The following is a 144,179-nucleotide window of genomic DNA, read 5'->3' as shown; positions in this document are numbered from 1 at the left end:
TTCTGATACACTTGGGCATATCAGAGTAATCATTGTTTAAAAATGCTGCTGGGACCCGGATAATAATCATGGGAGGCTGTTCCCAGGGGCTGCTTCCCACCTGCCTGGCCTTAGTGACACGTCTCTCTCTACAAGTGGCAGGCCAAGGAGTGGCAGCCAGGACCCGCCCCCATTACTAGTTACCTAGTAACTAAACGGATTACTCTGAAATGCCTCAGTGTATTGGGGTAATTTATAGTGTACCGGTATTGTGCTACCTAAACCAGTTTCATGCTGCCCGCAGCTTGGGCAGCATAAAACTGGTGAGAAGTTCCATTTTAAGTTTTACCATGTCCTAGAGATGGAGAATCCATTTTTCTTTTTATGCTTGACATGTCCTCCTCTAGGTTAACGGCCGTATCAACTTTCTGTGCGTCAGTGGTTATCGAGCAAGCCTAAATCTTACAAGTGGTAAACTGTTTGTAGCCCATATATTGGTTGTTTTATATGTTTCTAATTAAAATCAAGTGTATGTAAATGACTGCATTGTAGTCTATAGAGAGTTCCAGGAAATCATTCATGACATCTGTTGGGTTACATCTCGGAGATAGCCTCTTTTTGACATCTATTACCCCTAGAAATGGTCATTCTAAAGAGAAAAATCAAATGTAATATATCCATATATATATTTTGTATTGTTTATTATATATTTATGAACAGTGGATGAAGTGGGAACTGTCACGATTCAGCTGGCTGGAGGTGGATCCTCTGTGCCAGAGAGGGATTGGCGTGGACCGTGTCGGTGGACCGGTTCTAAGTTGCTACTGGTATTCACCAGAGCGGGATGGTCTTGCAGCGGCGGTAGCAACCAGGTCGTATCCACCGGCAACGGCTCAACCTCTCTGACTGCTGAGATAAGCGCGGTACAAGGGAGTAGATAAGAGCAAGGTCGGACGTAGCAGAAGGTCAGGGCAGGCAGCAAGTATCGTAGTCAGGGGCAACGGCAGGAAGTCTGGAACACAGACTAGGAACACACAAGGACACGCTTTCACTGGCACAATGGCAACAAGATCCGGCAAGGGAGTGCAGGGGAAGTGAGGTATAAGTCGGGAAGTGCACAGGTGAAGGTACTGAATAAAACCTCATGCGCCAATCAGTGGCGCACTGGCCCTTTAAATCGCAAAGACCCGGCGCGCGCGCGCCCTAAGGAGCGGGGCCGCGCGCGCGCGCCGGGACAGCACAGACGGGGAACGGGTCTGGTAAGCGAGTCGGGATGCGCATCGCGAGCGGGCGCGTCCCGCATCGCGAATCGCATCCCGGCTGGGAACATTATCGCAGCGCACCCAGTCGGCAGGTCTGACCGGGGCGCTGCGGATAGGAGAACGCTGTGAGCGCTCCGGGGAGGAGCGGGGACCAGGAGCGCTCGGCGTAACAGTACCCCCCCCTTGGGTCTCCCCCTCTTTTTGGAACCTGAGAATTTGAGGATAAGATTCTTGTCCAGGATGTTGTCCTCAGGTTCCCATGATCTCTCCTCTGGGCCCCAATTCTCCCAATCAACCAAAAAAATATTTTTTACCTCTGACCGTCTTGGATGCCAGAATTTCTTTCACCGAAAAAACGTCAGAGGACCCGGAAACTGGAGTGGGAGAAACAACTTTGGGAGAGAAGCGGTTAAGGATGAGTGATTTAAGGAGAGAGACATGGAAAGCATTGGGAATACGGAGAGAAGGAGGAAGAAGGAGTTTGTAAGAGACAGGGTTGATTTGGCACTTGATTTTGAAAGGACCAAGATAACGTGGTCCCAGTTTATAACTGGGGACACGAAATCGGACATACTTGGCGGAGAGCCATACTTTGTCTCCGGGAGAAAAAATGGGGGGAATTCTTCTTTTCCTATCGGCATGTTTTTTCATCCGAGATGAAGCCTGTAAGAGAGAATTTTGAGTCTCTTTCCATATGGTGGAGAAGTCCCGAGTCACCTCATCAACAGCGGGCAAACCAGAGGGCATGGGAGTGGGGGAAGAGGGTGACGGCCGTACGCCACGAAGAATGGGGATTTAGCGGAAGATTCAGAGACTCTGAAATTGTACGAGAATTCGGCCCATGGTAGAAGATCTGCCCAGTCATCCTGGTGGGAGGAAACAAAATGTCGCAAATAGTCACCCAGAACCTGATTAATTCTTTCTACTTGCCCATTGGATTGGGGATGATAAGAAGACGAGAAGTTTAATTTGATTTTGAGCTGATTACAGAGGGCCCTCTAGAATTTAGACACAAATTGAATGCCTCTATCCGAGACGATATGCGTGGGCAGCCCGTGAAGGCGAAAAATGTGTATAAAAAATTGTTTCGCCAACTGAGGCACAGAAGGAAGACCTGGAAGAGGGATAAAATGTGCCATCTTGGAGAATCGATCAACGACCACCCAAATAACTGTGTTGCCATGGGATAAAGGTAAGTCAGTAATAAAGTCCATACCAATCTGAGACCATGGTCGTTCAGGAACAGGCAGAGGATGGAGGACACCAGCAGGCTTCTGGCGAGGGGTCTTGTCCCGGGCACAGACTGTACAAGCCCGCATGAAATCAACAACATCAGCTTCCAGGGTAGGCCACCAATAAATTTTTTGATGCCAGCATGGCCTGCGAGGTGTGAGGAGTGTCCCCACTTGAGAATCCTGAGGCGCTGGCGTGGAGAGACGAAGGTCTTCCCTGGAGGAGTTTGTCTGATGGAAGCTGGAGAAGTGGAGATCAGACAGTCCGGAGGAATAATGTGTTGCGGGGAAGCTTCCACTTCAGAGGCATCCGATGAACGAAAGAGGGAATCAGCCCTAATGTTCTTGTCAGCAGGGCGAAAATGAATTTCAAAGAACAACGACCACCTAGCCTGGCGAGGGTTCAGCCATTGGGCAGACTGAAGATAAGAGAGATTCTTGTGATCAGTGTATATAATAACTGGATATTTGGATCCCTCCAGCAGGTGCCTCCATTCCTCAAGCGACAATTTTATGGCCAGTAGTTCTCGATCACCAATGGAGTAGTTTTTCTCCGCCGGAGAGAAGGTCCTAGAAAAGAAACCACAAGTAACAGCATGCCCGGAAGAATTTTTTGTAGAAGTACTGCTCCAGCTCCCACCGAGGAGGCGTCTACCTCCAGCGAGAAGGGCTTAGATGGATCAGGTCTGGAGAGTACGGGAGCAGAAGAAAAGGCAGTCTTGAGATGATTGAATGCGTCTTCCGCTTGAGGAGGCCAGGACTTAGGGTTGGCGTTTTTCTTGGTTAGGGCCACGATAGGAGCCACAATAGTGGAAAAGTGCGGAATAAATTGTCTGTAATAATTGGCAAACCCCAAAAAACGTTGGATAGCACGGAGTCCGGAGGGGCGTGGCCAATCCAATACGGCTGATAGTTTATCTGGGTCCATTTGTAGTCCCTGGCCAGAGACTAAGTATCCTAGGAAGGGAAGAGATTGACATTCAAAGAGACATTTTTCCATTTTGGCATATAATTGATTGTCCCGAAGTCTCTGAAGAACCATGCGGACATGCTGGCGGTGTTCTTCTAGGTTAGCAGAAAAAATCTGAATATCTTCTAGGTAAACCGCAACACAGGTATATAGAAGATCACGAAAAATTAAATTTACAAAGTCTTGGAAGACGGCAGGGGCGTTGCAAAGCCCAAAGGGCATAACCAGATATTCAAAGTGTCCATCTCTGGTGTTAAATGCGGTCTTCCACTCGTCCCCCTCCCTGATGCGGATGAGATTATATGCACCTCTTAAGTCCAGCTTGGTAAAGATGTGGGCGCCTCATAGGCGATCAAAGAGTTCCGAGATAAGAGGTAGGGGATAGCGGTTTTTTACAGTGATTTTATTAAGACCGCGGTAATCAATGCAAGGGCGTAAGGAGCCGTCTTTTTTGGAAACAAAAAAAAATCCAGCTCCGGCAGGGGAGGAAAACTTGCGGATAAACCCCTTTTTAAAATTCTCTTGGATGTACTCCGACATGGCTTGTGTTTCCGGAGCAGACAGAGGATAGATTCTGCCCCGGGGTGGAGTAGTACCAGGGAGGAGGTCAATAGGACAGTCATAAGGCCTGTGAGGAGGCAAAGTCTCTGCTTGTTTTTTGCAAAAAACATCAGCATAATCCAGATAGGCCTTGGGGAGACCAGATATCGGAGGAACCACAGGGTCTTGACTGACAGTACAGGGAGCAGGCTTAAGACAGTCCTTGTGGCAAGAAGTACCCTAGTTCTTGATTTCCCCGGTGGTCCAATCGAGGGTTGGGGAATGGCGTTGAAGCCACGGTAATCCAAGAAGAATTTCCGAAGTGCAGTTAGAGAGGACCAGAAATTCAATTTTTTCGTGATGGGGTCCGATGCACATTAAGAGGGGTTCCGTGCGGTAACGCACATTACAGTCCAATCTTTCATTATTAACAGAGGCGATGTAGAGGGGTCTGGCGAGTCTGGTCACCGGGATGTTGAACTTGTTGATGAAAGAGGCCAAAATAAAATTTCCTGCAGATCCGGAATCCAAGAAGGCCATAGCTGAGAAGGAGAAGGTAGAAGAAGAAATCCGCACAGGCACAGTAAGACGTGGAGAAGCAGAGTTCACATCAATGAGCTGTCTCACCTTTGTGCGGAGTCAGCGTGCATCTTTTCTGACGTGGAGGTCGGATAGGACAATCCTTCAAGAAATGTTCGGTACTGGCACAGTACAGGCAAAGGTTCTCCATGCGGCGTCGTGTCCTCTCTTGAGATGTCAAGCGAGACCGGTCAACTTGCATAGCCTCCACGGCGGAAGGCACAGGAACGGATTGCAGTGGACCAGAGGAGAGAGGAGCCGGGGAGAGAAACCGCCTCGTGCGAACAAAGTCCATATCCTGGCGGAGCTCCTGACGCCTTTCGGAAAAACGCATGTCAATGCGAGTGGCAAGATGAATAAGTTCATGCAGGTTAGCAGGGATTTCTCGTGCGGCCAGCACATCTTTGATGTTACTGGATAGACCTTTTTTAAAGGTCGCGCAGAGGGCCTTGTTATTCCAGGACAATTCGGACGTGAGAGTACGGAATTGGATGGCGTACTCGCCAACAGAAGAATTACCCTGGACCAGGTTCAGCAGGGCAGTCTCGGCAGAAGAGGCTCGGGCAGGTTCCTTGAAGACACTTCGAATCTCCGTGAATAAAGAGTGTACAGAGGCAGTGACAGGATCATTGCGGTCCCAGAGCGGTGTGGCCCATGACAGGACTTTCCCAGACAGAAGGCTGACTACGAAAGCCACCTTTGACCTTTCAGTTGGAAACTTGTCCGACATCATCTCCAAATGCAGGGAACATTGTGAAAGAAAACCACGGCAAAATTTTGAGTCCCCATCAAATTTGTCCGGCAAAGATAAACGGAGGCTGGATGCAGCCATTCGCTGCGGAGGAGGTGCAGGAGCTGGCGGAGGAGATGATTGTTGAAGCTGTGGTAGTAGCTGCTGTAGCATCACAGTCAGTTGAGACAGCTGGTGGCCTTGTTGCGCTATCTGTTGCGACTGCTGGGCGACCACCGTGGTGAGGTCAGCGACAACTGGCAGCGGGACCTCAGCGGGATCCATGGCCGGATCTACTGTCACGATTCGGCTGGCTGGAGGTGGATCCTCTGTGCCAGAGAGGGATTGGCGTGGACTGTGTCGGTGGACCGGTTCTAAGTTGCTACTGGTATTCACCAGAGCCCGCCGCAAAGCGGGATGGTCTTGCAGCGGCGGTAGCAACCAGGTCGTATCCACCGGCAACGGCTCAACCTCTCTGACTGATGAGATAAGCGCGGTACTAGGGAGTAGACAAGAGCAAGGTCGGACGTAGCAGAAGGTCAGGGCAGGCAGCAAGGATCGTAGTCAGGGGCAACGGCAGGAGGTCTGGAACACAGGCTAGGAACACACAAGGAAACGCTTTCACTGGCACAATGGCAACAAGATCCGGCAAGGGAGTGCAGGGGAAGTGAGGTATAAGTAGGGAAGTGCACAGGTGAAGGTACTGATTAAAACCTCATGCGCCAATCAGTGGCGCACCGGCCCTTTAAATCGCAAAGACCCGGCGCACGTGCGCCCTAAGGAGCGGGGCCGCGCGCGCCGGGACAGCACAGACGGGGAACGGGTCTGGTAAGCGAGTCGGGATGCGAATCGCGAGCGGGCGCGTCCCGCATCGCGAATCGCATCCCGGCTGGGAACATTATCGCAGCGCACCCGGTCGGCAGGTCTGACCGGGGCGCTGCGAATAGGAGAACGCTGTGAGCGCTCCGGGGAGGAGCGGGGACCCGGAGCGCTCGGCGTAACAGGAACAACATTGTTTACAACACCAGTATTGATATCTGGCTTGGAGACGCAGTCGGTAAGCTCTTAAATGGGATAACATACTTCTTACTATTTTGATGCACTGTACAGGACTGGACTGGAGATGTTAGAGTTGTTTCTATACAGAGTTTGAATATATGGATTTACTAGTCATGCCTACACCTAGGACAAAGTGTTATTTCTGGGTTGAATCCTGTTCAGATTGGACTCAAAAATCCTGTAGGAATCCTGTTTGCATATACATCTGCATTATTCAATATATTACACATGCTTAGCAGACAATAGAGACTTTCCAATTAGTAAATTTACCACAAACACAACCTTTGAAAGGACAGTGACCAAATATTATTTTATCTGTGCTAACAGTGGTACCATTCCATACTGTGCTAAAGCAACTGTGTTGTAAAAGACTTGCACAAGAAGTTTCAGTATTGTTCAATAAAGTTGTTTCATGAAATTCAAGTTCTCAGTAGTCTCATCCCTGCACTTTCCATTACGGGAACCACTCAATTGACAAAAGGTGGTTAAGGTCACCTTCAACATTAGGTTAGCTACACCACCCTGCCAGGTGACATAACATTGAAATAGAAAGAAGACAGGAGCGCTTCTATGGGCAGGACCACCAAAATAAGGAATTATATTAATAACGGTGAGTAATGCACTCACCTTCTGTGGTTGTGCAACAACCGAGGCACAACGCTCACTAGGCTTAGAGAGGGGTCACACAAATTCCGAAACTGGAAGGCTGCTGCAGATTTCCCATGCCGGACTGGCGTGTATAGGATACTAGATCGGGCACAATAGGTAATGCGGAAAGTCGTCCTGCGCTGCCGTGCAGCGCAGGACGACTTTCCGCATTACCTATTGTGCCCGATCCAGTAATGTGACATAGCGTTGGAAGGACTACTACTCCCAGCTGATCTGTATTGCAATTGTCTCCATGCGCTACTTTCATTAGTTAACATCTCATGTGTCTAAGTAGATATGATCGATGACATCAATAAAAAACTGCAGTTTTTTAATGTCACATTTTTATATTGCCAAACCAAAATAATTATGTAAGACAAGTAATTTGTTTTATTTGTTTAATTTGCAAATCCAGATTGATAATCACCTGCAACTGTGTCGCCATCTCATTAAAATAATATTTTACGCTTGGAATCAGAACTGTGAAATACTTGTTTACCCTGCTGGCTATTGTTCTATACCTAATTCCAAGGTTTGGTTGTTTCGAGCTTTCTTATAGCAGGGAAAACTGCACCATTATTTGAAATGCTGATCAGCATCTTGATCTTAAAGGGGTGGTGCAACACTTCTCTTTTCCTCCAGATCCTGGTCAAGCTGAGCATGCAGTAGTGTCCTTCCATTTCTGATGTCACAGAGAAATGCTGCATAACCCCTTTCACTTGACCTGCCATGAGGTTTCAAGAAATTAAATGCTTGGTTGTAGAGGGTTTGTCACCATGATTCCATGCATACCTTGCTTTTACAGATTGAGCCCTCCTGTACCAAGATATTAATTAATATGCAAATTTTCACTAAAAGCCCTGGGGTATTCCTTCTGGCTACAAAAGTCTATATCCATCCCACTATATGTTAGCAATACTCCTGTTCCCACTTGTTGCTACCTTCAGCTGCTTGATTGATGGTGTTCAGAACATTTTGTTCTGAACACTTGGAGCGGCTTTGTGATATCATGACCACGCCCCTCGTAACATCCCGCCCCCACAATACAAGTCTATCGAAGGGACTTGCATTGAGGAGGCGTGGTGTGATGTCACGAGGGGCGTGGCCATGACATCACGACCCCCACCGCCCGCACCAAGCGTTCTAAACTAATGCCGGGTGCTGCGCAGAGATTGCAGGGGTCCCAGCGGCCAGGCCCCCATGATCAGACATCTTATCCCCTATCCTTTGGAAGGAGATAAGATGTCTAGGGGCGGAGTACCCCTTTAATTTCAGCTACACCTCTGAGCCAAAATTCTGCACAATCACTCTAAAAATCATACCTGTTGTGCATAGTGTTGTGGGATTCTCCCAGTGGTCAGCTCCAACAAGCCATAGTGGCCAGTGGAAGAAGCTCACAGTATGGTGCAAGCATCTTCTGCAATACATTCTAGCATGCTGCATCAACATTTGGGCCTAATCCTGACTGCAGGCAACCCATTCTTCCCTAATCATTGCTTGAAGTTTATCACAATTTCTGTGTTTTGGTATGTCTGCTTTATTTTTAAAGGTTCTCAAAGGGACTAAGATTTGGAGAATTTTTTGGCCATGGACAGAAAATTTCAATGTTTTGTACACCGAGCCATTTACTTATCACTTTTGTCTTGCTGGATGCTGGAAAAAGCAGCAAGATTCTTTGTTCATGTCAGTGTTTATAAGCAATATTGTGTATAAACCTACTCCCTTGGATTAAAACCCCACATATGAATGGTCTCAAAAGACTTTACTGTTGGCATGACACAGGACTTATGGTAAAGCCCACTTTTTCTCCTCTGAATATGCATTTTTCCAGATGCCCCAAATAGTCTGAAGACGACTTTATCAGAGAAAATTACTTTACAAAATTACTTTACCCCAGTCCTCTATAGTCTGTCTACCCCTGTACTTCCTACAGAATGTCAGTCTGTCCTTGATCTTTATTATGGAGAGAAGTGGCTTTGCTGCTGCCTTTCTTGAAACCAGGCCAGCATCCAAAAGCCTTCACCTCACTTTGTGTATAAATGCAAAGACACCTGCCTGCTGCCATTCTGAGCAAGCTCTGCACTGAACCAATCCCATAGCTGAATTCTATTTAGAAGACAGTCCTGGCACTTGCTATGGACTCTCTTGGATACCCTGGAGCCTTATTTACAGCAATTAACCCCTTCTCCTTTAAATAATTTAAATATCACATAAATGGTTGATTTAGAGCCAACCTTACAATCAGCAACGTCCTCGCCTGTAAAGCCATTTTAATGCAAAGCACATGGATAGATAAACTAAACTGTATGAGTGGCACATTGTTTGAAAATGCATAGATTTTGTGTTTAATTTTTTAAAAAAAAAGTGTTTTTGTGCCAAAATGTGTGTGATTTTTTTTTAAACTATACTGGTTACACAAAGGGGCCCGGAAGATAGGTGTAGCTTTGCATGGAGACTATGCCCAATTTGCAACAGCAATGGGGAAATTTATCAAAACCTGTGCAAAGGGAAAAATACCCAGTTGCCCATAGCAACCAATCAGATTTCTTCTTTCATTTTTTAAAAATACCTTTGCAAAATGAAAGAAGCGATCTGATTGGTTGCTATGGGCAACTGGGCAACTTTTCCTCTGCACAGGTTTTGATAAATCTCCTCCCAAGTGTCTCAGAGCTAGCTTTGATTTCTGCACAGGCAGCTTCAGATCCACTTGATTTACTAAGAACAGAGGTGTAACTTGAAGCTTTAGTGCTCCAATGCAAAATCTTTAACAGGGCCCCATGTCTACTGTACTCCATTTATAAGACTGGTGTTTTTATATGGGGCAGAGGTGTCTTTTGCCCCCCCTAGGTTCCAGGGCCCAGGTGTGACTCTTAGTAAATCTCTACAATGTGAGCGTGCTCAGCAACATCAATTAGAAAAGGGGTGCTGCTACACGTATCAAATATAATACAGTATCCAGAAAGAAAAAGAAACACGCAAAACAGCGCACACCCATAAATATCAAAAAGTACTCTTTATTAATACATGAATAAAAAAAAACAGACAAGGTTATTAAAAACATTTAAAACAGGCCTAAAGCAGCCAAAGCACAAAACAGGGTGAGCCCCCCTCAACAAAGGAACCTCACCCAGGGCACCTGCCTATTACAGTACATCAATATCGTCACTATGTCATACAAATAAGCTACCGCATAGCACTATATTCATAACAACAGCCCACATACAACCTGTATTCTCATGTAGCAAGTAATGATGAAGTGACACAGGACGGTTAGTGGAGGTGTTACCAGGCAAGTGCCCCCTTAAAGACCCCACGCGTTCCGTTGCCCGTCGGCAACTTCCTCAGGGAGGAAGTTGCCGACGGGCAACGGAACGCGTGGGGTCTTTAGGGGGGCACTTGCCTGGTAACACCTCCACTAACCGTCCTGTGTCACTTCATCATTACTTGCTACATGAGAATACAGGTTGTATGTGGGCTGTTGTTATGAATATAGTGCTATGCGGTAGCTTATTTGTATGACATAGTGACAATATTGATGTACTGTAATAGGCAGGTGCCCTGGGTGAGGTTCCTTTGTTGAGGGGGGCTCACCCTGTTTTGTGCTTTGGCTGCTTTAGGCCTGTTTTAAATGTTTTTAATAACCTTGTCTGTTTTTTTTGATTCATGTATTAATAAAGAGTACTTTTTGATATTTATGGGTGTGCGCTGTTTTGCGTGTTTCTTTTTCTTTCTGGATACTGTCTTAGTAAATCTCCTCCCTAAACTTTTGGCTACAATTATAAGAGTTTAAGGACTGCTCTCATGAATCACAGTGTAACAGAGTTTGAAAACTTGACTTTTTTACCCATGCAATGAATGCTCCCAAAAGTTGTTCTTCGCAACCTCTGTTGAAATCAGCATTGATCCAACAACTTAAAAAGATGGCATCTCTTAACCCAGAAAACACCTTCATTTTTAGTAAGAAAATAAAAGTAGCCTCCAAAGATGTCTGTGAAATGAGCGCAGATAAAATCAGGGTGAACACAAAATTTTTTCTAGGATTAGAGGATTATAAACTCTAGTCAACAGTAAAAAAAAAAATTCTTCCAAATTAAGAAACTCCACCAGTTCCAGTATAAAATGCAAAGCTTTGAAGAATTTAGAATTTTACAATGTAGCAAACAATTATGTTGGCTCATAACACTGAAGTCGACTATATTGAAACCTAGTTATCCAGTGAGTCTTTATTGGCTCAGATATGCTCCACAAATATCCCAAAATGATCCCCTGAGGTTGTCGTTCCACTTGGCATTTTTTCCTTTGGCATTTTTTCACACTTCATTGACATTTAAAAAAAATTGCAGCATGCTATGAAGTTTTTCTGATAATCTCTGCATATTTTTCTCCCAAAGGCTTCTATGGGAGGAAAAAAATGCCAAGAAAAAATCCAGTGGGGGTTTAATACTGGCATTTTCCACCAATTAATTAAAAAAAATAAATGTTCCCATTTCTTTTATAGAAATCCTTAAGTCCCATAATAAATATAGGGTGAAAATAAAAAAATAAATCTAATTAGAAAAGCTCTAGTCAACAGTAAAAAAAATACAATTCTTCCAAAGTAAAAAATACCATCACATGATGTGTAATGAGAAAAGCGCAGGTGAAAAATTCCAGAGCCAATACCCACTATTTTTGAAAAAAAAAAAAAAAAAAAAAAACACAAGATGTAAGTAGTGTAAAATCAGAGGGAAAATTTTTTAAGGCGTTTTTTTTTTTAATGTCATAAAAACAGCAAAAAATGTTGTCGTTCGGAGACTTAGCCTAAAAGGGTTTTTGTTCTACAAACATTTATAGAACATCAGGTAGATTGTAGAGGTTGACCATCGACATGGCTGTTTCCATCATCTATTTGCTTGCACACAAGGTGACCACGCATTCCATTTTATTGGCTAGGACTTAGAAATGTTGACAGTGGAAAGTTTCATTGCACAGACTACCAGGATGAACATCAGGCACAAATGACAGAAGTGTAATGAAAAAGACTATAGGGAATGCTGTTCCTCTAGTGTATTCTGTCTAAAACTTTTCTAATACGCTCCTACTGATACGCTGAGGACTCCATATTGTGTCGCAGTCAGTATCTTGTCACTCCAGGCATGTGGTACACAAGACAGGTTGGCAGAAGGTTCTAGGCTCCTTCATGTAATATTACATGCAGGACATTGCGGCAGTGATAATGACCTACAGTTATTAACATGGCATTATGTCTTGATGGGTGCAACATTCATTTGCATTTTAATGAACATATGAATTTTTTTTTTTATAAAGTAGATGGATGTTTGTTGGCAGTAAGTTTTTTTTATGATTTGCTGAATGGCTTGGCGGTTATTAGTATATACAGTTTATAAGACACAGCCTTTTAATACCTCTTAGTATGCTGGAGAGTTCATCATTACTGGCATAAGTTATTTTCTACTGTATATTATCACACCCATGCATTTTAGAAAGATCTCTAAGGTTGGTGTATTAAAAGGGTTAAAGAAGATCTCCTACATCACTCCTTAACATACAATATTGTGTTTTTCTTTTAAGAAGAAAATACACTTTAAGAAAGGTTTAACTAACCTTATATTTTAATAGTTAGGACATTTACGCCCACAGTGGTACCACATATGATGATTATTTATATTTTTTATTACATTATTTTATTTTAAAAAAAATGGGAGAAGGGGTTATTTCAGCTTCTGTTATGTAAAGTGCTCTCAGGAGCTGAGCACGCTTAATACCCGGCAGGTCTATCAGCAGCTAGGACCCACGGCTAATACTGGACATTGCCCATTGGGCTGATGTCCGCTATTAACCCTTTAGACACCACGATCAAAGTTGATCGCAATGTCTAAAACGGGAAAAAACTGTTGCCGGTTAGCTCAGCGGGCTCTTCAGGACTGCTGTGGTGAAATCGCAGCATCCAGAGCAGCTGAGAAGACAGCGGGAGGCTTTTTACCTTGCTTCCTGCCATCCGATCATCGCTCTGCTGCTCAATGCCTGAGATCCAGGCTGGAGGAGCAGAGCGCCGATAATACACATCAATGCTATGCTATGGCCAATATCCAAGGATTGCATGTAATAGGTCACGGTTAAATAAAATGTAATACCTCTTGGGAAAAATTTATGCTGTGGACAGTGGAGATTTATAGCAAAGTTGTTTGATGGACACTAAAAATGCTGGAAGCTAAAGCCTGCTCAAATAAGTTAAATTATCTCCACCTGTTGGTCTTTATATTTGACTTGAAGCTGTATACAAGAAAGTAAAACACCTTGTGTATCCCATATTTGAACTGGGTGGTATGTGAGATTTATAATCCTCTGGAGAGATTGTAAATAACTACTGTCTGGGAAGCTTATAGTAGTAATATTTATTGGAGATTGAAAAGTGTTGGAATCAACATCTCTAAAGTATATAACTGAATAAAAATGTTCAACTCCTCTATCAGCTGACCAGTTAAAGCAATATACAGCCGTATATTAACTAGCGAAACTCCCAGTCCAGGCCCACTATATTAGATTCCATTGAAGTGCTGATGGGCTGTAGAGGGAAAACGCACTTTCTTAAATGAGAATTAATATCTTCTGGTAAAGACTTTCTAGCAGTGGAGTGTGGAATTTATAGTAGTAACAACTATCAATATAAATAAGCTATCTATCTTTATCTGCTACCCCGCTACCTTGACTAAAAAGCTCACCCCCAGTACCTCAGCCCACTGATTACCCTATAAAAGGATGTAAAAGCACTGAAAGACAGAGCTAGGTAACATATAAGGACTGAAAGTATTTTCTACAAAGACTCTAATAGTGGAGCTTTCTGTGAAACTATACATTTTAAATCTATATTACAGATAAAGAGTAGGGATGCCCCGATACCGATACTAGTACCGGTATCGGGGCCAATACCAGGTATCTGCATTGTATCGGGGACTTGTCTAATGTCCCCGATACCAAATCTGATACCTGGTGGAGTGCTCCGCTTCGCTGCCCCGTCCTCCGGTTCGCATCATTACCGCTGCCCCCATTCTGCTGTCCGCATTATGGCGTCTTAAGGATGAGCATGTGACACACACGTCACTCCACTGCACCCAGCGTAACTTTACGGAGGAAGCAGAGTCATGTGTATGTCACATGCTCCTCCATAATACGCTATTATGCAAATGGCAGAACGGGGCAGCGGCAGTGATGAGAACGGGGCTACGGAGCGGCGACACCAGACAGTGAGTGTCAGGGTCCGGAGTGGTATGCAGGGATGACACAGGTAGTCGATCCTCTATGTCAGTGAGGTGATGGCTTGGGCCGTACCAGGGGAACAGAATCTAAGGGGTTACTGGTTTTCACCAGAGCCCGCCGCAAAGCGGGATGGACTTACTGCGGCAGGTAACCCCCAGGTCGTTCCACCCAATAGCGACTCAACCTTACTGACTGCTGAGTCAGGCGCGGTACAGAAGGACTAGGCAAAAGGCAAGGTCAGACGTAGCAGAAGGTCAGGGCAGGCAGCAACGGTTCGTAGTCAAGGGCAATGGCAAGGGTCTGGATGCACAGGCAAACGCTTTCACTGGCACAAGGCAACAAGATCCGGCAAGGACAGGAAGGGGAAGTCGGTTTTTATATGTGGAAGTGTTTGGTACGGATTGGGCCAGGCACCAATTAATGGTGCATTGGCCCTTTAAATTTCAGAGAGCCGGCGCGCGCGCGCCCTAGAGAGCGGGCCCACACGCTCCGGGACAGGACAGCAGGAGGACGGGGCAGGTGAGAAGATTGGGATGCGACCCGTGAGTGGGCGTGTCCCGCTACGCGGATCGCATCCCCACCGGTGATGACAGAGCAGCGCTCCCGGTCAGCGGGTCTGACCGGGGCGCTGCACGCAGAAGAACGCCGCGAGTGCTCCGGGGAGGAGCAGGGACCCAGAGCGCTCGGTGTAACGGTACCCCCCCCCCTTTGCTCTCCCCTCTTTTTGGAGCCCAGGAATCTGCGGACAAGCTCTTTGTCCAAAATGTTGGCCTCAGGTTCCCAGGACCTCTCTTCTGGACCACAATTCTCCCAATCAAATATTTTTCCTCGGACGATCTTGGAGGCGAGGATCTCTTTGACAGAGAAGACATCAGAGGAGCCAGAAACAGGAGCAGGAACAGTGACCTTGGGAGAATAACGGTTAAGTATAAGAGGTTTAAGAAGAGATACATGGAAGAGTTAGGAATACGAAGAGAAGAAGGAAGGTGGAGTTTGTAGGAGACAGAATTGATTTTATTTTAAATGGCCAGAGATAACGAGTACCCAACTTGTAGCTAGGGACAAAAAACCGTATGTATTTGTCAGAGAGCCACACTTTGTCACCAGGGACAAAGACAGGAGGAGTTCTTCTCTTTTTATCCGCATGTCTCTTCATACGAGAAGAGGCCAGTAAGAGCGACTTTTGAGTCTCCTTCCAGATAGCGGAGAAGTCCCGGGTTACTTCATCCACGGCAGGAACTCCAGAAGAAGTGGGAATGGGGAGGGGGGGGGGCAGCGGGTGACGGCCGTGCACCACAAAAAATGGAAATTTAGCGGAAGATTCAGAATTTTTGAAATTGTACGAGAATTCAGCCCAGGGCAGAAGGTCAACCCAATCATCTTGGCGGGAGGAGCCAAAATGTCGCAAGTAGTCACCAAGAATCTGGTTCACTCTTTCCACTTGTCCATTGGATTGGGGGTGATAGGAGGAAGAGAAATTTAACCCCTTAAGGACCCAGCCATTTTACACCTTAGGACCTGGCCATTTTTTGCACATCTGACCACTGTCACTTTAAACATTAATAACTCTGTGATGCTTTTAGTTATCATTCTGATTGCGAGATTGTTTTTTCGTGACATATTCTACTTTAACATAGTGGTAACATTTTGTGAGTATCTTGCATCCTTTCTTGGTGAAAAATCCCAACATTTGATGAAAAATTTGAAAATTTTGCAAACTGGTGAGCCTGCATGGATATCTGGGATGTTATTTCTATGGTTATATGTCGACTGAATATGTGAAGTTGAAACATCATATGAACTGTTGATCACCGTCTTATGTCCTCTTCATATACTCCTTTCCCTTTTTTATTTTTATTTTTTTTACTTTGATTTACCTAAAGATGTGCCTGTTCTTTATTTTTATTTATTTACTTATTTTATTTTTATTTTCTGTATATGTATTTGTTGTTCTTTGTTTTGGAATTTTTTTTTGAAAAATAAACAGTTATTTAAAAAAAAAGAAAATTTTGCATTTTTCTAACTTTGAAGCTCTCTGCTTGTAAGGAAAATGGATATTCCAAATAAGTATTTTTTATTCACATATACAATATGTCCACTTTATGTTTGCATTATAAAATTTACGTGTGTTTACTTTTGGAAGACACCAGAGGGCTTCAAAGTTCAGCAGCAATTTTCCAATTTTTTACAAAATTTCCAAACTCACAATTTTTCAGGGACCAGTTCAGGTTTTAAGTGGATTTGAAGGGTCTTCATATTAGAAATACCCCACAAATGACCCCATTATAAAAACTGCACCCCCCAAAGTATTCAAAATGACATTCAGTCAGCGTTTTAACCCTTTAGGTGTTTCACAGGAATAGCAGCAAAGTGAAGGAGAAAATTCACAATCTCCATTTTTTACACTCGCATGTTCTTGAAGACCCAATTTTTGAATTTTTACAAGGGGTAAAAGGAGAAAATGTATTGTTATTTTTGTAGCCCAATTTCTCTCGAGTAAGCACATACCTCATATGTCTATGTAAAGTGTTCGACGGGCGCAGTAGAGGGTTCAGAAGCGAAGGAGCGACAAGGGGATTTTGGAGAGTATGTTTTTTTTTAATGGTTTTTGGGGGGCATGTTGCATTTAGGAAGCCCCTATGGTGCCAGAACAGCAAAAAAAAAAAAACACATGGCATACCATTTTGGAAACTAGACCCCCTGAGGTACGTAACAAGGAATAAAGTGAGCCTTAATACCCCACAGGGGTTTCACGACTTTTGCACATGTAAAAAAATTTAAATAAAATGTCACTAAAATGTGTGTTTCCCCCCAAATTTCACATTTTTGCAAGAGTTAATAGCAGAAAATACCCCTCCAAAATTGTAAACCCATCTCTTCTGAGTATGGAGGTACCCCATAAGTTGACCTGAAGTTTACTACTGGTGAACTACAATGCTCAGAAGAGGAGGAGTCATATTTGGCTTTTTGAGAGCAAATTTTGCTCGGGGGCATGTCGCATTTAGGAAGCCCATATGGTGCCAGGACAGCAAAATAACCCCCACATGGCATACCATTTTGGAAACTAGACCCCTTGGGGAACTTAACAAGGCGTAAAGTGAGCATTTACCCCCCACTGGTGTCTGTCAGATCTTTGGAACAGTGGGCTGTACAAAATTTTTTATTTGCACAGCCCACTGTTCCAAAGATCTGTCAGACACCTGTGGGGTCTAAATTCTCACTGCACCCCTCATTACATTCCGTGAGGGGTGTAGTTTCCGAAATGGCATTCAAATAGACATTTCTCAATTTTGGCGTAAAGTTGATTTTGGCGTAGTCGCTGAAGCACTTGACGGACATGAAGGCAATGTTTCTCTAGGTTGGAGGAAAAAATGAGGATGTCATCAAGATAGACTACCACACAGGAATACAGCATGTCCCAAAAAATCTCATTAATAAAGTTCTGAAAGACTGCTGGGCCGTTGCAAAGTCCAAAGGGCATGACTAGGTATTCAAAGTGACCATCTCTAGTATTGAAGGCTGTTTTCCATTCATCACCTGCTCGAATACGGAGGAGGTTATATGCGCCCCTTAGATCAAGTTTGGTGAAAATCTTAGCTCCATGCAGTCGGTCAAAAAGCTTGGAGATGAGAGGCAGAGGATAGCGATTTTTTACTGTCATTTTATTAAGACTGCGGTAGTCAATACAGGGGCGTAGAGATCCATCTTTTTTAGCAACGAAGAAAAATCCAGCTCCGGCTGGAGAAGATTTCCAGATAAAACCTCTTTTGAGGTTTTCCTGTATATACTCTGTCATAGCTTGTGTTTCCGGGGCAGAAAGTGGGTAAATACTATCACGGGGCGGTGTGGTACCGGGGAGCAAGTCGATAGGGCAGTCATAGGGTCTATGTGGAGGTAAGACCTCTGCTTGCTTTTTACAAAAGACGTCCGAAAAGTCCTGATAGGCCTTATTAAGACCTGGCAATGGAGTAGCCATGGAGACTTGGCAGGAAGGAACTGGGTGGAGACATCGCTTGTGGCAAGAAGTTCTACAACTCTTAATGTCCTCGGTAACCCAGTCGAGGCTAGGCGAGTGACTTTGGAGCCAGGGCAAGCCCAGAAGAATTACAGAAGTGCAGTTGGGTAGCACAAAAAATTCAATATGTTCATGATGGTGAACTCCAACACTCATGAGTAGCGGTTGAGTGCGGTAACGTATGGTGCAGACCAGTCTCTCTCCATTGACGGATGAAATGAAGAGAGGTTTGACAAGACGGGTAACTGGAATATTGAATCTGTTGATTAGGGAGGCTTCAATGAAACTTCCTGCTGAACCAGAGTCCAAGAAGGCCACAGCGAGGAAGGAAGTATTAGTATTAGCGGGTATGGCAATCCGCACAGGTATAGTCAGTCGTGGAGATGAAGAATTCACACCTAGCAACGCCTCTCTTACGTTAACTAGGTGCGAGCGTTTCCCTGACGCGGAGGACGAATGGGACAGTCCTTTAGGAAATGTTTAGTACTAGCACAGTACAGGCACAGGTTTTCGTTCCTACGGCGAGTCCTCTCTTGTTGGGTCAGGCGAGACAGATCCACTTGCATAGCCTCCTCGGCGGAAGGCACAGGAACAGATTGCAAAGGACACTGGAAGTGAGGTGCCAGGGGAGGAAATCGCCTGGTGCGAACAAGATCCTTTTCCTGACGAAGATCCTGGCGTCTTTCAGTGAAACGCATGTCGATGCGGGTTGCCAAATGGATGAGTTCAGACAGGGTAGCAGGAATTTCTCGTGCGGCCAGAACATCTTTGATGTGACTGGATAAGCCTTTTTTGAAGGTCGCGCAGAGGGCCTCATTATTCCAGGATAGCTCAAAGGCAAGGGTGTGGAACTGAATGGCGTATTCGCCCACTGAAGAACTCCCTTGGACAAGATTCAATAGGGCTGTCTCGGCTGAGGAAGCCCGGGCTGGCTCCTCAAAGACACTGCGTACTTCTGAGAAGAAGGACTGGATAGTAGCAGTGACAGGCCTTTCCAGACAGCAGGCTGACCACGAACGCCACCTTAGACCGTTCTGTAGGAAATTGGTCTGACATCATCTCCAGGTGTAGGGAACACTGGGACAGGAACTCACGGCACAGTTTAGAGTGGGAGTTTCTGGGAGCGGCTACTCGCTGCGGAGAAGATGCAGGAGCTGGCCAGCACGATCTGCTGTGATTGCTGGGCGACCACGGAGGTTAGGTCAGCGACACTGGGCAGCGGGACCTCAGCGTGATCCATGGCCGGATCTACTGTCAGGGTCCGGAGTGGTATGCAGGGATGACACAGGTAGTGGATCCTTGTCAGGCCCAAGGCCTGATTATGGAAACATACATGTGTTTTATAAGACATGGGTGAGGGGTCATTCAGACGGTGTATCCTTTGTTTTCCGTGTATTGCATTTTATTGGGGGGTCTGGCTGTTTGTTTGTATCTCCTTTGAAGTCAGCACTCTGGTCTCATCATATAATCAAAGAGATAAGGGGCCAGGAAGAGAGAAGACCCCCTGGTGGGATCAGAGGGGAGGGGGGAATGGAGTCTCCCTCCAAAAAGGCAGATATATAATATTTTAACAATGCTAGACTTAGGGTGTTCAATGCTGTGCGACAAGCTGACAAGACCATCCTAAGAACAGCACTCTCCCTCACTGAAGGACTGCTCTACCATCATGCTGTAAGAACTTCATCTTTTGTTTTCTGAACTTGTCTTGCCAAACTCTTTTATATATTTTTGTAACTGTATGTCATTTGTTTCTGTATTTTTATATATTTAGCACTGTGATACCTTTTATCATATTAAATGTTTAATTAATCAGCTCTGGTCTTTGATCTCTAAATATATGAGCTCACCTTTCTGAAGGCAGCTCTGGTGGAAACACGTTTATCTAAGAGTTAATTTGGTGACTTGCTGGAGCTAGTAGTGGATACCCAGAGGTCTGGTGGCCTTAACCCTTGCACCACCACACTCTCTCTAATGTATTGGCTGGACCGATAGGGTGTGATCGTGACAACTGGTGGCAGCGTCGGGATATATTTATAGATTTTTAGTGCTTGCTGGATTTTACATGTAGGGAAATCTTAGCACTAAAAAGAAATTGCATACATATTCTTGTATGTAAATTCCAAAGACAGAGCTCAGTGCTGGTTTAAGAGACATACAAAAAGAGTGCAAGACAGTTCTGTCCTTCCCATCGCCTGTTTTACCTCCTCTGTCTCATCTTGGAAATATGTAGGCATATCCCAAGCAGTCCAAGTCTGCACTGGAGCTAATGGGCCAAGTAAAGGACATCCCTACTGCAGGAAAGAACAAGGAACAACTTATTGCTGATCTTGTGGAATATGATGCCCGTGCAGAAGAGCTGAGTGACATGAGACAAAGTCCTATAGCTGGAACTGCCATCCAAGGACTGATATCTCCTGGGGAGTACAACATTACTCCCCATCAGGACAGTACTCCACATGAGCCCTTGGACTCTTATATGAGGACTGCCTTACAACACCTTGGGAATGTGGATGCCAATGTGAAACTCCAACTGCTTCTCCAGTACCAAACTGCTGAGAGAGAGGCACAGATACGAGCTGCAGAGAGAGAGGCGGCAGAAAGAGAGGCCCAGCGGAGGCATGAACTGGAGGTTCTGAGGCTGAGAGGGGATGCTTCATCCGCACGGAGTGATGTGCAGGATCAAGGAGACCACAAACCCTGCTTGGAACATTTCCCCATGTTGGAGAAAGATGGTGATCTGGATGTGTTCCTGAGGGGATTCCTGAGGGGATTTATCTAACCCCACGGTTGCGAGGGAAAGCTCTGGATGTGTTTGCTTCTCTTTGCTTCTCTTTCCTCTGAGAGTGACCAGGACTATGGATCTGCACAAGCTGGAGAAAGTACCTGGAGGGGAGTCACACAACCACAAAGCACCACCAGGTCAGCCGGGAAATTCTTGCCATCATTACCAAAAGCAAAAGGAGCCACATTGGGTCAGGGGTACACCCGCCGATGTTACAGATGCAACAATATTGGGCACCTGAGTGCCACTTGCCCCAACAAAAAGACAAAAAGAATTCTCCACCAGTAGCTGGTGGACACACAGCCATTCTTCTGGTGTCCGGAGCGGTGGAGAAAAGAGCGGATAACCTGCAGAGTGTAACTGTGGGTGACCGGGTGACAGTGGGTTTGCGAGATTCTGGAGCCTCCTTTACCTTGGTGCGGCCTGAAGTGGTGGATACAGAAGACATCATCCCTGGAAGAACCATGTCTTTAAAAGGAATTGGAGGTGTGCGGCCTGCTGTGCCCATGGCCCTTGTGTACCTGGATTGGGGTACAGGCAAGGGTTTGCGGGAGGTGGGGGTCTCTGAGGACATCCCTGTTAATGTTCTGCTGGGGAATGATTTGGGTCGGATGCTCTGTCATTATGCTCCAGAGGACACTACCTGCACACCGGAAGGGCTAGAAGAGAGCCCTGTTCATTCTGAGGTACTGTGCGAGACTTTGGGAGACACTGCGAAATGTGGAAACTGGGAGGGAGTTCAGGGGATTGATAAATGTTTACCTGTGACTGAACCAGTAATGTTTTCCAAAAGTGAAATGGGGTGTATTGTAAAATGTGGTGATAATGCATTGCCAATGCCAAACCCTAGTGGAGATGGGCTAAGGGGAGGGTTTGGTGTGCCCCTGGTGACATGTAAGGATGAGGGACCAGCAGTGAGTGCTATGTCCCAATCCTGTGAGCCTAAGGAGGAGGAGGGAAGGAGTGATAGCCCTGTGTATGATGCCTTTATTGTTATGTCTGGAACTGAGGGGGAGGAAGGTAAACCCCAGGGAGGCATACCAATGGTGGCAGTGGCAACGTGTCAGCAGCATGCCAGGGCTGCAGCTTTAAAAGGAAGGGAGGATGGTGATGCAAGGGGCAAGCCGTGTGACTTGCAAGCCCCAGCAGAGGAAGGTAGAGATGCTAGTTCACCTGGGGGAAATGTGTTCCCTGATACCACGAGGTGGGGGGAGGGAAATGAGCATTTCCGGGAAGCTCTGCGCAGTGACCCTTCCCTTGAAGGGCTGAGACAACGTGCTGAGCATACAGGTGTTGGCATCAGGTATATTGGGAAAATGATATCTTGTACTGGGAGTCCCTTTCCAAAGGCATGCTAGGGGCCCAGGAGAGAGAAAGGCAGTTAGTGGTTCCTAGGCAGTACAGGAAAGAGCTGCTGAGGTTGGCCCATGAGACCCCCCTGGCAGGACACTTGGGAGTGGCCTATGCGGTCATAGAGAAGGAATGTCTAGCTGTGGTCTGGGCTTTGCAAAAATTACAGCCATACCTGTATGGCAGGGATTTTACTGTCATAACTGGTCACAACCCTCTACATTGGTTGGACAGAGTGTCCGATAACAATGGCACCTTGAAACAAATGCTAAAAACATTTGTAGAATCGGAGGGCAGAGACTGGGAAAAGTATTTACCCCATCTGTTATTTGCTTACTGGGAGGTACCCAAAGAGTCTACAGGTTTCTTGCCCTTTGAGTTATTGTATGGTCGCAAAGTGCGGGGACCCCTAGATTTAGTTAGGGGAGAATGGGAAGGGGGGCTACCTGCCCCTGAGACTTCTGTGGTGGAGTATGCTCTAAGATTCAGGGACAGGATGCAGACATTGACTGGGCTGGTACATGACAACCTCACAGCAGCCCAGTCCAGGCAGAAGTACTGGTACGATCGCGTCAGGGAGAAATAGATCTCTCTGTCTCCATCTTAAGGGGGAGGTGTCTGGCCCAAGGCCTGATTATGGAAACATACATGGTTGTTTCTGTATTTTTATATATTTAGCACTGTGATACCTTTTATCAGATTAAATGTTTAATTAATCAGCTCTGGTCTTTGATCTCTAAATATATGAGCTCCCCTTTCTGAAGGCAGCTCTGGTGGAAACACGTTTATCTAAGGGTTAATTTGGTGACTTGCTGGGACTAGTAGTTGACACCCAGAGGTCTGGTGGCCTTAACGCTTGCACCATCACACTCTCTCTAATGTCTTGGCTGGACTGATAGGGTGTGATCGTGACAATCCTCTATGTCAGTGAGGAGATGGCGTGGGCCGTACCAGGGGAACGGAATCTAAGGGGTTACCGGTTTTCACCAGAGCCCGCCGCAAAGCGGGATGGACTTGCTGCGGCAAGTAACCCCCAGGTCGTTCCACCCAATAGCGACTCAACCTCACTGACTGCTGAGTCAGGCGCGGTACAGAAGGACTAGGCAAAAGGCAAGGTCAGACGTAGCAGTAGGTCAGGGCAGGCAGCAACGGTTCGTAGTCAAGGGCAACGGCAAGGGTCTGGATACACAGGCAAAGGACACACGGGAACGCTTTCACTGGCACAAGGCAAGAAGATCCGGCAAGGACAGGAAGGGGAAGTGGGTTTTTATAATGTGGAAGTGTTTGGTACTGATTGGGCCAGGCACCAATTAATGGAGAGCCGGCGCGCGCGCCACCTAGAGAGCGGGGCCGCGCGCGCCGGGACAGGACAGCAGGAGGACGGGGCAGTTGAGAAGATTGGGATGCGACCCGCGAGCGGGCGCGTCCCGCTACGCGGATCGCATCCCTGCCGGTGATAACAGAGCAGCGCTCCCGGTCAGCGGGTCTGACCGGGGCGCTGCACGCAGAAGAACGCCGCGAGCGCTCCGGGGAGGAGCAGGGACCCGGAGCGCTCGGTGTAACAGTGAGCAGTTACAAAGGGGGGCACTGCTGTCTACAGGGGGGTCCTGCTGGCTACAAAGGGGGGCACTGCTGTCTACATGGGGGCACTGCTATCTACAGGGGGGCACTGCTGTCTACAGGGGGGCACTGCTGGCTACAAAGGAGGGCACTGCTGTCTACAGGGGGGCACTGCTGGCTACAAAGGGGGGCACTGCTGTCTACAGGGGGGCACTGCTGTCTACAGGGGGGCACTGCTGTCTACAGGAGGGTACTGCTGGCTACAAAGGGGAGCACTGCTGGCTACAGGGGGGCACTGCTGGCTACAAATGAGGGCACTGCTGTCTACAGGGGGGCACTGCTGTCTACAAAGGGGGGCACTGCTGGCTACAGGGGGGCACTGCTGGCTACAAAGGGGGGCACTGCTGTCTACAAAGGGGAGCACTGCTGTCTACAGGGGGGCACTGCTGGCTACAAAGGAGGGCACTGCTGTCTACAGGGGGGCACTGCTGGCTACAAAGGGGGGCACTGCTGTCTACAGGGGGGCACTGCTGTCTACAGGAGGGCACTGCTGTCTACAGGAGGGCACTGCTGGCTACAAAGGGGAGCACTGCTGTCTACAGGGGGGCACTGCTGGCTACAAAGAAGGGCACTCCTGTCTACAGGGGGCACTGCTGGCTACTGGCTACAAAGGGGGGCTGCTGGCTACAAAGGGGGGCACTGCTGTCTACAGGGGGTCCTACTGGCTACAAAGGGGGGCTTTTATAATGTGGAAGTGTTTGGTACTGATTGGGCCAGGCACCAATTAATGAGAGCTGGCGCGCGCGCGCCCTAGAGAGCGGGGGCGCGCGCGCCGGGACAGAACAGCAGGAGGACGTGGCAGGTGAGAAGATTGGGATGCGACCCGCGAGCGGGCGCGTCCCGCTATGCGGATCGCATCCCCGCCGGTGATAGCAGAGCAGCGCTCCCGTTCAACGGGTCTGGCCGGGGCGCTGCACGCAGAAGAACGCCGCGAGCGCTCCGGGGAGGAGCAGGGACCCGGAGCGCTCGGCGTAACAGTGAGCAGTTACAAAGGGGGGCACTGCTGTCTACAGGGGGGTCCTGCTGGCTACAAAGGGCGGCACTGCTGGCTACAAAGGGGGGGGGCACTGCTGGCTACAAAGGGGGGCACTGCTGTCTACAAAGGGGGGCACTGCTGGCTACAAAGGAGGGCACTGCTGGCTACAGGGGGGCACTGCTGTCTACAAAGGGGGGCACTGCTGTCTACAGGGGGGCACTGCTGGCTACAAAGGGGGGCACTGCTGGCTACAAAGGGGGGCACTACTGTCTACAGGAGGGCACTGCTGTCTACAGGGGGGCACTGCTGGCTACAAAGGGGAGCACTGCTGTCTACAGGGGGCACTGCTGTCTACAGGGGGCACTGCTGTCTACAAAGGGGAGCACTGCTGTCTACAAAGGGGAGCACTGCTGTCTACAAAGGAGGGCACTGCTGTCTACAAAGGGGGGCACTGCTGTTTACAGGGGGGCACTGCTAGCTACAGGGGGCACTGCTGGCTACAAAAGGGGGCATTGCTGGCTACAAAGGGGAGCACTGCTTTCTACAGGGGGGCACTGCTGGCTACAAAGAAGGGCACTGATGTCTACAGGGGGCACTGCTGGCTACAAAGGGGGGCTGCTGGCTACAAAGGGAGGCACTGCTGTCTACAGGGGGGTCCTACTGGCTACAAAGGGGGGCTGCTGGCTACAGGTGGGGGTCCTGTTGTCTGTCTGCAACTATCTATACTACCTTCAAGGGGATACTACCTACTATTAAAGGCAATCTTACAGCAGAGTCACCTGCACTAACTTGAATTTAACTTGAGAAACAGGCGGATGAGACTCCCCCTTGGCTTGCAGGAGTTATGTTAGCCGTTGAGAAATGTTACACCTCAGTGTGGGAACTTTCTAAACAAGTTGGGACTAGTGTTGCTCGCGAATATTCGCAATACAAATTTTATTCGCGAATATCGCATATTCGCGAATTCGCGAATATTCGCAAATATAGCACTATATATTCGTAATTACGAATATTTTTTTTTTTTTTTTTCACAGTACACATAACAGTGATCATCCCTCTCTGCTGCCAGCTTGTGTGGTGTAAAGAAGGCTCTAATACTACTGTGTGAGACTGGTGTGCGAATTTTCGCATATGCGAAAATTTGCATATGTTAATTTTCGCATATGCGAATGTTTGCTTGTACAGGTTTTTGCATATGCAAATTTTCGCATATGTTAATTTTCGCATACGCGAATATTTGCATATGCGAAAATAAAACGCGAATATTAGCGAATATATGACGAATATACGTCCATATATTCGCGAATATTCGCGAATTCGAATATGGCCTATGCCGCTCAACACTAGTTGGGACTATCAGTTCTGAAATCTCTCTTATTAGAAATTACCTATCTAATATTCAGTCCAGATGTGGAGAAGTAGAGGAGAGAATAAGTGCGGTGGAGGATGAGGTAGCAAATCTTAAGAAAGAAATGAAAATACTGCAAACAGAAAATCAGTGGCTGAGAAATAAAGTAACAGACTTAGAAGACAGGTCAAGACGGTGTAATTTGAGGATCCTCGTATCCCTGAGGGGTCAGAAAAAAATTATATGACAGGTTTTATTCAAACTTGGATAACAGACAATGGGGAAAGAACTTCTGTCCCCTTTCTTTAATGTGGAAAGAGCCCACGAAATACCAACAAGACAGGCAGTAACTGGATCTGGTCCAAGGCCCATCATTATTGAAACACTGAGCTACAAAGACAGAGACATTATACTTAGGAAAACAAGGACTATGGGCAGTCTGCAATTTAATAATGCAAAAGTCTCTATTTATCCGGATTATGCAGTGGAGACTCAAAAAAAAAAAAGAGTCTCATACCTTGAGGTTAAAAAAAGACTTCAAGACAATGGAATTAAGTATGGATTCATTTTCCCTGCTAAACTTTGGGTGATGCACAAAGAGAAGGCCTGGTTTTTTGATACCCCAAAAGATGCTTCGGATTGGATGGACAATGAAGGACTTAAATAACTAAGTGGTGGACGTGTTGGGGGGGGGGGGGGGGTAGACGTAGGTTAGAGGTTTGGTTCCTAATAAAAAAAGTCTCGAACCACTGGGAGGGGGGGGGGGGGATAGGAGGGGGGGTGCAGTAGGGAGGGCATTATGGGGAAAATATATATATTTGTGCTGGTTTTTTTTGTTTTTGTTTTTCTTCCCCTCTTTTTTCTTTTTCTTTCTCTCCCTTCCTTCCTTTTTGATGTTTATCTATTTCTTTTTCTCTTTTTTACACATTAGTTACTTTTGGGGCACTTAACATAGTATTTAGAAAAACTGAGAATCATGCGACATATTTGTCTTTCTCAAGGGTATCATTGCTTGTACACTGGGGGGTTAAATGGGAAGAGAGGAAAGTTAGAATTGATAAGGAGCTTAGATTTATTTTTATTCAGGTAAAATGGGACGGAGTTGAATACTTGATGGCATTTCTGTATAATCCTCCTCCGTTCTCCACTAAAATTATTGTAGAATTTGTCAATTTCTGTAAAGGAACAGGTGATCTCCCTATCTTGGTAATAGGATACTTTAATGCGGTGATGGATGAAAATGTTGATAGATTTAGGGTAGGGAGACCTAACCTAAAAATGGGTCCAACCCCATTGGTGATTATTAGTCAGGAATTGGGATTAATAGATCTATGGAGGGTACGTAACCCTGACGATCAAGTATTCTCCTGTTGGAATAAAAGCCATCAGATATACTCAAGAATAGACTTGGCTTTAGGAATGTCCACATTTAATCAAAAAATAGTGTTGAGTAGGGTAAAACAAGCAGAAGAACTTTTTCTTAACTCTTCGACAATAAAAAATAAAGAGCAATGGGAAAGGTGTTGGGGGAAATAGATAGGTTTAATGAGGAAAAAATTAGGAATAAAATGTTTTTTGCAGGGAAGCAAAGGTTTTGGGAGGGGGGAAATTAACAAATGTCTCATATCTTTGATCAAAAATGAGAAAGATAGGAAAGGTAGAACTGCGTTAAAAACTAAACAAAGAAATATTACTAATGATCCACTGATTATCCTCTCTAGTATTGCTGAGCATTTTGAGAGAATATATTCCTCGGAAGTATCCTGCTCTGAGATCGAGGTTCGGTCATATTTAGAGCAGATATACCCGGCAATATCGGAGGAGGATAGAATAGAACTCGATGCTCCACTAACTTTAAAGGGGTATTCCAGGCCAAAACTTTTTTCTTATATATCAACTGGCTCCGGAAAGTTAAACAGATTTGTAAATTACTTCTATTAAAAAATCTTATTCCTTCCAATAGTTAATAGCTTCTGAAGTTGAGTTGATGTTTTCTGTCTAACTGCTCTCTGATGACTCACATCCCCGGAGCTGTGCAGTTCCTATGGGGATATTCTCCCATCATGCACAGCTCCCGGGACATGACATCATCATTGAGCAGTTAGACAGAAAACTTCAGAAGCTAATAACTATTGGAAGGATTAAGATTTTTTAATAGAAGTAATTTACAAATCTGTTTAACTTTCCGGAGCCAGTTGATATATATATATATAAAAAAGGTTTTGCCTGGAATACCCTTTTAAGTGAGCTAAATGGTGCTCTAGAATTAATTAGATGGAACAATTTAAATTGAAAATTGAAATTGACAATTTAACACATACTAATTTTGGTGCATGTAGTTATAATTTTTTTAAGTAGTAAAACTAAATCAAACCTGTATAAATTAGGTATCTTTGTAACTATATGGACCTACAGAATAAAGATATGGTGTCATTTTTACCGAAAAGTGTACTGCGTTGAATCAGAAGCCCCCAAAAGTTACAAAATGGCATTCTTTTTCCAATTTTTCCCCACAAATATTTTTTTCTGGTTTTGTGCTCATTTTTGGGGTGAAATTATTGATGTCATTACAAAGTACAAATGGTGGCTCAAAAATTAAGCCCTCATATGAGTCTGTAGGTGCAATATTGAAAGCGTTATGATTTTTAGAAGGTGATGAGGAAAAAATGAAAGCGCAAAAACAGAAAAACCCTGCATCCTTAGGGGTTAAGCACCAAAGACCAAGGGCATACCGGTATGCCCTTGGTCCTTAAGATGTAAAAAAAAATTTTTAATAGTTTAGTACTGTGTGAATAAAAGAAAGTGGGATCAGTATAACCCTTTACACTGGGAGAGACAGGGAGGCAACACTATGTGTACTTTTGTACAGATCTGTACATCCAGAGAGGAAAGCTGTACTACCTGTCTATAAATCATTTATAAGAAGAGAAGGAGGAAGTAATATCAATGACAGGGAGAAAACTGTACTATTTGTGTGTCAACATTTACAGGATGAGACACAGACCAGTAAAACATCTCTCTAATTACTAGGAGAGACAAGGAAATAGTAATATCTGTGCCTACATCATTTACTGGGAGAGAAATAGAGGCAGTACTATCTGTGTCATCATTTACAGACACAGACAATGTAAAAATAAAAATACAGTATATTAAATTACAGGGGCAGAGACAGGGAGATGGTAATATCTGTACATACTTCAGTTACAGGATGAGACATAGGGAGACAGTACTACCTGTGTCTATATAATTCTAAGATCTGCACTACTCTGTGTCTATGTGGTAAGAAGATGGTAGTTGTTCTAGTGCAGGCTAGCTGATATAGTATTCCCTTAGAGATGTAGATCGTAATGTCATGTGGCAGGGTTTTGTAGATAATCTCATGGTTCCCTATAACCCTATAACAATCCTTTTGTTAAGTGTGTGGTTCCTTTTGGGTGAAGTGCATAAATGAGAACCGTGGACACTTGTGGAAATGACTTAGAACATTACTAAAAATTCAAATAAAACATAATACTTTAACACAGAGTAGTATGTTATATATTTTCAGCAGATAAATAAAGAGTAGGTCATTGTCCTTTTAGGAGCTACTTTAATAGCAAATATACTGATTGAAAAGTATCTGGTGTATTCTTGATACAGGTAAGTGAGGTAAGTGAAAATCTAGTTGCAGGTAAAATACAGTAGATAATCCATACTGTGACGGGGTTGTCAGGTTGACTTACTGTGCCTATACTTTTACTTTTACTCAATGGTTTTGTGGCATCATATCTTGCTATCCTGCTGAAGAACTGTGGTATGTTGAGCCACACAGCATTTACTCTGACCATAGGTCACTACAAAGATTCTATTCCTCTGGCTCTGTAGCACTTCTTGTAGTTGGAAATTTAAGCAATGTGGACTGGAGATTACTTTTTGGGTAAAGAAGAAACAACTCTTAGCTTATCCTTATGATCATGCAGCTTAAAGGAGTACTCCGGTGCACACTTTTTTCATGTTATCTTACCTGCCAACGAGCCCACGGAGCTCCGGTACAGGTGTTCGGTCCCCGGGCTGTATTCTTCTTACTTCCGGTTAGCCTGGCATGTCACACGGAGCTTCAGCCTATCACTGGCCGAGGCGGGACATCGCTGCGGCCAGTGATAGGCTGAAGCTCCGTGTGACGTGCCGGGCTAACCGGAAGTAAGAAGAATACAGCCCGGGGACCGAACACCTGTACTGGAGCTCCGAGGGCTCGTTGGCAGGTGAGATAAAGTGTGTTTTATTTTGCAGCCCGGACGGAATTAACATGAAAAAAGTGTGCACCGGAGTACTGCTTTAAAGCATTAGTGTCATTAAAATAAACTTTTGACATATTGTCCAGGCATATTCATTCCCTGGCTGTCAATAAAATCTGACTATTTCACTGCATTAGTCACTGGAGTAAAAGAGTTTGATCTGGCAGCCAGTTGGAGAGTGAAGCACGCTGTCATGCACTTCAGCTGTCTAGTACAGTACTATTGCAGTGAGTCTCACGACTGAGACCGGTACAATCAAAATTTCTGAATAACATGTCGAAAGTTTAGTTTAAATTCTGTCTTAGGGAAAGCTCACATGGGTAGAAGAGCTGATTTTCCACAGTAGAAAAATGGACCACTTTTGATGCAGATTTGTTGCAGGTTTTGTTAATGTTTAAAAACAAGAAACACCGATTTGCTGTGGATTTTGACTTGACCATTGAAATCAATAAAGAAACATTGCAATGAATCCTCAGTGTATTCACAACATAAATTGACACTTTTAAAATCAACATCGCAGGTCAATTTTCATGCAGAATTTTTACATAGCACGTTACATAAACAATTACATAAACTATTTAAGTGATGCAAACAATCAGCATTTATTATCGAAACTATCAAAAATGAATGGAGCCGAACTCATGAAAAGTAGTGTTGAGCGGCATAGGCCATATTCGAATTCGCGAATATTCGCGAATATATGGACGAATATTCATCATATATTCGTGAATATTCGCGTTTTATTTTCGCATATGCAAATATTCGCGTGTGCGAAAATTAACATATGTGAAAATTTGCATATACAAAAACCCCCACAAGCAAAAATTTGCATATGCGAAAATTCGCACACCAGTCTCACACAGTAGTATTAGAGCCTTCTTTACACTACACAAGCTGGAAGCAGAGAGGGATGATCACTGTTATGTGTACTGTGAAAAAAAAAAAAAAAAAATTACAAAAAAAAAAAAAAGAATATTCGGAATTACGAATATATAGTGCTATATTCGCGAATATGCGATATTCGTGAATAAAATTCGTATTGCAAATATTCGCGAGCAACACTAATGAAAAGGTGACGGATGCTGTGAGTAGTTATAGATTAGCGGAGAAACACTACATAAAGTACAAAGTTCTTGTGCATATTATTCATGTGCGACACCAAACAAAAAGTGCTTCAGATTAGTTACATTCTTTATACGACCATTCAGTCCATGTGCAGTAACCGCGTAGATGAAGGCCCTCATTTACAAAGACTGGAGTGTCGGTTAGGTTTTTTTTTCAGTGTACTCGTCTTTTTTTTTTCCTTGTGATTTACTAATCTGTCGCATGTGTCGGGTTTTTTTTTTGTCGCACGATATTAAATTCTGTCGCACGGGAATAAAAAGTGTTGCACTGGAAAAATAAAAATTAAACCAAATAAATAAAGTTACTCTGCACAAGGATGTAACTTTACATTCATGATTGTTAATGGGTTAACAACCCAAAAGTTTTTTTTACATATATATATATATATATATATATAAAAAAAAAATATATATATATATATATATATATATATATATATATATATATATACAGCAACAGAAGAATGCAGCAGCACACTGCCAGCACAAGGATATAGGTGCAACATGAATATGCAGTTAAAACATGGAGAGCTATACAGCTATGGTGTAATAGATGCAAATGTGAAACTATGAAATAGTGAGGCACTTAGCTCGCAAATTTGTCTCCGCCGGCGGTCAAATAGCTTGGACCGTCCCACCGCGATAAGGTAGCCTCCTGGGACGGACCCTACTCTGTGAATATGCCTCTGTGTGAACAGTTCAGTAAGCATGGCAGGATCTGGAACATCCAAGCCACCTTATATACACACCTGATAGAGGTGGGTGGGGTGCAAGGCCAACATGGAGGTAGCCACTCCCCCGTATGTGCAATACAGACAAAGAATAAGTCAGCCAGCACTTTAGTTGATACCAAACTATTATATGGACCTGGCCTACAGGTGCACGCTACTAGGCTAGATATACAGCAACAGAAGAATGCAGCAGCACACTGCCAGCACAAGGATATAGGTGCAACATGAATATGCAGTTAAAACATGGAGAGCTATACAGCTATGGTGTAATAGATGCAAATGTGAAACTATGAAATAGTGAGGCACTTAGCTCGCAAATTTGTCTCCGCCGGCGGTCAAATAGCTTGGACCGTCCCACCGCGATAAGGTAGCCTCCTGGGACGGACCCTACTCTGTGAATATGCCTCTGTGTGAACAGTTCAGTAAGCATGGCAGGATCTGGAACATCCAAGCCACCTTATATACACACCTGATAGAGGTGGGTGGGGTGCAAGGCCAACATGGAGGTAGCCACTCCCCCGTATGTGCAATACAGACAAAGAATAAGTCAGCCAGCACTTTAGTTGATACCAAACTATTATATGGACCTGGCCTACAGGTGCACGCTACTAGGCTAGATATACAGCAACAGAAGAATGCAGCAGCACACTGCCAGCACAAGGATATAGGTGCAACATGAATATGCAGTTAAAACATGGAGAGCTATACAGCTATGGTGTAATAGATGCAAATGTGAAACTATGAAATAGTGAGGCACTTAGCTCGCAAATTTGTCTCCGCCGGTGGTCAAATAGCTTGGACCGTCCCACCGCGATAAGGTAGCCTCCTGGGACGGACCCTACTCTGTGAATATGCCTCTGTGTGAACAGTTCAGTAAGCATGGCAGGATCTGGAACATCCAAGCCACCTTATATACACACCTGATAGAGGTGGGTGGGGTGCAAGGCCAACATGGAGGTAGCCACTCCTCCGTATGCGCAATACAGACAAAGAATAAGTCAGCCAGCACTTTAGTTGATACCAAACTATTATATGGACCTGGCCTACAGGTGCACGCTACTAGGCTAGATATACAGCAACAGAAGAATGCAGCAGCACACTGCCAGCACAAGGATATAGGTGCAACATGAATATGCAGTTAAAACATGGAGAGCTATACAGCTATGGTGTAATAGATGCAAATGTGAAACTATGAAATAGTGAGGCACTTAGCTCGCAAATTTGTCTCCGCCGGCGGTCAAATAGCTTGGACCGTCCCACCGCGAAAAGGTAGCCTCCTGGGACGGACCCTACTCTGTGAATATGCCTCTGTGTGAACAGTTCAGTAAGCATGGCAGGATCTGGAACATCCAAGCCACCTTATATACACACCTGATAGAGGTGGGTGGGGTGCAAGGCCAACATGGAGGTAGCCACTCCCCCGTATGTGCAATACAGACAAAGAATAAGTCAGCCAGCACTTTAGTTGATACCAAACTATTATATGGACCTGGCCTACAGGTGCACGCTACTAGGCTAGATATACAGCAACAGAAGAATGCAGCAGCACACTGCCAGCACAAGGATATAGGTGCAACATGAATATGCAGTTAAAACATGGAGAGCTATACAGCTATGGTGTAATAGATGCAAATGTGAAACTATGAAATAGTGAGGCACTTAGCTCGCAAATTTGTCTCCGCCGGCGGTCAAATAGCTTGGACCGTCCCACCGCGATAAGGTAGCCTCCTGGGACGGACCCTACTCTGTGAATATGCCTCTGTGTGAACAGTTCAGTAAGCATGGCAGGATCTGGAACATCCAAGCCACCTTATCTACACACCTGATAGAGGTGGGTGGGGTGCAAGGCCAACATGGAGGTAGCCACTCCCCCGTATGTGCAATACAGACAAAGAATAAGTCAGCCAGCACTTTAGTTGATACCAAACTATTATATGAACCTGGCCTACAGGTGCACGCTACTAGGCTAGATATACAGCAACAGAAGATTGCAGCAGCACACTGCCAGCACAAGGATATAGGTGCAACATGAATATGCAGTTAAAACATGGAGAGCTATACAGCTATGGTGTAATAGATGCAAATGTGAAACTATGAAATAGTGAGGCACTTAGCTCGCAAATTTGTCTCCGCCGGCGGTCAAATAGCTTGGACCGTCCCACCGCGATAAGGTAGCCTCCTGGGACGGACCCTACTCTGTGAATAAGGTGGCTTGGATGTTCCAGATCCTGCCATGCTTACTGAACTGTTCACACAGAGGCATATTCACAGAGTAGGGTCCGTCCCAGGAGGCTACCTTATCACGGTGGGACGGTCCAAGCTATTTGACCGCCGGCGGAGACAAATTTGCGAGCTAAGTGCCTCACTATTTCATAGTTTCACATTTGCATCTATTACACCATAGCTGTATAGCTCTCCATGTTTTAACTGCATATTCATGTTGCACCTATATCCTTGTGCTGGCAGTGTGCTGCTGCATTCTTCTGTTGCTGTATATCTAGCCTAGTAGCGTGCACCTATAGGCCAGGTTCATATAATAGTTTGGTATCAACTAAAGTGCTGGCTGACTTATTCTTTGTCTGTATATATATATATATAAATTTAAAAAATCTATTACATAATTTAATCATAAAAGCACTGAGGGGTTAAAAATGCTTTTAAAGTATAAAACAAGTAATTTAATCATGAAACACAATGGTCAGCTGTCCCTTCCTCAAAAACACTCCATTTTTCCATTTTCACTCGACCCCTGGGCTGTCGGTGTTTCAGAGTTGAGAAATCACACTTTTTTCCGAGTGATTTCACAATTACTCCGAGTGATTTTTCCATTTTGTCGGGTTAACGCCCATTTTTGAGTAAACCACACCCATTTTGTAGGTTAAACTCTCCGATTGTTTTTGAAAAGGTAGGTTGGGCGCCAAAATTTTATGCGCAGATTTGGTCACACGCGGGATGCGACCAAATTGTAGGCGCAATAACCGAGAAAAAACGTCGGTTCTCCTTTAGTGAATGAGGGCCATAGTGTTTGCTTACATACATATGTATAGATTAGTATGTTTACAAAGCGAGAGACTGTGGCGGCTCAGAATGCCAATATGCAAAATATTACTGAAATAAGAGACGTGTAATAGTCAATAAAAGTTATAGAAACCTACTTAAAATGAACTAAAAACAATTGCACTAATGTCTGATGTTTTTGGATAACTGTGTTGCCATATACAGAATATTTCGTAAACCCAACAGTCGTGGCTTTTTACATTATTCCCAGCGTAACGTGACTATAAGTATTGTCCTTGTCTAACCATTCTTGACGGAATGGGAGTGTTCATAGCTGGAGACGTAGAAGGGCACTGGAAGCTCTGTGATGCTGAATTCCTTTCCACAGCTCTCTCAGTGCTGGACAGCTCAAAGTTACTCCTCTCTGCCAACAACAAACATGGAGGAAAATGCTTTTCACAATCAATGAACCAGAACCAATGCATTCAGCTAAGGCTTAAAGCTGTATCCCCTGTGCCTACCCATCCCCCTTTCCTCCCACCATAGCATTGCCTATACACTTTCCAGGATTTAAAGAAAAGCCCCCCTCTCTCTCTCTATAGTAGATTCCACTTGGAGAGAAATTCCACACATTTTCAAGGCTGATCTCTCAAGTTAATGCATTGATGTAGAGCTAAAAAGAGCACCCCCCACTCACACACCCAACACCACCTTTTTATACTGATCACATCTTTGCACAGTACAGCACAATAGGGGCAGTCCTGTGATGGGGGGCACAGGATTCTATTCAGGGCTCGTAGGAACACTTTAAAAATAAGTCTTTAACCCCTTACACTCAAAGCCTTTATGTTTTGGCACAGAAAAAAAAAAGAGACTATTTCCGCATTTGTTATTAAAAACAACCCAAAAACATTTTGTCAGTTTGAATTTATTACACTTTTTATTGGTGTAAATAAATAGGATATGAATCATGCGTGTTGGTAAATACATTATTAAATTAATCAAAACATCTCAAATAAAATAAATAAATAAAGATGTTGTTTTATAAACATAGTTTTATTTTCTTATTCTGTTGCCACGGTTGTCATGTAAAAAATCATTAACATTGTTTGATTGTCTCATGTAAACTATTAATAACTTTTTGTTTGGCTACATGACAACTTTGTCTTTTGCTGAAAGAATTTAGAATGATACAAAGTCTTCATGATACGTAGCAGAGCCAAGTGCAAGGAGATACACAGAGTCACTGCTGATCTATATTACCAAGCTGGATCCATCTGCAGCCATAGAGTGCCTCTGTATGGTGTAGGCATAAGAAGAAACTGTACCTTAGAAATGCTTCTATGGGAAAATTGGAACCAATTTATGCAAAATCTAAAAGAAAAAAAAAGAAAATTGAAATGTTAAATTAAAAATATTGGGGTAGAGTAACATTTATAGGGGCCATATGTTATGGCTTTCTACAGTTTGGTTGTTCAGATCTGTAATGTAGCCATGCGCATAAATCTTAAAGCGCAAACTTATTGCAAATTACAATATATCATTTATTTTTATTTTTCTGCATCTGTAAAAAAAATGAAGCATTCTTTTTCTATGGGTCTATAATACAACAAGATTTTTTTTTTAAAGTGACAGAAAACTAATATTATTACTAGAGATGAGCAAATTTTTAAAAAATTAGATTCGGCTGATTCGCCGAATTTTCCAAAAAATTCAGTTCAATCCGAATTTATTTGCGGCAAATTGCTATTAAAAACGGCTATTTCTGGGCTACAGGTAGCCTCAATAGGGGCGTAGAACACTTTGCCTTGCTGTAACACGCACAGGGAGTGTGCTGTTTTAGTGATATAATACTGTTATTCAGTATGACATGCAGCAGTGTACCCCAGTACACCCAAAAGCATACTTTCTCTCTCTCTCTCCCTTCCCTGTCAGTGCTTTTCTGCAGTGATTTGTGCTAGTGGTGAATCTCTGCTGTAAAGCTGTTTTTCTGTGCAACACGCACACTGCTCTATCTCTCTCTGCAATAAAACGCTCTCTCTGTAATAAACCGCTAAAATGGCTGGCTGCAGTGATGGCTGCCGATTATATAGGGCTGTGAAATCACAGGTGTGGCTGGCTGCTGATAGGCTGCTACTTTCAGGGTCATCCCACCTACCCACCTTCCTGTCTTCCCAGAGTTCCTTGCCCCATGTCCGCACATGTGGATACACCTGGATTTTAGATGCCCTGGAGCCTGGACCGCACTAAACGGAGTTTAATTAAGCGATTTGCTTTATTGAATCCCAGCGATATTCGGAATCGTTACAGATCAAATTTTTCATGAAATTCGGAATGAATTCAGATTCGGCAGATTTGATTCGCTCATGCTGGGAGTTGTAGTTTTGCAACAGCTGGTGGCACTCTGTTTTGAAAAACTAGTCTAGACAAAACAAGCTTATTTAATTTTTTTTATTCCATTCTCAGTTGTGTTGTCTTTGTCTACTAAGATCAATACTTGCTCTTTTTGAGTGTTGCTGTGTAAGAGGGGGCGTGAAAGAGGAGTTTCAAAAACTGGAGTTTGAAAGCAGGAGGTTGAGATCGCTGTGAGTTTTCATTTTTGAACCCACAAGGTCTACAAAAAATTTTAAGTGTAATTTTGACTGTCTGTTTTTTTTTGTGAAATCCCCATAATTAGATGGCCTCCATGTTGGAAAATGCAGTCCAATGTACATCCTGTTCAATGTATGCAATCCTTGAACAACAGTTTGAGGGTGCATATTGTTGTGCGAGATGTGTGCTAGTTGTCCGTTTGGAAGCCCAGATCCTGCATCTAGAGGGGCGACTGGCAACAATGAGAAGCATTAACAACATGGAGAGGAGTCTCCTGCTCACTGAGCAGGCACTCTCGGGAATAGAGGTGGGGGAGGACAGTGGGACGGAGTTGCAGGACAGTCAGGCAGTTAGCTGGGTTACAGTTAGAAAGAGGGGTAGGGGAAAAAGTGTCAGGGAGGCTAGTCCTGAACTGGCACACCCCAACAAGTTTGCCCGCTTGGCAGATGAGGGGGATGCCATTACAGAGCTAGCAGAACTGCAGCAGGATACCGCCTCTGACCGCCAGGGGGGTGTCTGCTCCAGTAAGGAGGGAGGGAGGAGTACAGGGCAGGCCAGACAGGTACTAGTGGTGGGGGACTCAATTATTAGGGGGACAGACAGGGCAATCTGTCACAAAGACCGGGATCGCCGAACAGTGTGCTGTCTGCCTGGCGCACGAGTTCGGCACATCGCGGATCGGGTTGACAGGTTGTTGGGCGGGGCTGGAGAGGACCCAGCAGTCATGGTACATATTGGCACCAATGACAAAGTAAGAGGTAGGTGGAGTGTCCTTAAAAATGATTTCAGGGACTTAGGCCGCAAGCTTAAGGCAAGGACCTCCAAGGTAGTCTTTTCTGAAATACTACCAGTACCACGAGCCGCACCAGAGAGGCAGCGGGAGATCAGGGAGGTAAACAAGTGGCTCAGAAGCTGGTGTAGGAAGGAAGGGTTTGGGTTCATGGAGAACTGGGCTGACTTCGCTGTCGGTTACCGGCTCTACCGTAGGGACGGGCTGCACCTCAATGGGGAGGGTGCAGCTTTGCTTGGGGAGAAGATGGCTAGAAGGGTGGAGGAGTGTTTAAACTAGGGACTTGGGGGGAGGGAACCTACAGCAAAGAGGGGGAAGATAGTGTAGATAGAGAGGTGGGAATTATAAATGTACCTGGGGGTGGAGCGGAGGGAGGGGTTAGAATAGTTAATAGGAATAGGCTTCATAGGAAAATAAAACTTACACCCTTGAATCCCATTAACCCCAATAACATAAAGGATGGAAATGTAAAGTGTATGTTCACAAATGCCAGAAGCCTAGCAAATAAAATGGGGGAGCTTGAGGCCTTGATACTGGAGGAACATATTGATATAGTTGGGGTCACTGAGACATGGCTGGACTCCTCGCATGACTGGGCTGTCAATCTGCAGGGGTTTACATTGTTTCGCAAGGATAGAATGAACAGAAAAGGTGGTGGAGTCTGTCTGTATGTAAGAAGTGGTATGAAAGTCAGTGTGAACGATGCCATAGTGTGTGATGATTCTGAGGATGTGGAATCATTGTGGGTAGAATTACAAAAGGAGGGAAATACTGAAAAAATAATATTTGGGGTAATCTACAGACCCCCTAATATCACTGAAGAGATAGAAGTTCGGCTTCATAAACAAATAGAGAGGGCCGCCCGGGCAGGTACAGTGGTAATAATGGGAGATTTTAACTATCCAGATATAGATTGGGGTCCGGGGTTGGCTAAAACTACAAAGGGGCGACAATTCCTAAATTTATTGCAGGATAATTTTATGGGCCAGTTTGTGGAGGTCCCAACAAGAAGTGATGCCTTGTTGGATCTGATCATTTCCAACAACGCAGAGCTGGTTGGTAATGTAACTGTGCGGGAAAACCTTGGTAATAGCGACCACAATATAGTTACTTTTGACTTAAAATGTAGAAAACAAAGACAGGCGGGGAAGGCAAAAACATATAACTTTAAAAAGGCAAATTTCCCTGGGCTGAGGGCTGCACTACAGGACATAGACTGGGGGGCGGTGTTCTCAAATACTGATACAGAAGGTAAATGGGACATCTTTAAATTAACTCTAAATAACTATACAGCTAAATATATACCAAAGGGGAACAAATATAAACGATTGAAACTAAATCCTACATGGCTGACACATGATGTTAAAAGAGCAATAAACAGCAAAAAAATAGCCTTCAAAAAATACAAATCTGATGGGTCAGCGATAACATTTAAACAGTACAAGGAGCTTAATAAAATCTGTAAAAATGTAATAAAAACAGCAAAAATTCAAAATGAGAGACAGGTGGCCAAAGAAAGCAAAACTAATCCTAAATATTTTTTTAGATATATAAATGCAAAAAAACCAAGGACAGAGCATGTAGGACCCCTTAATAATGATAATGGGGAGGTTGTCACAGGCGATCAAGAGAAGGCGGAGCTACTGAATGGGTTCTTTAGTTCTGTATACACTATGGAAGAAGGAGCTGACATTGGCCAGGTCAGTGCTGGTAACACATCATGTAATGTACTGAACTGGCTTAATGTAGAGATGGTACAAGGTAAGTTAAGTGATATAAATGTAAGCAAATCCCCAGGACCGGATGGACTACACCCAAGAGTTCTTAGAGAGGTAAGTTCAGTAATATCTGTACCCCTGTTCATGATATTTAGAGATTCTCTGGTGTCTGGTATTGTGCCAAGGGACTGGCGCAAGGCGAATGTGGTGCCAATCTTCAAAAAGGGCTCTAGGTCTTCCCCAGGAAACTATAGACCGGTAAGTTTAACGTGCATTGTGGGTAAATTGTTTGAAGGACTTATAAGGGATTACATACAGGAATACATAGGGGATAATTGTATTATAAGTGATAGCCAGCATGGATTTACTAAGGATAGAAGTTGTCAAACCAATCTAATTTGCTTTTATGAAGAGGTGAGTAGAAGCCTTGACAGAGGAATGGCTGTGGATATAGTGTTTCTGGATTTTGCTAAAGCATTTGATACTGTCCCTCATAGACGTCTGACAGGTAAGTTAAGGTCTTTGGGTTTGGAAATTTTAGTTTGTAACTGGATTGAACACTGGCTCATGGATCGTACCCAGAGAGTGGTGGTCAATGATTCGTACTCTGATTGGTCCCCGGTTATTAGTGGTGTACCCCAAGGTTCAGTACTGGGACCGCTGTTGTTTAATTTATTTATCAATGATATAGAGGATGGTATTAACAGCTCTGTTTCTATCTTTGCAGATGACACCAAGCTTTGTAGCACAGTACAGTCTATAGAGGATGTGTATAAGTTACAAGATGACTTGGATAGACTAAGTGTCTGGGCATCCACTTGGCAAATGAGGTTCAATGTGGATAAATGTAAAGTTATGCATCTGGGTACTAATAACCTGCATGCATCGTATGTCTTAGGGGGGATTAAACTGGCAGAGTCACTGGTAGAGAAGGATCTGGGTGTACTTGTAGATCACAGACTACAGAATAGCATGCAATGTCAGGCTGCTGCTTCCAAAGCCGGCAGGATATTGTCATGTATCAAAAGAGGCATGGACTCAAGGGACAGGGACATAATACTCCCCCTTTATAAAGCATTGGTACGGCCTCACCTGGAATATGCTGTTCAGTTTTGGTCACCTGTCCATAAAAGGGACACTGCGGAGTTGGAAAGGGTGCAGAGACGCGCGACTAAACTAATATGGGGCATGGAACATCTTAGCTATGAGGAGCGATTAAAGGAGTTACAATTGTTTAGTCTTGAGAAGAGACGTTTAAGGGGGGATATGATAAACGTATATAAGTATATTAATGGCCCATACAAAAAATATGGAGAAAAACTGTTCCAGGTTAAACCCCCCCAAAGGACGAGGGGGCACTCCCTCCGTCTGGAGAAAAAAAAGTTTAGTCTCAAGGGGCGACACGCCTTCTTTACCGTGAGGACTGTGAATTTATGGAACGGTCTACCTCAGGAACTGGTCACAGCAGGAACAATTAACAGCTTTAAAACAGGATTAGATACATTCCTGGAACAAAATAAGATTAATGCTTATGAAGAAATATAAAATCTCATCCCTTCCCCAATATCGCGCCACACCCCTACCCCTTAATTCCCTGGTTGAACTTGATGGACATATGTCTTTTTTCGACCGTACTAACTATGTAACTATGTAACTATGTAACTATGTAATAATAAATGCTAATATATAGTATTATTGAGAAGCTAACCCATAGGATTTGTCAATTGCAGCAAGTGATCTTTAACTGAGTCAGGAACTGGACACATTGCAGGGTCAACAAACTGATATTGTCTTTTTTTTAGGGGTGGGGGGTTGGGGGAATCACATACAGCAAATTTTTTAGTTTTTAGCTTTTTTTTTTTTTGCATAGACAAATTGGAAAATCATAATAACATACAATGAAACTCCTCCAAAAGACCACTTATTTGAGAGGACCACCCCATATGTACAATGGACTTTCGGTCCATCACACAATATGTATAGTGGCAATTTTCTCTTAGAAGACCATTGGTCTTCTCAAAGAAGTTTTTTTTTCCCATACATTTCCATAACAGTGATATGAACACATTATCAGCAGTCACTGTGACCTTCAAAAATATTTATTGCAATTACAATATCCATTGCAACTCCAGCAGCATAAAGGGGTTATCCTGGGTTAGAAAACCATTGCTGTTTTTTTTTCCCACAGAAACAGCGCCACTGGTCCCCAGGTTGTGTGTGGTACTGCAGCTCAGGTTTTTTTTTTTTTTTTTTTTAAGTGAATGGAGCCAAAATATAATATCACTTAACACAACCTGAGGGCAGGTGGGGTGCTGTTTTAGACGAAGCAGGAGATGTGTATAAAAAAAGAGAAAGAGAATGGCGCTATCTGAGTGCTGTCATCCTTTGTACATATCGTTCAAGAGGAGGAGGAGATGTACACTTATATGACAGGGTTGTGCTGCAGACACATTAGAGTATCAGCTGTTCAGGTAAGTATGTTTACTCTTGCAGGTCCTTGTGGCTGGCGGGCATTTGTGACCGAACTTTGATAAGAACAGTAGAGTCAGCAAGCAGATTGGGGGCCAGGATTTGTAGAATGACTAAAACAGTGTGGATGGTGGAGGAGTAGTAAAGTAGTAGTCGATATCCAGACTTACAGTATAAATAAAAAAAGAAAACAATTTACTCAGTAAACAGACAACGCATTTTGCCAGGATTCCCTCGTTGAAGGTGAAGCAAGAAAATTCTTGTGAAATGCGTTGTCTATTCACTATATGGATTGATTTTATTTATTTATACTTTAAGTCTGGCCTTTGGCTACTTCTTTACTCCTCCGGCGCTGCATTCACACTATTTGAGTGATTCATTGAATCATCATCCCCAGTCTGCTTGCTTTTAGAAGAAAGCAGTTATGTTTTTATTATTTTATTTATTTATTTATTTTATCTTGGATAACCTTTTTTTTTAAGAGAACTAAGTTTTGGAACACTAAACCACCAGTATGTCTGCAAATGAGGTTCAGTGTCAAACTGCCTCTAGAAGCCATCCTGGTTAAACAATCGTATATTAGTTAACAATTCTTTCATCGGAGCGGAGTCTTGGACTTGCATCTTATGGTTTCTGTTGTGTGCTGATCACATAGATAGAGACAAGGAGAGTTAACCTAGCTTCATTAAATATGAATAACAAAGCAAAGTGTGCTGCCCTCTGCTTCATTGTCGCAGTGTGTACATGTAGGAAGCCATGGGATGTGAGTCTGGGACACCCTAGTGAGATTATGGTTACTTAATGCAATTTTAAGACCATGCACTAAATCACAGCTGCATAAAGACCCTCTGGTGGTTAAGTGTCCCAAAAAGCATAATGGTAGATATCACAGACATATATTTTTATTTCTTGGATACTGGAAAAATCTCCTATTTTTATCGATGGCTGAATAGTTGGAAATCCTGTCCAACTGCAGTACTCTGGTGGGCCAGTCAACCCCCGGATGTTTTTGTTTTTTTGTAACTAAATACATGTCACATAATGTAAACAAGACTTAACATATTTCACAACTCCGTAGGAGAAGTGATCACTCGGTTTGTTACAAAGTGCAATGCCTGCACTGGATCTTAGACATATGCCTTATTGTGCTGTTACATCTATATGGGTTTCTAAATGGAGAACGTCCCCGGGGAGAGACACTTTCCCTACAAATGCAAATATTTGTTTCCTATACAACCACACAAAGACAAATGATAGCTGTGAACAGTAACGCAAAATGCTGACTTGTTTACACATAATACACATGGTTCAGATTTAATGTCAGTAAGTTCAGTAAAAATAGGGACCAGATGAAGTGCCTTTTTAATGGGGTTGCCCACTGCAGCTGAATGAGACCCAGGCTGACATCTGTAATTACAGAGTAGTGCAAGAATATGGCATATGTAAACAAGGCTGAACCTTTTATTGTATATAAGCACAAAAATAGAATTTTGCTCTGCAATTTTCTTTCATTTCCGCAATTAAAGGAAGGGATAATGGCAAAACCAGAGGTGTTCCCGTATCCCAGATATATGGATCCATGGATGCTTATGTTTCTTTTTATTATTATTATTTAATTTCAGCCATTTTTTGTATTCGTTATAATATGATTTTTTTTTATTTGGTAATTTTATTGATAATGATGTATTAAGCGCTCACATTTTATGGAGCATTTTATAGAATTAGAATAAAATGCACGTACAAGGCATTTTACATTGACCAATGATCAGCTGAAAGAACTTTAAATTGCCCCCTGCAGTCAGCCTAGGAATGCGCAAATGCTTATTTGTCAATTGAACGCATATTTTATGTGGCCCCAAACATCATCTTTTTTAAAAAGCACATCCACTAGTGTAAATAGGCAATGCAGTGCCAAAAATAATAAAGATGACCTGCTGCACAAATTCTTGACTGGTATCCTTTCAAAGTCGTTCCTTCCAACAAATGGGCTCTGGAAAGTCTACTTTTATAGGGAATCTGTCAGCACTAGATCATGCTCAGAACCTCAGTGTCAAGAGGTTGTGCCGACCCTCCTCCATCCCCACCCATCTCTTCTTTGATTAATATTCCAAGCTCAGTCAAGGCAGGGAGGGGTGTGAGGTGTGTGTGTGTGGGGGGAGGGGGAGGGGGCATGCATCCTATGGCTTACACTACCTCTTTGGCACTTAAAGGGGTTATCCAGGAAAAAAAAAAAAACTGGCTCCAGAAAGTTAACCCCTTGGGGACTGAGCCCATTACGTCCCCAAGCACAGGAGCATTTTTTTTTAAATCTGACCTCTCTCACCTATGCATTAATAACTGTGGGATGCTTTTACTTATAAATTTCATTTCTTGGTGAAAAATTCTAAAATTTTATGAAAAAATTGAAAAGTTAGCATTTTTCTAACTTTTAAGCTCTCTGCTTGTAAGGAAAATAGACATTCCAAATAAATTATATATTGGATTCACATATGCAATATGTCTACTTTATGTTGGCATCATAAAGTTGACATGCTTTTACTTTTGGAAGACATCAGAGGGCTTCAAAGTTCAGCAGCAATTTTCTAATTTTTCACAAAATTTTCAAAATTTGAATTTTTCAGGGACCAGTTCAGTTTTGAAGTAGATTTGAAGGGCCTTCATATTAGAAATACCCCATAAATGACCCCATTATAAAAACTGCACCCCTCAAAGTCTTCAAAATGACATTCAGAAAGTTTGTTAACCCTTTAGGTGTTTCACAGGAATAGCAGCAAAGTGAAGGAGAAAATTCATAATTTTCATTTTTTACACTTGCATGTTCTTGTAAGCCTAGTTTTTGAATTTTTACAAGGGGTAATAGGAAAAAAGCCCCTAAAAATTTGCAACCCTATTTCTCTCGAGTAAGAAAATACCTCATGTGTATGTGAAGTGCTCGGCGAGCACAGTAGGGAGCTCAGAAGGGAAGGGGCGACAATGGGATTTGGAGAGAGAGTTTTTCTGAAATGGTTTTGAGGGGCATGTCACATTTAGGAAGCCCCTATGGTGCCAGAATAGCAAAAAAACAACAAAAAAAAAAACAACCCAAAAGGCATACCATTTTTGAAACAACACCCCTCAAGGCACGTGACAAGGGGTCCAGTGAACCTTAACACCCCACAGGTGTTTGACAAATTTGCGTTAAGGTCTGATGTGTAAATGAAAAAAAAAAAGTTTTTACTAAAGTGCAGTTTTTTCTCAAATTTACAATTTTAAGGGTAAATGGAAAAAAAATGTCCCCCAAAATTTGTAACCCCATCTCTTCTGAGTGTGGAAATACCCCATGTTAGGACATAAAATGCTCTGTGGGCAAACTACAATGCTCAGAAGAGAAGGAGTCACATTTGGCTTTTGGAAAGCAAATTTAGCTGAAATGTTTTTTTGGGGGGCATGTCACATTTAGGAAGCCCCTATGGTGCCAGAACAGCAAAATAAAAAAACACATGGCCTACTATTTTGGAAACTACACCCCTGAAGGAACGTAAAAAGGGGTACAGGGAGCCGTAACATCCCACAGGTGTTTGCCGACTTTTTGTTAAAGTCGGATGTGTAAATGAAAAAATGTTTTTTCACTAAAATGCTGTTTTTTCCCCAAAATTTTACATTTTTACAAGGGGTAACAGGAGAAAATGCCCACCAAAATTTGTAACCCCATTTCTTATGAGTATGGAAATGCCCCATGTGTTGACATCAAGTGCTCTTCTGGCGCACTACAATGCACAGAAGAGAAGGAGCGCCATTGAGCTTTTGGAGAGATAATTTGTTTGGAATGGAAGTCAGGGGCCATGTGCATTTACAAAGCTCCCCGTGGTGCCGGAACAGTGGACCCCCCCACATGTGACCCCAATTTGAAAACTACACCCCTCACAGAATTTAATAAGGGGTGCAGTGAGCATTTACACCCCACTGGTGTTTAACACATCTTTGGAACAGTGGGCTGTGCAAATGAAAAATTACATTTTTCATTTTCACGGACCACTGTTCCAAAAATCTGTCAGACACCTGTGGGGCCTAAATACTCACTGTACCCCTTATTACACCCCTGCCATCTAACTCCTATCCCTTCAGGGGGACCGGGGGTATCTTGTACAACCCCGATCCCCCTTATTTTCCGGGTCACTGGGTTAGCGGAGACCTGTATGACCCAGAATCGGCGCAAATCGCCAATGTGAATTCCCCGACATGGGGGGTTCTCAGGACCCCTGGGCATTGGCACGGGATGCCTGCTGAATGATTTCAGCAGGCATCCCATTCCGATCACCGCCCGGTGAGCTGCGGTGATCGGAAATGTGGAAGCGTACAGGTATGTCCTCTATCCTTAAGTGATATGACGCGAGGGCGTATCAATACGCCCTCCATCCCCAACAAGTTAAACAGATTTGAAAATTACTTCTATTTAAAAATCTTAATCCTTTCAGTACTTATAAGCTGCTGAAGTTGAGTTGTTCTTTTCTATCTAAGTGCTCTCTGATGACACCTGTCTCAGGAGCTGTACAGAGTAGAAGCAAATCCCCATAGCAAACCTCTCCTACTCTGTGCAGTTTCCGAGACAGACAGAGGTGTCAGCAGAGAGCAGTGTTGTCAGACAGAAAAGAAAAACTCAACTTCAGCAGTTGACAATTATTGGAAAGATTAAGATTTTTTAATAGAAGTAATTTACTAATATGGTGCCAGTTGATATATATATATATATATATATATATATATATATATATATATATATAGGGGAATATGCTATATATATAAAAGTTTTTTCCTGGAATACCCCTTTAAGCTCTGAGCATAATATATAGCTCACAGATTCCTTCCAGCAAGCTCTGATGGACTTGATATATAGTCAGTTGCCACCTGTAAAATGCAATATTCCGCCCATGTAAAAGACCTATATAAGTGTTCTCAAAGGTTGAGCAGGCAAACACATTTCATTAATACAATAATGGTTCAATAATGAAAAGAAATCAAGGTAACAAATACAGAAATGAAATGTAAGTAGAAGAGACCATGGCACTTGAAATATCCGATGCACTTGAAAGATATTTATTGTGGCACACATGTTACACAGGAGAGATGTGGCGCGTCATGTGGCGCATCATCAGGGAATGGTAGGAGGAGACATATCTGTGTCTTTTAACCCCCTAAATTGCCCAACTTGCAATCATACAGCAATACAAAACAGATTAAAAACTACACAATTCAGGTCACAAAGTAAACTAAGCAGGAGCATTGTTATTAAACTACAGATTTTTTATAAGAAAGAGGATAGATCATTTCGATTGTTAAGACCCAGCATTCCTATAGCATCCGTACGGATGATCCATACTGCCTCTGCACAGAAATGAAATTACCCCTGTCCAAAAGTCTGCATACCCTTAGTTCTTAATCCTGTGTATTGCCCACTTTAGTGTCAATGGCAACGATTAGAATAGTTGTCTATGAGGCTCTGAATTCTACCGGGTGGTATAGTTGCCCATTCATCTTGGCAAAATGTTTATAGATCATGCAAAGTCTTCGGTTGTATTGCATAAAACGTAGGTCTGAGATCTCCCCAGAATTCCCCCCAGAGTGATGATAAGGTTGGTAGACTGTGATGACAACTCCAGAATCTTCACCTTTTTCTGCTGTAACCACTGGCGATTCAACTTCGGGTCTTTGTCCTGCTGAAAAGTCCAGGAATGCCCATTATTTAACTTTCATTCTGAAAAATGCAAGTTATCTGCTATCATTTTCTGATAACATGCTGCATTCATTTTGCCATCATTTTCCTATGCCTTTAGATTTCCCCCGCCACCCCCCCCCCCAAAAAAAAAAACAAAAAAAAAAAACACCAGTGAGCCACCACCATGCTTCACAGTGGGGATGATATTATTTTCATTATAGGCCTTGTTGATCCCTCTTAATATATAGCACTTGGGACCATAAAGCGCTTTTTTGGTCTTGTCACTCCAAATTACAGTGTTTCAAAAGCTGTGAGGAATGTCAATGAGTTGTCGGGCATCTTGCAACCAAGCTTTTTTGAGACATTGGCGCAATAAAGGCTTCTTTCTGAAAACTCAACCATGCAGCTTATTTTTATTGATGTATTATCATATTGTGCTCCTTGAAACAACCACACTATGTATTTCCAGAATTTCTCTTTGTATCATGAAAATTCTTTTGGCGGTTGTGGCTTAACCTATTCTACCTGACCTTGACTTGGTATCAAGTAATCTTTCTTAATAAGTGATTGAACATTACTGACTGACATTTTCAAGGCTTTGGATATCTTTTTATATCCTTTTCAATTACCTTGTTATGCAGGTCTTTTGACAGTTTTTTTCTGCTCCCCATGGCTCAGTATCTCGGCTGCTCAGTGCATCCACATAAGAGAACAAACTCATTGACTATTTATTCACAGACTCTAATGACACAGCTCCATAAATTCCAAAATGGATGAAAATAGTTTAAAGAGCTCTATTATACAGGATATTTTTAGCCGGAAACACATCATCCTGTGTAATATGACCAAAGATCAGACAACGAACAAGCAAATGCTCGTTCATTGGCTGAGTTGTTTTCACACATCAAAGGAGATGTGTGGCTGATGACTGAAAAGGAGAGCGAGCAGTTGCACCACCCTACCGGCATGACTACCAAGCAGTGCTATAGCCTGTGTAAACAAGCTCCAATCTCTGAGAGCGGCATTAGCTTACAATGTGGCTTTGGCCATCTAATGTGACCCTGACCTTCTGATCCAGCTAGTGTTGTGACTATATACAATATTTTGGAACGCTAATTGGTTCCTATGAAGGTGTGTGTGCCCCACTGTCGACAAGGACTGATATGAGTAAGTACAATCTGTGCAAAACTCTGTGACGTATGGTAGGTGTATATTCATTCAATGGTTAGCACTGCAGTATATTGGTTACCTGGGTTCAAACCTGAAGAAAGAAAACATCTGCATGGAGTTCTTTTATTCTCAGGGGGATTCATTCTCTTTGTTGCCCATAGCAAAAGCATAATGAATAAAAGAGTTAGGCTGCAATACCAGACACAGCCCATGAACAAAAGTGGCACTGTTTGTGGGAAAAAAAATATCAGACCTCTCAGGCAAACTGTTTTATATCCTTTCCATCATATTGTTTCAAATGTGTATCAATGTATAATTGTAATGAGACTTAGAACCCCACAAGCACACAGTAGTACAGTGCTGCACAATATCTTGGCATTTTATAGCATCAGATTATATATGAATCCCATGTGCCATACTTGGCCCCGGAGTGCTGATATGTTTTGTTGTTCCACAGATTTAAAATAATTTTCTGAAAAATGTTTTTTTGTTTAAAAAATGAAACAGCTCAATGAAACAAAAAAAAGTTTCCAGTGCATCCGTTTTATTAAAGTTGGAGGAAAATCTTGTAACAAACCTAAATACACATGTTTTATTCCTGTAATTTGTAATTCAATAATATACTGCTGAGCTCACCCAGGGAAATTAACTGGCACATCCCAAATTTGCCACTCGGCATATTGTGTCTTTCACTTTCAGCCTGACAGGCCTCTTTCACATTCAAATGAACTTCTTTTTTTTTCCTTTCAGCATTTTCTAAGGAGAAATAAACATTTATCCACGCAAGCTGTAAAAGTAACACTTTAGGCCACAGATACAGAGAACAGATAGAGACAGATGGGGAGGTGGATGGACAAAGATATGGATGATCACACATAATACATTAACATAATTCTTTTATATCATTTTATGTATACATTTGTGCAATATTACTACATGTGACAATGTTAAGCTGGCTATAGACATCAGATGTTTGTTGGTAGATCTGCCAGTTTAATGGAATCCCAACATGACAGTTGTCCCAAATTTTTCTTTTTTAATCCCAATTTTTATTAAGTTGTTCATTTTTTTTTTTTTTTTACAAACAAACAATGAAAAAGACAATAAAAAAAGACTCAGATAGGTGCCTCCCAGGATAGCCAAAATATGTGAGAAGGCACCCAGACCTCTCCACAAGCAAGAAATAAAGTACCATGAATAATATTGTGGTTTGACCAATTGTTCACCTAAGAGCAATGCCAAGCTAAAAAGAAGCACTTCAGTATTTTATTGTTATTTTTTTCCTCATCTTTATTACCGTATTATATATTTTATATACAATTTCTATGATTAATAGGATTCAGATACTATTACCATACTTTGATTGTTCTCTTCTATCTGAATATTCCTAGAATCCTTTCCTTCAGTTGGGTCATGTAATTTCATGCTGACCCCCCTGGTAAATATATGTGTTTCTCTGCTTTCAATAGTCAGCAGAACTTCCTGTATGAACTGTTCCACACAAGCTCTTCCCAGGGGGAAGACAGAAACCCCATCACAGTTATATACATTATATGCGTAACGATAGCAGTCATTAAAAGGGAAACGAACATTACTGGGCACACAGTGGAAGGGGAGCCTGCCAGAGGATCTGGGAAAAAGCTCCATACCCATTGGTGAGTGCATCTCGGAACAACATCCTTAGGATGCACACACAGTAGAAAATGCATGCCACGATGGGACACAGAGCCAGCGGCTCCACGTTCCATTGCTTAAGAGGTGGGACTTCTACTACAGAAGACATCTGCACTTGGTGCACCAGAAAGGAGCAAAACAGAGCGCCAGGAGTTGCGGGGGAGCAATACAGGTGTTATTATTTTTATTGTTTTTTAAATAAGGCCTGTGTTTAGAGTCACATGGAAGAGCCTAATATGTCTAAGGTGGCACATGGAGGAGTCTAACTACTATATGGTAGCACAGAGGGGGCTTAAATAATAAATAACTACTGTGTAGGGGTACAGAGGGGCCTAACAACTAAATGGGGGCACAGAAGGCCTTAAAGGAGTTGTCCAGTGAAAAACAACTTATCCTGCAGTCAGACCCCGCTTGATCTCCAGAATTGGATCCAGCTCTTAGAGAGAGTGCATGCCATTAATTTCTATGTTTGCCCAGGAGATGCTCACAGCTATACTGGGGTATTTAAGAACTTAAATTTTATTATGGGGGTATTATTTTCTCATTCTGATATTCCCTCTCTTCTATTTGGATTATGGCACATGGTAATACCTCTCAAAAAATAAATAAAGAGAACACTATGATAACACATCCTAGATCTGAATGAATGAACTAATCGTATGAAATATATAGGAAAGAAAGACAGAGCACATATCATGAGCTTCAATGCTGTGATATCTTTATTATCTTAAAACAGGGTAAGCAGTGAGGGGGAAGGAGCGTGGAAGGGTACTTCGGAGGAAGCACCCTTACACCCTCCCTTCCCCCTCACCGCTTACCCCGTTTAAAGACAATAAATATATCATGGCATTGAAGCTCATGGTATGTGCTCCGTCTTTCTTTCCTATGTGCTTGCAATTGTGGAACTGGTTTTTATGTGAGCACTACCATATACCATGCAGGGGTATTTTTCCAGGTGTATTTGAACTGGAAGTCTGATTGCAGCAGGTAGTAGAGTACTTGGCGGTGCCGGTAATCACTTTCTGGTATACTTAATCGTATGAAATACTTTCGTCTTTACATAGTTGAATGTGCTGACAACAAAAACACACAAAAATGATCAATGGTAATCAAATTTATCAACCCCAGGAGGTCTGGATATGGAATCATACTCAAAATCAAAGTGTAAAAACACACTACAGGCTGATCCAACTTTGATGTAACGTCCTTAAAACAAGTCAAAATGAGGCTCAGTAGCGTGTGTGGCCTCCACGTGCCCGTATGACCTCCCTACAATGCCTGGGCATGTTTCTGATGAGGTGGCGGATGGTCTCCTGAGGGATGTCCTCCCAGGCATGGACTACAGAAATGTGGCGTTGGTGGATGGAGCGAGACATGATGTCCCAGATATCCTAAATTGGATTCAGGTCTGGGGAAAGGGTGGGCCAGTCCATAGCATCAATGCCTTCCTCTTGCAGGAATTGCTGACACACTCCAGCCACATGAGGTCTAGCATTGTCTTGCATTAGGAGGAACCGAACTGCACCAGCATTTGGTCTCACAAGGGGTCTGAGGATCTCATCTTGGTACCTAATGGCAGTCAGGCTACCTCGGGCAAGCACATGGAGGGCTGTGCGGCCCCCTAAAGAAATGCCACCCCACACCATTACTGGCCTCCGCCAAACCAGTCATGCTGGAGGGTGTTGCAGGCAGCAGAACGTTCTTCATGGCGTCTCCAGACTCTGTCACATGTGCTCAGTGTGAAACTGCTTTCATCTGTGAAGAGCACAGGGCGCAAGTGGCGAATTTGCCAATCTTGGTGTTCTCTAACAAATGCCAAATGTCCTGCACGGTTGGGCTGTAAGTAACCCCCCACCTGTGGACATCAGGCCCTCGTACCACCCTCATGGAGTTTGTTTCTGACCGTTTCAGTGGACACATGCACATTTGTGGCCTGCTGGAGATCATTTTGTAGGGCTCTGGCAGTGCTCCTCCTGCTCCTCCTTGCACAAAGGCGGAGGTAGCAGTCCTGTTGCTGGGTTGTTGCCCTCTTACGGCCTCCTCCGCGTCTCCTGATGTATTGGCCTGTCTCCTGGTAGCTCCTCCATGCTCTGGATACTACGCTGACAGACACAGCAAACCTTCTTGCCACAGCTCACATTGATGTGCCATCCTGAATGAGCTGCACTATCTGAGCCACTTGTGGTGGTTGTAGATTCTGCCTCATGCTACCACTAGAGTGAAAGCACCGCCAGCATTCAAAAGTGACCAAAACCTTAGCCAGGAAGCATAGGAACTGAGAAGTGGTCTGTGGTTACCACCTGCAGAACCACTTCTTTAATGGGGTGTCTTGCTAATTGCCTATAATTTCCACCTGTTGTCTGTTCCATTTGCATAACAGCATGTGAAATTCATTGTCAATCTGCGCTGCTTCCTGAGTGGACAGCGTGATTTCACAGAAGTGTGATTGATTTGGAGTTGCATTGTGTTGTTTAAAGGGGTTCTCCGGTGCTTAGACATCTTATCCCCTACACAAAGGATAGGGGATAAGATGCCTGATTGCGGGAGTCCCGCCGCTGGGGACCCCCGGGATCATGCACGCGGCACCCCATTTATAATCAGTCCCCGGAGCGATAGCTGTCATGCCCCTCCCGTAGGCTTGCATTGAGGGGCGGAGCGTGACGTCACATGGGGGCAGAGGCGTGACATCACATGCCGCCGGCCCTGGGGTCGCCTGTAATCAGACCCGGAAATGTGTAAGCAGCGGAGAACCCCTTTAAGTGTTCCCTTTATTTTTTTGAGCAGTGTAGTTGCACACTATTAATGGCAATGTTTATTGTACATGTGAAAGAGTGTAAAGAGAGGAACTCACTAATCGATGTGCTTCATAAGAATTATTGATTTCTTTGTGCATATAAAAATGCAGCAAGGTCAGTGTTTGCAATTTTGATTCATCCCACTATATTGCCTGAGGGCTATAAACAACGAATGACCATGTGAAGTTGGAATTTTATGGTTGTGCCAACTCCTGTATCTGTTTGAATTGCAATGTCTTTTGTGATAAATTCATAAAAACACAATAAAATACAGGTTTTAAAAAGAAAAATAGAAAAGCTTGTACTCGCCTCCTTCTGATCCTCCAATGGTGCCGTTCTGATATCTGTGATGCCGTTTGTTTCCTCTTCTGCTCTCCACACAGAGGAAATGCCCCCTTCCAATTAATGAGCCTTTACATGGCTCATTTATCGTGCCAGAGGGCCTGCACAAACACCCTTAATTTCATCATTGTCAGATGCAAATCCCTCATTTACAGAGGGCGATGTGCAACCAATAATGATTTTTATGCCACTATAAAAGATCAGATTATTCAACACATCAGATTACAGATTCTTGTTTTCTCATTTGGAGGCTGAACGATGGCCTTTTTTTACAGATACCAGTTAATGGAAAAAAAATGTTAAAAAATATCGCAACTCAACTCATCCAGCAATTTGAACAATTGCCAATATTGCCAATGGACATCAATGGTACATCCAACTCTGGAGCTCGGACCGAGCGGGCCGCTTTTCGTATCCAGTATAAAAAGAAACGAATGGTTGTCCAGCTCTCAGGCATATAGGTCACTGTTAAAGCTTGATTTTTAATATATCCCTATTAAATCATGGAACAGCAAAACAATGTAAAGTGCTTTAAAAACACACACCAATGCATTTCAAGCTTAAACAAAGCTCTTAATAATGGTCATGATTAAGAGCTTTGTTTAAGCTCGAAATGCGTCGGTGTGTGTTTATAATGCACTCTACATTGTTTGGCTGTTCCATGTTTTAATTGGGATATAGTAAAAGTCAAGTTTTAATCGTGACCTATATGCCTGAGAGCTGGACAACCATTCCTTTCTTAAACCAGTTATTGGAAACAAGTTCCTAAGAACACTTATTTGTCTCATAATCTGTCCGTGTAAGGTGTAGCCATGAAAGGTGTTAATGAATCCAAAGAACAATTTTCAAATTCCAGCTCCCAAAAGGTTGTGGAAATTAAAAGTCCAAAATTGATTTCACATAATTAAAATATAGAAAAATGAAAACTATTAAGGTGAGTTATAAAAGCATAGCAGAAACGCTGACGCGTTTCGAACCATTTGGTTCTTAGTCATGGCACTGCACTGTGTGCCACTAGCATCCTTATATACTACTGATCCACAATGAAATGTTCTCACAGGTATGGATCTGGGAATGCCCTCTGACAACGGAAGCACCAGAGATATTAGATGATGTAAATGTCAGGTGAGTAAATCGCTTGTAACTTAGATCTGAAAGGTGTTGCCCAACTGCAAATTAGGACAAATGGCCATCACATGAGGTCGTTCTGTTCTCAGGACACCCCCCTATCAAGCCCAAAAGGTCTCTCCTTATATTACTTCTAAATATAGCAGCACAGAACCAAAACCACAACTGGAATACAATATAAATACAACCCAACCAAAAGAAAAAAAGTTACTAAGAATGTTGACAAAAATAGTACTAATCTTTATTAATGCATATTAAAAACATGAATAAAAACAAACATCATGAGAAAGTAAGGCACATGAGCAACAAGCAAATCAGGAGAAGTTGTGGAGACTACTGACACATCATGGAAAATACAGGTGCTGGAAAACCAGGAATTAATCTAAACAGTTAATTAAGTCACAGCAGGGGTAAGTATAAGGAAACGGTATGAAAGAATGGAAGATGGACCAGAAGAAACAGCAATCAATACATAAATGTAAAAACAGCTCTATTAATTAGTAACAAACTCAAAAGAACACAAATACAGACTGTATACCTGCTATGTGTGTTGCTGGGGACCGCACACCGCTATACCCCAACATACGTTTCGCTATTATGCTTTGTCAGGGGGCGTGAGAATCATCCGGGATTGCAGGCATGTGAGTACACATATTATTATTGCTTTCATCCACTTTGATCACATCTAAGTGAAAAGTCTCTCCTTACAGTATTGTCTATTCATTTCGATTGATATAATACAGTACATTTCAGCCGAGATTTCTTTAGTCAGACCCATTGCTGCAATACCGTAAAGAGGCACTATGCCTACTTTTAATGGGGAACCAATCAAGATGCTTATTTTCTTATGCCTTAACTGGACAATTCCCTTACCAACCTGGTAATTAAAGGAGTACACCGGCCCTGAGACATCCAAAGGATAGGGGATAAATGTCTCACCGCGGGGGTCCCGCCACTGGGGACTCCCGCAATCTTGTATTTGCCACCCACCTATTTGAGCTGCACGCCGCGGTGCCAGCTCTCAAACAGCCGGGTGGCGACCATAGGGCCGGAGTATCGTGACTTCACGACTCCGCCCCCATGTGACGTCACCCCCCGCCCCCGCTATGCAAGTCTATGGGAAGGGGCGTGTGAGCTGGCACCGCAGCGTGCAGCTCAAACAGGTGGGTGGCGAATACAAGATTGTGGGGGTCCCCAGAGGCAGAACCCCCACAGTGAGACATCTTATCCCCTATCCTTTAGATAGGGGATAAGATGTCTCAGGACCGGAGTACCCCTTTAATCACCAGGATTGGTAAGGGAATTGTCCAGTTAGGGCAAAAGAAAATAAGAATCTTGAGTGGTTCCCCATTAAAATAGACAATGTCATTTAAACAGATTAGATTGAAAGCGTACCTATTAAAGGGCTATTGACTAACATTATGCGACTGCCTTGGTCACCTTTGACACAGAGCCGGGAAAGAACACGCTAAGTGCACACTTCTCCTAGCTTTTTCTACTGATCAGTCAGGGCCTGAACATTCAGACCTTAAATGATCACACTTTTCATATGTCTCTCTAACATATGAAAAGTATTTAATAAGATAAAAGCATTTTAGTAATCTTAAACAGTATATAATCTGTATCAGGTCCCTGTTAGGGTCTATTCAAACAGCGGAATTGCCGCTGGTGGAATTCCACCTCAAATGAAAGCCCAATACACTTTTATGGGATTCCACACTCCCGTTGAAATTCCGAAGTGTCAACGGGAGTGTGGAATCTCATAGAAGTGTATTGGGCTTTCATTTGTGGTGGAATTCCACCAGCGGGAATTCCGCAGTGTGAATAGACCCTTACTCTTCACAGGAGCCCCTCCCAGGCCTGTATTACCTCACAGAGGTCCTCACCTGTTTCAAGCTTGTCTATCTAGCTACTATCTTAGGGTCCTTTTACTAAAAAAGTTACCCAACATGCTTGGGTGGCACCTGTTAAAAGATCCTTTAATTTTTTGGGGAGTAAATGGCAGCATGAAAGATCGCTGGATCGTTCATGTAGCACGTCACTAACATACCTGTCAGTAGCACATTCCCTGTTTACACAGTGAAATATGTTGACAATTTTTATTGACGCTGAAAATATGTCATCAGCCACGTTGATCATTTTTTGGGAGATCACTGCACCTTTTACGTAGGGCAATAATCAGCGCATATTGCCAATAATTGCCCTATGTAAAACATTCTTTACTCTTTCTTCCGCACTCTGTCCCTCAGACAAGCTCTTCTAAATGTCTGCTAGTGAGACACCATTTAGTAGGCTGTCTCTCACATCTAGGACAACTAGACCACTTTTCAGTTTAATTGGTATCTCCTTTCTACTATGGTGGTAGTCTCAGTTCCTGCTCTGAAACCCCCTACTGTCCATCAGACTAACCCCCCTTTTGACAGATTCAGTAAAAGTTTCCTTAGGCCCCACTTGGCAAAGCAGCTGCACTGCACCTCCTTTAAAGACACTCATTCTCACTAACCCTCTTGTACAGCTCTTCATAGGGTCATGTCATGTCTCTTGGCCTCCAGCCCACTACTGCTTCCAGACCACTACAGTCTAACTGGTCTCCTGCCCCCCTTGTTCTTGAACAGGCCCTACGCCTATTGTTTCCCACATTGGCTAATAGCACTCCATCTGACATATTTTGTGGATCACCTGCATACTCCTCAGTTGATATTAAGCTCACTCTCTTCTTTCACATCTTCTTTCAGCTGTACCTCCCTTCAGTGTGGTTGCATAGTGCATCAGTATTACCACACGCATTACCTTTCCAGCGCTAGGCTCTGTGGCCGCTTTAAACTGATTGGCAGAGGTTTGGTGGGGGGACCCCTTGTGATGTTACCGCCTATCCTGAGGATTTGCCTTGCATAACTACTACTAAGCACTGCTGATTCTGTTTGATATGTATCAAATCCCAATAAAAATAAAACTGAAAAGAGAGTTCAGATGGAGTTTTATTGCTGTACACTATAATTAAGCTGCAGGCGGATATGAAATCCTGTGTAATAAACCAGGGGCAGATTTACCACATGTATAGCCTACCTTCCTACTGTCTACTAGATTGTATATGAAGAGATTGAGTTAATAAATATTTTTGCTAACAATAACTGGTAGATTGTTAGCTACACAAGGGGGGGGGGGGTGCTATGATAAGCTATTAAGAAGCAAAGGACCAATATACTGTTCTTGCTCACAAGGACACAACTTTAAAAAAAAAAATGAAATTATTTGAGCTCTGTGGTCAGTGTGGCATCTAATGGGTTTGAAAGCTGGGGTTGTAATTATCTCTAATCTTGGCTATTACATTGGGGTGGTGGCTGTATATTACAGCTGGCACTGGCACAGCTCTTGTGCCAGCCATTGAACATAACACCTATTTGTATGAATAATTGCTAAAATGGAAGGGTAATGTGCCTTAAAGGAAATCCATCACTGCAATTATGGTTTAAAGCTTCTTTTTTTCTCCAATATTGTACATAGTGAAATGGGCAGAATGAGATCGTGTCTAAGATCTGTATGCAGATAATGGTCCCAATCTACAAAGGACAATGATTCTGTTTTAGTGGGACCACATGTACCAAGACCATGGCTTTTATGGTTGAAGGAAGGCCCAATCTACCATGATCCAAGGATTCTGCTGGGAAGGGGGTCTTATGAATCAGTACCATGGTTTCTGTAGTCCCATCTATCACAGACTATTTAGGGAGAAGGGACCTAATCTATAAGGGGCCAGGCTCTTTGTGGAGGGGAGGACAACCTAACAAGGACCATGGGCTCTGGGTACATGGAATTTAGCTTTTGTAGTTTTTCTGTTATCTGTACAACCTTAATTGTGTTCTAGTAATACTGACCTGTATGGTGTCTGACCATCAGTTAACACGTTCACCCCCTGCATATCCTGGTCCTGTCTAGCCATTTTCTATTTATCTAGTTATCCATATATTATCATATCTACAGCTTTTCTTGTCTCTGGTTCCTGAACTGATTGTCAGTAATCTATATCTTGCCTTGATATTTCTGTTTGTTGCTATTTAGCACTCCTGCTGTGTATTAGGTCCATAGTCCTGTTTGTTAGTTATTGTGTTAACCCCTCATGTTCTTGACGTGTATCCAGGTGAGTGCATCCTTTTCCATTCTCACTCCACGTATTCTGTACATCCATTGTTCGACGTGGTGCAGCCGTTGCTTGTGAGTTTAGTGGTTATCTGCATTAGCAGCAGTGCCAAACTCTCTTGCTCCCTTGTGTGAATTGGATTATTAAAATTAAGTCCACACTCATCTGACGATTCCCTGAATTTTCAGATAATCTATAAACTAACCGATCTCAGGAACTAAAGGACGCATTGATGCACCCTAAGCAATTAAATTATAGGAAAATGTATTTTTTCTCAAGTTGGCTACTAATTCTTTTTAAATGGATGTCATGTGTTCCATTTTAAATTATATTAAAAAGTTTTGTCTTTGTTTATCTGTTGTCAATTGCTGTTACTACAACAAAAGTGACCAATGTGAGCTACATTATCCATTTTATTGGATTTTTGGTTAACATTTTCCCACTTGGCTCATCTTTTCTCAACTTTGTCTGCACATCTTTTTATTTCCCTACTAACACTGAATGCTGAGTCTCTGGTTATTTTTGGGATCTGAACAGATGTCTAGCAGCTGCCGGGTCAATGCTGCATGATTGCCTGCTCTTGTTTGCGAAATATTGTGGCAGAACTATGTGTCTTAATAGTGCAGTGCAATTTTATTTTTATTGATGCAGCAGTTACTTTTCCCCTTTTAATGATAGACCAGGCAAAGATGTGGAAGTGACTTCCATAACATCGGTAGAATATATTGGGAGTATTCAGACTTTAGGCCTTAGTTGTTTCTCTTTCCTCCGGAACACTTGCCAGGTGGGAAGTACATATCCCTGGATGCTAGGTAATATTCCTCTGCCACAGCCAGCATAAGTGGTTCTGCTTGAAAAATAGCAAATACCAACCTGTGTGCCTAAACAGTCCATCATTCAGTCACAGTTTTCTTGATACATCTTCAAAGTTTATGAACGGTGGTGCTGAACAGGGACATTAAAAGGTGGTGGTGGTTGGGTTGCTGAGGGAAAAAACATAAAGAGGACTAATTATAATTATTTATTTTACTGCCCAGCACTGCCTAGCAGCCCTCAGGTGAATGGTGATGCATACAGTGCCAGGGAAGCACACTGGATTGTATTATAGCTTGGGGGTTAGAAACATCAAATAATACATCCACACCAGAACAACATATTACTATTGCAGTGACTAAATAATATCATGATACTGTTAGGAAATAAATAAACACTATATGAAGACCAATAGTAATAATAACACCACAATACACAGCCCAATAATAATAATAATAATAATAATCACACCACTTTACAACGGATTAATAACTGCACCAAACCATGACCACTAACTTTATCAGTCATAGTGATTATATAACTGTAATATACCACCATACTGGCAAGGAATAAAAAACTGATCAACATCACAAATACCACCACTCTACAAGAAACAAATAATTCCACCACACCATGATCATTCCCATTACAAACCACATAGTGACTAGATAATACCACTATATTGATACTGAAGAAAAAAAATAAAAATAAACCTTGCATACAGACCAATATTCCACCATACAGTGTCCATATAGTAGTGACTTAGGCTCTACGCAGGCTCTGCAGACCGTATAAGAGGTTAAAGAAAACGGTGCCAAATAACAAAAAAGTAGTAAACGCAGAGCAGCTCACCACCAGTCTGAATGTTCATCAAGTCCATTGCAAATTATGATGGAGGCTGAAGCACAGAGAACTATGGGCCGTATCCCACGTAGGTATGCAGAAAGGAAAGCGTGAAAATCCAGCTCCCAGCAAAATGTGAGTTAAAAACTTCAAACTTTAAAATAGGTCCATATTAAAAACGGAAAAGTAGCAACATGTCACTATAAAAAGTGATAGAACGCCGATGTGTTCCGGGCTGAGACATTAGCCCTTAATAATGGTTAAGGGCTAATGTCTCAGCCCAAAACATGTTGGCATTCTATCACTTTTTATAGTGACATGTTGCTACTTTTTCATTTTTAATATGGACCTATATTAAAGTTTGAAATTTTTAACTCACATTTTGCTGGGAGCTGAATTTTCACCCTTTTCCTTTCTAATGACAAATAACACCTTCACAAAAGAAAATCTTAATCTCTCTTACACTTCCTCCAATCCCATGCATTCACCACCAACCTAGATACTTATGTAAACACACATATGCATGTTTATGTTACAGGAACACAGGTATGCATTTAATAATGACACAGTCACACATACAACACACAGTCACCTCATAGTAACACATACAACACACAATAATTTCATAGTCACACACAAATACCATATAGTAACACATACAACACACAAACTAGATAGCTATAATATGCATACATATATAGAGTCACATATATACACATTTCTACAGAAATGAATGGCTACTTACCATGATGCTAGTGAGGCCTGGAAAACAGGTGAAGTCACATGGCAGGGGGCAGCTGTGGAAATCATTTCATGTATATGTCAGGGACCTGTCCCTGTGTAGATCATGGCACTGCAAGGGGATGCAGGACAGTAATATGCTTACTCTCCCCCTCCCCTCCATGCTCCTCTCCTGTAGTTTCTGCTGTAGTCAGAAGTGACAGGAGGGGTTGTACAGAGCTGCAATTTTGTCACTGTGTAAGGCTGCTAGTTCTGTACCTGCACTTTCTCTGTACTCCCCTCCTCGGCTGTGCAGATAACATACAGCAGTAGAAAGTAAAAGGACAGTGAGGAGCAGTTAACTCCTAACTGCCTGCAGACCTCTATGGTGCCATACAAGACAGGTGAGGACACTGCAGAGGGCACCAGGAGCTGCAGGATACACCTAGTGCTCCCCATGCAGCTAGGTTGTCACAGCTCCCCGACCTCTTGTATCAGTGAGTGGTTCCTCCTAATTCAGAATTATGTAAACTTCCCCCAATCTGAGGAGGGGGTGCTCACTCCAATCCAAATGGAAGCCACAGTGTAGGTCAGGCAGGGGGAGAGATGTACAGTGCTTTGCCTCCTGCTGACATTGTGCCCTGAGCACAGGCCCCACACAGCTTGGAGATTTTGGCAGCATGAGGAGACCATATAGTGGCTGAATAACACAGCGTGGAGGTGTTGGCAGCATGAGGAGACCATATAGTGGCTGAATGTCACAGCGTGAAGGTGTTGGCAGCATGAGGAGACCATATAGTGGCTGAATGACACAGCTTGGATGAGGCTGAAGCATGAGAAGACCATATAGTGGCTGAATGACACAGCATGGAGGTTTTGGCAGCATGAGGAGAACATATAGTGGCTGAATGACCCAGCGGGGAGGTGTTGGCAGCATGAGGAGACCATATGGTGGCTGAATGACACATCATGGAGGTGTTAGCAAAATGAGGAGACCATATAGTGGCTGAATGACACAGCTTGGATGAGGCTGAAGCATGAGGAGACCATATAATGGCTGAATAACACAGCGTGGAGGTGTTGGAAGCATGAGGAGACCATATAGTGGCTGAATGACACAGCGTGGAGGTGTTGGCAGCAAGAAGAGACCATATAGTGGCTGAATGACACAGTGTGGAGGTGTTGGCAGCATGAGGAGACCATATAGTGGCTGGATGACACAGCTTGGATGAGGCTGAAGTCTGAGGAGACCATATAGTGGCTGAATGACACAGCGTGGAGGTGTTCACAGCATGAAAAGACCATATAGTGGCTGAATGACACAGTGTGGAGGTGTTGGCAGCATGAGGAAACCATATAGTGGCTGAATAACACAGCGTGGAGGTGGCGGCAGCAAGAGGAGACCATATAGTGGCTGGATGGCACAGCTTGGATGAGGCTGAAGCATGAGGAGACCATATAGTGGCTGATTGACACAGCGTGGAGGTGTTGGCAGCATGAGGAGATCATATAGTGGCTGAATTAAACAGTGTGGAGGTGTTGGCAGCATGAGGAGACCATATAGTGTCTGAGTGGCACAGCCTGGAGTTGGCGGCAGATGAGGAGACAATGGGGCCTCACAATCTCTAATAATAAAAGATGAATTTTGAAATTTTAATTGAATATGTATGGTACCTAGTGCTACCATAAATGTATATAGGTAATGTCCTAGGCTCAGCAGCATCACTAAACCATGTAGTTGCTATACAGGAGCAGGCAGCAGCATGAGTACACAAGAGGGGTTCACAACCTCAAACATTAAAAGGTGAAATCTCTATTGAAGATGCATGTTAGCTAGTGCTACCATCCAAAAATGTATGGCCCAAGCCCAGCAGCATCACTAAACTGTGTAGTTGCTGAATGACATAGACAGGAGCAGTCAGCAGCAGGAGTACACAAGAGGATTTCATAACCCCCAAGATTGAAAGATAAACGTTGAAATCTCAGTGAAGCAATTTTGTAAACTAATGCTAACATCCAAAAATGTAAGGCCCAAGCCCAGCAGCATCAGTAAGCCAAGTAGTTCCTGAAACACACAGTCAGGAGTAGGCATCAGCAGTAGGCAAGAGGTTTTTATAACCCCTTACATTGAAAGAACAATGTTGAAATCTCAATGAAGCATTAATGTAAGCTAGTGCTAACATCCAAAAATGTAAGGCCCAAAACCAGTAGCATCAGTAAACCAAGTAGTTCCTGAAACACACAGTCAGGAGCAGGCATCAGCAGTACACAAGAGGGTTTAATAACCCCTAAGATTGAAAGATCAATGTTGATATCTTTATTGAAGAGGTATGTTACCTCGTGCCATCATCAAAGAATTTAAGGCCCAAGCCCAGCAGCATCACTGAGCACAGTAGTTCCTAAAACACACAGCCTGGAGCAGGCATCAGCATGAGTTAACAAGTGGGCTTCACAACCCCTGACATTAAAACGTTAATGTTGAAATCTGTATAGAAGGTGTATGCTAGCTAGTGCTAACATCAAAAATTTTTAGGCACGGGCCTAGCAGCATCACTAAACCATATAGTTGCTGAAACACACAACCTGGATCAGGCAGCAGCAGAAGTACACAAGGGGTCTAATAACCCTTAACATGAAATGGTGAATATTGAAATCTGTATAGAAGATGTATGTTAGCAAGTGCTAACATCAAAGAAAATTAGGCACAGGCCCAGCAACATCAGTAAGCCAAGTAGTTCCTGAAACAGGCGGCAGGATGCGTATATAAGAGGGCTTCACAACCCCTAACATTAAAAGATCAATGTTGAAATCTGTATTGAGCATGTATGTTTGCAAGTGCTACCATAAAAAAAATTGTAATTAATATCCAAGACAGTCCCAGCAGCATCAGAAAACAATATATTGGCTGAATGACGCAGCCTGCAGATGGGGAAAGCATAAGGAGCCCATATAGTGTCTGAATGGTACAGCCTGGAGGTGGCCAAAGCATGAGGAGACCATATAGTGGCTGAATGGCACAGCCTGGAATTGGCAGAAGCATAAGGAGACAAAATAGTGGCTGAATGAAACAGCCTGGAAGTGGCAGCAGCAGCAACAGGAGTCCTGAAAGTGACCCAGTTACAGAGTGGTGCGGTGGGTGGCAATACCAGTACCCGGTGATGAAGGTGGCTGGAATGTTTGTAACTTGGGAGCAGTGCCTTAAATCTGTTTGGCACTATACATATTTGTGAAGTGTTGGTGAAGCACCTTGGACAGACGAGTTCTCCTTGGGGTGACTATGGCCCCCGCTGCACTAAACACCTGATCTGACGGCACACTACTGGCCGGACAGGACAGCTTTTCCAGGGCAAACTCTGCTAGTTGCGTCCATAAATCAAGTTTGGCTGCCCAGAAGTCCAGCGGATCTTCAAGGTGTGTGTGCATGTCAAGGTATGCCACCACCTGCTGGTTCAGGTCCTGTTCCAGGTCTACCTGCTGCTGATGAGTTGCTTCACTATGCGGGTGAAGAAAGCTACTCATCAGCGACTGTAGACTTAGGCTGTTGCTGATGGAGCTGGTACTGCTCCTGCCACCCCTCCCCTCCCCATGGCAGTGGAAGGTGAGTGCAGAGGGCCCGCTGAGTCAGACCTGCGAGTGGATGGACGATGACACCGATAGGCATCGGCCTACTGACTACGTACTATTTCTTTAGTAGGTCAGTTTGTCCTCCCTCTCAGTGGGTGTATAAAAAAGCCCTCATTTTGTGCCAGTAGCGAGGGTGCAATAAGATGGAGACCCAGAAGTCATCCCACTGCTGAATGTTTACAATTCAGTGGTCACTACACAAGCATTTGAGCAAGCATTGTGCCATTTGTGCAAGTGACTGGGAGGGACTCCCTGCCTCCACCTCCACTTTATACTGCCACGGTGTGTCTGGGTCCTCTGTCTCGCCTTCCTTAAAAACCCTCTAGCTCCTCTAGTTGATCATGCTCCTCCTATCAGATGACTAGAAACACCGCCCATCTCATGAAACCTAAACTGTGCTCCACTGTGCCCCTCATCCTCTTCCAGTTCAGCCCCTACAGAGCTCATGTTGCCGTGAGATGTAGGCGCAATGTCTCCATTGTCCTGACCAGTCATCAATTCTAACACTTGTACGAAATGAAGCAGTGGAATGATGTCGTTCATCCCGTAATCCTGGCGACTTACGTATAATGTGGGTTCCTCAAAGGGCCTGAGCAAACAGCACGTGTCACAAATGAGCTGCCACTGGTTCACATTGAAGTTACACCGGGGAGTACCCGTATCCGCTTGGATCATCAAGAAATCGGTGATGGCTTTTCTCTGTCTGTACAGTCGGTCCAGCATATGGAGGGTGGAATTCCAACGTGTGGCAACGTCACAAATCAGACTATGTTTGGGGATACCATTCTGACGCTGCAGCTGAATGAGGGTGTGCATTGCGGTGTACGAGTGGCTGAAGTGCATGCAAAGTTTCCTTCCCATTTTTAGGATGTCTTACAAATGGGGGGGGGGGAAGACTTCATGAACTGCTTGACAACCAGATATAACACATGTGTCATGCAGAACACATGGCTCACCCTTCCTTGTCGCAGCGCATGCAAGATGTTCTTCCCATTGTCGGTCCCCATGGTTCCCATTTCAAGTTTTCGTGGAGTAAGCCATGCTCCGATTTCTTTACAAATGACTTAGCAGTTCCTCCCATGCAACTATTTTCTCCAAGGCAAACCATGTGAAGAACAGTGTGACGCCGCCATTCCCTTCACACATGATATGCTGAAGGGCTATTGAGACTTGTCCGGGCAGTGGAGGCTGAGGACACGCTGGAGGTTGAGGAGGCGGAGTTGCACACTGTCACAGGACCAACAAGCTGAGAGCAGGGAGGAGGAAGCGGCGTGAACTGTCCAAGTTGGGGTTGTGACTGTGCAGGAACCACATTCACCCAGTGAGCCGTAAAGGACATGTATTGTCCCTGACCAAAGTTACAGCTCCAGACGTTGGCGCTGCTGTGCACTTTGGTACACACCGACAAGCTCAAGGACTGGCTCATCTTCTCTTGCACAAAATTGTGCAGTTCTGGTACTGCCTTCTTCACAAGGAAATCACGGCTTGGCACTCTCCACCTCGGCTAGGCACAAGCCATCAATTCTCCTAAAGTTGCAGAGTCCACCACTTGAAAAAGGAGGGACTGCAGCACCAGCAACTTAGGCAGGGGAACATTCAACTTCTACACCGTTGGATGAGTGGGCGCATACTGTTGTCTCTTGGACATGGCTTTGTGAATGGATTGTTGGCGGAATTGCTGACTAAAAGTCGGAGAAGCAGGAGCATCTGGAGCGACAGAAGGTATGGCACACAGCTCCCTTCGGCTGAGGTGGTGGAGCCTTGGCTGACTGAATGAGGGAGCGGCGTGCCACTGGATGATGCAGCAGGCTGGACCAGTACATCAGAGCCACGGTTCTCCCTGGCCGCTTTATGGGGGCGAAGCATATATTGACGCAGGGCCGTGGTGCCAACATTGCAGGGACGTTCTGCCGACATTTCTTGCATGTGGCTATGTGAACCTCCTCCGGATGCTTGATGAAATACTGCCACACCGCCGAGTAGCTGATCTTCCCACCAACAGTGGGAAATAAATGACTGCTACTGCCGCCGTCTCCAGGAGCCCCTGTTCCACTACCTCCCGGGAAGGTAGGCTTCCGCGAAGCAGGGGATCTCCCCCAGGCACCTATGGCTCCAGATTTTCCACTTCTGCCACCGTGTTGACTGCCAACCATGCTACCGCCTTGCTGGTTCAGCTGCTGCCTCACAGGCAACCGGCAACTCTCTTCTCCTGATGATGATGAAGCCCCTTCTGCACCTAGCTCCCAATTGCGATCAGCTTCATTATCATCAAGTGTTTGCACGTCACTGATGTCCCCCTCAGGTTCCTCAACTGTGTCTGCTTCAGGAACCTGAACCCTGGCAACACCGCCTCCCACATCACTCTCCTCATCACTACTTGCCCGCTTAGCGGAGGAAGCAGCAGATGTCTTCAACACTTCTTGGCTGGGCAGTAGCTGCTGACTGTCCTCTATTAGATCATCCTCAGTGAATAGTGGAGCTGAACCCACAACATGACATACTTCTGTAGGAGAGGGAACAGCATAGGACAGAGGCAATGGGAGGACAGGGACTGCTCCCGGGCCATGCCAACTGAGGGTTGTGTCTGAGGAACCCACCAACTGTTGACTGGGGGTGTCAGATGTAATTTGTGATGAAGTGGATGACCGTGTTAACCAATCGACGACGGCAGATGGGTTGCTGGTCGAGACACAACCGCTAGCTGATAACGGGAGCTCAGGTCTCTCGCTGCGACTCCTGCTGCCACTCGCCCCTAGTCTGCTGCGACCTCTGCCTGAAGTATTTAGGCCTCTGCCACTCCTCTGTGCACGTCATGGCACTTCTCTGCCTGACATACTTAGTGCATATATGAGGGGGGTACAATATGCTTCACTACGCTTAAAACAGTATTTGTCTATAATAGCAGCAGGTGTGAACGCTTGGCTGTCCTTTCACAGGATCTAGGCCCTTGACAGATTAACAGGAACAGCATAGCACACTACTTACATGTAGGTATGTGGTATGCACTGATGATGTCAGAAAAATGCTCTAAAGTACACTTAAAAAAGTATCTGAGTACAACACCAGCCAATGAGTACTTTTTGCTGGACTTTCACAGTATGTAGGACCTTGACAGATTAGCAGGTACAAAATAGTACACTACTTAGATGTACGTATGCGGCATGCACTTATGAGGGCAGAAAAATGCGCTACAATGAGCCTAAAAACTCTGTAATTTTTTTAAAACACCAGCCGGTGATTACTTTTGGCTGTCCTTTCACAGAATGTAGGCCCTTGACAGATCAACAGGTACAAAATAGTACACTACTTTGATGTAGGTATGTGGTGTGCACTGATGAGGGCAGAAAATGCTCTACAGTACACTTAAAAAAGTATCTGATTACACCACCAGCCGATGAGTACCTTTGGTTGTCCTTTCACAGTATGTAGGCCCTTGACAGATTAACAGGTACAAAATAGTACACTACTTAGATGTACGTATGCGGTATGCACTTCTGAGGGCAGAAAAATGCACTACAATGAGCCTAAAAACTCTGTAATTTTTTTAAAACACCAGCCGGTGAATACTTTTGGCTGTTCTTTCACAGTATGTAGGCCCTTGACAGATTAACAGGTACAAAATAGTATACTACTTAGATGTACATGTACATATGCGGTATGCACTTATGAAAGCAGAAAAATGAGCTACAGTATGCCTAAAAACACTGTTTTTTTTTTTTTTTTAAACACCGCACGGTGATTGATTACTTTTGTCTGTCCTTTCACAGTATGTAGGCCCTTGACAGATTAACAGGTACAAAAAAGTGCACTACTTAGATGTAGAAATGTGGTATGCAAGTATGAGGGCAAAGAAATTCGCTACAGTAGACTTGGAAAACGTATTTTCATGAAACAACAACCAGTGATTACTTTTCCCTGGCCTTTCACTGTATGTAGGCTTGTTACAAATTAACAGGTACAAAAAAGTGCACTACTTAGATGTAGGTATGTGGTATGCACGTATGAGGGCAAAAATATGCACTACAGTAAACTTGGAAAACGTATTTTCATAAAACAACAGCCAATGATTACTTTTCCCTGGCCTTTCACTGTATGTAGGCTTGTTACAGAACAGGTACAAAAAAAGTGCACTTCTTAGATGTAGATATGTGGTATGCACGTATGAGGGCAAAAAAAATGCGCTACAGTACACTTGGAAAACGTATTTTCGTAAAACACCAGCTGGTGATTGCTTTTGCCTGGACTTTCCCAGTATCTAGACTTGTTTACCAGTATCTAGACAGATTTACAGCTACAAAATAGTACACTGCTTTGATGTAGGTATGTGGTATGGACATATAAGGGCAGATAAATGCGCTACAGTCCGCTGAAAAAACTTCTTTTTGCACAACAGCAGCAGGACACAACAGTGCAGCACCACAAAATGTGTATTAAACCCAAAATTGCCCTCTGTCAAAGAGTATTAAGAATGGAGTGAACTGCTGGTTATTATACTGTCTACAGACTAGTATAAGCATCAGATGATTTCTTGTGTAAAAAATACACAGAATTGCGCTGAAAAATCATTCATGCCTCCTCTGCTAAGGTTGATGAAATGGGGCAACGAAAAGCTATCTGCCCCACTCTGATAAAATGCTGAATAAAGTGACTGGGAGGTTAATGGCTGGCGTAAAAATCCTTTTCAGTGAGAACAAGCACTGCTCTCTGTCCACAACACTGATGTAACTAGCAGTTGGCAGTGGAACGCTGCGCTATGATCAAATCAGCTTGTCTTTGTAACACACAGAGACACGTAGTCCATCCTATCCCTCTGCAGTGTATGGCATGAAATAAGCAGCAGAAAAATGGCTGCCGATTATATAAGGCTGTGACATCACAGGGTTGAATGAATTCTGATAGGCTGCATCCTGCATGAGATTCAGGGTCATCCCGCCTAATTCCCTTCCAGCCTTGCCTTCCCTCCTTCTCAGCATCCCCTGCCCCATGTGCTGACATGTGGATCTGCCATTTTAGGTGTCCTGGAGCCTGGAACGCTGTAAAATGGAGTTTAATGAAGTGATTTGCGTGATAGAATCACGGCGATATTCACATCCATTGCGAATCGAATCTTTCCTGAAATTCGTAACTAATTCGGGTTCATCTGTTTCGATTCGCTCATCTCTAGTCTTAGCCTAAATTACGGATAGGTGATCAGGTTTAAAACCCCAAATGACTCCTTTACGTGTGTCAGTTGCACAACCAGAGGATATCAAACACATAGAGACCTTACCAAGTTAATAATAAGGCAAAAGGCAAAAGATATCTACAGTACCCAAATATATAGAAAGAAAAAACTGTTTTCTACAACAGAAATAATGTGATATGTACACAGGGGCGGACATATCACCTGTTCAGCCGGTTCAGCTGTACAGGGGCCCAGCGTGTTAGGGAGCCCACCTAGTGGCCCAGGTCACAGCCTTGGCCTCACAGTCTGGGCCCCTGCAGGGCCCCCTGCCAGTGCTTCATACTATATGCTGAAGTAACAGGTCCCGGACCTGCCGCTGACAGCAGTAATTTACCTTTGAACCGGCCGGGAAAGACGGGCAGGTCAGGGGCTGATGGGAACAGACGTGCCCCGCGCAGGCACACACGTCTGTTCCAAGCCCCTGACATCACATGTCATGGCCTCTGACTTCGGCAGAAGCGACCAGAGCAGCAAACCCTCCCGCCTCACACAGCCGCATCGCTAAGCAGATGAAGTGAGGAGAGCGACGATCGGGTGCAGGGCGGTGGGGGGGGGGGGGGGGAGGGGATTGTAATGATGATGAAGAGGACAGGAGGGGTGTTGAAGAGGTTGGTGGTGTAATGATAAGGAGGATTGGGGGTCTGGGGGAGCGTGTTGATAAGGAGAACCAGAAGGGGGGTCAGGGGTGTAGTGATTAGGGGTTTAATGTTGATGAGAAGGACCGGGGGGTGTCAGCTGTGTAATAATGATGAGGTGCTTAAGGTATATGGGGTGATGAGGAGACTGAGGATGGAGTGCGTGGGGTGTATGGGGGTGATGAGGAGACTGAGGATGGAGTGCATGGGGTGATGAGGAGACTGAGGATGGAGTGCGTGGGGTGTATGGGGTGATGAGGAGACTGAGGATGGGGTGCGTGGGGTGTATGGGGTGATGAGGAGACTGAGGATGGAGTGCATGGGGTGTATGGGGTGATGAGGATGGAGTGCATGGGGTGTATGGGGTGATGAGGAGACTGAGGATGGAGTGCATGGGGTGATGAGGAGACTGAGGATGGAGTGCATGGGGTGTATGGGGTGATGAGGAGACTGAGGATGGAGTGTATGGGGTGTATGGGGGTGATGAGGAGACTGAGGATGGGGTGCGTGGGGTGTATGGGGTGATGAGGAGACTGAGGATGGGGTGCGTGGAGTGCATGGGGTGATGAGGAGACTGAGGATGGAGTGCATGGGGTGATGAGGAGACTGAGGATGGAGTGCGTGGGGTGTATGGGGTGATGAGGAGACTGAGGATGGTATGCGTGGGGTGTATGGGGTGATGAGGAGACTGAGGATGGGGTGCGTGGAGTGTATGGGGTGATGAGGAGACTGAGGATGGGGTGCGTGGGGTGTATGGGGGTAATGAGGAGACTGAGGATGGAGTGCATGGGGTGATGAGGAGATTGAGGATGGAGTGCATGGGGTGATGAGACTGAGGATGGAGTGCATGGGGTGATGAGGAGACTGAGGTTGGAGTGCATGGGGTGATGAGGAGACTGAGGATGGAGTGCATGGGGTGTATGGGGTGATGAGGAGACTGAGGATGGGGTGCATGGGATGATGAGGAGACTGAGGATGGGGTGCGTGGGGTGTATGGGGTGATGAGGAGACTGAAGATGGGGTGTGTGGGATGTATGGGGTGATGAGGAGACTGAGGATGGGGTGTATGGGGTGATTAGAAGACCGAGGATGGGTTGTGTGGGGTGTATGGGGTGATAAGACTGAAGATGGGGTGCGTGGGGTGTATGGGGGGGTGATGAGACTGAGGATGGGGTGCGTGGGGTGTATGGGGTGATGAGGAGACTGAGGATGGGGTATATGGGGGTGATGAGGAGACTGAGGATGGAGTGCATGGGGTGATGAGGAAACCGAGGATGGAGTGTGTGGGGTGTATGGGGTGATGAGAAGACCGAGGATGGGTTGTGTGGGGTGTATGGGGTGATGAGACTGAGGATGGGGTGCGTGGGGTGTATGGGGGTGATGAGGAGACTGAGGATGGGTTGTGTGGGGTGTATGGGGTGATGAGACTGAGGATGGGGTGCGTGGGGTGAATGGGGTGATGAGGAGACTGAGGATGGGTTGCGTGGGGTGTATGGGGTGATGAGGAGACTGAGGATGGAGTGCGTGGGGTGTATGGGGTGATTCAGTGGTTGGTACAGTATTTGGCAGTATTATATTCAGGGGGTACAATGGGTGGCAATATTATATTAATGGAGTACAGTGGTTGGCAGTATTATATTCAGGGTACAGTGGTTGGTAGTATTATATTCATGGAGTACAGTGGTTGGCAGTATTATATTCAGGGGTACAATATTTGTCAGTATTATATTCAGGGGTACAGTGGTTGGCAGTATTATATTCAGGGGTACAGTATTTGGCAGCATTATATTCAGGGGTACAGTGGCTGGCAGTATTATATTCAGGGGTACAGTGGTTGGCACTATTATATTCAGGGGTACAGTGGTTGGCAGTATTCAGGGGGTACAGTGGTTGGCAGTATTATATTCAGGAGGTACAGTATTTGGCAAGGTTATAATAATTATTGTCATCATACAGAGGATGAGGATCTACTGACAAATTAAGCAACCAATGATGTCCAGGTGTCAGACTCTGCAGAGAAGACGGAAGAAATCCTGGTGTCTTGACCAGATGAAGAAGAAAAGTAAAGACAACAGAGAAGATGTCACTCAGGTCAGTGATATAATTGTGCATTTTCCTGACTGTCCCATCAGAGCTGTAGTCACTGATATCATTGTGTAGTCACCTGACTGTCCCATCAGCTGTAGTCACTTCAGACATGAAGGGAGTTGCAGCTTTCCAACATCTGGGGAGCCTCTTGAACCAAAGTGATTGGTGGGGGTCCCATGAGTCAGACACCCACCATAAAAATGGGCTGTTTATTTTAAAATGCCTGGGCTTATTTTTGGTCCCAGACTGGCCCTGCCTGTAAGTCACTTCTATCACTAAGGAGCCAAGGAACCAGGGGATACCAAGGGGTGTCCTGCTAAGTCCAGGGGTGCGAGTGTAAAGGGGAGCACTGCCCTCTGCCTCCCAGCTAGATACGGGTCAGGCTGATCCGGGGGAGTACTCACCGGGCCTGGGCCACACACTGAGAGGGACAGGGGCCCCCCGGAGCCCACCTCAGGAGCCGTTCCATCCACCTGTGGTGGACAAGGCAAATAGCGACACTACACGTGCGGGGTAAGTGGAGGCACTCCGGTGGGGTCTAGGTACATGAGGGGGCACAGTGCTGGGAGGGGGGGGGGGCCCAGGCACATTCTGTGCACAGGGGCCCTCTGCTGTCTGTGTCCGCCCCTGTATTTACATGATAATCGTATGATTGTATTTCTCTTTTTTCTATTCTAGCTTTGTACTTAATGTGGTACAAAACACTTTCTCTATAGGCCTTTATAAAATATTTTGTTTAAAATCTATCAGAAAAGTTATTCTCTGACATGTTTGTTATCAGCCTTTCTCTCCTCTTCTGAACTTTATTTAGAAGACTTTTGACCTTGTCATAAATCAGCATAGAAGTTGGCTAAGGAGAGTTAAATGAAAGGCTATAGACAGACTATGTTACCTATCTTCTCTGATTGACTTCACTGATAACAGGACACTGCAGAGGCTGTAGAACAGAAACTTATAGAGAAGACTCATAGAGAAATGTTCTTTTTTTGTACCATAATAAATACAAAGCATGAATAATAAATGCTTGTCAATTCTGGCCATAGACTTTAAGACATCAGGGTGATGTAGATGAGAACATAAAAATGGGGTACATGCCACACACTGTGCAAAATATGCATTTGGATTGTCCCCTTAAATAGGGTCCACTTAGCTTACATATAACACAGTGTACACCCGTTAACCCCTTTTTTGTCCAGTATAAAGATTAAGCATAATTTTGTATTAATGTTTTTTTCTTCAATGCATTCCTGTTAGCAGTAGCAATGAAATGAAAGAAACCAAGACTGGCCAGCCTTCATGGCTCTAGTCCTACATTTGACAAAATATATATGTTTGTTCTGGATGTGCTTAAAACCCAACCGCCGTACAGCATTCAGAGGCAGGAGGGGGAGAAAGCATTAACCAACATGCAGCAGAATTAATCATATTTGCATAATGAAGCCTGTTAAAGAGAGCCAAGCGCTGGCTAAAGAAATGTGAGTCACGGTAATATTTTACTATTCTGACCAATCTGATTTGCTCTATTCTTAGAGCCTTTGGCAAATGAAACATTTCAGCTAGCACTTACTGTACTAGAGGAACTGTAAACAGTACACATTGGGGGATCCGATGAAAAGCACAGTACATCCAGTACAGTAAGTTACATAGAAATAAGCTGAATGTCTGTAACAACAAGGCAAATACGCACAACAAGGAAATGTTGACAAAGATAATGGATGATGTCATCCTATTTGTACCAGACTTAGTGATTGAGCAAATCTATATAATAAGAATAATTCTCTCAGCCATGTTTTGCCTTATTTCTCTGCTACTTGTGGATTTCTGATGAATAATATATCAGTTATGAATGAATAGCGATACTCATATTAATATATCCATTATATGGAAAGTAGATGATGTTGGTGCTAAATTACTCAGACTTAAAAGCGTGATATGCTTCTCTTTAGAGTCCGAGTATTTAAACATATACGTGCGGGAAAAGACCCAAACATTGTTGACTACGCTAGGGCCATTAAAGCCAGTAGGGCCCCTGCTTGTCTGTGTACATATACATCGCCATCCCATTTTGAGATTTTGCCGACGTAAACATTCCACAGATGGCACAATCATAATGTGAACCCCCCATTGAGACACAATTTTGACTAAAAGGTCTTAACTAATACATTATGTAAAATTAAACATATTTCAAATGTACAAGCATTTCTGAAATTGTACTGTTAGAGATATAGATGTGTTTTGTATGTTTTGCCCTGTTTCCCTTGGTTATGTCTTAAAGGAGGTACTCCACTGTCCCAGTGATTTTGTTCCGAACGCTGGGTGTGGGCTGTGGTGGTTGTGACGTCACGGCCTTGCCCTTTATGATATCATGCCACACCCCCTCAATGCAAGTCTATGGGAGGGGGTGTGACAGCCACCACGCCAGCTCCCATAGACTTGCATTGAGGGGGCGTGGCGTGATGTCACGACCTCCACAGCCTGCGCACACTGTTTGGAACAAAATTATTCGAATCCTGGGGCAGTGGAGTACCCCTTTAAGGCATCCACTGAAATGATCAAGCATCATGCAAACAAGGGGGAAAGTGTGTACTCTGTTGCACGTCAACAGCAGGGTCACAATTCAGAGAGGAAAGCAGGAAGTGATCAGAACCATGGGGGCAAAGAACTGTACAGTGATGTAGGCCAGTATTCCTAAAAAAAACAGCACATCTGCAAATATGTATGTGGTGCAAACCTAAATGTACTAACTTATCTACCAACTTTGCTTCATAGGAAGACCCCTTTATGCTCCACAATAGTTAACCTACACCGCTAGAAAGGTTTTTCATTACTGCTCATGAGATTAAGATTTACAATTACTTTGCTGGAAGAATTCACAATAGAATTAAAGGAATTCACCAACTCTTCCAGATGATGTTTGGATATATGCCACATAGGTTGCATTTGAAGTCCCAATCTTTATATTTGAGCATAGCCTCTGGCAGCTCATGTGAATCGGCTGCTCAGTGACTTATCTTTTATTGCTCCCTACAGCATAGCTAGTGTGATGGATAGGTAGGAAGAGTAGCTGTCTGACTATCTTTCTATGTTTAGTAAGAAGAGTCATTTAGTCATTAGATGGCACTGGATGGTAAAATACAATCCACATCGATGTCATGATCATGCATGGAGGTCTTATAGGAAAAAAGAATCTTGTTTCTCCACTGCCCTCTAGCTCAAAGAAGAACTTGATTTGGGAAGTTTAACATATATTGAAATACTTTTATTATGCATCACACTAGAAAGGAAACCACAGAGAATGGCAAGTCTAACATGTGTGATTACACTTGGGTGGTATGTAGCTAAAATAAGCATTAATAATTGCTCATGCTACTGAGCTGGTATCAGCTTATAACATGTGAATTTTGGTGTGTTTGCCTATTAGTTTGTGGCGAGCTCGTATCTACACTGACTCCTAATGTGACAGATTGCCATAGTCTTCTTTAGGTAAACAAAAATAAATGACACATAAATGATCTTATACCGGAATCCTTTAGTGGTAGAAATTTCCATCAAATGTGTGGCATAGTTTGGGATAGTTTTGACTTGTGCTGTGATCTGTGGTTTGTGGTCTGTGATGTAAGGCCTTGAAAAACTATTTTAAAGGGGCTGTCAGACCATTTGATATTTTTTAATGGCTTAGGATGATGGAAAAGTAAAAAAGATGTCATACTCACCTCACCACCTAACAGATCCCTGCTGATCATATTTTGATACTTTCAGGATCCAGGCCGTCTCTGTATTTACTGGTCCCTCTTGACCTAAGCATGTGATTATTGCAGCCAGTCACTGGCCGTAGTGTGCTCAGTTGAGGCCAGTGATTGGCTGTAGCGGTAACATGTCTGTATAAAAAAGGACAAGAAAGTACAGAACCCAGCAAGGAACCATAATGCTCCCAGCTGTTGCAAAACCCCAACTCCAACCAAAGAGGGTGGCTGGGCATGCTAGGAGCTGTAGGTTTTCAACAGTTGGAGGCACACTGGTTAGAAAACACTGGTCTAAAGTCACCTAGAGACTTTCTAAGAAATTAAATGTTTTGTGCTAAAACATGGATGAACCATATTAAAACATATAGTTTCAATATTGTATTTATGGTTGCTGCATGGCATTGGGATTTATCAACTTACATACACAACTAGACTCACAGGACTTCACATTTACCTCACATGACTAATTGAGGATGATGACAAATTCCAAAACATACAGGGCCATGAAAACATTCTTGTCCCCAGATGTCCCTAACTATTGCAAATGTATCACACTAATGGTCAAAATGTATATACTAAACAAAATGTAATCAAAGGGGACCTGTGCAAATATTTAATGCAGTTTTTTTTGCCTGTAATGACACTTTGAACCTAAAGCGATGCAGTGTAACCCTCGGGAGCCCTGTTGCCATGCCGTGACTTATAGTGCTTTTCACCCACATTAATTATATGGACTTGAGATTTGAGACTTGAAGATATCCCATGCTGACTAGGGTTCTGAAAAGGTCCAATTACTAACACTGCCAGAGTATGACTCACCAACTGTACGGAGGAACACTTGCAGAATGGCAGGGCTGACTTGATTAAAGGAGTACTCCGCGATGGGAAAATTCATAATGCCAGCAGTAAAAAAAATAACGAGGTACATATCTTCCGTCGCTCCCCCGGTGCCTCTGGTAACCCGCTCCGGTCTCCCCTGTGATCCTCTTCCTGGTTGCCGGTGGTAGGCGAGTCATACTGCACTCAGCCAATCACCGGCCGCAGTGAGGTCCCAACTCGGCCGGCGATTTTCAGCAGCATATTCTTTTGTTTATGTTTTCTAATGGTTTTGTTATCTTTTTAAAGGAAAGCTAAATTCAGTGCAGCCACAACATGGCACCATTTGGGGGGAGGGAGTGTTTCTTTTCCACTCCTGTACATGCCTTTTGAAGCATGTATGTTCTCTCCTTGCCTTTCAATGAAAAACAGCAAGTCGCTTCCCAAAGTGCCCATTTACTTGGGTCCAAAAGTAATGGAAGGTAGTCTGTGACTATATTTAAGATAGAGAGAAGGGGGAACATGTGATAAAGAAAGAAGGAAAGAAAGAAAGAACGAGAAAAAAAGAAAATAAAGAAAATGGGAAGCAAGTGATGGAGAATAAGAGAGAATGAAGAGTCTGTGAAAGAGAGAGGGAGAAAAAGAAAGGGATGCAAGGGATAAAGAGAGAGAGAATACAAGTGATAGAAAGTTAATGAAAGAGAGAGAGAATGAGAGAGAGAGAGAGAGGGAGAAAGAAAGAGAGAGAGAAACAGAGAGAGAATGAGAGAATGAGACAGGGAGAGCGATTGAGAGAGAGAGAGAGAGAAAATGAGAGAGAATGAAAGAGGGAGAGAGAGAGGGAGAGAGAATGAGAAAGAGAGTGAGAACAAGTGGCAAAGAAAGAGAAAGGGAGAGCAAGTGATAGAGATGGAGAGAGGGAGCAAGTGGTGAAAAGAAAGAGAGATAGAGTGAGAGAAAGTGAGAGAGGGCATATGATGAAGAAAGAGAAAGAAGGGAGTGCAAGCAATAGAGAAAGAGACTGTAGCTGTGCCGGTTTCTGATCATTAAACATTTATATTTGACACTAGATGGGTTTTCTCTTTAGTCTGAGGTTTCTGAACATTTACAGAGAGGGGGAGAGGGGGATTACAGGCTATTCCAAAGAAGATGAAGATGACACTTCCCCTAATAACATGTATTACAAGTTTCATGTATTGACATATACATAAAATTGACAAAATTGTATTGACATATACACAAAAAACAAACAAAAAATACTCACTTAAGAGAAGCACCTATTTTTAGAATGATATGTATAAAAGCACTTGAATACCAGAACGTAAATTTAGGTAATGCAATGGGCAGTGTAGAGCTGTGTTGTATCCATGGTAAGAAAAAACAAGTAACACTTGGCACAGGTTGAGCATTACAAATAGAACAATTTATTTAGATAAAGCTTTCAGAGGTTATGTACAATAAATAAATTACAGTTGTGTGAAGGTTGAAACCGCTTGAACTTTCAGCCAACTCTTTACTGTCTTGTGATAAATGGTTTCCTGGCTTGGTTTTAGCCTTGACTGCAATGTACTGTATATAGTGTTAGTTAGGAACACCTTTCTATACAGAATATTTATAGGATGTACTTTGTTGTCTTTACATTTGTGGATCACACTGACACTTCTACTGTATATTGGATTGTACAAACTAAGTGAACCATTTTAGGGTGCAGGAAAGAAAGGGTTACATTACAGCAGCTATTTTTCCCAGCAAACTGCACGCTTCTCAGCTCCTGTCCTTTAGGAAACGTTCTGTTCTCTGCTGCTATCAAGTTTTATTTTTTTTGGCTGCTATTTCTGTACACGTTACGCAATTTTCTTGGAAAGAAAGAACTGGACAAGACTTTGTAAACAACGATTCTTACTATTTTGTTTTTACTTACAATTTGGTCTTAGCTCAGTTATTTACCAGGAGACTAATGTAACCCTATATAAGAGGACTTCTGTCTTTTGATGACTGATGACAAAATGGTTTGGATGAAACTATTTTTCAGTATGGTTTTAAAGCCTAATGTAAAATATGTTTTTATATATTCGGTCTGTCTCAATTCAAACATTTACGGTATGTGAAATCTCATTTATATGGTTAAGTGGGATGGACAAGCATCTTGCCCAATATGTGATCCAAGTAACCAGGAGTAACCTAAAAAAAAGGCACATTTTAAGGAGGCTTTGCTTGACCACTATATGCAGTAGATGTTTAACTATTATTCTGTCTCAAGTAAGTGTCTAGCTTGAGACAGCTTAACTGTGTTTGATATGTTTAGTTCCCTGGAGTACCCTTTTAAGAAATTATTAGACACTTATCCTCTATCCACAGAGGATAAATCACGGGGAAGTCTGACCACTGGGACCTCCCGCAATATTTTGTCCAGGGGCCTGGCTACTTACCCATCCTGGGCACACTCTGGCCTCCACCTTCCTGGATGAGAGCAAGTGACAGCCAGTCACCAGCTGAGATGGGACATCACTGTGGCTGTGGATTGGCTGAGTGAGCATACCAAGGGAAAGTAAGTAGGCAGGGCCCCGGTACAGGAGATTGCGAGGGTCCCAGCGGTCAGACTTTGCTGTTATCATATACATATCCCCTATCCTGCGAATAGAGGATAAGTGTACGATAAGTTCACTTCAATTTATTATTGCTTTAATATATCTCTAAAGTGGTCAGCCATGAGCTCTGAATACCCTGCACAGTCATAACATTTAAAGGGAATCCACCAGCTCTATTTGCCACAAAGAGCTGCAGACACCATTAGATATCTATTAGGGTATAAAAGCAAACTTCCTGGAGCTGATGATTGTTGCCCAATGTATAAAATCTCCTTTTCTTTTCTCAGCCAAGTGTCAAGGAGGTGGGGTTGAGCTGCTTAAAGAAGCACTCTGTTTTTTTTTGCCTACACCATGCACACTTACCATCACTAGCCTTACAGCACAATTTGTTTTATTCCTGTGATTTTAATTACTATACTAACTTAGTCATGTGATCACAAGTCTGACTCTTTAAATCTTCCAGTGCTTTATGGTCACAGGATGTCAGTTGTGACTTCCTCTGAACTACAGGATGACATCATCACCTACCAGATGTGTCCAAAATGAAGTTTTTGCTTCAATTTTGACACACAATGATTTTTATGACTCGCTGTAGATTTTGGGGTAAAATGACTGATGTCATTACAAACTAGAATTGGTGGCGAAAAAAACAAGTCATCATATGGATTTTTAGGTGCAAAATTGAAAGGGTTATGATTTTTAAAAGGTAAGGAGGAAAAAATTAAAGTGCAAAAACTGAAAAACGCTTGGCCCTTAAGGGGTTAAAGTCCCCCATTATTACCCCCTCATTTTTATTTGCTGCCTTGTTTATTTGCCTCAGTAATTGATCTTCTGGCTCTTCCATTATGTTTGGTGGCTTATAGCAAACCCCTATCCAAATTTTTTTTTATCTCCATATAATTCTACCCATAATGACTCCACATTATCGTTTCTCTGTATATCCTCCTGCAGTGCGGCCTTCAGACTGGACTTTACATAAAGACTAACTCCTCCCCCTTTCCGTTTTGTCCGATCCTTTCTGAATAGACTATAACCCTGTATGTTGACCGCCCAGTCACAGATATCGTCCAACCAAGTCTCTGTTATACCCACTATGTCATAATCCTCCTCAGACATCATCAACTCCAGTTTGTCAGTTTAATTGGTCAACATGCACTTCAATGGTCCCTATTAACTATTCTAACCCCTCCCTCCACTCCACCCCCAGGTACATTAATAAGTCCCCCCTCTCTATATACACTATCTTCCCTCTCTATGTTGTAGGTTCCCTCCCTCTCAGTCCCTAGTTTAAACACTCCTCCACAATTCTAGCCATCTTCTTTCTGAGGACAGCTGCACCCTCCCCATTGAGGTGCAGCCCGTCCCTATGGTAGAGCTGGTATTCGACAGCAAAGTCAGCCCAGTTCTCCATGAACCCAAACCCCTCCTTCCTACACCAGCTTCTGAACCACTTGTTTACCTCCCTAATCTCCCATGGCCTCTCTGGTATGGCTCGTGGTACAGGTAATATTTCAGAAAATACTACCTTGAAGGTCCTTGCCTTAAAGGGAACCAATCATCAGATTTTACCCTATATAACGCTTGGCAAAGCGTTATATAGGGTAAAATCTTTATTTTCACCATTCCCGGGGGATGCTTCTGCCCCCAGGGATGGTGAAGATATAAAGTTATAAACTTAAGTAGTCACCTGGGCGGGGAGCTCTTCTCACCTACTCCCGTTCTTCGGCCGGCAACGACGCCCTCTCTGCTTGATTGATGGGCCGCGCCATCGCTCTGCTCCGTCTGTTCAGTGAGCAGAACAATGACGCTGCCTGTCAATCAAGCGGAGGGGGCGTCGCTGCCGGCCGAAGAACGGGAATAGGTGAGAAGAGCTCCCCGCCCAGGTGACTACTTACGGCGGCGGTGGTGACAGGTGACTACTTACGGCGGCGGTGGTGACTAGTTTATAACCTAATATCTTCACCATCCCTGGGGGCAGGAGCTTCCCCCGGGGATGGTGAGGACAACAATTTTACCCTATATAACGCTTTGCCAAGCATTATATTGGGTAAAATCTGATGATTGGTTCCCTTTAAGCTTGCGGCCTAAGTCCCTGAAATCATTTTTAAGGACAGTCCACCTACCTCCTACTTTGTCATTGGTGTAAATGTGCATCATGACTGCTGGGTCCTCTCCAGCCCCACCCAGCAACCTGTCAACCCGATCCGCGATGTGCCAAACTCGGGAGCCAGGAAGACAACACACTGTTCGACCATCCTGGTCTTTGTGACAGATCGCCCTATCTGTCCCCCTAATAATTGAGTCTGCCACTACCAGTACCTGTCTGGCCTGCCCTGCACTCCTCTTTCCCTCTTTACTGGAGCAGACACCACCCTGGTGGTTAGAGGCAGAGTCCTGCTACAGTACTGCTAACTCTGAAATGGCATCCCCCTCATCTGCCTACCGGGCAAACTTGTTGGGGTATGCCAGTTCAGGACTAGCCTCCCTGACACTTTTCCCTCTACCCCGTTTTCTAACTGTAATGCAGCTAGCTGCCTGACTGTCCTGCACCTCTGTCCCACTATCCTCCCCCACCTCTACCCCCGAGAGTGCTTGCTCAGTGAGCAGGAGACTCCTCTCCAAGTTGTCAATGCGTCTCAGTGTTGCCAGTTGCTCCTCTAGATCCAGGGTCTGCGCTTCCAAATGAACAACTCGCACACATCTTGCACATCAGTATACACCCTCAAACTGTTGTTCAAGGAGTGTATACATTGAGCAGGATGTACACTGGACTGCATTTTCCAACATGGAGGCCATCTGGTTATGGAGATTGCACAGATTAACAGCCAAAAATAGACAGTAACTATTACAATAAAATTCTCTGTAGACCTTGTGAGTCTAAAATCCCTACAGTGTAAATAAAGTAACACTTACAGGGATCTCAAACTTCTTCTTTCAAACTCCTGGTTTTTAAAACACTCTTTAAGCAGCCCTCTCTTCAAGCAGCAACACTCAGACCAGAGCAAGCTCAGAACTGAGCCCCAGAATAAGATTTATACACCTGTGACCAATTTACCCCTCCCCCTAGAGGCAGAATAGAGAAAAAAATTTAAAAAGGCTGTTTTTAAATTCTATCAGGAATCCCACTATGTGCAATTGAAACTACTCACACAAATATGATCTTGCACTATAGGCAGTCGCTCCAACTCCACAGATTCACTACGCACACCAGATATCTCCTGGCTTTTAAAACTCCCTTTAAGCAGCCCTCTCTTCAAGCAGCAACACGCAGACCAGAGAAATCTTCACCTGGAGATTCTGCATGCATCTTCCTTCTGAGAAATGGAGTCATAAATGTGTCAAATTCAATGTTGGAACACAAAAATGCCAGCCATGATGTGGCATAAGGAAGGGGAAATTGTCTAATAAGTAGATTTAGTTAAGCCAAATTTATAATTCCATGTTCGGCTCTATTAATAAAACAAATTCAATTGGCATTGTAGATAAATGTTCCCCATTAGTTTTAGAAGTTGCGGTTCAGACATCATGAAGGCCAGGGCTGAAGTTCTGCAAGAACGCATGGGACCTGAGTTCCTGCACTTTTGTTACGCCGAGCGCTCCGGCTCCTCCTCCTCCTCCGGAGCGCTCGCGGCGTCTTCTGCCCTGCAGCGCTCCGGTCGGCATCGCTGATCGGAGACGCTGCTCTGTTGTGCCCGGCGGGGATGCGATCCGCCTAGCGGGACGTGCCCGCTCGCGGATCGCATCCCGTCCCACACACCTGTCCCGATCTCCTGCTGGGTCCCGGTGCGCGCGGCCCTGCTCTCTAGGGCGCGCATGCGCGCGCGCCAGGACTCTCAGATTTTAAGGGCCAGCGCACCGCTAATTGGTGCCTGGCCCAATCACCCTAATGAGCTTCCATCTGCTCATGTATATATAAACCCACTTCCCCTTCCTGTCCTTGCCGGATTTTGTTGCCTTAGTGCCCTGAGAAAGCGTTTAGTGTGTTCCCAAGCGTGTGTACCCAGACCTCCTGCTGTTGCCCCTGACTACGACTCTTGCTGCCTGCCCTGACCTTCTGCTACGTCCGACCTTGTTCTTGCCTTGTCCCTGTGTACCGCGCCTGTCTAAGCTGTCAGTGGGGTTGAGTCGCTATCGGGTGGAACGACCTGGGGGTTACCTGCCGCTACAAGTCCATCCCGCTTTGCGGCGGGCTCTGGTGAAAACCAGTAACCCCTTAGATTCCGTTCCCCTGGTACGGCCCACACCATCACCCCACTGACACAGAGGATCCACCTCCAGTGTCCTCGCTGCATACCAGTCCGGATCCTGACAACTTTTTCCACAGCAGGAACACCGTTCCCATTAGCAGGAGTCCTACAGCACCAGGCCTTGAGTGGAAACCTTGGTTAAGTTCCTATACTTTTTTTTTCCCAGGACTTGACCCCTGATGAAGGCTTTGGAGTGCATTGAGTAAAGGTGGGCAAAAATACAAGGACAAAAAAAGCTGCGCTACTAGTGCACTAGTGCAGAAGGATTAGGGGCAGAAGTTCCTTTTTGGGACAATAATTCTGCCTACCGGGCACAACACCTTGATCAGCCCGTAGACTTGCTGAAGAGTCTTTGCCGATACAGAGTGGTTGCCCTGGCATCGTTAGAAACAACAGTAACAATATAGAACAGTATTGCGGAATATGAAATATCCCAAAAACGGATGTGAGTCATAGGCGCCCTAAAGGATATTGGGATATTTTATGTTCCGCAATACTGTTAAGATAGATGTTGACTGAGTGCTCATTTGGTTGATAGCTATCTCTTCCAACTCTTCCTTACACCTGCACGATCACTTGAGCTTGAATGTGTCCTGAATTGGGAAAGTAGAGTAAGTCGCTGCTAGACATCCCTGATGGCATCTTATCTTTCCTGAGAGCAAAAAATTTTTATAAAAATAAAATTGCCTTGTCCTTTTCTTCTTACCCATTATCTACCATCTGGGGGGAGAGTCAAGAGACCTCCATATACATTAGATGGTTGGCCAGTTCTGCTACAATAACGGACATTGATGCATATGGCCGGCTGAAGACATCACAATTGGGACCGTTGTGTTCTCGTTATGTTTTAATTATATCCGTATCTTAATGTTGTCCATCACCGTTTGACATGTGCATTTGTATCGAACATCTGTCTGTCAGTTTGGTAATGTATCTGTACATTGTCTATTTTTATGCCATCTATATTTATCTATCATTGGATGGTGATTGCAAAGCAATCTAATTAGCATTTCACTGTACTTACATTTCCTAATTAGACTTACTGCGTATGTGTTGTGTACATTCCCATCCCACAAATAACGTAAGAGTAGTCTGACATTTGGAATGCGCTGTTACAAGTAATGAATTTCCACATCGAAATGTAAGAGGACAGCGCTCTGCAATTAAACCGTAATTAGGGTCATACAATTTAGGGGCATTTAAATTATAGCTCAGTGTACAATGCCACATGGCAATCTGAGCTAGAAATTAGATCACTCAGCAGCTGAACAACCAGTGCTTAGTGTAAACAGATCTTCTTTATGGGCAACATGGACATTTACAACCGCCTGCCCTCTTTTATATACCAGGGTGGTCAGCTAGCTTCAGGATCTACGATGATGAAATGCCCTCATCATGGTAACATAGGAGATCATGTTACAACACATTTTTTGCCCCACCCCCTGTTATCTGGATGATCAGATAGAAAGTCAATCCAGTTTAAAAAAGTGCAGTTTTGGCACTGCTAATTCTCATGGAGGCATGCACACCTAAGTCCAACAATTCAAGCAGCCATCACTACCACTACTATAGGTAGTGCTCACTAAATCAAAGGTAGATTGTCTGAAGATAAGAAGTGAAAAAATAATAGTGGCACTTACCCTTCTGTAGCAATCTGCTTGTTTTCATTACAAAAAAAAAGGTGCAGATACAAACAGTGTGGCAGGGGGTAACAACATACAGGAGCTTTTTGTTTTTATCCCTCTGCTGCACTGTATGTATCTGCATTTCTTTTGTAATAAAGACGAGTAGATTACTTCAGAAGGGTGAGTGCCACTATCTTTTTTTCTACTCCCTATCTGGAAGAAAGATCAATTTCCATAGTACAAGTATTTCTGAAAATATACAGTACAGTTTGAGAGATAAACAACATACATACTTACTAATCCCTCATGTGCCTTGTGTGTTTTGTCCTGTTATTCTGGGTTACGAACACCTTAGAGCATCAACAGAGACGGTTGAGCATGCTCACTTCAATTGCCTATTGCTCATTAGTCACTACTGTGTGCAAGGAAGGGGGATTGCGGAAAATTGTCTGTTCTGTTGCCTGTCAACTGTAGGGTCACAGTTCCGAGAGGAGACCAGAAAGTGATCAAACTCATGGGGTAGAAGAACAGTACAGGTATGAAGGTCCTGCTTAACATATATCTGAACTCCTTCCGGAGGATGGATGTAAATGTATGACACGGTTTCCTGTACATCATGTACTCGCTTCATAGACGGTGAGTGACAGCTGTTGTCCGCAGCCTGCACTCACAGTCAATAACTGACATAGGCAATCGTTCCAAATGTCCGTCATTTTATTCCTTAAGTGCCATGACCAATACCGATTATGACACTTAAAAGCCTAAATCACAGCTCGGTTTCTATGGTAGCCAGAGGAGTTAACTACGCCTCTTTCATGCCACTTTGTGATCTATGAATAGAATTGCATGAGACAATTGTTAACAGAGACGGCACTCACCAAAAGGGTCTTCTTTATTCAAATTCTGCGGTGCATACAGAAAAGGACAGGTAGAAGCAAGAGGACATTGGCGTCCAGGATCTACTAATAGAGTCTAACTCAGGCACAAATCTAAAAATTTAACAAAACCTCCAAAAGCTTCAATATTGTGAAGCACCCCCCCCCCCCCCCACACACACACAGACACACACACTCCCAACACATACAAATCATATATTTTTAATGGTAAAATTAAAGAAGTCATTACAAAGTCAAATTGATTGTGCAAAAAAAAAAAACTCATATGAGTCTGTGGATGGAAAAATAAAAGAACTATGTCTTAAAAGTTGAGGAGGAAAAAAAAATTTTACACAAAAAATGGGGTTAAATCTGATTTTCTAATTCCTCAAGAAAAGATTACTTTCTCAGTGATTCTTGATGCATCTGGAATACCCTTTACTGCTGTTGCTTTCATTGACTCCTTTTTAAACAGTATATGGCTGCCCATCAGATTGGAAAATAAACTACAAGATATAAAAGTTCTCCAAAAGATCCTACTCTTACTTTTGGATCACCCCCTCTTGAGAGGGAGCAATTTGCTGACAAAATTCTAAGTAACTGTACATAATACAATTTCCAAGTAATTTAGCAAAATTGCTGAAAAGTGGATTTCTACCATTATCTATCTTCCTTCAGACATGTCTTGAGAGTTCATGAGTGGGACTAAAGTACAGTGATCCTCTTAGCTTTACTGGAAGATTTCTGTATATACCTAAGTTATTGACTTAACTGAGACTGTAAAACGAGCCCTTAAAGTATAGCTGGAGAAATAAAAATGTTACATGGGTCAGAATATGGCCATGCAGAACAAAACTAAAAAGTAGTGAAACAGAAAAAAAACTAATTTGATATTGATGAGCGAAATTTTGAAAAATTCGATTCGGACGGTTCGTTGCAGTTTCCGGAAAAATTGGGTTCGGTCCGAATTTATTCGCTGCAAATCCATATTAAAAATGGCTATTTCTGGCTTACAGAGAGCCTCAATGGGTTTTTAGAACACTTTGCCTTGCTGTAACACGCATAGGGTGTGTGCTGGGTTAGTGAAATAATACTGTTATTCAGTATGACATGCAATTATAGGCGTCGCTATTAGAATCACTGTCGCAGAGTGGCAAAATGACAGAGCCTGGAGGTGGCATCGGTATGAGGAGACCATATAGTGGCTGAATGACACAGCGTGGAGGTGGCGGCAACAAGAGCAGACCATATAGTGGCTGAATGACACAGCCTGGAGTTGACGGCACCATGAGGAGACCATATAGTGGCTGAATGACAAAGCCTGGAGTTGGCGGCAGCATGAGGAGACCACATAGTGGCTGAATGACACAGCCTGGAGTTGGCGGCAGCATGAGGAGACCATGTAGTGGCTGATTGACTCAGCCTGGAGATGTCGGCAGCATGAGGAAACCAAATAGTGGCTTATTGACACAGCCTGGAGTTGGCGGCAGCATGAGGAGAACATATAGTGGCTGAATGACACAGCCTGGAGTTGGCGGAAGCATGAGGAGACCATATAGTGGATGAATGACACAGCCTTGATTTGGTGGGAGCATGAGGAGACCATATAGTGGCTGAATGACACAGCCTAGTGTTGGCGGCAGCATGAGGAGACCATATAGTGTCTGAATGACACAGCCTGGAGTTGGCGGCAGCATGAGGAGACCATATAGTGGCTGAATGACACAGCCTGGAGTTGGCGGCAGCATGAGGAGACCATATAGTGGATGAATGACACAGCCTGGATTTGGTGGGAGCATGAGGAGACCATATAGTGGCTAAATGGCACAGCCTGGAGTTGGCGGCAGAATGTGGAGACCATATAGTGGATGAATGGCACAGCCTGGAGTTGGCGGCAGCATGAGGAGACCATAAAGTGGCTGAATGACACAGCCTGAAGTTGGCGGCAGCATGAGGTGACCATAAAGTGGCTGAATGACACAGCCCGGAGTTGGCGGCAGCATGAGGAGACCATATAGTGGCTGAATAACACAGCATGGAGTTGGCGGAAGCATGAGGAAACCATATAGTAGCAGAATGAGACAGCCTGGAGCTGGCATCAGCATGAGGAGAACATATGGTGACAGTATGAGACAGCCCGGAACTGGCATCAGCATGAGGAGAACATATGGTGACAGTATGAGACAGCCTGGAGCTGGCATCAGCATGAGGAGAACATATGGTGGCAGAATGAGACAGCCTGGAGCTTGCATCAGCTTGAGGAGAACATATGGTGGCAGAATGAGACAGCCTGGAGGTGGTATCAGCATGAGGAGAACATATGGTGGCAGTATTAGACAGCCGCCTGGAGGTGGCATCAGCATGAGGAGAACATATGGTGGCAGTATGAGACAGCCTGGAGGTGGCATCAGCATGAGGAGAACATATGGTGTCAGTATGAGACAGCCTGGAGCTAGCAGCAGCATGAGGAGAACACATGGTGGCAAAACGAGACAGCCTGGAGGTGGCATCAGCAGCATCAGGAGTCCTGAAAGTGACCCGGTGACATAGTGGGGCGGTGGGTGGCAATACCAGTATCGGTGAAGAAGGTGGGTGAAAAAAGGAGAACTTGGCAGCAGATGGCACCAGGAGGGTGGCAGGATCAGAATAGTAGCTGAGACAGGTAGGCAGAAGAAAACGGACTCTTTTGTAAAAGTGTTAGTGTGCACATGTAAGTATTAAGGATATGCATTACGTAAAACTTAACTTTTAATAATATTCTTAGGAAAAAATGTATGAACCCAATTTTTTTTTTTAAATCAAACAAAAGGAAAGGTGTGCAAAAAACACCATGTGCCACCTACACCACCAAGTATTGATGTCATTCAAAGACCTCTAAAAGGTGCAAGGGAACAACGTATGGTTCATTGTAACCGGTGGGGGTAAAAACTTCCCCTGTAAGGTCCTACTCTCGCATTATTAATTCCCTTCTTGACAAGTGTTACTCACCCTAAAAAGGGCGGCCTCAGGAATCTTTTCCTATTTCTACCTGCAAACACTGCCATTTCCCAGGGTTTTTAGGTGGAAACAGAGAGAGGTTCCTGTGTGGGGCTGCCCTTTTTAAGATGAGTAACACTTGCCTCAAAAAGGTGGAAGGGAACAACGTATTGTCCATTGTAGCAGATGGGGGTAAATAATTCCCCTGTAAGGCCCTACTCTTGCCCTAATAATTCCTTTCTTGGCTAGTGTTACTCCCCCTAAAAAGGGTGGCCCCAGACAGGACACTCTCCCTATTTCAACCTAAAAAAAAACTGAGAAATGGCAGTGTGTAGGTGGAAATAGGGAGAGGTTCCTGTGTGGGGCCAACCTTTTTATGGCGAGTAACACTTGCCAAGAAGGGAATTAATAATTGTTACACTCCGCAAACACCGGCCGCGAGCGCAGAGTCCCTGTGTCCCCATCTGCCGGCGGGGCCGGGATTCGTATCGCGGGACGCGCCCGCATGCGAATCCTGTCCTGTCACTCACCATGTTCCGCCTCCTCTCCTGTATCTCAGCTCTGAAATTTAAAGGGGCAGTATGCCCATAATTACTGTTTGCACCTGACACTACATTATAAAGTCCCTGCACCTCCCACACTTCTCTTCCGGATCTTCAGTCCCCCTAGCCTGAGTATCCAGACCTTCCTGCTATTTGACTAGGCACCTTTGCCGCCTGCCCTGACCTTCTGCTCAGTTTGACTACACTTCTGCCTCATCCTCTGGTACCTCGTCTGCCCAGCTACCTGTGTGGTCAAGCCGTGTCGGGGGTAGTGACCTAGGTGTCACCTGCCGCAGCAAGCCCATCCTGCCTTGCGGCGGGCTCTGGTGAAGACCAGTGGCACCTTAGACTCCGTTCCCAAATACAGTCCGAGTCATCGCCACCCAAGTTGGTAGGATCCACATCTAGCTCCGTTACAATAATGCGAGAGTAGGGCCTTACAAGAGTAGTTTTTCCTACACCGGTTACAATGAACCATACTTTGTTCCCTTTCATTTTTTAGAGGTCTTTACATCACATCAATACCTGGTGGTGTAGGTGGCACATGGTGTTTTTTGCACACCTTTCCTTTTGTTTGATTTTAAAAATACACGTGGGTGCATAAATTTTATCCTAAGAAAAGTAAAATTTTAGCTAATGCTTATCCTCAACACAGAGGAATGTCTAACTGGGGAGCAGCACATTAAATATGTTTGCCACAATCCATATTTGTGAAGTGTTGGTGTGGCACCATGGTCAATCTACTCTGATGCATCAGGCTTTGGTAGGTGGAAATCCTGGCTGATCCATGCCTGATTCATCTTCACAAAGGTCAGTCTCTCCACATCAGTTCTCCTTGGGGTTACTATGGCCCCTGCTGCAATAAACACCCGCTCTGATGGCACACTACTGGCCGGGCAGGACAGCTTTTCCAGAGCAAAAATCAAGTTTGGCTGCCCAGAAGTCCAAGGTGTGTGTGCATGTCAAGGTATGCCACCACCTGCTGGTTCAGGTCCTGTTCCAGGTCTACCTGCTGCTGATGACTTGCTTCACTATGCGGGTGAAGAAAGCTACTCATCAGAGACTGTAGACTCAGGCTGCTGCTGATGGAGCTGGTACTGATCCTGCCACCCCACCCCTCCCCAGCAGCCATGGCAGTGGAAGGTGAGCGCAGAGGGCCCCCCGAGTCAGACCTGCGAGAGGATGGATGATGGCGCAGATAGACATCGACCAACTGACTATGTAGGGTATCTCTGTAGTAGGTCAGTTTGTCCTCCCTCTCAGTGGGTGTAAAAAAAGGCCCCCATTTTGTGCCGGTAGCAAGTGTCCAATAAGGTGGAGAGCCAGAAGCCATCCCGCTGCGTGACAATTCGGCGGTCACTACTCAAGCAAGTGAGCATGCCATTTGTACAAGTGACTCGGAGGGACTCTCTGCCTCCATCTCCACTGCATACTGCCACGGTATGTCTGGGTCCTCTGTCTCGCCTTCCTCATAACCATCTAGCTCCTCTAGCTGCTACAGTTCCTCCTCACCTGTCAGACGACTAGAAAAACTGGCCATCTCTCGAAACTTAATCTCTGCTCCACTGTGCCCCTCCCCCTCCTCCTCTAGTTTAGCCCTCACAGGGCTCATGTGACTGTGAGATGTAGGCGCCACGTCTCCAGTGCCCTGACCAGCCATCGTTTCCAACACATGTTTTAGTAAATGAAGCTGTGGAATGACGTTGTTCATCCCGTAATCCTGACGACTGACCAATAATGTGGCTTCCTCAAAGGGCCTGAGTAAATGGCAGGTGTCACTAATGAGCTGCCACTGGTTGACATTGAAATTACACAGGGGATCATCAAGAAACCATGATGACTTTTTTCTGTTTGTTTAGTCGGCCCAACATTTGGAGGGTGGAATTCCAACATGTCGAAACGTTGCAAATCAGATTAGGTTGGGGGATACCATTCTGACGCTGCAGCTCAAGGAGGGTGTGCTTTGTGGTGTACGAGTTGCTGAAGTGCAAAGTTTCCTTCCCAATGTTAGGCTGTCTTGCAAATGGGGCGAAAACTTCAGGAACCACTTGACAACCAGATTGAACACGTGTGCCATGCAGGGCGCATGTCTCAGGCTTCCTTGTCACAGCGCAGACAAGATGTTTTTCCAATTGTCGGTAACCATTTCCAGTTTTCATAGAGTAAGCCATGATTCAATTTCTTGATGACTGACTTTTAGCAGTTCTTCCCCTGTGTGACTCCATTCGCCAAGGCCAACCATGTTAAGATCTTCGTGACACCGCCGTGTCCTGCACACATGGTATGCTGGAGGGGCACTGAGAGTTGTACGTGCAGTGAAGGCTGAGGAAACGGTGGAGGATGAGGAGGTGGAGTCGCACTCTGTCACAGGACCAATGGCCTGAGAGCGTAAAGGCGGAAAAGTTGGGACCTGTCCAAGTTGCTGTTGTGACTGGGCAGGAACCACATTCATCCAGTGGGCCATAAAGAACATGTATTGTCCCTGTCGGTAGTTACAGCTCAACACGTCGGCACTGCTGTGCACTTTTGTACACGCCGACAGGCTAAAAGACTGGCCCTCCTTCTGTTCCACAAAATTGTGCAGGGCTGGCACTGCCTTCTTCGCAAAGAAATTACGGCTTGGGACTCTCCAACTTGGCTTGGCACAAGCCATCAGTTCTCTAAAAGATGCTTGAAAAGGGAGGGACTGCAGCACCAGTAACTTGGACAGAAGCACATACAGCTTCTGCGCCATTGGATAAGTGGGCGCATACTGTTGCCTCTTGAACATGGCTTCGCCGATAGATTGCTGGTGGAATGACTTTGACTTGAAGTAAGAGGAGCAGGAGCATCTGGAGCGACAGAAGATGGGTATGACACACAGCTCCCTTCGGCTGAGGTGGTGGAGCCTTGGCTGGCTTTAACAGGGAGCAGTGTGCCACTGGGAGATGCAGCAGGCTGGACCACCACATCGGAGCCACGGTACTCCCAGGCCGTTTTATGGTGATGCTGCATGTGTTGACGCAGGGCCGTGGTGCCAACTTTAGGACCCTGGCTACGCTCTACTTTCTGCCGACACATTTTGCATGTGGCCAGGTTAACCTCCTACGGATGCTTGAAGAAAAACTGCCACACTGCCGAGTAGCTGATTTTCCCACCATCAGTCCGCTCTGATTGACTGCTACTGCCCCCGACTCCTGGAAACCCTGTTCCACTACCTCACAGGAAGGTAGGCAGCCAAGAAGAAGTAGCTGCTGACTGTCCTCTAGTAGATCATCCTCACTAAATAGTGGAGCTGAACCCACAGCATAAGATACTTCCGTGGGGGAGGGAACAGCATAAGATACTTCTGTGGAGGAGGGAACAGCAGAGGACAGAGGCAATGGGAGGACAACTGAGGGTTGTGTCTGAGGAACCCGACTGTTGACTGGGGGTGTCAGATGTCACTTGTGATGAAGTGGATGACCGTGTTAAATAATCAATGACGGCAGATGGGTTGCTGGTCGAGACACGACCGCTAGCTGATACCAGGAGCTCAGGTCTCTCCCTGCGACTCCTACTGCCACTCGCCCCTAGTCTGCTGAGACCTCTGCCTGATTAATTTAGGCCTCTGACACTCCTCTGTGCACGTCCTGGCACTTCTCTGCCTGGCATACTTAGTGCGTATATGAGGGGAGTACAATACGCTCCAATAAACTTAAAACAGTATTTGTCTACAACACCAGCAGGTGTGTACTTTTGGCTGGCCTTTCACAGTATCTTGGCCCTTGAGACTTTTATAGGAACAAAATGGTTCACCACTTACATGTACGTATGTGGTATTCACTTATGAGGGGCGGACAATGCGCTCCAGTACGCCTAAAACAGTATTTGTCTACAACACCAGCAGGTGTGTACTTTTGGCTGGCCTTTCACAGTATCTAGGCCCTTGAGACTTTAACAGGAAGAAAATAGTACACTACTTAGATGTACGGATGTGGTATGCCCTTATGAGGGGAGGACAATGCGCTCCAGTAAGCTTAAAACAGTATTTGTCTACAACACCAGCAGGTGTGTACTTTTCACTGGCCTTTCACAGTATCTAGGCCTGTAAGACTTTAACAGGAACAAAATGGTACATCACTTAGATGTACGCACAGGTTACACTTAAAGGGGTTCTCCGGTGCTTACACATCTTTTCCCCTATCCAAAGGAGAGGGGATAAGATGCCTGATCGCGGGAGTCCCGCCGCTGGGGACCCCCGTGATCTTGCACGCGGCACCCCGTTTGTAATCAGTCCCCGGAGCGTGTTCGCTCCGGGTCTGATTACGGAGGACCACAGGGCCGGCGGCGTGTGACGTCACGCCTTCGCCCCCGTGTGACATCACGCTTCGCCCCTCAATGCAAGCCTACGGGAGGGGGCGTGATAGCTGTCACTCCCCTCCTGTAGGCTTGCAATGAGGGGCGGAGCGTGACGTCACACAGGGGCGGAGGCGTGACGTCACACGCCGCTAGCCCGGGGACTGATTACAAACGGGGTGCCGCGTGCAAGATCGGACTCCCGCGATCAGGCATCTTATCCCCTATCCTTTGGATAGGGGAAAAGATGTGTAAGCACCGGAGAACCCCTTTAATAGAGGACAATACGCTTTTATTGCCCTGCTTACCCTAACTGGCTGGCTACTATTAGCTTTTCAGTTGTTGCACACAACAGTGCTGCAGCACACAATCACTGTGTACTACACCCAAAATTGCACTCTCTGTCTCAATCTCGCTGCCTTCCCTATCAGTGCTTCTAGACTGGATTTGGGCTTGAAGTGAATGTCCCTCTCTCTCTGCAACAGAACGCTGATGTGACTGGGAGGGGAATCGCTGCTGTAAAAATGCTTTTCTGTGCAACACACACTGCTGTCTGTCCCTCTCTCTCTGTAATAGAATGCTGATGTGCAGGGGCGTACCTAGAGCATTTGGCACAGGGGCGGACCCTTTGTTTGGCAGACCCCCGTCCACCACACACACGCACCCCTCTTAATTACACCCCCTCCCCCCCGGGGCGGACTGACAACACTCGGAGCCCCCGGACCAAAAAAAAAGGCAAGGGCCCTTGCTAGGCTCTGCAGCTCGTCAATCTTCTGCCACGCTCCTATTCCACCCAAATCCCACACACAATAAGTAAAAATTTATATATGTAAGAAACACCTTAACGTAAGTAAATTTCCATGACCAATAATACTTGTATACAAGAAGTAAATATATACCACCACACAATAACTGGATAATACTGCCATACTGTACTGAATAAAACCACTATACACAGACCAGTATACTATAATGAATCTGTATACAATATAAGTGATTATATACAGGACCATATGGCGGTAGATATCAGCTGTACACAGGATGTGTATACCATATAAGTGATTACAGTTACATTTTGGGACTCACAATTACGTCTTTTCTGATCAGCGACGTCCTCATTCCTTTTCTTCTCTGTCCGGATAAGACATCTGCAGGAAAAACATGTCAGACTCTGCATATATTCAGTGCCCTCCTCTACAATCTTCCCATATATAGGCCCACAAACTGTAATAATGCCCTCCTTGGTGTCCTGCACAGTAAAAAGGCAGGTAGGTAGCCAGGAAACCCCCTCTTTCCCATAGGTAAATGCAGAGTTACACCCCCTTCTTCCCCATAGGTATATGCAGAGCTACCCCCCCTCTTTCCCATAGGTATATGCAGAGTTACACTATATACCTATGGGGAAGGGGGTGTAGCTCTGCATATACATACGGGAAAGAGGGGGGGTAGCTCTGCATATACTTATGGAAAAGAGGGGGGGTAGCTCTGCATATACCTATGGGGAAGAGGGGGGGGTAACCCTGCATATACCTATGGTAAAGAGGGGGGTAGCTCTGCATATACCTATGGGGAAGAGGGGGGGGTAACCCTGCATATACCTATGGTAAAGAGGGGGGTAGCTCTGCATATACCTATGGGGAAGAGGGGGGGGGTGTAGCTCTGCATATACCTATACAGAGCTACACCCCCCCCCTATTCCCCATAGGTATATGCAGAGCTACACCCCACCCTCTATACATCTATATAATAATAAAATAATAAATGTAAAAAAAAGAGGTTCTGTTTCACAGTGATCTCACCAGCAGAATAGTGAGTACAGCTCTGGAGTATAATACAATACTCTGGGTCCTAAGGCAGTGTTTGCCAACCCAGGCGCCTCCACCTATTGCAAAACTACAACTCCCAGCATGCTTAGACAGCTAAAGGCTGTCCGGGCATGCTGGCAGTTGTAGTGTTGCAATAGCTGGAGGCTCCCTGGTTGGGAAACACTGGGTTAGGCCTTAAGGCAGTGTTTGCCAACCCGGGCACCTCCAGCTGTTGCAAAACTACAACTCCCAGCATGCCTAGACAGCCAAAGGCTGTCCGGGCATGCTGGCAGTTGTATTTTTGCAACAGCTGGAGGCTCCCTGGTTGGGAAACACTGGGTTAGGCCTTAAGGCAGTGTTTGCCAACCCAGGCACCTCAAGCTATTGCAAAACTACAACTCCTAGCATGCCTAGACAGCCAAAGGCTCTCCAGGCATGCTGGCAGTTGTAGTGTTGCAACAGCCGGAGGCTCTCTGGTTGGGAAACACTGGGTTAGGCCTTAAGGCAGTGTTTGCCAACCCGGGCTCCTCCAGCTGTTGCAAAACTACAACTGCCAAAGGCTCTCCAGGCATGCTGGCAGTTGTAGTTTTGCAACAGCTGGAGGCGCCCGGGTTGGCAAACACTGCCTTAAGGCCTAACCCAGTGTTTCCCAACCAGAGAGCCTCCGGCTGTTGCAACACTACAACTGCCAGCATGCCTGGTGAGCCTTTGGCTTAGGCTTAGGCCCTAAGGCAATGTTTGCCAATCTGGGTGCCTCCAGCTGGTGCAAAACTACAACTCACAGCATGCCCGGACAGTCAAAGGGGTTGAAGGGGGGAGATAGAAGGGGGGCAGGCAGGTGGGGGGGGGGGGGTTACCTATATGGTGGTGGGTGATGGGAGGGAGGCCATGCAGGTGGGGAGGGGGTTACCTGTATGGCCACAGTAGCGGGAGGCCTGGCGCTGCAACATTCTGCTGGAGGGCGCATGCTCATCTTCAGCGCGCTCCTCTCTGCCGGCACCACGTCTCACGCGTCATCACTAACGTGATGATGCTTCTCCTAGGCAGCCACAGTGGTGCTGTAGGGCCGCACGCCGCAGGCTGCCTGGGAGGTAAGGAAAGGGGGGGGGGGCGTGGGGGTTGGGGGCACGGCTCTGGGGGGGGTGTTTGCGGGCGGACACAGAGCGCGGGCGGTGGCAAACAGCGCAGGCGGCAAAGTGTTAAAAAATATATAGATATATATATTTTGCGGCGGCGGGTCAGTCCGCCCCTGGCACCCCCCTTGAGAGTGGCACCCGGGGCGGGCCGCCCCCGCGCCCCCCCCCCCCTAGGTACGCCACTGCTGATGCGACTGGCTGCAAAATGGTTGCCGATTATATAGGGCTGCGACATCACATGGGTGGCTGGCTGCTGATAGGCTGCATTTAGAAGCCCGGTCCCTGGAGCCTGGACCGCACTAAATGGAGTTTAATGAAGCGATTTGTGTGATCACATTTGTTACTAATCAAATTTTTCCTGAAATTTGTAACAAATTCAGATTCGTCACATTTGATTCGTTCATCCCTAATTCCTGTAATCATGCAGAAACACAGACATGGGTCATAATATGTCACCTTTTTTAAAGTGCAAATGTCATGGATATTAGTGTTGCTCGTGAATATTCGCAATTCGAATATTATTCGCGAATATCGCATATTCGCGAATTCGCGAATTTCGCGAATATAGCGTTATATATTCGTAATTACGAATATTCGTTTTTTTTTTTTTTTTTTTTTTTTTTTTTTTTTTTCTTCACAGTACACATCACAGTGATCACCCCTCTCTGCTTCCAGCTTGTGTGGTGTAAAGAAGGCTGTAATACTACTGTGTGAGACTGGCGTGCGAAAATTCGCATATGCGAAAATTAGCATATGCTAATATTCGCATATGCGAATTTCCGCATATGTTAATTTTCGTATGTGCGTATTTTCGCATACGCGAAAATAAAACGAGGCTATAACGAATATGCGAATATTCGCGAATATATGACGAATATTCGTCCATATATTCGCGAATTCGAATATGGCCTATGCCGCTCAACACTAATGGATATTAAACTCCCCAGACTAATAACATGATAGTATAGATGATACGTGTAATGCAGCTGTACTTTTGGCTGCTCTTTATCTCACTTTATCAGCAGGAAAATAGTTTTATCGTGCGGTCAGCAACTGTCGAATAGGCGTGGCTGGGGATCGTAATGCCCCACCTCCGCCATGCCTATCCCCTGTAAGTGAGCACGGGACCACTGTGTGATTGACACACAGGTCCCCACCCCCGATGTCCATTATGTGCGGTCCGGCGTGACTCCACTGAGCCTATACATATTATGTGCACCTTTATGATACCGTATTTTTCGCCCTATAGGACGCTCCGGCATATAAGACGCACTCGATTTTAAATGAGGAAAATCTAGAAAACAATGTAAAGTATAGGTCACAGTGATCTTCAACCAGCGGACCTCCAGATGTTGCAAAACTACAACTCCCAGCATGCCCGGTCAGCCGTTGGCTGTCCGGGCATGCTAGGAGTTGTAGTTTTGCAACATCTGGAGGTCCGCAGGTTAAAGACCACTTATATAGGAGGTAATACTCACGTGTCCCCGCCGCTCCGGACCCGTCACCGCTCGTCACTGCTGCCCTGGACGTCGCCCTTCATCGATGTTGCCGAGTCCCCGGGGTGTTCCCATCGCTCCGGAACATCTCTGCTGCCCATTATCCTCGCTCTCTGTCGCCGCCATCACGTCGCTACGCACGCCGCTCCTATTGGATGACGGGGTGGCGTGTGAGACGACGTGATGATGACGAAGGAGAGCGTCGGGCATGCAGGGGATCCCGTCACGGAGCAGACACCGAGGAGGCAGGTACGGTCCCTCCCGGTGTCACTTTCGTTTAAGACGCGGCGGCCAGCTTTGATCGTCGCATCTGAAGGGTTAATACAGGGCATCACCATGATCAATGATGTCCTGTATTAGCCACGGGTCCCGGCCGTTGATGACCACAGGGACCACCGCGATAGGTGTGTATTCGCCGTATAAGACGCACCAACTTTTCCCCCCCAAGTTTGGGGGAAGAAAAAGTGCGTCTTATACGCTCGAAAAATATGTTATATGAAATACAGTGCCCGCACTCCTCTTCTTTCTTCTCCTGGTGCTGGAGACGCGCTGCTTCTGCTTTCATTAGAGGCAGAGAGCTCACTCCCTATCTCTAGCACTGCGCGGGCGCACTGAGCTGGTGACAGACAAGGGGAGCGAGCTCTGTGCCTCTAGTGAAAGCAGAAGCAGCGAGTCTCCGGCACCAGGAGAAGAAAGAAGAGGAGTACATCATGTATTAACATAAATGGAACTATTAGAAAATGTCATTTGTTAATGGAGAAATAAAAAAGTTTTGGCTCTTAGAAGGTAAGGATGAAAAAACAAAAATTCTGTCTCAAAATGTACATTTGACAGGAAGGGGTCAAGACTAGATGTAATCAACCAAGATTAGCAAATTGATTTTGAACAAATTGAATTTGGAATTAATTTTACAAAAAATCTAAAAATTTTTGATGCGCTTCAGATGAATCTAAATAGTAGATGAGACTCATGTACGAAGCAAAGAATGCCACTCAAAAGGTAAGAAGCAATGCTGTTACCATCCCTGTTTATTCACATTCTCTGAGCTGGTCACTCTGTGCCCTATCCATTAAACATTTACTGAGACATATATTTTATGCCTTCTGCTCAGTACATATTTTCCATGGTGCCCTATGCAAACTACTTAGAAGAGCAGGGACTCCTGTCAAAGACAGCAGTCCTGGCTCCTCTACAGTAAGCATTTATGTGGTATGCACTGATGATTACTGTATGGCCAAAAGAGGAAAGTGCCAATGCTATCCATTGCCATATAACTATCTCTTTCTGGGCTTTGCAATATGCACCTTCCCCAGCTAGTGTAAAGCTAAGTCCAAATCGGCCATCAAAACCAAATTATATTTATTGGCTAATATGAAGTTTTGGATTTTACTCATCACTATTTTTCAATATAAGAATATCTTAAACCATTAAAGGAGTAGTCCAGTGGTGACTCAGTGGTGAGCAACTTATCCCCTATCCTAAGGATAGGGGATAAGTTGCAGATCGCGGGGGGTCCGACCGCTGGGTCCCCCTGCGATCTCCTGTACGGACCCCCGACAGCCCGCGGGAAGGGGGCGTGTCGACCTCCGCACGAGGCGGCGGCCGACACGCCCCCTCAATACAACTCTATGGCAGAGCCGAAGCGCTGCCTTCAGCAATCTCCGGCTCTGCCATTGAGATGTATTGAGGGGGCGTGTCGGCCGCCGCTTCGTGCGGGGGTCGACATCCGCTATCTGGGCCGAGAGCCGGGGCCCCGTACAGAGAGATCGCAGGGGGCCCCAGCGGTCGGACCCCCCGCGATCATAAACTTATCCCCTATCCTTATGATAGGGGATACGTTTTTCACCACTGGACTACCCCTTTAAGGACCAAGCCCATTTTCACTTTAAAGGGGTACTCCGGTGGAATTTTTTTTTCTTTTAAATGAACTGGTGCCAGAAAGTTTAACATATTAGTAAATCACTTCTATTTAAAAATCTTTATCCTTCCAGTACTTATTAGCAGCTGTATGCTACAGAGGGAATTATTTTATTTTTGAATTTCTTTGTGTGTCAGTAACTGTCCAGAGCAGCATAGGTTTGCTATGGGGATTTTCTCCTGCTCTGGACAGTTCCTGATACGGGCATCAGGTGTCAGCAGAGAGCACAAAGAAATTCCAAAAGAAAATAATTTCCTCTGTAGCATACAGCTGCTAATAAGTACTGGAAGGACAAATATTTTTTAATAGAAGTCATTTACAAATCTGTTTAACTTTCTGGCACCAGTTGATTTAAAAAAAATGCTTTCCACCGGAGTTCCCTTTTAAGGACCAGAGCATGTTTTGCAAATCTGACCACTATCACTTTAAGCATTCAAAACTCTGGGATGCTTTTACTTTTCAATTTGAGATTTTTTTTGTGACATATTCTACTTTATGTAAGTGGTAAATTTTCAGCGATACTTGCATCATTTCATGGTGAAAAATTCCAATATTTGATGAAAATTAAAAAATGTAGCATTTTTTTTTTTACTTTGAACTCTCTGCTTATAAGGAAAATGGACATCTCTAATAAATTATATATTGATTCACATATAAAATATGTCTGCTTTATGTTTCCATCATAAAGTTGACATGTTTTTACTTTTGGGAGACTTCAGAGAGCTTCAAAATTCAGCACTAATTTTCCAATTTTTCACAAAAATTTCTAAATCGTAATTTTTCAGGGACCAGTTCAGTTTGAAGTGGATTTGAGGGGCTTTCTTGTAAGAAATACCCCATAAATGACCCCATTATAAAAACTGCACCCCTCAAAGTATTCAAAATTACATTTCGTAAGTGTGTTAACCCTTTAGATGTTTCACAGGAATAGAAGCAATGTAAAGGAGAAAATTCAAAATCATAATTTTTTATACTAGCATGTTCTTGTAGACCCAGTTTTTTTTATTTTTACCAGGGGCAAAGGGAGAAAAAGCCCACCCCCCAAAATAATTTGTAACACAATTTGTCTCGAATAAGGAAATACCTCATATGTGGACGTAAAGTGCTCTGTTAGCGCTCTACAAGTCTCAGAATGGAAGGAGCAACGATGGTATTTTGGAGAGTGAATTTTGCTGAAATTGTTTTTGGGGGGCAAGTTGCATTTAGGAAGCCTCTATGGTGCAAGAACAGCCCCCCCAAAAAAACCATGTGGCATACTATTTTGGAAACCACACCCCTCAAGGAACACAACAATGGGTACAGTGAGCCTTAACACCCCACAGGTGTTTGACGACTTTTCGTTAAAGTCAGATGTGTAAATGAATTATTTTTTCACAAAAATGCTGGTGTTACCCCAAATTTTACATTTTTACAAGGGGTAATAGGAGAAAATGCCCTCCAAAATTTGTAACCCCATTTTTCTGAGTATGGAAATACCCCATATGTGGATGTAAAGTGCTCTCCGGGTGAACTACAATGCTCAGAAGAAAGGGAGTCACATTTGGCTTTTGGAAAGCAAATTTTGCTGAAATGGTTTATGGGGTCATGTCGCAGTTAGGAAGCCCCTATGGTGTCAGAACAGCAAAAGAAAAGAAAAACCCCACATGGCATACTATTTTGGAAACTACACTCCTCAAGGAACATAAAAAGGGGTACAGTGAGCCTTAACACCCCACAGGTGTTTGATGACTTTTCGTTAAAGTCGAATGTGTAAATAACATTTTTTTTTCCACAAAAATGCAGAGGTAGTAGGAGAGAATGCCCTACAAATTTTGTAACTCCATTTTTTCTGAGTATGGAAATACCACATATGTGGATGTAAAGCGCTCTGCAGGTGGATGTAAAGCGCTCTGAATTGAATTCCATGTGTGATTTTTTTTCCTATTTACCCTTGTGTAAATTAAACATTTTGGGAAAATTTTTGTGAATTTTTTTTTTTTTTTTTCATTTTCACATCCAACTTTAACAAAAATTTGGCAAACACCTGTGGGGTGTTAAGGCTCATTATACCCCTTGTTACATTCCGTGAGGGTGTAGTTTCCAAAATGGGCTCACATGTTTTTTTTTTTTGCAGTTATGTATGAACCGCTGTAAAATCAGCCACCCTTGTGCAGATCACCAATTTAGGCATCAAATGTACATAGTGGCCCTCATTTACAAAGACTGGAGTGTCGGTTAGGTTTTTTTTTCAGTGTACTCGTCTTTTTTTTCCTTGTGATTTACTAATCTGTCGCCCAATTTCCCTTTCTTTCTGTCGCAGAATACATTTTGTGCGACAGAAAAAAGTCTCTGCAAATTCTGACTACATTAGTGCTTGTACTACTACCCCCATCATGGAACAGGGTCTGTTCCATGTTGGGGGTAGTAGTACAGGGGCTGAGGTATTGATCGCACCGGATCTCACTTCTGAGACCCGATCCGATCAGATGTAATTAAGCAGGGGAGCAGGCGGCATGTTCCAATCCACTGCAATGTACTGTAAACTTTCATTTTTAAATTCCCCACCAGAAGCCCTGAATGGCCGGGGCTGTGGTGGGCAAAAATGTATAAAATCGCTGGGGGGGTATATATCTGGCCCCTCCAGCATTTCTATATATATTTCCCCCTGCTGCGCTGTATAAAACTTAGTGGCCGCTGCGCTTGAATAAATGTACTGCCCCCCAGCAATATTATATATCTATACTGACCCTCGCTGCGCATATACTGACCCCCGCTGTGCATATTTATATATATACTGCCCCCTCCCCCCAAAGCTGCGCATATTAATCTTCATCTTCTCCCTCCCCTGGCTGCCAATGAATGAAAACTCTATTAGCGGCGGAGCAGAAGGCTGCTGCCCGCTCTCGCTGCTAAGAGTTTGTCATTCATAGCGGGCAGCAGCTGCATATCATGCTGCGGGGGTCAGACATATGGATATATGTCTGACCCTCACAGCATCTATATATACAGGTGCCGGCTCACCGCTATGAATGACAAGTAAAGCAGTGCAGGGAGCGGAGGCTCGCGTTGCTGCTGCCAATAGCTTACTTGTGATTCATAGCGGTGAGCCAGCATTTGTATATGTATGATGTGAGGGTCAGACATATATCCATATGTTTGACCCCCACAGCATGATATGCAGCTGCTGCCTGCTATGAATGACAAACTCTTAGCAGCGAGAGGGGACAGCAGCCTTCCGCTCCGCCGCTAAAAGAGTTTTCATTCATTGGCAGCCAGGGGAGGGAGAAGATGAAGATTAATATGAGCAGCTTGGGGGGGGGGGGGCAGTATATATATATATATAAATATGCGCAGCGGAGGTCGGTATATGCGCAGCGGGGGTCAGTATAGATATATAATAGCGCTGTAGGGGCAGTACATTTATTCAAGCGCAGCGGCCACTAAGTTTGATATAGCGCAGCAGGGGGAAAGATATATAGAAACGCTGGAGGGGCCAGATATATACCCCCCCAGCGATTCTATACATCTTTGTCCACCACAGCACCTCTATATTAAAATCCTGCCAGGAGTCCTGATTGGCTCCTCAGTCCCGGACATTCAGGGCTTCTGGTGGGAAATTTAAAAATGAAAGTTTACAGTACATTGCAGGGGATCGGAACATGCCGCCCACTCCCCTGCTTAATAACATCTGATCGGATCGGGTCTCAGAAGGGAGACCCGTTGCGATCAATCCCTCAGCCCCTCTACTACTACCCCCAACATGGAACAGACCCTGTTCCATGCTGGGGGTAGCAGGATTCACTACATTTTGAGGAATTTACCGACAGCTCTGAGCTGTCGGATTTCTGAGAAGCAAAGCTCACAGGTTTTCCTGTGAGTTTTCTTCACACTCGGAGTGTTTTTTCTCTTTTCGAGTAAAACGCGCCCATTTTGTAGGTAAAAAAAAAATCTCAGAGTGTTTAAGAAAATGTAGGTTGTGCGCCTAAATTTAAGTCACAGATTTGGTCGCAAGCGGGATGCGACCAAATTTTAGGCGCAATAACCGAGAAAAAGCGTCGGTTATCCTTTAGTAAAGGAGGGCCAGTGTGCTCTCACTCCTGAGCCATGTTTTGCGCCCGCACAACATTTTACGTCCACAGATGGGGTATTTCTGTACTCAGGAGAAATTGTGCTACAAATTTTGGGGGTGTATTTTTCCTTTTACCTCTTGTGAAAATGAAAAGTACGGGGCTACACCAGCATGTTAGTGTAAAAAATTAAATTTTTTTACACTAAAAGGCTGGTGTAGACCCCAACATTTCCTTTTCAAATGGGGTAAAAGGAGAAAAAGCCCCCCAAAATTTGTTTCCTTGAAATATGACAGGGCTCAGAAGTGAGAGAGCGCCATGCGCATTTAAGGCCTAAATTAGGGATTTTAATAGGGGTGGACTCGGATGCAAGCGTTACAATTGCATCGGCTATCAAAAATATTCTATGCAAGTGATTCCCAAACAGGGTTCCTCCAGCTGTTGCTAAACTCCTAGCATGCCTGGACAGTCAGTGGCTGTCCTGCAATGCAGGGAGTTGTTGATTTGCAACAGCTGGAGGCTCCATTTTGGAAACACTGCCATACTAGATGTTTTTCATTTTTATTTGGGGGGGGGGGGGCAGTGTATGTGTGTGTATATGTACTGTTTTACTCTTTATTTTGTGTAGTGTTTTTAGTGTACATTATCACTGGCGGGGTTTACGGTGAGTTTCCCGCTAGGAGTTTGAGCTGCGGTGGTTTGAGTTGTGGCTCAAACTTGAAGCAGGAGACTCACTGTAAACTCACTGTGTATCCTTTACATTCACATGGGGGAAAGGGGTGGTAAACCTCCAGCTGTTGCAAAACTACAACTCCCAGCATGCACTGACCGACCTTGCATGCTGGGAGTTGTACTTTCGCAACAGCTGGAGGTGCACTGGTTGGAAAACCTTGAGTTAGGTTCTGTTACATAACTCAGTATTTTCCAAACAGTGTGCCTCCAGTTGTTGGAAAACTACAACTCCCAGCATGTACTGATCGCCAAAGGGCATGCTGGGAGTTGTAGTTATGCAACAGCTGGAGGCAGGCAACTACAACTCCCAGCATTTTTTTTGTTTTGCTATTGTTTTTTTTTTTTTTTATATTGCTTGGTATTTAAAAATTGTGAATATCATAAAAATTAAGTAAATACCTTACCTATTTAAAAACATGTTTTACAACATATGATTACAATATATAAATAGTGTTTAATATATTATTTTGTAAATATCATTTATATTTTTTTTATAAAGTTCTGCTGAATCTAGAGCTGCGTAGTCTATTGTGAACTTTTTTTTTAATTAGTCAGATGAACTTTTTTTTCCCCTCCTAGTCCCTTGGGTGTTCTTCAAGACTCTTCCGGTGCGAGTTGTATACTGTAAAACAATATAGCTAATTAGTGGCTTATAGCCCTAAGCTATCCCACACTCTAAGAGACCATTGTGACTCAGGTCTCAGAAGGGCCTACCTAACATTCCAGCTTTAAATCCTTTAAACAAAAGGGAGTTTTATCTCCTGTGACTTAGTGAGACAAGGTAAAAATGTACTCATATCCCATGTCTTTCAACTAAGCTGTTTGCATTTCTAGCTAGGTTGAAATGTTTTGATATAGTCGTGTTTACCTATAAATGTATCTGAAGTCTAACTAGTCGAAGTAGTTCATCAACTTTTATTTCCTGACCAGCCAGACTTCTCAAGGAAATAAATATGCATAATCTCAAGGCAACATACAAAGGTTTTATTTAATACTTAATATACTAGAATTATCTTCTACTATTCATATAGAAAACAGAGGTAGACATTGACAACATGAGTGAGGATCTTCTGCTATTACAGAACCTAAACCGTACTGGGTGCTGATGACTTAAAAAACAAGAGCATGGACCTTCAGTTCTTTTAAGATTTCATATACCGGTATGTATATAAGCATTTATGTTATGCATTGCCATGCTCATATACCTCTTGCACTATAGTATTTTACATATGATACTCAATTAATTCTATATGAAGGAATAAGTCAATGTGGTACCCTTATTCCATAATCATGAATGTGTCAACTTAGGATATTGTCTTGTTTATTGGACTCATTTCTTGGTTCACACAATGCGGATCTACAGTTTAGTTACAGATCATAAAATTCAAAAGCAGATCCTCAAAATATACCCAGACCAATTAAATCTTTTGACATGCCTATGGGAAGTGTGAAAAAGTTTATTTTTTTTAAGTAACAGTAATGCTTTAGCAAGTTCTACCAATAAAGATGTTATTTTTCATGTATTTTTGGCTATTTAACACTCATACACTCATACTGTATGTCTACTAGTATTTACATAGCATTCCAAAATTTGATATTCCGTAGTAAAACTCTTGTGCCACATGGACACAGTAACATAGTTCATAAGGCTGAAAAAAAGAGTCCATCGAGTTCAACCTATAGCCCTAATGAGTCCCTACAGAGTTGATCCAGAGGAAGGCAACAAACCCTAATACTTGCGGTAAAAATTCCTTCCCGACTCCAAATATGGCATCAGAATATTTGTTTCAGAACACAATAAAGGATGATGACTTGGGCCATTTTTACAATATGTCTGTCTAAGTTATACGTTGAAGAACCCAACATATACCTCTGAGGTATACCTACAACAGATGCCACTTAGTAGTATCCCCCATTTTAAAAAAACATAACCAGCATGATATACATTTTTACTGTATCCTGCTCTATGGAATTATACAGGTCTGTGCTTTTCCATGTAGCAATCACCAGTAAATACCACCCAAATGAAGACCAAAATAACACACATTTGGCCTTGTTAGGTAATGGGGGTCTATGGACATGTTTATGATATATGCCAGAAGCTTTCCTGGTGTATACAGTAAGAGTGCACTTTAGCGTGAAATTAACCTTATTTTTCCTAGGACTTCCCCCTAAACACTGTTGTGATTCTGAGAAATAACCCCAGATTACTTACTATGTTATTCCTTCAGATCTGAGCCCATCTACTTATAAATTCATCAGTCAGTTGCTGTGACCCTCAGTTACGCTATCATCAGTAATATATCAGGTATTATCTTCTGTGTACTCAGCCAGGTTATTAGACACTTGAATTGTTCTTAAAGTTGAAAGGCTACATGGATCTATCATTAAAAGGTGGAATCATGCACGGTTTATCTTCCATCCTGAGCTCTTGTTGTTTGGCAGCCTTTGTTTATTCATTCGAGGAGGTCAGAGTTCATTTACCAAACCAGAGTGGTTGAGCTGAACTGTATAATCCTCCTCTTTCATAGGAGTAAGGGATTCTTAACTCTTTCATTGCTGGAGATTGGGACATAGGGCATGGGAACCTTACCAGAACATGATGTCTCCTACAGGCCTTACGAGGGATGTTTTCAATTTCTTCTTCAAAAGTCAAATCTTTACAGTTTGTATGGATGCCCAGCTAAGAACAAGGAAGAATGTTATTAAATGTTTCTACAATACGAGTGAAGTCAAATCCATGTTGGGCCATGTTGGATCATGTTATGCTTTGTTTTACTAAATATACCCAGATACGTCACTTATTATAAAAGAATCCACACGCAAACATTTTATATTTCACTTATTGCAACTTGAACTGGATTTACATAGTGATATTACTATCATATAAAAAAAAATGCAATACATTTTTTTATATATTAAAAAAAGGAATGGCATACTAAAAAACAGTCCCCATTGTCCTCCGTGAGGCAGTTTTTGTTGTGCTATTTTCCCCCCACAATAGTGTATGTGTTTATTTTTTTACAGTGTTCCTAATACCTCCCCCCCCCCCCCGATTGTTTCATGTTACAAGTCATGTCATTGATTCATCATGGGATTTAAGAATTTCTATTGAGGTGAAAAAAATGCCAGAAAAACGACTACATAAATGTGCACATTTTCTGTTGTCTATGGAAGGAAAAATGGCACTTATTGGCTAAAAAATTTTCCAAAACCACAGCCTGCTACAATTTAGAAAAACTGGCACTTATTCAAAAAATGCCACTAAAGGGTTAAAGGGTTAAACTTCAAAAAAAAATCTATGCAAGCATAGCTTTTTATATTTCCCTACTGATTCACAGTTAGAATTTGACCGTGGTGTTTTTGCCAACAAAAGGCCATACATTCTACTGTAGCTTGTGTTTCTGATTCTATCTTCTATCCTCTTTTTTTTCTGGTGGTTTAGAATTTCGTATTTATGTGGCCTCTTTATTTTTTTGAATTTTTTTTTAGCAATGAATATTGTAAACAAAGGAAGAACAACGTTGTCACATTCCAAACAGTAGAGAGCACACTATTTTTAATGCCGGTGACATGTATAGCGCAGCTGGCTTATGAGGACAATGCTGCAGGTAGGGGTCCAAAAATGAGGACCAAGAGTATTAACAAGGGAAGCAGGCATGAACTATCAGGAAAAAAAGAAGTAAGATACAAAGAGATGGGGGAGGGAAAGAGGCTTCACCTGTAGAGAAGCCAATGGCACTTTTCAAACAAGATGTAGGAAGGTTATAAATCCTATCTTGTTCCCAAATTTTCTAAGCGGGGGTTAAGTGTGGCCTGTGAAGGGGCAGCTAGGTTATTATTGATCATGTAGTAGTTTATTCTTCACTTGACTTTAGATAAGTCAATGGTTTGATGTTTTCATGCTCTTGCTATGGTCTGTTTGACAGTAAGAAGGGAAGAGGTTTCTGAGTTTTTGCTTTGTAGCATGTCCCTCATGAAAAGTTATATAGAGGAGCAACTTCCACGAAAATCTGGTTACAGCCAATGATAATGTGGAGAAGATGATAAAGACATGTCCACAATCTACTGTCTTTTGGACAGATCCACTAAATATGGAAAACATCTACGGTTGAGGAACATCTATCATAGCTAGTTAAAGGATAGCATGAGCAGTGCGGAGCTGTTTCAAGTACCAACCTCATAATAACCTATATGAGGATTATAGCATTAGGGTATTTTCACACACTAGGAAAATGTGTGGAATGTCCTCCCGGAAAACACGGAGATTCCACACAGTTGAAAGTTCCGGTGGGCGCTAGAACTGCTTGAAAATGTGCAGTCTCATAGATGGCAATGCATTTGTAAGCACTATCCGCAGTAAGAATAGACAAGTCTGTTATTTCTGTGAACGCTGGAGTCGTGATTTCCGCAGCAGAAACATAGGCGTATGTATGTGAACAATACAGCCTAGTCCTATTGAAATCAACTGGACTCTGCTGCAGCAGAATGTCTGCATGGAATATTCCATCATTCACAGACATTCCGCCGTGTGAACATACCTTAATGTGATTACAGAACATGGGACAGTGCTTTCCAAACTATCGGACTTCCAGAAGTCAATACCAGGGATATTGGACTATGCGGAAAGAGCCTTTAAGTGAAATTAAAGGAGTACTCCAGTGCAGTAAAACTTATACCCTATCAGTTAAATTTTCAGGATAAGTGTTAGATTGCATGGGGGGGGGGGGGGGGGGGACTGCTTGAATTCTATGATATCTCCTGCACGGCACTCTGGCAGTCATCAGGAAGAAAGTGTGTCGACCCCCATGCGAAGCGACGGCCAACACCCCCTTCCATGTATCTCCATGGGAGAGTCAAGGATTCCTGAACACTTTATCTGTATTTTACTGTATATTGCACAGTCTATATTCCATTGTAAGCCACAAACGGCTCCAAAAAAGTCTGAAATATACATGTATATATATATTTGTTGAAGGAAAATGGAAAAATGGCTGGTAATGCACATCCAGTAAAATTATATAGCCATACTTTTACATCTCAAAAAGTTTCATTTTTCTAAATGTTTTTCCTACTCTTTTGGGTAATTTTTTGGCTGGTTTACCAATTGCATAGTATAATTTGCTGTAGCAAAAAAAAAAGACAAATACATTTGAAAAATAATTTTTTTTTTTTATAATATAGCAAAAAAAAATATTTAAAAAGTGGAGCAACCGGCAGAATTTTTTAGCCATTCTGTTTTATTTATTTATTTTTAAGCTACAAATGGGAGTGTCCATAGTCTTTTGGCTGGATAGAATACTGGTGTCAAACTGCTATCTAGCGTAGCCTTAGGACACCCAAAACATTGAAAAAATTCCACATATAAGTCACAGCGAGTCTAGTATTACTAGTAGTGATGAGCGGGAGGGGCCATATTCGAATCTGCGATATTTTGTGAATACCGTATTTATCGGGGTATACCACGCACCGGCCTATAACACGCACCCTCATTTTACCAAGGATATTTGGGTAAAAAAAGTTTTTTACCCAAATATCCATGGTAAAATGAGGGTGCTTGTGTGCGCGTGTATACCCCGATACATCCCCAGGAAAGGCAGGGGGAGAGAGGCCGTCGCTGCCCGCTTCTCTCCCCCTGCCTTTCCTGGGGTCTTGAGCGCTGCTGTCGGCCCTTCTCACCCCCCTGGCTATCGCTGCCCGTTCTGTCCCCCTTACTATTGGTGCCGGCGCCGATAGCCAGGGGGAGAGAAGCGGCGCCGACAGCCAGGGGGAGAGAAGGGGCTGCTGCCCCGTTGCCTCCCCCCATCCCCGGTGGCATAATTACCTGAGTCGGGTCCGCGCTGCTCCAGGCCTCCGGCGTGCGTCCCCTGCGTCGTTGATATGCACGGCGCGGCGCACTGACGTCATGCGCCGCGCCGTTCAGCGCATAGCAACGACGCCGGGGACGCACACCGGAGGCCTGGAGCAGCGCGGACCCGACTCAGGTAATTATGCCACCGGGGATGGGGGGAGGCAACGGGGCAGCGGCGTCGGCAATGGGTGCCGCTGCCCCTTCTCTCCCCCTGGCTGTCAGCGCCGCTTCTCCCCCACTGGCTATCGGCGCCGGCACCGATAGTCAGGGGGACAGAACAGGCAGCGGCGCCAATAGCCAGGGGGTGAGAAGGGCCGACAGCAGCGCTCTAGACCCCAGGAAAGGCAGGGCGAGAGAAGCGGGCAGCGACGGCCTCTCTCCCCCTGCCTTTCCTGGGGGTGTATCGGCGTATAACACGCACACAGACTTTAGGCTAAAAATTTTAGCCTAAAAAGTGCGTGTTATACGCCGATAAATACGGTATATGGACAAATATTCGTCCCATATTCGCGAAATTCGCATATTCGCTATGTTTGTTCTTTTTTTTTTCATTGGAAAATATGTAATGAAGTTTGCATACTGCGCATGTGTCATTATATATTTCACCTAAAAGAAGGGAGGGATCAGTGTCCTCTGACCGGAAGTGCCAATATTCGCGAATATTTACATATTCGTGGGTTGTTGAATATTTGCATATTTCACATATTCGCGAATATTTGGATATTCGCATATACGCATATATTTGCATGTATTTGCATATTCGTGGATAGTTGAATATTCGCGAATATTCACATATTCGCAAATATTTGGATATTCGCATATACACAGATATTCGCATTTATTCGCATATATTTGCATATTCGCAAAAAACATTAAAAAAATATTCCTCATTACAAATATATATCACTCATTACAAATATTCGCAAAATCGCAAAGTGCCGATATTAGCGGTAAAAATTAGCATTTCGAATATTCGCGCTCAACACTAGTAAGTTGAGAGGTGTGGGTTTGGACCGCAGGTACGATGTATACATAGACTGTCCGTACTAAATAAAGATTTGAGTCGAGCCTTACAGTGAAAGGGTTTTAAGCCATTCATATGGAGAAGGACCCTCCCAGTATGAAAGCCGTGAAGAAGTCTTGTTAATGATTTAACGCACTGCTAATGAGTTACTAATTCACTGCCAAAGTTATGTAAATCAGCCTGGAAGTAAACACAACAAACTGCACTCTGACTGATAGTTCTTGCTGGCAGTGCATGGTAGGGGAGGAAGAACACTGATTCCGAAAGGTATTGTAATAGGGATGAGGAGGAGGAGGAGAAGTGACATACATCTGATATTTCGGGGAGAAATCGGCTCTGCGATTGGTAGGCAGCCTGACAACTCCATGGGCATATTAATAATTCCAACCACCTGCATGGGCACTGTTACAGATTCATTATAGAGAGCTTTGTCTCCCGGATACCCTGTAGGGAAGAGTCAGTACAGATAACTGTTTTCTTTCAAGAAGATAAACCTTCAGAGTTCAGACGAGAATTATTTTTACCATGAGAACCTTTTGGTTAAATATACGCTATTGATTTTATTATTATTATTTTTTTTTTTTACAAGAAATATTAGAGCGTTGTACGAACAGCAATTCCCTATCATACTTGTAATAATGGAATGGCTCCCTTAGGCAGTAGAAGCGATCAGAAATTACAGTACGGCAGTCCCTACAGCTGTAGATCTCTGTTTATTGCAGTCCAGCAGACATGGTATATAGACTATAGCCTGGCATAAACAACCATCTATAGCAGTGGTCTGAAACTGTGGCCCTCCAGATATTGCAAAACTTCAACTCCCAGCATGCCCGGACAGCCGTTGGCTGTCCGGGCATGCTGGGAGTTGACGTTTTGCAACATCTGGAGGGCCACCGTTTCAGACCACTGATCTTTAGTGTGCTGGGGGGAAAGCTAAGGAGAGGGTTTAACCCCCTAACGACGAGCGCCGTAAATGTACGTCCTGGTGAGGTGGTACTTAACGCACCAGGACGTACATTTACGTCCTAGGCATAACCGCGGGCATCGGAGCGATGCCCGGATCATGCGCGGCAGGTCCCGGCTGCCATGGACCCGCCGGTAATGGCGGACACCCGTAATCCCGCGGATGTCCACCATTAACACCACAGATACCGTGATCAATACAGATCACGGCATCTGCAGCATCGCGGTCACTTAAATGGATGATCGCATCGCCCGCAGCGCTGCCGCGGTGATCCGATCATCCAGCATGGCAGACGGAGGTCCCCTCACCTGCCTCCGCTGCCTTCCGGGAGTCTTCTGCTCTGATGTGCCTTCCCGCAGACCAGAGCCGAAGATGACCGTTAACCCTGATTAGTGCTATGTCCTATACATAGCACTGAATAGGATAAGCAATCGAGTGATTGCTATAAATAGTCCCCTATGGGGACTATTAAAGTGTAAAAATAAAAGTAAAAAAAGTAAAAAAATTAAAGTAAATAAAAATGTGAAAACCCCCTCCCCCAATAAAAACATAAATGGTCCCATTTTCCCTATTTCACCCCCAAAAAGTGCTAAACAATATTTTATATACATATTTGGTATCGCCGCGTGCGTAAATATCTGAACTATTAAAATAAAATGTTAATGGTAAGGTGAACGCCATGAACGTAAAAAAAAAAAATCCAAAATAGCTGCTTTTTTATAACCTTTTATTCACAAAAAAAATGTATAAAAAATGTATTCAAAGTTTTATGTAAGTAAATATTGTATCAATATAAAGTACAGATCACAGCGCAAAAAATTAGCCCTCAAACCGCCGCTTATACGGAAAAATGAAAAAGTTATGAGTCTTCAAATTAGGGGGATTTTAAACGTACTAATTTGGTTAAAAAGTTTGTGATTTCTTTTAAGCGCAACAGTAATAGAAAAGTATGTTATCATGGGTATAATTTTAATCGTATTGACCCAAAGAATAAAGAACACATGTCATTTGTACCGTAAATTGTACGGCGTGAAAACGAAACCTTCCAAAATTAGCAACATTTTCTTTTTCAAAGTTTTCTTTTTCATTTCCCCACACAAATAGTATTTTTTTGGTTGCGCCATACATTTTATGGTAAAGAGAGTGATGGCATTACAACGGACAACTGGTCGCGAAAAAAAACAAGCCCTCATACTAGTTTGTGGATGAAAATATAAAAGCTTTATGATTTTTTGAAGGCGAGGAGGAAAAATTAAAAACGTAAAAATAAAATTGTCTGAGTCCTTAAGGCCCAAATGGGCTGAGTCCTTAACCCCTTAAGGACTCAGCCCATTTTGGCCTTAAGGACTCAGACAATTTAATTTTTACGTTTTCATTTTTTCCTCCTCGCCTTCTAAAAATCATAACTCTTTTATATTTTCATCCACAGACTAGTATGAGGGCTTGTTTTTTGCGCCACCAGTTGTCCTTTGTAATGACATCACTTATTATATCATAAAATGTATGGCGCAACCAAAAAACACTATTTTTGTGGGGAAATTAAAACGAAAAACGCAATTTTGCTAATTTTGAAAGGTTTCGTTTTCACGCCGTACAATTTATGGTAAAAATGACATGTGTTCTTTATTCTGAGGGTCAATACGATTAAAATGACACCCATTATTACATACTTTTCTATTATTGTTGCGCTTAAAAAAAATCACAAACTTTTTAACCAAATTAGTACGTTTATAATCCCTTTATTTTGATGACCTCTAACTTTTTTATTTTTCCGTATAAGCGGCGGTATTGGGGCTCATTTTTTGCGCCATGATCTGTACTTTTTTTTTGATACCACATTTGCATATGAAAAACTTTTAATTAATTTTTTATAATTTTTTTTTAATAAAATGTATTAAAAAAGTAGGAATTTTGGACTTTTATTTTTTTTTTCGTTCACGCCGTTCACCGTACGGGATCATTAACATTTTATTTTAATAGTTCGGACATTTACGCATGCGGCGATACCAAATATGTCTATAAAAAATTTTTTTACGCTTTTTGAGGGTAAAATAGGAAAAAACTGACGTTTTACTTTTTTATTGGGGGAGGGGATTTTTCACTTTTTTTTTACTTTTACATTTTTTTACATTTTTTTTTACACTTGAATAGTCCCCATAGGGGACTATTCATAGCAATACCATGATTGCTAATACTGATCTGTTCTATGTATAGGACATAGAACAGATCAGTATTATCGGTCATCTCCTGCTCTGGTCTGCTCGATCACAGACCAGAACAGGAGACGCCGGGAGCCGCACGGAGGAAGGAGAGGGGACCTCCGTGCGGCGTTATGAATGATCGGATCCCCGCAGCAGCGCTGCGGGCGATCCGATCATTCATTCAAATCGCGAACTGCCGCAGATGCCGGGATCTGTATTGATCCCGGCACCTGAGGGGTTAATGGCGGACGCCCGCGAGATCGCGGGTGTCGGCCATTGCCGGCGGGTCCCTGGCTGCGATCAGCAGCCGGGATCAGCCGCGCATGACACGGGCATCGCTCCGATGCCCGCGGTTATGCATAGGACGTAAATGTACGTCCTGGTGCGTTAAGTACCACCTCACCAGGACATACATTTACGTCCTGCGTCCTTAAGGGGTTAAGGGGTTAAAGGAGTACTCCCGTGGAAAACTTTTTTTTGTTTTTAATCAACTGGTGCCAGAAATGTAAACAGATTTGTAAATGACTTCTATTAAAAAATATTGATCCTTCCAGTACTTATTAGCTGCTGAATACTACAGAGGAAATGGTTTTCTTTTTGGAAAACAGAGCTCTCTGCTGACATCATGACCAAAGGGCTCTCTGCTGACATCTCTGTCCATTTTAAGAACTGTCCAGAGTAGGAGAAAATCCCCATAGAAAACATATGCTGCTCTGGACAGTTCCTAAAATGGACAGATATGTCAGCAGAGAGCACTGTGGTCATGATGTCAGCAGAGAGCTCTGTGTTCCAAAAAGAAAACAATTTCCTCTGTATTATGCAGACCCTAAAAAGTACTGGAAAGATTAAGATTTTTTATAGAAGTAATTTACAAATCTGTTTAACTTTCTGGCACCAGTTGATTAAAAAAAAAAAAGTTTTCCACAGGAGTAACCCTTTAAATTTTGTCGTATTGGCTGCCCCTGGGACAGAAGACGTGACTACCCTTACAGATGCTATAAGGAATGTAACTCAGCTTTTTAGACTCCTGAATGCCACCGTTTCTAAGCCTTGTCATGACAAATATTTACCATCCTATATTTCTGTTTAACTAGGAAGTTGGTCAATCCAAAGTCTGGGAGAGGTGATCTTTAACCCCTGTGACAGCCACAATTGCAGCTATTTCCTGATTACCTTTAGAAATTAGTAATGGAGAAGCAGGTATAACTAAGAAACAACTGAAGTCTAAGAGTTTATTCAGATTGTGGAGCAGGATATTTAACCCCTTAAGGACTCAGCCCATTTTTGCCTTAAAGGACAACTTTAGTGCAAGACTTTTATATATTGCTGTGCCCGGGCTGCAAAAATAAACAAAATAAACTTTAACATACCTTCCTACATTCCCCCGTCGGTCCGGTACCGGCCTCTCGGTCCAGTGGTGTGAACCTCATTCAACTTCCGTCACAGAGCCGTCGGCGTATCACCTGCCACAGCGATGTCCCGCCACAGCCGATGATAGGCTGAGCGCACTGTCATGTAAGGAGCTCTTGCCGGCTTCTTACATGACAGTGCTCTCAGCCTATCACCGGCCGGGGCGGGACATCGCTGTGGCAGGTGATACGCCGATGGCTCTGTGACATCTCCGTCCCCAGGAAGTTGAATAAAGTTCACACCACTGGACCGCGAGGCCGGTACCGGACCAACGGGGGAATGTAGGAAGGTATGTTACATTTTATTTTGTTTATTTCTGCAGCCCGGGCACAGCAATATATAAAAGTCTTGCACTTTAAAGGGGTACTCCAGTGCTTAAACATCTTATCCCCTATCCAAAGGATAGGGGATAAGATGCCTGATCGCGGGAGTCCCCCCGCTGGGACCCCCCGGGATCATGCACGCGAGCACGCACCTACCGTGCATGATCCGAGCATAGGTCCGATGCTAGCGGTCATGTATAGGATGTAAATGTACGTCCTGGTGCGTTAAGTACCACCGCACCAGGATGTACATTTACGTCCTGCATCTTTAAGGGCTTAAAGGGGTACTCCGGTGGAATTTTTTTTTTTTTAAATCAACTGTTGCCAGAATGTTAAACAGATTTGCAAATAACTTCTATTAAAAAAATCTTAATCCTTCCAGTACTTATCAGCTGCTGTAAACTACAGAGGATGTTGTGTAGTTCTTTCCAGTCTGACCACAGTGCTCTCTGCTGACACCTCTGTCTGTGTCAGGAACTCTCCAGAGTAGTTGCAAATCTTAATAGCAAACCTATCCTGCTCTGGACCGATCCTGACATGGACAGAGGTGTCAGCAGAGAGCACTGTGGTCACATAGAAAAGAGTTTCAAAAAGAAAAGAACTTCCTCTGGAATTTACAGCACCTGATAAGTGTTGGAAGGATTTAGATTTTTAACTAGAAGTAAATTACTAATCTGTTTAACTTTCTGGCTTCTATTGATTTATTTTTTTATTTTTTTTATTTTTACCACCGGAGTACCTCTTTAACCCCTTAACGACGCAGGACGTATATTTACGTCCTGCGCCGACTCCCGCGATATGAAGCGGGATCGCGCCGCAATCCTGCATCATATCACGTCGGTCCCGGCGCTCATCAACAGCCGGGACCCGCGGCTAATACCACACATCGCCGATTGCGGCGATGTGCGGTATTAACCCTTTAGAAGCGGCGGTCAAAGCTGACCGCCGCTTCTAAAGTGAAACTAAAAGTGACCCGGCTGCTCAGTCGGGCTGTTCGGGACCACCGCGGTGAAATCACGGCATCCCGAACAGCTGACCGGACACCGGGAGGGCCCTTACCTGCCTCCTCGGTGTCTGATCGACGAATGACTGCTCCGTGCCTGAGATCCAGGCAGGAGCAGTCAAGCGCCGATAATGCTGATCACAGGCGTGTTAATACACGCCTGTGATCAGCATAGGAGATCAGTGTGTGCAGTGTTATAGGTCCCTATGGGACCTATAACACTGCAAAAAAAATGTAAAAAAAAGTGTTAATAAAGGTCATTTAACCCCTTCCCTAATAAAAGTTTGAATCACCCCCCTTTTCCCATAAAAAAAATAAAACAGTGTAAAATAAATAAATAATAAACATATGTGGTATCGCCGCATGCGTAAATATCCGAACTATAAAAATATATCGTTAATTAAACCGCACGGTCAATGGCGTACGCGCAAAAAAATTCCAAATTCAAAAAAAGCGTATTTTGGTCACTTTTTATACCATTAAAAAAATGAATAAAAAGTGATCAAAAAGTCCGATCAAAACAAAAATCATACCGATAAAAACTTCAGATCACAACGCAAAAAATGAGTCCTCATACCGCCCTGTACGTGGAAAAATAAAAAACTTATAGGGGTCAGAAGATGACATTTTTAAACGTATAAATTTTCCTGCATGTAGGAAGTGCGAAAAAATCAAACCTATATAAGTAGGGTATCATTTTAACCATATGGACCTACAGAATAATGATAAGGTGTAATTTTTACTGAAATATGCACTGCGTAGAAACGGAAGCCCCCAAAAGTTACAAAATGGCGTTTTTCGTTTCGATTTTGTCGCACAATGATTTTTTTTCCGTTTCGCCGTGCATTTTTGGGTAAAATGACTAATGTCACTGCAAAGTAGAATTGGCGATGCTAAAAATAAGCTATAATATGGATTTTTAGGTGGAAAATTTAAAGGGTTATGATTTTTAAAAGGTAAGGAGGAAAAAACGAAAGTGCAAAAACGGAAAAACCCTGAGTCCTTAAGGGGTTAACACCAAAAAGCAATATCCAGTCATTTGGGATATATTTTTATTTATTCCAATGCTGGGATCCCATCTTGCTTTTTGTGCTAACAATGCTTCGAAGCAGTAAAACAGCTCTACCCGTGCCTATGGAATGTTTCAAGTATTGCAACTTATGGCCCTTCAAGTGTTTGGGGTTGAGCTGCAATACCAAATATGGCCCATGGTAGGCTTTCTGGGGTGAAAAAGCAGTCTCATACAACCCCTAAAAAGTATCCCTGTTTTTGCAGAGTCCTTATGTTCAGAATGTAGAAAATGGGCATTAAAGGGGTTACTCTTGTGGAAAACAATTGTTTACAAATCAACTGGTTCCAGAAAGTTAAACAGATTTTTAAATTACTTCTACTAAAAAATCTTAGGCCTTCCAGTACTTGTACAGTAGCTGCTGTATACTTCAGAGGAAATTGAGCTGTTCTTTTCAGTCTGACCACAGTGCTCTTTTCTGACAACTCTGTCCATGTCAGGAACTGTCCAGAGTACGAGCAAATCCCCATAGCAAACCTCTCCTGACATGGACAGAGGTGTCAGCAGAGAGCACTCTGATCAGACTGAAAAGAACAATTCCACTTCCTCTGGAGCATACAGCAGCTGATAAGTACAGGAAGGATTAAGATTTTTTAAATAGAAGTAATTTACAAATCTGTTTAACTTTCTGGCACCAGTTGATTTGAAAAACAAAACAAAAACAAAAGGCAGTAACCTTGGCAGCCTACTGTGTGCCTGGTCATTTATAGCTGACCATACATATCAGTTTTGGTGGGACTGGCCAACCTCACGTATGGAGGATTCCAGACTTTTTCCTGGTAGCAAATGTCCAGGGAACAAAAGGATAAAGTTGTTGGGTTTCAAAATGTCCAATTCTCGTTTTCTTAGGAAAAATAGGACACCACCTCTCCCCATAAAGAACACGTGCACGCTCAGCTGAGTCGAGCCAAACCTGTATGTGTATGGAAGTCAGAAGAGATAGTTGTTAGCCAACAGGGATCTGAAGTGTATGTCCTGTTTAAGAATATGTAAATCTTATGGCTGATCAGAACCTTCTGATCTGCTCATTTAACATGATAAGATAGTAGCACTTAGTTAAGACACCTTCTTAATTCTTGCAGTGCTCCTTGTTTATACAACCACAAGCTGAAGGCTAAGGGTACGTTCACACGAGCGGATCCCCAGTGTGTATTACGCTGCGAATACGCCGCTGAAGGACCGCTGTATGCTGCCTTTAGATGTGCCTGCTCGGAGTGGCAATCCGCCACTACGAGCAGACACACTGCGATGTGCAAGTCGCCGCGCACATGCATGGTATACTTGCACATCGGGGCTAATCTTGGCCTAGCTCAGGGAGCAGGGGGAGCAGCCACAATGTGTGCGGCAACTCGCACATCGCAGCAGTGTGTCTGCTCGTATCTGCGTATTGCCGCTCCGAGGAAGGAAGATGTATAGTTCTTTCCAGTCAGATCACAGTGCTCTCTGCTGACACCTCTGTCCGTATCAGGAACTGTTCAGAGCAGGAGAGGTTTGCTATGGCGATTTTCTCCTACTCTGGACAGTTCCTGACATGGACAGAGGTGGCAGCACAGAGCACTGTGGTCAGACTGAAAAGAACTTCACAACTTCCTCTGTAGCATACAGCAGCTGATAAATATTGGAAGGATTAAGATTTTTTAATAGAAGTAATTTATAAGTCTGTTTAACTTTCTTGCACCAGATGATAAAAAAAAAATTCCACTGGAGTATCCCTTTAAATACATCACTGTCGAATGCACATCACCTGTTTAGACATAGCGATGTGCAACCAATAGCTGTGATTTTATTGGCTGCGCAGAAGATGTGATTGGCCAATTGCGGACCCTATAATATAAACCGACTATCAAGAACTCTTTTGCCTGATAATCGACCCCTGTGAAAGGGCAGAAGGAAATGCTGATATTATCACTAGTTACTTCTACATATAAATTAACCTTATTTGAGGATTCATATGACATCCAGTGCTGAAGACTGAAGTGGATAAGATAAAAAAAAACTAGTCCTTATAAACTTGAGAGGTTGTTTGATATTTTGGTCATATGTGTAGACGGAGAACAAAATGACATCTCAAAGGAAAGGCCTATTTTCTAAAATGAAAGGGAGAAAGGTGAACTCCACTGCCCCAGCATTTGAAACATTTTCTTACGAACACTGGGTGTGGGGTGCGGGCTGCGGGGGTTGTGACGTCACTGCCACGCCATTCGCTATGTCACGCCATACCCCCTCAATGCAAGTCTATGGGCAATGCAAGTCTATGGGCAGCCGCCACGCCCCCTCCCATAGACTTGCATTGAGGGGCGTGGTGTGACATCACAAGGGGCATGGCAGTGACGTCGCAAAAAGTTTTCCACCGGAGTACCCCTTTAAGACAACTACAGAAGGAATTATATCACTTATAACACTTTGTGAAATCAATATCAAAAATGTTAAAGGGGTTATCGAGGAAAAAACGTTTTTTTTGTATATCACCTGGCTCCAGAAAGTTAAACAGATTTGTAAATTACTTCTATTAAAAAAATCTTAATCCTTCCAGTACCTATCAGCTGCTGAAGTTGAGTTGTTCTTTTCTGTCTCAGTGCTCTCTGATGACACGTCTCGGGAACCGCCCAGTTTAGAAGAAAATCCCCATAGCAAACCTCTTCTACTCTGTGCAGTTCCTGAGACAGACAGAGATGTCAGCAGAGAGCACTGTTGCCAGATAGAAAAGAACAACTCAGCTTCAGCAGCTGATAATTATTGAAAGGATTAAGATTTTTTAATAGAAGTAATTTACAAATCTGTTTAACTTTCTGGAGCCAGTTGATATATATATATATATATATATATATATATATATATATTAAAAAAAAAATACGTTTTATCCTGGAATACCCTTTTAAGGCCAGCCATAAAGACTGATTAGTGTATCAAATGGATTGTACAGGATTAGAAAAACACAGTTGATTTCTTTAAGAAACAGCACCACATCTGTCCTCAGGTGGTGTGTGGCATTACAACTCAGCTTCATTCATTTCACTGGAACTGGGCTGCAATACCACACACATGCTGTGGACAGGAGTGGCACTGTTTCAGGCAAAAAGCTGTAAGCTGCTGCCAGACACATGTCCAATCCTTCTCTTTTCTTTCTTCTGTCTGAGGAAAGTCAGGAGCCCCCCATACACATTAGATTGTTGGCTGGTCCACCAAAATCAGCAGATATGGCCAACACAAGTCTCCTATGTTTAAAGGCCTCAAGTAATCAGATTAAATGGAAAAACTGGACTGCCTATGGTCATCTACAGCCAATATGAAGAGTAGAGTCATGACTATAGCTGGGCTCTTTATCCATTTGGGATCAGGTTGTACCAAATCACCTTAAGGCATTTGTGATTCATTTTGGTAACTGCAGTGACCCCTATTGATGCACTTATAGTACTGTAGCTTCTATGTATAAGAGACTTTTTCTCTTAGATAAGATTTTGTGCCTTCAATAACCCCACACCCACCCTTTTTAAATGAAATACATTAAGACAAACATTACTTCCCCTATATTTAGAATAATAAAATAACTGCAAATATTTTTAAATGATTTGGATAATTTGATAAATCCTGACATAATTGTATTTAATTTCTCCAACGTTTTCTTTTCTAATAGATTATACAGTGCTGTGTGATAAGAATGATATCTGCCACATACATTTCTAGAATAGAATACAGGACATTATTATAGTTCCACAGACCTTTGTTACCTAATTCTCTCCTTCCTTCTCTCCTCTCCCCATTATGATTTCACCTTGAGGTTAAAGGCCAGGATTACCTCAGTGACAAAGGTCAAACCCAGCATGAGGTTCCATAGGCAAATGTACATTGTTTTATTTCATATGTGTGTGGGGGTATAGATTTGATATAGAAGTTGACTGTAGGAAAATAGTGAGTAATCCCTATTTCAGTAAGTAGAAATAAACGGTTATACGACTTTCACAAGAAAATTCAGCATTTCAGATAATGTTACTCAGACACCTTTTTCTGAATACATATATATATATATATATATATATATATATATATATATATATATATCCCATATCTTTGATTTGTTGTATGGAAGAAAAATATATATATGAAAAATAAAAATAAGTACCGTATATACTCGAGTATAAGCCGAGTTTTTCAGCACGATTTTTCATGCCGAAAACACCCACCCCGGCTTATACTCGAGTGAACTCTCCACCCTCAGTGGTCTTCAACCTGCGGACCTCCAGATGCTGGGAGGCCTTCATGCGCAATGTCCCTGTGCGTCGTCGTCAAGGCAACGTCACTATTCCGGGCCCGAAGCGCGGAGAAGAGGCCCCCCCCGGTGAAGATGGACAGCCCGGAATGACTATCCCTCCCCACCGGACAGTCCCTGCAGCACAGTTGGCCCGGACCAGCTCACCCTTCCTTCCTGCCGAGGGGAGGTGAGTACAAAACTAAAGGGGGTGAGGGGTCTGGATGATGACAAAGGCCGCAGTGGTCTTCAACCTGCAGACCTCCAGATGTTTCAAAACTACAACTCTCAGGTTGAAGACCACTGTTCAGACATTGACAGGCGGTGATGATGAAGGGGGGAGGGGGGTGTGTGGGATGATGACAGATGGTGATGATGAGGGGGGGGTGTGGGATGATGACAGGGGGATGATGGCAGGAGGTGATGATGAAGGAGGGGGTGTGGGATGATGACAGGGGGATGATGACAGATGGTGATGATGAAGGGGGGTGTGGGATGATGACAGGGGGATGATGACAGGCGGTGATGATGAAGGGGGGATGATGACAGGGTAATGATGAATGGGGGGATGATGACAGGCGGTGATGATGAAGGGGGGGTGATGACAGGGTAATGATGAAGGGGGGATGATGACAGGGTAATGATGAAGGGGGGGATGATGACAGGCGGTGATGATGAGGGGGGGTGATGACAGGGTAATGATGAAGGGGGGATGATGACAGGGTAATGATGAAGGGGGGGATGATGACAGGCGGTAATCTTGAAGGGGGGATAATGACAGGGTAATGATGAAGGGGGGGATGATGACAGGCGGTGATGGTGAAGGGGGGATGATGACAGGGTAATGATGAAGGGGGGGATGATGACAGGTGGTGATGATGAAGGGGGGATGATGACAGGGTGATGATGATGAGGGTGTTAATGACGGGGGTCTGGATGATTACCTGGGGGGATGATGTATTTCCCACCCTAGGCTTATAGTCGAGTCAATAACTTTTCCTGGGTTTTTGGGGTGAAATTAGGACCTCGGCTTATATTCGGGTCGGCTTATACTCGAGTATATACGGTATATGGCTAACTGCTTTTGATGGATGTTAGTTTGTTTTTATGTTTAATGACATTGTAGCTTAGTAGAACCTGGGGATCAGCTCATTAACAGGTGAACATTCAAATAATTTGCTTTACGGTATTTATGGGTTAATAAATAAGACTGTCCTACAACATACATTAGTCCTTAGGGTAGGCCATTAATGAGCAATAGCCAGGGTCTAACACCAAGAACTTCCAGTAGCCTTTGGCTGTCCGGGAGTTGTATTTTTGTAGGAGGCACACTGGATGGAAAACACTGTATTAGGGTGCATTCACACCATGTTACATATGGGGACTCGATCCGGCTGGGAGATGTGAGAATCGGTCACTCCCGTATCCCAGCCAGACCCCGCCCCCTTCTCATTCATTTGAATGAGCAGATCGGAGTCAAATAGTGACTCAGGTTGGCTCAATTTCTGCGGGTATCTGGTTTTGTGACAGGACTTAAAAACGTAGTGCACTACGGTTTTAAGTTCGGTCACAAAACCAGATAGCGGTGATGAATGGAGGAGTTTCTGCTGACCTTGGATCTGGGTGGCTTGTGGATAATGTGAGTAGAATGAAAAGGAAGTCAGCTGGTGTCCTCGTGGTAGTATGGCTGATTTCAAACGCGTTTCGGTTCCGCCTTAGGGACCTTCCTCAGTAAAGTTATACTATTCTTTACTTGTTAACTTCACTGAGGAAGGTCCCTAAGGTGGAACCGAATCGCGTTTGAAATCAGCCATACTACCACGAGGACGCCAGCCGACATCCTTTTCATTCTACTCACATTATCCACAAGCCACCCAGATCCAAGGTCAGCAGGAACCCTGCTATTCATCACCACTACCACTACCTCTTTTATTTATCACCATTATCCATCACCACTGCTACCTCCAAGAACATCCAGGTCTGCACCGCACCTAGGATCCATGTGCAAGAACCAGGAGGTTTGCAGAAAGACAGGAGAAGAACATTGGAGGGTATGTATGAAGGATTTTACCCTGTTTTTTTTACTGTGATTTGTCTCAAATTTCCTTTTATGTCACTTTTTGCGACAAACAATTGCGCCAAATGGTTTAGAACAAAATCACTGATTTCACTTTGTTAGTCGTGATTTCAGTTACAATCATTCTTTCGTCTGGAATTCATTAATTGCGACTTTTCGATTTGGCGCAAGTTTAGGCGCAAATACCTTCATTTAGGTGCAAATCTACACCATGAATAAAGTGACAGAGAAAATAGCTACAGCAATAGAATGTCCCAAAGTCAGATTTACTGCCTGGAATTCTGGGGTCTGCGCCTTTTGTAGGGCTACATTTGTGCCAAAATGACAAACTTGTGTACGACAATTGAGAATTTTGGCGCAAATATGCTCCATTTGATGCAAAAAAAAATACATAAAATCACACATTGCTACGCCATTTTTGATACATGTCCCTCACTGTTATCAGTGCTGCAGCACTCCATGGGGGACATGTATCAATAATGGCGTAGCAATGTGTGATTTTATGTATGTTTTTTAGCGTCAAATGGAGCATATTTGCGCCAAAATTATCAATTGTCGTACGCAAGTTTGTAATTTTGGCACAAATGTAGCCCTACAAAAGGCGCAGACCCCAGAATTCCAGGCAGTAAATCTGACTTTGGGACATTCTATTGCTGTAGCTATTTTCTCTGTCACTTTATTCATGGTGTAGATTTGAGCCTAAATGAAGGTATTTGCGCCTAAACTTGCGCCAAATCAAAAGTCGCAATCAATGAATTCCAGACCAAAGAATGATTGTAACTGAAATCACGACTAACAAAGTGAAATCAGTGATTTTGTTCTAAACCATTTGGCGCAATTGTTTGTCGCAAAAAGTGACATAAAAGGAAATTTGAGACAAATCACAGTAAAAAAAAACAGGGTAACATCCTTCATACATACCCCCCATGTCCCTGTGTACATTAGGTCTGCTCCGGAGCGCGGTTCTCAACACAGCCAGTGGCAAGAACCAGGGGACCTGCATAGGATCAGGTAAGCGATATCATCTTACTATACTACGAGCTGTAGTGACTTGTTACTGATTATATGCAGAAAAGGAGAACTTTATCATCTTATATCTTTATCATTTTGCCATCAGTCTTGACTTTGCGTCAGATCTTATGACTTTATTTTTTTATATTTTTACTGAGGAAGTTCAAAATTTATATATATTTTACACATGGACGTTTTTTGAATATTTGCATCACTGCATTTTATTTCACTCTCTGACAAGGGTCCTGTCAGTTGAGATAGCATATTCATTTTTATACATATACTAATAAATTCCATCTTGTTTCAATATTACATGTGCCTTATATTTATAGACCTTGAGCGCAAGTTCTTTTGTTTTTCTTACCATTTGATTTGCCAGGCTTCCATAAAAAAAAAAAAAAAAAAAAAATTACCTTACTTTTCACCGTATAAGACGCACTTTTTCTTCTCCAAAACTGGGGGGAAATGTTGGTGCATCTTATACGGCAAATACACATTAAAATCGGCGGTCCCTGCGGCCATCAACCGCCGGGACCCACGGCTAATACAGGACATCACCGATCGCGGTGATGCCCTGTATTAACCCTTCAGACGCGGCGATCAAAGCTGACCGCCGTATCTGAAGCCAAAGTGACACTAAGGCTGGGTTCACACTACGTTTTTGCCATACTGTTCTCAATCCGTTTTTCTAAAGAAAACCGTATGGCAAAAAAACGGATGGAACAGTATGGAAAAAAGTAAACCGTATACGTTTTTAAACAGTATACTGTTTTTAAAAGTGCATACAGTTCCGTCAGTTTTTCTAGAAAAAAACCCCATATGTTTTAGAAAATTTTGTCCATTTTTAATGGGAGGGGTCTTCGGTGGGGACTTTAGGATTCAAATGCGCATGTGCAAAGTTAAAACATATACGTTTTTCCCGTATGGAACCGTATACATGTGCGTTTCCCATTGACGTCCATGTTAAAAAAAAACATATGCGGTTGCAGTACGGTTTTTAAACCGGAGACAAAATTGTGGTCAACCACGGTTTTGACTCCGGTTTAAAAACCGAACTGCAGCCGCATACGTTTTTTTTAACATGGACGTCAATGGGAAACGCACATGTATACGGTTCCATACGGGAAAAACGTATACGTTTTTACTTTGCACATGCGCATTTGAATCCTAAAGTCCCCACCCAAGACCCCTCCCATTAAAAATGGACAACATTTTCAAAAACATATGGGTTTTTTTTTCTAGAAAAACTGACGGAACTGTATGCAATATACTGTTTAAAAATGCATACGGTTTACTTTTTTCCATACTGTTCCATCCGTTTTTTTGCCACACGGTTTTCTTTAGAAAAACGGATTGAAAACAGTATGGCAAAAACATAGTGTGAACCCAGCCTAACCCGGTTGCTCAGTCAGGCTGTTCGGGACCGCTGTGGTGAAATCGCGGCGTCCCGAACAGCTTACAGGACACTGGGAGGGACCTTACCTGCCTCCTCGGTGTCTGCTCCGTGCCGGGATCCCCTGCATGGCCGGCGCTCTCCTTCATCGTCATCACATTGTCACGCATGCCGTACCGTCATCCAATAGGAGCGGCGTGCATAGCGACGTGATGGTGGCGACGGAGAGCGATGATACTGGGCAGCAGAGACGTTCCGGAGCGACGGGGACACGACGGGGACGCGGCGACAGCGATGGAGGGTGACATCCAGGGCAGCGGTGACGAGCGGTGATGGGTCCGGAGCGGCAGTGACACGTGAATACTACCTCCTATACCAGTTGTCTTCAACCTGCGGACCTCTAGATGTTGCAAAACTACAACTCCCAGCATGCCCGGACAGCCAACGGCTGTCCGGGCATGCAGGGCGTTGTAGTTTTGCAACATCTGAAGGTCCACAGGTTGAAGATCACTGTCCTATACTTTACATTGCATTTGGTTCAGAATCTTTATTTTCTAGATTTTTATGCTTTAAAATTGGGTGCGTCTTATATGCCGGAGCGTCTTATATGACGAAAAATACAGTATGCTACGGCTGCATCCTGAAGTCAGAGTATGCAGCTACACCATAGAAGAGGGAAACCTGGTAAATCAAATTCTAGGCTTCATCTACGCAAGTTCCAAGAGGGAAGCCTGGCATTTTATTTGCCATGCTTCTGTCTCCATCATATTGCAGGCTTGATGCTGTGCCCTTTAACTCATACATTGAGTCAAAGGGCACAGTCTCAAATGTGCAACACGACAGACTTAGGCTACCTTCACGTTAGACTCTGCCATTTAGAGCTCCATCTGCAACCAAACTACATCTGAATGACAGGAGTTTAGCGGAGGAAAAAATAGTGCTAGTACAATTTTTTTTTCCGCTAAATTCCACTAAACTACTGGACCCCTGACAGACCCCATTCAAGTGAATGGGGTCCGTCAGGACCCGGCAGTTTCAGGATGGATGCCAATGGCAGTGTGAAAGGACCCTTAATAATAATAATAATAATAATAATAATAATAATAAAAGGGTGCAGTGAGTCTGTGAGGGGCTGGGTACAAAGGGGAGATTTATCAAAACCTGTGCAGAAGAAAAGTTGACTGGTTGCCCATAGCAACCAATCAGATTGACTGTTTAATTTTTATAAAGGCCTCTGAAAAATAAAAATAAAGCAATCAGTTTTCTTTTTTTTTCTTTTTCAGAGGCCTTTAGAAAGATTAGAAATAACCACAATCCACCTCCAAAAATTGAACTTCAGGCGCTGAGGGACCAGATAGTAGTATAAGCAAATAGCTTTATTCCCAGCATGCAACGCGTTTCGTGCATCTGCGCTTCATCAGGCATCGATGTCTGATGAAGTGCAGATGCGCGAAACGCGTTGCATGCTGGGAATAAAGCTATTTGCTTATACTACTATCTGGTCCCTCAGCGCCTGAAGTTCCATTTTTGGAGGTGGACTCTGGTTATTTCTGGTTACTTGTGGAATGGCAGCAGTGGGCTATTGATATATACGTCTCTCCATGTTGTGCTGGCCGTTGCACAACATTTTATGGTAAGCGCTCGTTCACATTTGGCGTTTGTCATTACTGGCGATATTACACTATGGAGCGCTCCTTCTCTCTCTTTTTATTAAAATTAAACAGGCAATATAATTGGTTGCTATGGGCAACCAATCAACTTTTTTCTTCATAGATTTTGATAAATCTCCCTAAATAAAGATCCAAAAGCAAGTCCACTGCAGTAGAGCCCTGCATTGGGATTGGGATCCCGCAGGACTCAATGAAAAACGTGCGAGCGGGAATAAGGCTGCTGTCGGCAGGAGGGGGCAGACAGGTTCCACTTAACTGTAGTTAAATATATTAAAAGTATTAATAGTTAATAAAAAAAAAAAACAATAAATTCATTGCAAAAAAGAAAACCAAAGTGCACCCTTTCCTCACGCAGTGTAACAACAGGTTTCTCGTTTCCAGCACCTCCCCCCCCCCCCTGCCCACATAACAGGTCTCCCCTCTGCAACCCTCCCAATACACACACACACACATCCCAGCCCCCCATTACACACACACTCACAGCAGGACTCCACATCCCAGCCACCCTATATACACACACACTCACAGCAGGACTCCACATCCCAGCACACCCAGACACACACACACACACAGCAGGACTCCACATCCCAGCCACCCCATATACACACACTCACAGCAGGACTCCACATCCCAGCACACCCAGGCATACACACACACAGCAGGACTCCACATCCCAGCCACCCCATATACACACACTCACAGCAGGACTCCACATCCCAGCCACCCCATATACACACACACACACACACACACACACACAGCAGGACTCCAGATCCCAGTACACCCATACACGCACACACAGCAGGACTCTACATCCAAGCAACCCTATATACACACACACACAGAGCAGTACTCCACATGCCAACCACCCCATATACACACACTCACAGCAGAACTCCAGGACTCAATGAAAAACGTGCGGGCGGGAATAAGGCTGCTGTGAGCAGGAGTGGGCAGACAGGTTCCATTTACAGTAACTGTAGTGAAATGCATTAACAAACAATAAATTAATGGCAAAAAAGAAAATCAAAGTGTCCCCTTTCCTCACACAGTAACAGCAGGTTTCCCCTATCCAGGACCCCCCCCCCCCCCCCAGCCCACATAACAGGTCTCCTTTCTGCAACCCTCCCAATACACACACACACACACACACACACACATAGCAGGATTCCACATCCTAGCCCCCCAATACACACACACTCACAGCAGGACTCCACATCCCAGCACACTCATACACACACAGCAGGACTCCACATTCCAGCAACCCCATAAACACTCACACACATAGCAGGACTCCACATCCCAACCACCCATATACACACACTCACAGCTGGACTCCACATCCCTGCCCCCTCCCCCTCCATATACACACACACAGCAGGACTCCACATCCCAGCACCCCCCCCCACACACACACAGCAGGACTCCACATCCCAGCCCACCCCATACACACACAGCAGAACTCCATTTCCAAGACCCCCCCCCCACACACACAGTAGGCCTCTATTTTCAAGCCCCCCATCACAAATCAGAACTTAATTTCTCAGCCCCTCCTCACCACACACAGCAGAACTCCCATCCCCTTCCTTCACACAGTTATAACATTAGGTTCCTCTCTCACCCAGTGCAGCACATCTTCCTCCTAGCAGCTTCTCTTCCTGTGTGCTGTCAGTGGGAGGAGCTAGTGTGTCGGGACTCCTACAGCCACTGCTGGCACACAGAGCAGCTCGCCTACCAGGAATTTTCCAGGTATACCGGTAGACTAGTCTGACCATTGCTATAGTACCTGGCACAACCTTAAAAAATACTGTAGTGTAGTATAACCTATCCCCTATCCTAAGGATAGGGGATAAGTTATAGATCGTGGGGGGTCCTACCACTGGGAACCCATGCCTTCTCCTATACTGGGCTGTGGCAGTCTGCAGGAAGGTGCACAATGCTTCCTGTGGACTGCCGCAGCCCCATATAGGAGATCCCGGGGGGTCCCAGCAGTCGGACCCCCCACGATTTATAACTTATATTATATTATATATAAGTTATATTACACTACAGTATTCTTTTAAATATGGATGTGGCACTTTGCCTATTTGGAGTTGCAGCACTGTAGTAATCATTCTACTGATCAATAAAATTTTCATGGGTCGGATACCCACTGATCACTCATTGGATAGGCCATCAATGAGTGATCTCTGCATGTCAAGAAGCATAAAGTTCTGCAAACACCATCAGTATGCATTGTGCAGTCATCTCTGCCAGTCAAAAAGCGTGTTGCAGTTTTTTTGTATCTAGCCTGTAGTGTTAATAGAGGTCTGGTACATGTCATATAGTTCCACAAACACCTTCAGTGCGCATTGTGCAGTCATCTCTGGCATGCAAAAGCATGTTCCTCTGACATGTATCTGGCCTGTTAACACAGTTTTGTTGAATTTCATATTTTTCTGCAAACACACCTTAATGGTCTATTCACATGTACATTATTCTGCGCATATTTGATGCACAGGATTTTGTTTTGCAGATTTCAATGTAAACTGAATGATTGAACACAGAATCAAATCTGCGCATCAAATCTGCACAGAACGTTGTACGTGTGAATAGACCCTAAATCTTTCTAGTTGTGTACACGCAAACACGCATTATACCAAAAAGCCTGCGCATTCCACACACATAAGGCTTCTAAAGCGACTGTATTTTTTTTAATTTTGGTCTTATTAAACTTGTCTTATATGTACCTTGTTCAAAGCATTGAAACTTAAAGTAGGTTGGTGAAAAATCACCCAAAAATGATAAAATGATCCTTAAAATAATTTGTCTGGTAAAGGAATTGTCCGTCCTAGAGGAGTTGGGTCACAGGAGCGTGTTGCTGAGGTGGGGGAAGGGGCTGCAGTGGCCAAGCATAGCACTAGTAGGACTGGTGGAAGTTATGGTGAGGATTCTGGAAGGCATCATGGTGGATGTGGTGCGGGGGTAGAGGAGGCCACAATGACACATCAGAAATGCTAACTGAGTGGAGTGGTGGGGATGATGAAGAGGAGTTTAAAGATGAGGATGTCAGCGGGCCTTCTGGTCCAAGCAACTCAGGAGCAAGTGACAGTGACACTGGTGCTGGATCTGAAGGCTTCTTCAATTGCTAGACTAAGAACCTCTTGCTACTCCAAAAAAGGGATAATTTTTGGGAGGCTTGGAAAAATCCATGCTGTCTACTCCCAACTGACTAACAGTCAGGCCTCTTCCAAAGGCAGCACATTTTTGGGATTTGCCTCATCTGTGTAGTACCCTCCTCCTCCCCGGTCTCGTCAACTATTCATTGGGGAATGTCCTCCAGACAACAGTATTTTTCCATTCACTCTGTTGTAGTGCACCTCAATTCCTACCTCAAGGCCCTTCCATACCATGATGTGGACTCCACAGCCTTCATGCAACTAATGAGGTGTGCCCAGCCAAGGTGGCGCATAACTAGTAGCCATTATTTTGCTGAGACAGCCATATCATGCATTCCACGGTTGATACGTGGAGTGGTACCTATGGCCAGGGGAAATACGTGGCCGAAGAAAAGCTTTACTTTTGCAACCATCTTGAGGGCAGCCAGAGCTGCTGGCCAAAATGAAATTGACTTAATGAAATTAACTTTTTGGCAAACCTGATACTTCCAGCAAGGCCTGGGGAAAAATTCAAATTTTTGTTGCTGTATGCAGGCTACTAAAATTCCTCCAGTAAGCCCCTAGGACATGTTCTGGTCTACGCATACACAACCCATGCATGTCAGCATCACCAGTCCAGGAACCACATATTTGAATTTTTATTTTTATTCCAAAATTAAATTCCTTTTGGATCAGATACTGACGGGGATGATGGAAGAAGAAGGGACGGAGGAGACTTCACATCTTGATGGCAGCAGTACGGATGTTCTCCTTGCAGAGGAGGGGTTGGATGAGAAGGTAATGGGACCTGAGGAGGAGAATTTGGAGATGGACTCAATGGAATAGAGAGGGAAAGAGGACCTTACTCAAAGCAACACTGATAAGGACGGGGAGGAGCATGACCAACCTCGGCAGTATGGGACAAAGGTGGAGCAAGCTGGGCTCCCACAAGCATATTGTGGGCTTGAAGGGAAGAGAAGAGTACTAGTTAGCCACACTCTTTGACCCTTGGTATAAACCCAAAATTGAGGAATTCTGAGGTTAAATTGGATTTGTATAAGGAGAAGCTACACAGCCAGCCAGCTTGCCACAGCTTTCCAGCAACAAATACCTGCAGAGTCAACACTCCACTACCTCTGCCAGGACTACCCCAGCAAGAGGCAGCAGCATCAGCAGCAGCAGTGGCGGCATCTTGATGTTTGAGCACGTGATGGGGAAGTTTCTCCATCCTGTGTGCTCCACTGACATGAGTCATGAAAGGGATTTAAAACACCACCTCAACAACCAGGTTGAGGCCTACATCAGCAGTGCCCTTTCTCTGACAGACACCATGCCCAGTTTGCCATGAGTGTTCTGTCTTGTCCACCCTCTAGTGTGGCTTTGGAGAGAGTGTTCAGCGCAGCCGGCGGCGTGGTCACCCAAAGCAAACAAGTTTGTCAGCCAGCAGTATGGAAAAACTGACTTTTACTTAAATGAATCAGGCATGAATCAGTGAGAAATGTAAACCTCCTGTGCCAAATGCCACTGATTAGGCAGTACTACCACCACCCCTGCTGGATGCTAGTGACATCTGTATGCCATCTCATGCTGTATGCTAGGGACATCAGTCCACCATCTCATGCTGTACGCTAGTGACATCAGTCCGCCTTCTTATGCTGTACGCTAGTGACATTTGCCCTCCATTTCATGTTGTATGCTAGTGACATCAGTCCACCTTCTCATGCTGTACGCTAGTGACATCAGTCCACCATCTCATGCTGTATGCTAGTGACATTTGACCTCCATTTCATGTTGTACACTAGTGACATCAGTCCGCCATCTCATGCTGTACGCTAGTGACATCACTCCGCCATTTCATGCTGTATGCTAGTGACATCAGTCCGTCATTTCATGCTGTATAATAGTGACATCAGTTAGCCACCAGCCCACCACCTTCCTGCCACTACCAATACGCCATCTCATGATGTACGTTAGTGACATCAGTTAGCCACCAGCCCACCATCTTACTGCCACTACAGTTTGCCATCTCTTGCTGTACGCTAGTGACATCAGTCTTCCATCTCATGCTGTACGCTATTAAAATCAGTCAGGCACTACCTGCTGTACACAGGCTACTAATAGTAACACCAATCCACCATCACCCTACTTTCACTAAGCCTACACATACACCACCTGTCATCCCCAGAAAAGGGATAATATTTTCAGCTTTTCATACAAGAGCTATTTCTTCTTCAGTCTTTACTATTTTAGAATGCCAATTCTGTTACTACTTCCAAAAAAGGGATAATTTTTGGCACAATGAGATAAAGCCCCAGCATCTTCCCATGCCTCCGTGTGCATATTAATACTGGCAGGCATCTACCAACAACCAGGGACACTGTAGGCTGCTTTATTTTGGTGTGAATAAGCCTAAAAAATGTGCGATCTGGAATAGATACCATAAGTTAACGCATGTCACCATAACTGAGCCTTAAAAACACCTTAAAACTACTTGAATACACTCCTAACAGTTTAAAGCAGGGGTTTAGAGCTGTTAGGCCGTGTTTTAAATGTGTTTAGGGGCTTATTTCATTGCCGATTTGAGTCGAAGCGAGCCGAATCGAACTCACGATTTTCGAAAAGTTTGGCAAGTCTGGCTAAATGACCTTTATTATATAATTGCACTGTTCTCAAAATATCAAATATAAATATACTTGGTATGTCATGGTCAACACAGGTAATACATCATAGTCATAGGATATGTCACGATTCGGCTAGCTGGTTGTGGATCCTCTGTGTCAGCGAGGGATTGGCGTGGACCGTGCCGGTGGACCGGTTCTAAGATGCTACTGGTATTCACCAGAGCCCGCCGCAAAGCGGGATGGTCTTGCTGCGGCAGTAGCAACCAGGTCGTATCCACTGGCAACGGCTCAACCTTGCTGACTGCTGAGAAGGCGTGGGACAGAAGGACTAGGCAGAGACAAGGTCAGACGTAGCAGAAGGTCGGGGCAGGCGGCAAGGTTCGTAGTCAATATGGAAATAGCAGGAGGTCAGGAACACAGTATGGGTAAACACAGTAATAGCTTTCTCAAGGCACTAAGGCAACAAGATCCGGCAAGGAAGTGCAGGGGAAGTGAGATCATATAGTCAGGGAGCAGGTGGAAACTAATTAGGTAGATTGGGCCAGGCACCATCATTGGTGCACTGGCCCTTTAAATCTCAGAGAGCTGGCGCGCGCGCGCCCTAGAGAGCGGAGCCGCGCGCACCAGAGCATGACAGCCGGGGACCGGGACAGGTGAGTGACTTGGGATACGATTCGCGAGCGGGCGTGTCCCGCTATGCAAATCGCATCCCCGCCGTCAATGTCAGTGCAGCGCTCCCGGTCAGCGGGTCTGACCGGGGCGCTGCAAGGAGAGAAACGCCGCGAGCGCTTCGGGGAGGAGCAGGGACCCGGAGCGCTCGGCGTAACAGGATACAGTCAGTTCATACCATGTTGATGGATCTCATTAATTTCTACCATGCACAATTGAATGTCTATACCAGACTGCATGACAGGTCGCTGATGTTAACAATTGGAGGTACTATTATCTGTCTGGTACTTATATTTTCCCTGCAGATATGCCTAGTTGTATCAACACATCACCTGAGTTTAAAAAAAAAGAATAATAATACTACCGTAATACAGGGTAAATAATACCATTGCTCATATCCCAATGAGAATACCATAGAGTGATACCGTTTATTATTGGGTGCATTTTTGCAAGACTGAAAAACAATAGTATGAGGTACATTTGACTCAAGCTTCTTAAAAATAGGCTTAGAGCAATGCCTTATGGACCAATGGTGGCCCTAAGGGCATTGCCGCTACTGCACATCCAATAGCCCATGCTAAAGTACTTTATGTTCTTAAAGGAGTATTCTAGTCCTGAAAAACGTATCCCTATCATAAGGATAGGGTATAAGTTGCAGCCGACACGCCCCCTCAATACAGCACTATGGCAGAGCCAGAGATTGCCGAAGACAGCGTTCCAGCTCTGCTATAGAGTTGTATTGAGGGGTTGTGTCAGCCCCGTACAGGATGTCATGGGGGAACCCAGCTGTTGGACCCCCCGCGATCTGAAACTTATCCCCTATCCTATATAGGATAGGGGGTACGTTTTTCAGGACTAGACTACTTCTTTAAGAGTCAAAATTTCTACATAAACTGTGTCAGTCACCCAATGTTTTGAAGTTAGTTAATTTTATATAATTATTTTATTCACTCTATGTATAAAACTATTACAGCTATTGTTCAATCATGTAAATGTCCATAGAGAAATGTTCTGCTTCTCTAGCCAACCCAGAAGTAACGGTGTCACCTTAGTGGAAACTATACATAATATCCAGTACAGCACAGCCGTCAGAGACAAGATGTACTTGTGAAACCTAGCATCTTCCAGGAATTTGTGGGTTCTATCAATTCTCTTGCAGATATGACCTCCTATTTCCTGTGCTATGACTATGTACCTTTTTAAATTCTGAGTATTCATGTGAGTGTTGTTAGCTTATCTGAAATGTCAATGATGACTGTGAGGTAGGAGATCCTACCTATTGGGAACCTTACGGGTGAATCACATAAATAGAAATATTTAAATGGTCTCAGTGCTCTGACTTGATGTATCCTTTCTACGGCATCATCACTTCCTGTAATGATTGTCTCAGCCATAACTTTATTACAATATATTTAGATAATCATGTTAAAAGAGGAACTGTCTGGGGTTGGAGAAAAAGGATGTTCTTTTTTTAAGAAAAAGTGTCACTCTTGTCTACGGAATGTATTGCAACAGGGTAGGCTGCAATATACATTTAGAATATACATACGTTGCATGCAGATTTTAGTACCCAGATGCACAACTTTACCTAAGCATTGACCACCACTCTCTGGGTACGATCCTTAAGCCAGTTTTCAATCCTGTTACAAACTAAAGTTTCCAAACCCAAAGACCTTAACTTACCTGTCAGACGTCTATGAGGGATAGTGTCAAACACTTTTGCAAAATCCAAAAACAGTATATCTACAGCCAACCATCTGTCAAGGTTTCTACTCACACCTTCAAAAAAGCAAATTAGGTTGGTTTGACAACTTCTATCCTTAGTAAACCCATGCTGGCTATCACTTATAATACTATTATCCCCTTTGTATTCCTGTATATAGTCCCTTATGAGTCCTTCAAACAATTTTTCCACAATGCACGATAAGCTTACCGGTCTATAATTACCTGGGGAAGACCTAGAGCCCTTTTTGAAGATTGGCACCACATTCACCTTGCACCAGTCCCTCAGCACAATACCAGACACCAGAGAATCTTTAAATATCATGAACAAGGGTACAGAAATGACTGAACTTAGTTCTCCAAGAACTCTGGGGTGTAATCCATCCGGTCCTGGAGATTTGCTTTCATTTACTTTACTTAATTTACCTTGAACCATATCTACATTAAGCCATTTTATAATGTGTTACCAGCACTGGCCCGGCCTGCATCAGCTACTCCCTCTTCCTTCGTCTCTACAGAACTAAAGACCCAATTCAGTGATGCTCTATCAAATGTAGTCACAATCATATCACTTCTTTGTAGAATAAAGTTGGCACTCACCAAGTAGCAAAACAGATTTTCTTTCATTCAGACAGCATAAGTCATTAGATGCAGATGGCCGACGTACCGTTTCACACCTCCTAGGGTGCTTACTCATGATCATGTCTGAATAAAAGAAAATATGCTTTGCTACTTGGTTAGTGCCATCTTTATTCTACAAAGAGGTGACTACAGTACAACATATTACATCCACTGCAGGGCAGGTCAAATGCAGAGTCCATGCAGACTGTATGACTCCAGACCCCAGATAACAGCCAACATGGGCCGTACATCACTCCCACCAAGAGGAAAGTGCAATCCATAAGACATTACTGTACTGTACATCCATGGGTGGGTGCAATGCAGAGTGCATCCCTAGACTGTCCTGCTATTGCTTTGGTCCCTGTTCCTGTATGTACATTTTGTCAAATGCTACATCAATAGCATAGCATTCCATGGAAAAAAGCACAGCACACCATCAATAAAGTTAACAGCTGCAACAACTATATAGTATGCCTTTGGAAGGTACTAAAATCCAGAATGAAACAATAGAGAGAACATGCAAGCGTCACCCATGTGAGATTTGAAACCAGGACCCCAGTGTTGCAAGGCAACGGCACTAACCACTAAGCTAAAATGCTGTCCGCTATTTAGATACTTTTAAAGTTTAAAGTGTGTGAGCCCATCTACTACCTCAAGCAGTCCACACAAGACCCTAAACCAGTATTTCCCAATGTGTGTGCTTGGAGTTGTAGTTTTGCAACTGCTGTAGCCCCCCCTGGTGTGAAACCTTACCCTAACAGATTCACCTCTCTTGGGCCTTTAAAATGAACCCTGGCCCTGTAGGACTTAGCTAGACTCTTCTCTAATCCGATATTGATTATCATATTGAATGGCGCTGCTTAGTATTTTAACTGAGTTGTCATTTTAATCTTTGCCTGAGATATTTGTCTACATATTAAACGTTTCACTGGTCGTGTGTCTGGAAATAGATGTGCGGCTATAGAATCACTTCTGGCTATATTAATTTGTGACTGTATAAGACTAGACATAAAAAATATAATGTATGTGCCATGGTTATTTAGGGAAATAAATATAGCTTGTGTTCGGGGCTTCACGCTCATGCTCGTGGTTACAGCAATACATACGTACCTGTATGGAAAATGATATGCTAAACCTAACGGTCAGAATTGTGCCCAATGAACGCGACGGAGGGCACGCCTATAGTGGGCATGCCCTGTAAGGGATAATTGAAAAGAGGGAGGGTTGGGAGGGGTCTGCAAAATGTGACGTATGCCCCTCCCATAGGAGCAGGGGCGTTATATACCCCCGCCCCTAACCACAACTACTTAACACCCTGCCTGAACGCGTGGGGGGCGGAGCTCCCGCCCCTCACACGAATTCAACCAATAGGCTTCCCACTTGTGTTCGGGGCTTCACGCTCATGCTTGTGGTTACAGCAATACATACGTACCTGTATGGAAAATAATATACTAAACCTAACGGTCAGAATTGTGCCCAATGACCGCGACGGAGGGCACCCCTATAGTGGGCAAAAATGAACCTGGTAGGAATAGAAAAAGGGTTAATAAACATGGATCAAACACCAACAACCTTAACACGAACTCCAAATTCAACCTCTAAATTGAGATCAAAATAAAGAATCTGCAAATTACTTAGCCTAGTAATTGATGCCTGAAACCGAAGAGCTGATGGAGACTTACTATTCTGTAATCAACGAGTCGGCGTTGAAACCAGATCAAACTGACATACAAGCAGATAAATGCCTCTTCAACATGTTTGCCTGTGAAATTGTGGTAAGAGGGAAACCCATAGATACCTGTCAGGCACCGTGTGAAACTATCCAGTCCCTGCTATTAGTTGGCAAAAATAAACTGTTAGCAAGTGACCCACAACACACTGACAGACCTTTCCTGAGAGACATAAAATTATTTCCATGAAAAATGTGTCCGTGACAACAACTTCACAGTGAATGCTCCTGCAGACGTGGCAGGTAAGAAGTGTATACAACCGCCTACTTGTCGTGATGTAATTGCTCGGTAGACGTGTCAGTAAAACAATTACGCAGTGCCTTCCCCTGCAGAAGTGGCAGGTAGCACGAGTATACAACAGTCTGTGAAGCGTGATATTATCGCTCAGAAGCTGTGTCCGTAGCAGCAATTGCTTGGTGCATCCCCCTGCAGACGTGGCCGATATCACAGGTACACAACGGCCTATGAATCGAGATGTTATTGCTCTGAAGACGTGTCAGTACCAATAACCTGCGTGGTGCCTCCCCCTGCAGACGTAGCAGGCGTAACGGGTAAACAAGCCACATATGCGTCGTAATGTTATTGCTCTGAAGATGTGTACGTAGCAATAATTACATGGTGCATCCCCCTGCAGACGTGCAGGTATAACGGGTGTACAACAGCCTATGAATCAAGATGTTATTGCTCTGAACAATAACCTGCATGGTGCCTCCCATGCAGACGTGGCAGGCCTATCAGGAAAACAACCACCTATGTGCCGTAATGTTATTTCTCTGAAGATGTGTCAGTAGCAAGAATTTTGTGGTGCATCCCCCTCCAGACGTGGCAGGTATGATGGGTGTACAACAGCCTGTGAATCGAGATGTTATTGCTCTGAATACGTGTCAGTAACAATAACCTGCGTGGTGCCTCCCCCTGCAGACGTGGCAAGCATAACAGGTAAACAACCACCTATGTGACGTAATGTTATTGCGCTGAAGATGTGTCAGTGGCAACAATTACGTGGTGCATCCCCCTGCAGACGTGGCAGGTATAACGGGTGTACAACAGCCTATGGATCGAGATGTTATTGCTCTGAATACGTTACAGATAACAATAACCTGCGTGGTGCCTCCCCATGCAGACGTGGCAGGCATATCAGGTAAACAACCACCTATGTGCTGTAATGTTATTTCTCTGAAGATGTGTCATTAGCAACAATTCCGTGGTGCATCCCCTGCAGATGTGGCAGGTATGACAGGTAAACAACCACGTATGTGTATCATGACATTATTTCTCTGAAGGAATGTCAGTAACAAGAACCAGCATAGTGCCTCCATCTGCACCATGGCAGGTATAACGGGTGAACCACCACCTGCGTGTATTACTATCGTTGTTCTGAAGCAGTGTCAGACAAAAGCCTGTGTGTGCCTCCCCCCTGTGGTTTTGGCAGTCACAACAGATAAACTACCCCCTGCGTATCATAATGTTGTTGTTCTGAAGGCATGTCAGTAACAATGACCTGTGTGGGGCCTCCCCCCTGCAGAAGTGGCAGGCATGACAGGAACTGACAACCTGTCAGTGTGACGTAACTTTTGGCATTAACTGGACACTATAACGTAAGCCCCAAGCGTGAGCACAGTGTAGCCGTACGTTGGTATGTGCATCCTAGAACTGAATGCACTGTATCGAAGTACTCACTACGTACCGTGAATACTATAAGCATATACAGCACAGCAACACCACCACATCGCCGATGCAGCGCCCCAATGCCACGAACGTCCAAACAACCCGAATGCCCGGGCGCATGGAACCCAAAGAAAACAATCCCCACCCACGCACAACCAGTCCCGTGTCAATAGTGCATGTGTTGCACAAAAATGATGGATGGATGAACAACAAGAGTGCATGAAAACAGTAAGAGCTAAGGACGAATGAACAGCATGGTATGGATGCTATGAGCATGTGGACCATATGAATGGCATAGGTGTAATGTCAATGCCATGGGCATATGGCCCGTATAACTGCCGTGAGCGGATGATCGGTATAAATATCCTTAGCTTATGATCTGAATAAAGCTATTGCATATGGACAGTATGACTATGCATGTATGAACCGCGAGCAAGCCAAAGTGGAAGACAAAATGCCAATAGCATATGAAACAGTATGCTTTAACAACCCAGTGATGATGCTATGGACGTATGTAAACACCATGAGCGTATGACCACTATAGAACCAAGAGCTATGAACAGTATAACAGCCATGGGTGTATGCAACAGTATCAATGCCGTGAGAGTATGACCAGAATGTATGTTGTGATCATGTAAATGGTAAACACCATGTGCATAAGACAGCAACTCCTGGGTGTGAACAGTATAAGATTGTGGTCAGTGTAAATACCATGAGCGTATGAGCGGTATAAATGCTGCGAGTGTCTGCAGTGTATGGCTGGCCCGAGCGAACCAACAGTACAACTACTATGGTTTGACCAGCATGAATGCCACAAACATATCGTCAGTATGTTCCATGAGCGAATGGATACCATGAGCACCTAAGAACGTATAGCCATAACATGTAGACTGTCAATGCCATGTGCAAAACGCCCCGAGTGTACGCACAGCATGACGCCATGAACAAGTGAGCAATACCAGTGGCATGAGCTTGAAAC

The sequence above is a fragment of the Hyla sarda genome, chromosome 10 (assembly GCF_029499605.1).
Source record: "Hyla sarda isolate aHylSar1 chromosome 10, aHylSar1.hap1, whole genome shotgun sequence".
NCBI lineage: Eukaryota > Metazoa > Chordata > Amphibia > Anura > Hylidae > Hyla > Hyla sarda.
Note: the sequence above shows the minus strand (reverse complement) of the source record.